General features: G+C 54.5%; 6 protein-coding genes across 6 annotated transcripts; 4 read left to right on the top strand and 2 right to left on the bottom strand.

The window, feature by feature from the left end:
- The first annotated feature begins 4,798 nt into the window (after positions 1-4,798).
- UBOX5 (U-box domain containing 5) lies at positions 4,799-15,561 on the top strand. The gene is made up of 5 exons (XM_032187544.1): positions 4,799-4,858; positions 10,566-10,660; positions 11,793-12,978; positions 13,990-14,142; positions 14,887-15,561. Exons 2-5 carry the CDS (start codon positions 10,607-10,609, stop codon positions 15,093-15,095), a joined length of 1,602 nt encoding a protein of 533 aa, XP_032043435.1. The 5' UTR covers positions 4,799-4,858; positions 10,566-10,606; the 3' UTR covers positions 15,096-15,561.
- On the top strand, positions 7,020-9,431 carry FASTKD5 (FAST kinase domains 5). The gene has a single exon (XM_032187542.1). The coding sequence runs from the start codon at positions 7,020-7,022 to the stop codon at positions 9,402-9,404; it is 2,385 nt and encodes a 794-aa protein (XP_032043433.1). The 3' UTR covers positions 9,405-9,431.
- A 2,337-nt stretch (positions 15,562-17,898) lies between the features above and the next one.
- LOC116489198 (vasotocin-neurophysin VT) lies at positions 17,899-18,827 on the top strand. The gene is made up of 3 exons (XM_032187399.1): positions 17,899-18,018; positions 18,233-18,434; positions 18,658-18,827. Exons 1-3 carry the CDS (start codon positions 17,899-17,901, stop codon positions 18,825-18,827), a joined length of 492 nt encoding a protein of 163 aa, XP_032043290.1.
- A 1,865-nt stretch (positions 18,828-20,692) lies between these two features.
- LOC116489199 (neurophysin 1) lies at positions 20,693-21,822 on the top strand. The gene is made up of 3 exons (XM_032187401.1): positions 20,693-20,812; positions 21,283-21,487; positions 21,773-21,822. Exons 1-3 carry the CDS (start codon positions 20,693-20,695, stop codon positions 21,820-21,822), a joined length of 375 nt encoding a protein of 124 aa, XP_032043292.1.
- A 449-nt stretch (positions 21,823-22,271) lies between these two features.
- Positions 22,272-24,762, bottom strand: MRPS26 (mitochondrial ribosomal protein S26). Its single transcript, XM_032186722.1, has 4 exons — positions 24,490-24,762; positions 23,156-23,293; positions 22,841-22,964; positions 22,272-22,749 (listed from the first exon to the last, which is right to left on the bottom strand). The coding sequence occupies exons 1-4, from the start codon at positions 24,750-24,752 to the stop codon at positions 22,618-22,620; spliced, it is 657 nt and encodes a 218-aa protein (XP_032042613.1). The 5' UTR covers positions 24,753-24,762; the 3' UTR covers positions 22,272-22,617.
- A 3,994-nt stretch (positions 24,763-28,756) lies between these two features.
- Positions 28,757-108,457, bottom strand: PTPRA (protein tyrosine phosphatase receptor type A). The gene is made up of 24 exons (XM_032187134.1): positions 108,441-108,457; positions 94,434-94,554; positions 71,469-71,540; positions 48,050-48,128; positions 47,246-47,617; positions 45,751-45,768; positions 42,639-42,723; positions 40,924-40,997; positions 39,152-39,288; positions 37,049-37,139; positions 36,671-36,747; positions 36,013-36,049; positions 35,244-35,341; positions 35,036-35,155; positions 34,170-34,336; positions 33,277-33,412; positions 32,821-32,970; positions 32,606-32,699; positions 32,181-32,257; positions 30,225-30,359; positions 30,016-30,141; positions 29,765-29,916; positions 29,475-29,610; positions 28,757-28,842 (listed from the first exon to the last, which is right to left on the bottom strand). Exons 3-24 carry the CDS (start codon positions 71,499-71,501, stop codon positions 28,768-28,770), a joined length of 2,469 nt encoding a protein of 822 aa, XP_032043025.1. The 5' UTR covers positions 71,502-71,540; positions 94,434-94,554; positions 108,441-108,457; the 3' UTR covers positions 28,757-28,767.
- Between the last annotated feature and the right edge of the window lie 4,271 nt (positions 108,458-112,728).

The following is a 112,728-nucleotide window of genomic DNA, read 5'->3' as shown; positions in this document are numbered from 1 at the left end:
GCCCCCAGCCCAGCCCTGCTCTTTGCTTCAGCATTTCAGAGCCCAAAACCCCAGTCAGGGGTCTGAGAGGCACAGCTCTGGGCAGGCAGATCCCAGGGCTTCCTCCGTTCCACATGGTGAGCTTCTAGATGGGGCCGACCGCCCCAATGGGGTCGGGGTTGGGGATGTGGTGTCTCGTGCTGCTTTCTGTGCCTCTCTTCGGAGAAACCTGCGCTGTCTTCCAGCCCCGAGCAGCTGAGGGGGAGCTGTGCTTGTCAAGGGCTTTGCAGTCCTTGGGCAAAAGGGTGAAGCATCAAGAAATTGTGAGGTGCTTTGTTCTGGATGCCTGTCGCAGGATGATTTTGAGGCCACCACAAGAGCCCAGGCTACGAGATGGGCTTCTTTCAGTGACCGTCCCACCTCTTGCCCCTCTTAGCTCTCCAAAAATCCACGGGCAGGAGGAGCAGGGGCTCGCCTGCCCTCCCCACACACCCAGATCCCAGCAGCAGCAGTCAGCCAAGCCCTGCAGTGCGTCAGGTTTGCTCTGACAACTTTTTTCCCAGATCTTTTTCCTTTTTTTTTTTTTTTTTTGCAGTGGTGCCAGGAGTGAGTGCGTCCTGATAGACCCAGCGAAACCTGCAGGCGTCGGGTTTGGCTGACTGCTGAACAGCCCAGGTGCCAGGCTGGCATTTTTAATTCAGAGAATGGCCGAGGAGGCTCACATCTTGTCCTTCCGTGAGGTTAATAAAATCTTTCTGTCCCCTGAAGCTCACTTGAGAGTTTGGGCTCGGCCACATCCCAGCTGTCCTCTCCACCTCTGCTCATCCAGCCCCGGAGCTGAGGGGATTCTGCTCCTGGCTGAGATGTAATTCTGCAAGTTCTGCTGCTGCCCTCAAAGCCTCGCACGTGTTTAGGGCCAGATGTGCTGGGATCCACGGGGTTGGGGCCAATATGACCCAAGACCTGTGGAAGAGAGAGCGGTGGGAAGACCTGGAGCACCTCTGTGTGTGCTCGATGCCACCCCCGAGCCCTGCCCGCGGGCAGGACCAACCCACCCCACTCCTGCCCCTTCGCTGTGGCACTTTACAGCTCGCTCCAGCACGACCAAAGATCTCCAAAAGGCTCCAGACTGCGTGCCTGGAGCTGCCTCCCTTCCTTTTCACCAAGTTTCCCTGCTGGAGATCTGCTCCCCACATTGCCCGCATCCTTCCTGCCCCTCTGCATCAGCTCTCAAGCCTCTTGCTTCTTGTTGGAGGACATCCTCACGGCCTGCAATCCCTTGAGATCGCCGTGTGGGGCTTCACACCGTCATAAATACACCCAGACAGCTGCTGGGGGGGGTTCCCAGCCCTTCTACCCCTGCAAAAACAGGGGTGTGAGGGCTGGGATTGTCCCTGCTCACACAGCTCCTGTGCCTCCTGGTCCCTGCGGGGCACCGAGGCGTTGGGATCACATCCAGCTGGTTTCAGGCTTCCCAATAGGATGCAGCCGTCAGCAAAACCAGAGCTGAGCCTCTGCACTTTTGGGATAAGCTTCTTCCTAGGTTCACCCAACGAAGGGGATCGCGTTGGATCTGGAGCAACCCCCGGCACACAGGGTTGTGCGTTCGGGGCTCTCCTCCAGATCTGTTTTCTCAGGCAGAAAGCCTCTGCTTTCTGTCACGAAGCAATAGGTTTTTCTAGCGAGATTTAAAAGGGACTTCCCAACTCCGATGCCTGCAGGCAAGCCAACGTTGCTTTGAATACCTTCGTAACTCTGGCTCTGGGCTCTCCTCTGTCAGAAAGGGATGTGAGGCCAGCTCTGGATCCAAATAACCACCAATGATTTGAGTTTGGTGGTGCCCGTGTGTCCAGAGAGCCTGGAGGTGCCCAGGTGCAGCATGCAGGCAGTCTGTGTCCCCGGGACGTGTGCTCCATCCTCCTTTGGTGCCCATCCCGGGACTGTCACTGCCTGCCCGCAGCGGGTCTCCTCCACCAGCTCACTGCCACCAGGTCCCCAGGGGTGCCTGAGCTCATAAAGTCACATTTGGTGACAGCCAGGCACCCACGGGAGACCGAGGAGCCCTCCTGGAGGAGAAGGTGCCCGTGGTGGCACGTGGGTGCCCTTCCAGTGGCCGAAGGGAACAAATGTGCCCAGAGGGAGCTCCACGCCCAGTGCCAAAATGCTGCACAACCCCAGACGCGTCTATGCAGTCTTTTTCCACGCAGTGGAGTCCCCGCAGAGCCCGGCCCAGGGCTAGGTCTCCTCCGAGGTGTCTTTGTTTGCACTCATTCGGACCTGGTAAATGCTGTGAGCTGAGAGGCAGCCCGTCCGGACCCTCTCTCGGCCTTCGCCTTGCACTGGGCAGGATGGTTGTGAGGGTTTCCTCATCCGAAATAAATACACGTTGCTTCGTTACCCGTCTCCACGTCTCTTCTCCAGCCCATCAGTACGCCCCAAAACCCAGCTCCCTGATGGAGGGACATCAGGTTGGGCCGGCTGGCGCCCCGAGCAAGCCCGTTGTCTGATCTCACCAGCAATAAAAGCCCCGCAGGGGAGCAGCCAGAGCTTCCCAGGCTCTGTGTGTTTGTAGGATATCCACATCAGACCCCTTCGTCCAACATTTTGGACCCGCCCGACTGTAAATTCGACCCCAGGCTCGTGCTTTCTCTCCTCTGTTCGTTTCTCGAAGCCTCGGTCTCTCTCTCTTCTCTCTCTGCTCTTACTGTGAATTCAAACCAGAAGTGTTCTGAACTCGACTCTGTTACTGTTCGTTCTGCGTTGACTGTTGCTGGTTCTCCGAACTGCGTTTTTTTTCTTGGAAAAAAAAAAAAAAAAGAAAAGAAGAAAAAAAAAAAGAAGAAAAAAAATTATATATATCTATATAAATATACTTTAAAAAAAAAATAAAAAATAAAATATTTAAAAAAAGAACTCCATAAGGTTGGGTGTGTCTCCTGTCCACCAGTCACTTTCAAACACTGTTGTCTCGACCTTGCCTCTGGTCGGTGTATTTAACAAAAAGAGGTTGAAAAATAAAGAGAGAAAATGCAGCATTCTGGGATTTTTGTACAGCAAAGGTGTATCCGTTTAGGGAATTCTTGTTACAACTCTACCACATTTCACAATCTACTGCTAGTCTGTTGTATGTTTCCATGGGGTTATAAAGATGTGAAGAGCTACTGCCTTCGCGATTTTCTACGGTGAATATATATATAGATATCTGTACAGAGGTATGTATATATATAAATATATATGAAGATCTATATGTATACGTATCTCTCACTCTCCTATCTCTATCTTGACTGTGAAGGATTTTTATTGGGCAAAATAAAACGGAGAAAGGCCCCTTTTAAAAACCTGACTGCGTGCTTGCCTGGTTGTGTTGCGTGAGGGTGGGAGAAGGAGGAAAATTACTGGGGATTTTGGGAGGGACACGGGGAATGGTGCTGGAGATGGCCCCACGAGGGAAACCCACATCTTGGACACAGCAGCGCTGCCATACGAGGTGATTCACAGCCTCCTCACAGCCCTAACGGGAGCATGGTGGGAACACTGATATAAAACACTGATATATAATGATATCTGGGATTCTGGGGCTAAAGATGAGGGGCGGCCTCTTCTCACAGGTAATGGTGATACTGTGTTCAGTTTTGGGCCCCTCGCTACAAGAAGGACATCGAGGTGCTTGAGCGGGTGCAGAGAAGGGCGACGAAGCTGGTGAGGGGCCTGGAGAACAAGTCCTACGAGGAGCGGCTGAGGGAGCTGGGCTTGTTCAGCCTGGAGAAGAGGAGGCTCAGGGGCAACCTTATCGCTCTCTATGGGTACCTCAAGGGAGGCTGTAGCGAGGTGGGGGTTGGTCTGTTCTCCCACGTGCCTGGTGACAGGACGAGGGGGAATGGGCTTAAGTTGAGCCAGGGGACTTTTAGGTTAGATGTTAGGAAGAACTTCTTCACTGAAAGGGTTGTGAGGCATTGGAACAGGCTGCCCAGGGAAGTGGTGGAGTCACCATCCCTGGAAGTCTTTAAAAGACGTTTAGATGTAGAGCTTAGGGATATGGTTTAGTGGGGACTGCTAGCGTTAGGTCAGAGGTTGGACTCGATGATCTTGAGGTCTCTTCCAACCTAGAAAATTCTGTGATTCTGAGATTCTGGAATGGCCTCAGGTTGTGCCAGGGGAGGTTCAGGGGGGAAATGAGGAGACATTTCTGTCAGAAAGAGCGGTTGGGATGGGGACGGGGTGACAGGGAGGGGGCGGCGTCCCCATCCCTGGGGGTGTTTGAGGGAAGGTGCTTGGGGACGTGGGTTAGGTGTAGGGGGCTGGTTGGAGCAGATGATGTGGGAGGGCTTCTCCCCCCTTAATAATTTTGTGATTCTTTGAACTCGGGGTGTTCCCAATGGTGTAATTTTTTTTTGTGTGTGTGTGATTTTTTTTTGTGATTTTTGTGATTTTTTTGTGATTTTTTGGGTGATTTTTTGGGTGATTTTTTGTGATTTTTTTGTGATTTTTTGTGATTTTTTGTGATTTTCTGTGTTTTTTTGGGTGAATTTTTGTGATTTTGTTGTGGGTTTTTTTTGTGTTTCTTTTGGTGATTTTTTTTTTGTGATTTTTTTGTGATTTTTTCTGATTTTTCGTGATTTTGTGCTTTTCTCCTCCCACCCCTTCAGCCCTCCCCAACATGGCGGCGCCCCCCCCACCCCGAGGCCGCGCAGGACCCCGTCACGTGACCCCCACCCCACCCCACGTGACTCTACCCTCACGCCCCCTACCGGCCTCACTCCCTTCCCCCCCCCCTCCATTTCCCGCTCGGCTCCCGTAGGCCGGAAGTGCGTCACCAGCGGCCACCCGGAAGCGGCGGCGGAGGCGGGCGGCGGCGGCGGCTGCGGCAGCGCCGGGCCCGGTGAGCGGGGGGGGTGAGGGGGGGCGGGTAATTAATGACGGGTAATTAATGACAGAAACGGGTAATTAGTGCCCGGGGAGGTGCTGGGGGAGGAAATGAGGAGATATTTCTGTCAGGGGTGGGGACGGGGGGACGGGGAGGGGGCGGCCCCGGCCTTGGGGGGTGCTCAGGGGGGGCTGGGCCTGGAGCTTGGGCCTCGTTAAGGTCTCGCAGCGTTAATTGTGCTGTGAGGAGGGGTTTTATTTGAAGCAAGCTCTGCGCGGAGACGTGAAGGAGCCCGGATCCATCTAACCGAAGAAGAGGAGCGCGGCGTCAGGAGAAAAAGCGGGTGCAGGAGGGGGAAACTGGGCAGTGAGGGCGTGAGGAGAGCTGCAGGGGCTCGAAACACCGAGATTTAGGCGTGGAGATGGGTGAAAGCCACACACAAAACGACCTCACGTGTTTTTTCTAAGGTGCTGGACGTGTCACGGCCCTGCCAGCCTCATCCCGCCGTGCTCCTGCTGCAGAACAGGAGATAAAAGCAATGTTCTCCCTGCAGAAACGTTCTCCGTGCAGAATGTCTTCCCAAAGGTGTCCCAGAGCTTAACGCAGCTGTGTGGGTGCGCCCCCAGCAGCGGGTGCTGCTCGCCTGCAGGGTGCAGCCAGCAGGAGGTTGGTTCCCTGCCTCCGAAGCGGGGCTGGTGGTCCCGTGAGGGGTGTTTGGGGAGCAGCAGGGAGCTGTAGGTGGGCTCAGAGCAGCTCCCTGCAGCGCACAGGACGTGTTTTAGAGGAGTGTTGTGTCTCTGGGTGCTGCTTGCCTGCCCCTCAGTGACAGCAAAATGAGCAGAGGGAGTGCAGAACTGAGTCAGGGCAGAAATCCTCGGTTAGATAAACCCCACCTCATCCAAAATGAGTCCTGCAGCCCCCCCACGAGGGGCTGGGGGAGCTGGAGGTGCTGCAGGGCTCGGGATCTCCCTCCCCAGCCAGGGGATCCCAGCCTGTGCCGGGCTCCAGGCGCAGGAGGACGGCGTCGTGCTGCTTGTGGGCAGCTCCAGCTGGCCGTGACAGCCAGCAGGGGGGGGAATTAAACACAAGCAGCCGTTTGTATGAGCTGAACGGGGCCCTTCCCACCTTCCCACGCTCTTTTTTTCCCCAATTCCGTGCCCAGATCCTGCCCTCAGCCAGCAGCAAAGCCACATTGAGGCAGAAGTCAAACCACCCGGCGAGGGAGCAGCCTGCAGAGAGGCTTATAAAGGCTTTATCCCCCCACACACGCATCAGGAGAGCAGAATTCCACAGGTTTTGCGTTGCTGTGGCTCTCCCAGGCTCTGCTTCTCCTTTTACCCGATGTCCTGCGTGCCGAGGGAGCAGCAACAAGGAGGAGGAGGCTGGCGCTGCCCGCTCCAACACACCCCGGGGCTGGCCACACGCGGTGAGACGAGGGCGTGCAGCACGCAGCGCTGACCCGGGGCTGTTTTTTTCCACCCTCAGCATCTGACTGGTGGCGAACGGGCTCCTCTGGCAGCCGGAGCGGGCTGGCAGCGCGGAGCTCGGCTCCTGACAAATGTCTCATCCTCGCCCTTTCGGCTGCGGCTGGCTCAGGAGGGAGCTGGGGAGGCATTTCCAGCCTCCCCGCTCCCCGCAGCTGGCTCCCGTGCCCGGAGGGTGAAGCTTTTCTCCGAGTTCTCGCGGCTTGAGGTGATTTGTGGTGTTTTTTTTTCCCCTGCTTTGCTCCACGTTTCTCCTTCTGGGTGCCCCTTACCCAGCGGCAGAGCAGCCGTGGGTATTTCCACAGCCCTGTGGGCGCTGCTTGATGCAGCAGAGCGCCTCATTTCAGTACAGAAACCCTCCTGAAGCTGCCCCTGTCTCACAGAAACGTGTTCTCATGGCTTAAAATGAAAGAAAAGCAGCTGGGCTCTCTTACAAAGAGGATTTTTTCCTGAAATCCCACAATTTCTACCAGATTCCTTGTAGCTGCTGGTGCCCACCTGCTGATTTAGAGTCTCGGGGTGCCTCCTGCTGCCCTACAGCCCCGTGGGGGAATCCTTGGAGTCACCCGGCTCCTGGTGGCCGACAGGAACTGGTGCCAAAGTGCTCGGTGCCCGCTGGAAGCCGCTGACTTCTCCGTCTGCCCTTTTTGCAGTACCCGTGAGCGGTTCAGAGCCCGGCTGAGCTGCGAGCCATGGCCACGGTGCTCGTCCGCCGACGCTTCCCGAGGCTGAGCAGGGTGACCGCCGCCCTCCTGACTTCGTCAGCCCCCTGCAAAGCCGAGGAGGGAGGCGGAAGGAGGAAGGAGGAGGAAGAGGAGGAGGAGGAGAACCCAAAAAAAGGCGCCGTCATCCAGCTGCTGACCCCGCCGGGCTACAGGGTGCTGCACAACCCCGCTGCCTACGCCAGGAGCAAGGCCGGGAGCAGCCTCCAGGCTTTTGGGGACGCTCCCAGCAGCTCTGCTGTCCCTGCTGCCTCCTCCCAGCTTCTGCCACCCGCCAGAAATGCCCTGGCCAAGCCCCTCCACAGGAAGAAAACCCCGCTCCGGGCCAAGCAGGAGGTGGAGAAGGAGCAGAGCGAGCTGCACGACTCCAAGGAGGACCCGCGCGTGTTCCAGCGGGGGCGCCCCGAGTACAAATCCCTTTGCTACGACAGGTTCGAGCCGCTCGAGACCCTCCCTGGGGAAGAAGCCGAGGCGATTCTGCTCGGCGTGACCGCTCAGAGGGGCAGCCAGGACCCCGAAACTATCACCGAGTGTTTCCACAAGCTCAGCCGCCTCCCTGAGGAGCGCCGCGCCGCGCTGCTGGCTGAGCCCGGCTTCGACGCCTTGTCCCGCTGCGTTGTTGAGCAAATCCAGAGCTTTGCCACCCCGCAGCTCGTCGAAATTTTGAAGGCTTGCGTCCGCCTGGGCGTCCCGCCCGCTCACCCCCTCCTGGCCGCCTGCGAGCGCGATTTCTGCCGCCGCGCCTGGGCCATGAGCTTGGAGCAGCTGCTGCTGGTGGCCGACTGCTGGCGCTGCCTGCAGCGCGCCGTGCCCTCCTACCTCGCCATCCTCTTCAGCTACGCCGCCAGGAGCTGCAAGGATCTGGCCTTGCCCCAGCTCGTCCAGCTCCTTTACATCATCGGCGAAGGCAGGAGGGCCCCCCCGGAGCTGGTGGAGAAGCTGGAGGGCGTTATTTGGAAGCACCTGGACGCCTGCACGCTGGAGGAGGTGGGAGCCATCAGCTTGGGGCTCTTCAAATCCCTCAGCGCCGTCCCCGAGCGCCTGGTGAGGAGGATCGCGGAGCGGGTGACGCCGGAGCTGGAGGAGATGAGCACCTACGCTTTGGTCAACGTCCTCAAACTGCTGCGTTACGCCCGCCTGGATCACCTGCCCCTCCTCAGGGAGCTGGGGAAGGTGATCCCACCCCGAATCCCCGCCACCAACGTCCAGGGCCTCATGCACGTCGCCCTCACCTGCTCCTCCTTGCACTACTACGACGAGGCCGTGCTGGCCGCCGTGGCCGCTGCGCTGCCCTCCAAGGTGGCCTACTGCCGCAGCAAGGACGCCGCCAAGTTCCTCTGGTCCTTCGGCTGCTTGGATTACGAGCCCCCGAACGAGGAGGAGTTTTACTCCAGCCTGATCCAGCACACCCGCAGGAAACTGCGGGAGTTCGACAGGTTCCCTGAGCACCTCCTCACCGGCCTGCTCGGCCTGGCTTTCGTCGGGCGCTTCCCCGAGGAGCTGATTGATTATGCTCTGAGCGAGGATTTCGTCCAGAAAACCAGAAACAGTAAATACGAGCTGGGGAAGGATCTCTTCACCCTCGGCAGGAGCGTGGAAATCGAGTGCCCGGCTTACCGAGGCAGCCGCCTCAGCCCTCAGCTCTCCCAGGAGGTGACCCAGCTGGTTTTGGCTTTCGCCCAGCAGGAAATCTTCGTCAGGCCCGAGATGGTGGAAGCCGTGAGCCTGCTGGAGAGCGTGCTGGGCGGCCCCGAGTACGTCAAGAGCCACATGATCCTGCCCCACACCCGCTCGGCCGACCTGGAGGTGCACCTGGCCGCCGACGGCCGCCCCGTCCCCTTCAACCTAAAGGACTCAGCGGGGAGGGAACTGCGAGACATCGGGGTCAGCCTGACGGACGACCTGATGGCTCAGCTCCTGAAGGGGAAAGGGAGCAGCCAGCCTCGGCGGGGAGCGGAAAACGAAGCCACAGCTCCTGGTTGGGAGCCGAGGGGGGAAAAACAAGCCCCACAAACCCCATTTTCAGGCAGATCTGGTCCCGTAAGCACCTCTTTACACGTTTCACCCCCCCCAGGGGGCTTCGTGGATGCCTCCAGCTCTCCCGCTCCGCCCCAGCAGCCTGGGAGGGTGAAGCTGGCCATCCAGGTGTCCAACCGAAACCACTACTGCTACCTCTCCAAGCGGCTGCTGGGGCTGCACCGATTGAAGAGGCGGCAGCTGCGGCTGCTGGGCTACGTGGTGCTGGAGCTTCCCTTCTGGGAGTGGTTCCCCCTGCTCAAACGCACGCGCTCGGAGAAGCTCAGCTACCTCCACTACAAAGTATTTGACCCCGCGCTGCTCCGCGGGGCTCCCTAGCGCCGTGTCCCTCCTGATTTAAATCCCTCCCCCGGGCTTCTGTTACGTTTTTGGCAGCCGTTTCGGGAGCTGAGGCTGCCTTGGCGCGTCCGCTCGTTCTGCTCTGCCGTGCTCCAGCAAACCTCAAATGCTTCCGTGGCGAATAAAACCTCCTCTCGTGTTCATTTCTCTCTCTAATTGCTTTGTTTTCTCTGCCCTGAATGAGTTCGGGTGGGTTTTGCTCGGAGAGCGGGGCCGTGTCGCTGCCCTTGGGGTTTTGGGGGAAAAAATTGGGGTGGTTTTTAGGGGATTGGGGTCAGGAAGACGCGCGTCCCCTTTCCAGCACCGCTCAGTTAGGGCTGCCGGGCAGGCTGAGCTCTTCCTTTAGGAGAAATAAGCAAATTAATGGGGCAGAGGGTGGGAAACGAGCAGTGGGATGGAGGCTGGTGCTGAGAATTGGGGCGCTGTGACCCCAAAGTGTGAGTTTTGTGCTGAGGGGACTCAAGTCCTGCTGCTGGAGCCTCTGCTCGGGGCGGTGTCCCCACGGGGTGGCATGTCCCAGCTCTGGAGGCTGCTGGTTTCACCCTCTAACCACTAATTGCCTCGAGGAGCTAATTGCCAGAGGTGATTAAAGGCTTGGAAAGGGATAAGGACGGAGGCCACGACCTCGGTAACGGCCTCGGGCTTTAGGAGCTTTCCCGGGTGGCCGCTGAGGGGGAGAGGATCGCAGCCCAGGAAGGTGACGGGATCAGAAACGGGGCTGAGGGACATCTCGGGGCGTTCCAGGAAAGGGAACAGCGCGGGCTGCTGTGTGGGTACCTCAGGGCTAAAAGGAACTGAAGGAACCCGCGAGGCAGCGGGGGCAGAACGAACCCAAAAGCAATTTTCATTCTCCCAGCGCCTGGAACAAAAACCTCAGCTCTCACTCCCACTGCCAGGGGTCAGGGGGGTTCAGAAGCTGATGGAAACCCCCCCGCAGACAGCACCACGTCCCGGCCACGCGGGTCCTGCCCCAAACCTCTGCAGGCAGCACAAGGATGCAGCACGTGGGGAGAAAATGGGCACAAAAATGAAGATTTTGGTCCAAAGCCAGCACGTGGCACCTGCGCGGTGTCTTACACGAGAGCTTTTCACCGATGTTCACTTATTTTGCCTTCTTTTTTATTTTTTTTCTTTTCAAAGCTGAATCTGATGCCCAGAGTGAGCCCTCTCCGGCTGCAAAGATGGTGATAAACGTCTGCCTCCCCCAGTTCAAGCCCCGAATTCACTGCAACAAGGTAAAATGTAAAAACGGGGGGGGTTCGGGGGGTGGGGGGCTAGGTGGAATTGCCTTGACATGCCTGGGGAGGCTTTTTTGCTGCTTACTGGTGATAATTAGCAGGCTGGCTAATTATTCCAGCCTGCCGGGCTTTCCTGAGAAGGCACAACAAGGGCAGCTCGTACAAATTCCCGTTTTTTGGTAAGATCTGGGCAGCCCAGAGAGGGATCTGAACGCGGGAGCCGCCGCCTGCTTTGGGATCCTGCATCTCGCACGGAGGGAAAACGGAGCCGGGAGGCTCGGGGCTCGGAAAAATTCAGCCGGGGGAGATTTCCCAGCGGGCCCACGCTGCTCTTCAAAACTTGCTTTGCCCTTTCCGTGCTCGGATTAATTAACGGCAGCGCTGCTGCTCGGTGTCGGAACACCGTGTGGCCTTCCGCGAGTGCTCCAACGTGGCGCACGCCAATTAGCGGAGGGGGAAGCGCCCTCGTTTCGCAGGATCTCATAACGAGGCGATGTTATGTGCCTCCAGGTGCGCGTGCTTTGACTCTCGATGTGTTTTTTCCCCGCAAGATTGCCGCTTCCCCCTCGTCCAGTTGAGCGTGCGGCTCTTGGCGATGTTTGTTGGAGGTGCTCTGATCAGAACCCGCAAGTTTTTGCTCAGCATCATCAGAATCTCTCGGCTGCCACCTCCTTTTTTTAGTTAAAAAGCCACTTTTGAGTAGCAATTCTCCCTCTTTAAGTCTCTTTTTTGGGTAAACGAGTGGTGGGTAAGGTTCAGAGAACGCCCTCACGGGGCAGGAGGAGCTGACACATCTCACCAGTGGACAGAGGGAAGGTTCCCGTTTCCCCAGCGCCCTGCTCCCAGCTCTCCAAACCCCTCCAGGCCTTGTTAATTCACCCACCCAGCCGAAACCACGACCCAGCCACGGCTTTCCGCTCCTACAGCAAGTGAAATCGGCTCTGCAAGCCAGTGGCCACGCAGCAGAGGGGGCAGAGATGGGGCTGGATCTCCTCTCTCATCCCAGCTACACGTGAAACCACAGCCAGGGTTCCTGCTTTGCTGACTTAAGAATAAGTCCTTATGAGAATAATTTCTTTTTTTTAATTTTCTTGCTTTGTCTTAAGTTCATTTTTCTCTTGCAACGCAGATTTCTGCCGACGGTTACGAAGTGGAGAACCTGATCTCCGAGGACCTCGCCAGGAGGAACCGTGGCTTCCGCAGCGAGTACTTCATCAAACCCCCCGTCCACGTCACCATCTCCTTCCCCTTCAACGTCGAGATCTGCAGGATCAACGTCGACATCTCCTCCGGAGGCTACCAGACCTTCTCCGGCCTCGAAGTTTACACCTCTACCTCGTGCAATAAAAGCTCCGAGGGGCAGTTCTCAGCTCTGGCCGGTCAGCCCCTGTCGGATAAAGACACTTTCACGCTGGTGGGCAAAGCAGTCTTAAAAAATCAAAGCAAAGTGACGTTTGGGCACCGGGGCTTCAAGCCGAGGCCTCCTTTCCACCAGCTGGAGACCGTCGGCTCCTACCCGGGCTCCGTCTCGCAAGAGCTGTGGAACAAAGGCCCCTCCTCGCTCAGCAACGTCTCGCACCTCAAGCTCTGCATCACCCACGTGGCCGGGGGCGGGCTGCCTTGCATCAAGAGGCTGGAGGTGTGGGGGCAGCCCGCCAAATCCTGCCCGCAGGAGGTGATCGAGGGGGTTTTTCAGGTGGCCTCGCAGTGCCTCGCTCAGGATGGGGGCGGCGGCGGTGGCGGTGGCCTCAAACCCGAGCTCTGGACGCCGATGGAGAGCGACTGCGTGCCCTTGGGGAGCAGCGACGGCGAGCGGCAGGCCCTCCGCAAGCTGGTGGACGTGGTGCAGGACATCCCCGAGGAATTCCTGGACCCCATCACCCTGGAGATCATGACTTTCCCCGTGCTCCTGCCCTCCGGGAAGGTGATCGACCAGAGCACCTTGGAGAAATGCAACCGGAGCGAGGCGGCTTGGGGCAGGGTGCCCAGCGACCCTTTCACCGGCGTGGCTTTCAGCCAGCACTCGCAGCCCCTGCCTCACCCCACCCTCAAAGCCAGGATCGATCATTTCCTCCTCCAGCACAGCATCCCCGGCACCAACCTGCTGGGCAGGGCGCACGCCCCCGAGATGCTGGTCCCTTCCTGCGTGACCGCGGCTTCCCTGAAGAGGAAATTGGACTGCCTGGAGCCCAGCCCCGCGCCGCCGCCCTATTTCTCCTCCACAAACTCGCTCCTCACGCCTACCTCAGAGAACAGTGCGAAAAAAATGAAAGGGGACACTGAGTCGCACCTGATCCACATGGACTGTTCGACAGGTACCGGGCTCCCTAACCTCGCTGTGGCCTGACAGCCCCGGGGCTGGTTTTTTTTTTTTTTAAGTCAGGAGGTTTGAGATCCCCGCGGAGCTCCGAGGCTGCCGCGTGTTGCTGCTGACAGACGGCCTGGCAGCGGGTTCATCGCCTCATTTCCACCCCCTCTCTCCCCAGCACAACCTGGGGCCGTTTGCTCCCGTTCTCTCTCACATTTTCTCCCCTCCAGGCTCATCGCTGTGTTAGGTTTTACTTCCCTTCTCCTTGCTTTCAAGCCACCGGCCGGGTGGAGGCCACCGTTTTTTCATAACACACAGCTCGATGTGAAATTGGCTTTTTATTTTATACACCTCTTAGCCCAAGCACCCAGTTTGTTCATGCAACAGCAAAAAAAAAAAGCACTTTAACAGGAAAAGAAACCCGTGGGGCTGTGCCTGGGCTGGAGGCTGAGCTTTGGGAGCGTTTCCCTGCACAGCCAGATCCCAAACCTTCCCCCGGGCTCCCTGGAGGAGACATCCAGGAGGTGCGATGTGCCTGGAGGAGGAGGAGGTGGGCGCTGCTCGCCTCCCTCAGCGTGTGTCAGATCTGGCAGCAGCGCCGCTGGCTGGAAAGCTCCAGAAGAGCAGCCCCGAGGCGCAGCCCTGAGATAAATCCCTCGAAAAGCCGAGTGAAGCACGGCTCCTGCCCGGGGTGCACGGCTCGGGGTGCTCCCTGCAGGGTTCAGGGGGTGCCTGACATCTCGGGGGGGGGACAGGCAGAGGGAACTCACACCTCTCCCCCAGAGATCTGTTCCCTCCTGTGGTTTATCCTCTAATAACCATCCAGCTCTTTCCTCCGTGCCTTTTGCTAGAATCCACTCCTCTTTTGCACAAGCTCTTCCCCGGGGGAGGTGGATTCAGCAAATCAGCCCCGCAGACACCAGGTTTGCTTAATGAGGTCTTAATTAATGGGGCGAAACGCTGGCGTAACCCCCCCACCCGGCCGAGAAGCTCCTCAACCCTCTGCTTCCCTTCGCAGATGCGATCCCCCACGAGCAAAAACTCTCGGAGAGCCTGGACATGGCCTTGACCTCGGCGCTCAGCTCCATGCCGTCCTTCACGGCCAAGCTGCTGAAGGGGCAGCAGGGCGAGGGGGGCTGCAGCACCTCGTGGAACGCCGCCTCCGGCCTCGGTAAGCGGCCAGCGCCTCCGGGAGCGGGGTTACAGGGGAGGCTGAGCTGCTCCTCGGCGTCTTTTGGGGCCAGGAAGCCAAATTTGCACCCAGAATGCCAGCAGGTGTGAATACACGCGTGTATATCCACCAGGTTGGTGATTAGGTGCCCTAATCACAGCCGTGGCTGCGTGTGCATGCCCCAAATGATTTTTTTGAAGCTCTGCTGGATGCTCAGGGCCTTTTTATGGCCCTCCACCAGCCGGCACTCGCTCTGCTGCCTTCCTCTCCTCCCCCTGAGCGAGTGGCCCCGAGGCAGGGCTGGGGGTGTGCAGCTCCCCGTGCCCGTCTCCCTGAGTAGCTCTGGCTGTCTCACAGCTTTCACTGGTAATTTTTTTTTCCCCATTAAGCTTTTGACTGCCCCCTTTCAAATTGCTGCTATTTGAGCGCTGAGCGAGCCGGGCCCTTCATAAGTGACAGGAACACGATTTGAAATCGAGGGCTAGAGCAGAGGAAGGGAGGCCAATAAAATTGTCTCAGTGGAAGTGAAGAGCTCTGCAATCACCTCCCCTCAATTAAAAGCCCGACGGTGCCAACGCTGCTTTGAGCCAGCCCCTCCTGGGCACAAATCCCTCTCCCACAAGCCAGAGCCTTCCCGTGATCACGGCAGAGAGACAAAAACCACCCTGTGGCCCTGAGATACGAGCACCTCCCTTGGTCCTGAGCAGCACAGCCACCCAGCAGCTTCTCTTTTTCCCTTCGCAGAGCACGGCAGGAACGGGCAGAGCCAGGGGTGCGCCTCCTGCGGCAAAACCTTCTCGCCCTACTTCAAGACGGAGCCCGTTTACCAGCTCCCCTGCGGCCACCTCCTGTGCCGCCCCTGCTTGGCCGAGAAGCAGAAAGCCCCGGCCGTGGCGTGCGGGAGCTGCAAGCGCTCGGTGGCCACGCAGGACGTCAGGAGGGTTCACTTCTAACCCGCCGCCAGGGCGAGAAAGCGAGGAGCTGCCCCTGCTGCTCCACGCGAGGACGACGGCCTTTGGAGAGCCTGCGCTCAGCCCGGTGTCGCCGAGAGGATTTGGGGCTCCTCGTGCTCACGGAATTGTAGCTGAGGGGGGGGGGGGTCAGAGCAGCGCGCCGAGGGTAACAAAAGCCATAAATAGCTTCTTTACCGAGGAACTTGTATTTAGACAGAGCCGAGCGCCGCCCTCCCCGCGGCTCAGCCGGTAGCGTAGGTGCCTTTCGGGCAGGGAGTTTTCGCTTCCCGGGGAGTTAAAAACTGTTTAAATACTCGGTGAGCTGAGTCCTCGTGGTGGCTCACGCGGCTCGCCGCCTCCCCCTGCTCGTAGGGACCCCTTGTAGAAAAGCCATCGCATTCCACCCGCCGCCTCTCGGTCCCCGTGGCGTGGCCGGCAGACATTTACGCCTTAATAAAACCATGGCTCACGGCAGCCCCGCGCCCCGCCTCGTAACTGGCCTCGCCGCTCACGATTCGCGCCGCCGCCTGGGGAATTTCTTTGCAGAGCTGATCTGCAAAGAAATGATCGGGCTGCAAAAAGCTGGAGCAAGACGGGGAGGCGAGCTGGGGGCCCTCGAAGCAGCCTCGGGGTTTTAGGACCGCCGCTCAGCTGTCAGATTGCGAGGAGCTCTGCTCCTCGTCGAGCTGCTCGGGAAAAAGCCAAAGGAAAATTACTCAGCTCCGTCCTGTCTCCGGGTGAGGTGACAGCGGAGGGGTTTTGTCACCTGGAAGCCCCCCCCCCTTGCTGCTGCCGCTCGGTTGCTGATGTTTCTCGCCGCTGCTCTCTGAGGGTTTCTCGGGTGAGGAGCTTGCGGCTGAATCACCTCCCCGTAGCGCCGTGATTCTCTCTTGAAAGGCAGCCCCTCGCTGAGCAGCTCAGCGATTTCGTGGCTTTCGAGCCGTGCTGAGTTCATACCCACCCTTTGTAGCAAAGACGTGAAGCCCCCAGGCTTCAAAAGACCCCCAAAAGGGTCTTTTTGCCCAAAAGGGGCAAAAACCAATTCCTCAAAACCTCACAATTTTTTTCAGCAGCCAAACCCCTGCCAGCTGCGTGCTGCTGTGCGCGCCGTGAGCCGCCCAGGCGTGATTCAGCGCTCGCACCTCCTCCGCCCCAGCTCGCTCCCAGGCCCCCTCGCAGCCCAGAAGTTTTTCAGGAAGCCCTGCCAGCGGGCAGAGGTTCAGCCCGGCACCATTTTGCTCGGGTTGAGCACGAGTTATCACCCCATGAAGCTCCACGCAGGGAAATTGAGCACTCAGCCGGGTGGAAGGGGTGGTGGGAGGGCTGCCCCCTGCTCAGGGAACCTCTCTCTGCGTCCTGTGGGGTCATTCCGAGCTCTCATCCACCCTACTTCCCCCTCCGTGGGCACTACAGGACAGCTTCCAGCCCGTGCAGCCCTATTTGTTGGTACAGGACGGGGAGATGTACAGGATGGTGAAGGGCTGCATCACCCCACACACCCCCAACACCCAATTTTCGTGCCCTCCATCCCTTTTTTCGCCTCCCTCCCTCCCATCCCATCCCCTTGATTCCCCTAAGTGATTCCGCGGCGCGGCGGCGCGGCCTCCGCCACTCAGAAAAAAAAAAAAAAAAAAAACATTTCATTCCACCCCCCCTGCCCCGGCTTTAAAGAGCCTAATTACATTTTTTAATCTCAGATTCCCGCGTTATCATTCCAGACACAGAGTCATTTGAATGCAGATCGCTCGGGCGACTGCCAGCCTCACGCCGCGGCACTGAAGAGCCCCGAGCATGAGCGTGGCACGCCGCTGCCCAATTTAGCCCTGACATTTGGGGCGCTTGAAAGGAAACTTTCCCCACACGGGGCTTTTTTTTTTTGTTTGTTTGTTCGAATTTTCTCATTTTTGCACTTTCCCCGGCCTTGCCACGCAAGCGGGTCCGGCCCCTGCTGTGAGCGGCGTGAAGGGGTGGGTTGGGGGAATGTGGTGGGAGCTAATGATGTTGGTCATTAAGGCTGCACCTTAATGAGTCACTGCCCCCCTCCTGGGGCAGCACCGTCACACCCTTGGGGTGATGCAGCCCCAAATCCACGGGGTGGGACGAGGCTGAGCCTTGCCCCAAGCCCTCTGTGCCTCAGTTTCCCCTTCTGTGAGAAAAAAGCAGCCCAGAGGCTGTCCCCGCTCCTCCAGCACCCCAAAACCAGCCCCTCCTCATCGCCACTGGGGCCGGGACACCTCAAATCCTCACCTCCTAAACCCGGATCCCTCCCCAAATTCTCATCCCCCAGCCCAGCAGCCCTGCTAACCCACCACCGTCCACACCAGCGCCTCCAAACCTGCGTCCTCTCCCCCTCTTTGGGGTTTTGGCTCCCCAAAGCATCCCCCTAAAACCCTCACCCCCACCCCAAACTAACCCACAGCCCTTCCCCTCCCCGTGGCCACTTATTTGGGGAAGGGGGGAGAAAAAGGGCAGCCCCCGGGCTCGGGGGGGGGGGGGGGGATTTGCCAGCCCCGAGCGGCGCCGCTTGCGCTCCTGCACTGAATCACCTCAATTACGGATTCACTTGGATGAGATTTGGGAAAACAGGAAAAAAAAAAAATAAGAAAAAAAAAAATAAAAAAATCACAAAAAGAGAAAAAAAAAAAAAAAAAACACAACAAAACCAACCCGCCCTCCTCTTTTTTCCTCCTCCTCCTCCTCCTCGGGCTGTGGCATAAATAGCTGCCGGCACAGCACCGGGGGCCAGAAGCGCAGGGCAGGCGCCTTCCCCGCACGCTTGGCACCGCCACGAGCACCCCCGGCCATGGCTGAGCCTTCGCTGCCCCTCTCCTTCCTCTGCCTCCTCGCCCTCTCCTCCGCCTGCTACATCCAGAACTGCCCCCGGGGAGGCAAGAGGGCTTTGGCCGACGCGGCCCTACGGCAGGTAGGGTGGGTTTGTGGGGTGGGGAGGGTGCCTGAGGGCTTGGGAAGCGGTGGGGTTGGGGGATCGGGGCTGAAATCGTGCTGGGAGCAGCTGTAGGGAGCCACCTCGGAGGTGTTGGGGGGTTTTTATGGACGTGGAGGGGTTCCGAGCAGGCCTGGAGCCCCTTCCTTTTGATTTTTGGGGTCGGGTGTTTGAGCTGTGGGGTTTCCCGCAGTGCCTACCCTGCGGCCCGGGGAACAGAGGTCGTTGCTTCGGTCCCGGCGTCTGCTGCGGCGCGGAGCTGGGCTGCTACCTGGGCACGGCGGAGACGCGGCGCTGCGCCGAGGAGGATTACCTGCCCTCGCCCTGCCAACCCTCCGGCCAGCCCTGCGGCTCCGGCGGCCGCTGCGCCGCCAACGGCGTCTGCTGCAGCGCTGGTAACGGGGTGGGGGAACCCAAAAAGGGGGGATACGGGGTCGGGGTAGGGCTTTTGGGGGGTTTGGGTACGGAAAAAACCCCGCCAGCCCCGCTCCCTGCGTAATAAAAGCACCAAAAGCGGAGCTGGAGCCTCTCGGGCTCAAAACCCTACAGCTCCGCGGGTGCTGGGCTCTAAAACCCCACAGCTCCTGACTCCGTCCCCACTGTTTTTCCCCCTCGCAGACGCCTGCGCCGTGGACGCCGCGTGCCTGGAGGAAGGCAGCGAGAGGGAGGAAGAGGAGGAGGAGGCGGAGAAGAACCTGACGGTGCTGGACGGCTCGGCCGGGGACCTGCTGCTGCGCCTCATGCACCTGGCGGGCCGGCAGCAGGGCAAGCAGCAGCCTGGCCTCTGAGCCACACGCGTGTGCTCGCCCCCATTGTGTACATAAAAAACCCCAATAAATGTCCTCTTGCACTGTGCTGGCCTCGTGTGGGGTGCAGGGATGGGGACGGGATGGGAAGGGGACATCAGAAGCTTGGGGATGCGGTTGTGGGTTCCGGGGTGGCCAAAGGGGGTGGGTGCGGAGGCTGCAGCCCCGATCCTAAATCCCTCTCGTCCTGTTCTCATTGGGATTTTCCACCTCAGAGGGTTAGCTGCTGGTTGTAGGGATTTTACTGGGCTGGCTGTGGGATTTGCCACATTTTTCCCAGCCCTAAAAGGGAGAAGCCCACCCGGCAGAGGCAGCCTGTGGGGTTTGCAACCCCAGTTCCCACCCCAATTCCCCCGGCACACGCAGATCTGGGACGGGGTCGATCCCCAGGGTGTCACCCTCACCTCACCTCCTCGCCAAACCCCGCTGTGGGGGCAGTTTGGGGTTCTGGTGCCTTCGGGAAGCGGAGATTTGGGGTTCAGCTCCTGGTACAGCCAGCTCCGTCCTGGGGCTGACACCGCACAAACCCATCGCGCCCCTCGGGTGGTGACACCGGCTCCGTCTCACCTCCTAAATAGAAGAAAAAGCAGGAAACCACCCCAAAACCACCACAGATCTGCAAGCTTTGGGTTCCCCGTTAACCACAATCCCCCCAAATCATCTCACCTTCCCACCGCAGCGATCCCATTGCTCACCCACCAGCCCCCTGCACATTTCCCCCATAAATTTGGGATATTTGGGCACACGTCACCCCCCAAGTCTCTTACCCTTACGGGGTCTTTGCTCCGGGTGGGTTTTTGGGGTCCGTGGTCCCAAACGGAGCCGCGTCCCTCCTGCAGTCCCTCTGGGCTGGTATATGGCCGCGTGTGGGGCCGGCTGTCCTTTATAGGGTCCCCGGGGGAGGTGGAGCTCCTCCAGCCAAGGGGCCGCATCCTGGCTGCCCACGTCAGCCCCACGCACCTCCGGGGGCCGTATGGGGTGACCCCAATGATCCCGTTACCCGCGGCCCCACTAATCAGAGGCCATGGGGTCGTGCTCCCTGATTAAGGAGGCGGCGGCAGGGCTCGGGGTCGCGCTCCCCGCAGACGTAAGAGCTGCCGGGGAATTAATTCAAGCCGGGAAGCTCTTAATTGCGGTAACGAAGGCGTGGAGGTTGGGGCTCGGGGGGGTGCTGGAGCCACGTGTGCGGCTCCAGGGTGGGAGTTATGGGGGATTTGGGGTTTTTGGAGTGTTTGACGATGAGGTTTCGGGGGGATTTGGGGTTTGCAGGTGTTTTCCTATACGGTTTTGGGTAGCCAGGGTGGGTTTGGGGTCACCTGGAGGTGCTGTGCTCTTGAGCAGCAGGCAGAGGGGGGCAGGAAGGACCAGACACCGCATTTCACACCCCAACACAGAGCCCCAAGCCCTATGGGGCTGTTTCCCCCCCCAAACCAGATGGGATTTATATAGGGCCAAGCGCACAGCCTCCCTAAAGCTCACCCTCCTCACCCCACAGCCCTCGGGACGCCTTCCTCCAACCCCAACAACCCCAACGGGACAGGAAGCGAGGAACCCGCAGCCCACCTGCTGAGGGGGCCGGAGGTGGAAAACCACAAGATTTCACCCCAAAACCAACCCCACAACCCCCTTAAACCCCCCTCCTGCAGCCAGAGCAGGCGCCGAGGCACAAATGAGCGCCACGGCGCTGCCCTCACGTCCTCGACCGAGGCCCCGGGTGTGGACACCAATGCCTCGGGGCTTTTAGGGGAAACGGGTGACCACGCTGGCGGCATGCTAAGCAGCAGGCGGCCCTATAAATACCTCAACCGGCCGCCACGAGGCCCCAGAAGCGTCCCGACCCCGCAGCCATGTCCTCCAAAGCTCTCGCTGTCTGCCTGCTGGGGCTCCTGGCGCTCTCCTCGGCGTGTTACATCCAGAACTGCCCCATCGGGGGCAAACGCGCCGCGCTGGATGTGGACATCAGGAAGGTAGGGCCCTACCGGCTGCTCTCCTCCTCCCCATCCTCTTGTGGGATCTTTTCCTGCTCCAAATTTTCCTAAATCCCTGAGGTGAGGTGTGGGGAACGGTTTAGGAATGGTTTTGGGGTCGGGTGGCTTCTGCAGGGAGGGCTGGCCCCATAGCAGCGCAGGGAGAGGTGGGAAGGAGGAGTGGTTTTCACCCCCGCCGCTGTTTGAGCTGGGGAAAAAGGCTTCCAGTGGGGTAAATTGGGTGTGGGGTTTATAGGGTGGCTGTTTTAGGGGTGAAAACAGCACCTCAGCACCCCATTAACCGAGCACCAAGAGGATTGTGCTGCTCCCGAGGCAAATCCCTCACGATACAGAGGTGAGGCTGAGCCCGGAGCGGATTTTAGGGGCGAGGAGAGGCTGGAAAAAAAAAAAAAATAATGGGATGTGGGGAGCGGGCGGCCCCTCTGCCACCACATTTCCACCCCGTGCAGTGCCTGCCCTGCGGCCCCAGAAACCAGGGGCGCTGCTTCGGGCCCAACATCTGCTGCGGCGAGGAGCTGGGCTGCTACCTGGGCACCCCGGAGACGCTGCGGTGCCGCGAGGAGAATTTCTTGCCCACGCCCTGCGAGGCCGGGAGGAAACCCTGCGGGGGAGACGGGGCCAACTGCGCCGCCCCCGGCATCTGCTGCAGCAGCGGTGAGCCCCCCGGGGGATCCCAAACCCCATAGGAACGGGGTAGAGGGGGGAGAGGGGGTGGTTTCGAGCCTAAAAAGCAAGGCAGAGCGGGCTGCGAGACTCCTGTAGCGTCCGCTGACTCTGTTTTGGGTTGGCAGCCCCGGATTTTTGGGGTGTGATGCTGCCCCACGGCCTCGCTGCTGTGACCCCACAAAAAAAATAGGGTGCTGCTTCGTGTTATGAAGCAAAAAAGGTGCTGCCTCGCTCACGCCAGGCTCTCTCTCTCCCTTTTTCTCTCCCCGGCAGAGGGCTGCGTGGCCGACCCAGCCTGCGAGCGAGAGGCGCTGTTCGCGTAGAGCCCCGGGGGAGAGGATGAGGAGCCCGGCCCCAAAAAGCTTTGAATGAGAAATAAAATGCTGTGGAGAATAAAAATGGCGTGTGGGGGCTTCTCGGGGGCTGGCTGCAGGCTTCAGATCCCTCCCGGGTGGAGGGAAAGGGCTGGTGGTAGGGTGGAAGCAAGGCTGGAAGGGGATTTCCTGCAGTAGGGGATTTGATGGCAGGGAGTAGGGTTTGGGATTTAGGGTCCGGCAGCCCCAAGGGAGCAGCTGTGGGATAAAACCCAGAGGGGAGCAGCCAGCTCTGCCCCTGAGGGGGTGCTGCAGGGCGGGGAAGGGAAGGAAACAGGATCGAGACGTCCCCAGAGCAGATTTCTGATTTAAAAGAGGGTTTGAGGCTGCCCGGCAGCCCTCCCAGCAGGGCAGGACACGAGCAAGGAAGGATTTCACGCAACAAAACACACCGAATCTGTGTTTTTTGACAAAATATCGCAGACCAGGTTTACTGAAGGGGACGAAACGCCGCGTGAGGCCGCTGGCACACGGCGTTTGTGCCACGCAGGGGTGGGCAGGTACCAGGGGGCGGCGGGGCAACGAGTTCTGGGCACAACCCCACGGCAGGAGGCGAAATCAAAAGCAACCGAGCGCAGGAAACCAGAGCAGGAGGACAAAGAGCGCCTCGAAACGACGCGGTTCCACCCCACGGCCGAGCGTTTCCCTTTCTTTCCTTCCCCAGCCCCTGTTTGTCCAATGATCCTGTTCCCGATGGGGGCAGCGGGAGCGGGGAGAGGCCGAGGGTCCCGTCCCCACGCCCCGTTAGGACAGCGGGGTGCGCCTGGCCACGCGGCCCTCCCTGTCGATGGCGAAGTTGTAGCTGCGGGGGTTGTCCAGGCACTCCTCGATGCGCGCCTCCAGGTTCTCGGGGGTGAGGAACGATTTGGCTTCCTCCTGGAAAGCCCGATTTTTGCGGCGACACAAATCCCCGGGAAATCAACCCATTTCCATCTCCCTCCCCCCGGGGTTGCCATGCTGTTGGTACCTGCAGGCGGAGCACGGCGCTCTCCTTGCGGCGCAGGGAGGCCTCCAGCTGCCTGGCTTTGCTCTCCGCCGCCTGCAGCTTCTGCCTCTGCCGCTCCTCCGCTTCCCTCCGCGTCCTTTCCTCTCTGCCCCGCGGAAAAAGGAAAAAAAATAACAAAAAAAAAATCTTAAAGTGAGGCAAAACGACCCCAGAAAGCGTTTCTACAAGGCTGTAGACATATAAAATAAACGCAGCGGCTCTGGGGGAGGGAGCCCTTGTTGGCCCCGCTGGGGTTTTTAGGGGGTGAAGCCCCAAATCCCGTTGTTTCCCCCAAACCTGCGGGCTCGCTGCCGGGCGTTCTCGGCCTCGTTCCAGGCCATGAGCAGCCGGTGCTCCTCCCGCAGCGCCGCCGAGTCCTCCTGCTGCTGGCGCTCCTCACGCTGCCGCTGCAGCACCTCGGCCCTGAACATGCAGCTGCCGCGGGGTGGGGGAGCTCAGCACCCCACAACGCCCCCAAACAGCCCCCTTGCATCGTCCCCTAACCCCTCAAATACCCCAATACAGCCCCATACCCAGCTTCATGCCCAGGTAAAGCCTCCCCCAGCCGCACCCCTGCCCCAAAGCAGCCCCATACCCAAACCATTACCACGCAGCAACCCCAAACTCAACCCCCGGCCCCACAGCAGCCCCTTAGTCAAACCCCTGCCCCATAGAAACTTCACTGTCCCACTCCCACCCCTGCAAACCCAAAACCAGCCCCATACCCCGCAGCCACCCTCCCCCAACCCCTCCATTACCCCAAAACGGCCCCATACACAGCCACACGCCCTGGAACAGCCCCAGAACTGCCCCATACCCAAACCATTACTCCCCAGCAGCCCCACAACTGCTCCCCTGCCCCACAGAAGCCCTACAGCCAAATCCCCACCCCACAAAAACGTCACTGTCCCACTCCCACCCCCCCAGCAGCCCCACACCCCACAGCCACCTCCCAATCCTTCCATTACCCCAAAACAGCCCCATACCCAGCCACATGCCCTGAAACAGCCCCAGAGCCGCCCCATACCTGAACCATTACCCCCCAGCAGCCCCATACTTAAACCCTTACTGCACAGCAGCCCCAAACCCGACCCCCCGCCCCACAGCAGCCCCTTAGCCAAACCCCTACCCCACAGAAACTTCACTGTCCCACTCCCACCCCCCCCCAGCAGCCCCACACCCCACAGCCAGCCCCATACCCCACAGCCAGCCCCATACAAACCCCCCATTACCCCAAAACAGCCCCATACCCAGCCAAACGCCCTGGAACAGCCCCAGGGCCACCCCATACCCAAACCATTACCCCCAGGAGCCCCATACTTAAAACCCTTGCCCCACAGCAGCCCCAAACCCGACCCCCTGCCCCACAGAAACTTCACTGTCCCACTCCCACCCCCCAGCAGCCCCACATCCCACAGCCACCACCCCCCCAACCCCTCCACTACCCCAAAACAGCCCCATATCCAGCCACACGCCCAGAACCACCCCATACCCAAAGCATTACCCCTCAGCAGCCCCACACTTAAACCCTTGCCCCACAGCAGCCCCATACCCAAACCGTTACCCCACAACAACCCCACAACATCCCCACAGCAGCCCCAAACCCCCTCCCCAGCCCCCTCCCCAGGTACCGGAGCGCCCCGAGCACGGCGCGGTGCTGCCGGTAGCGCTCGGTGACCACGGCGAGCTCGGCGGGGTCGACGGGCGGCGGCAGCTTAACGCGGGCCGCTTTAGCCTTGGCGGGGGGGTCGTGCCGGGTCTTGCGGCCCCGGGCCGGCACCAACCGCGGGCTCCAGGCGAGGCCGAGGCCGAAACCGGGCCCGGAGCCGGCCCCGGGGCCGAGCGCGGCCTCCGCCACCGCCCCCGGCCGGCAGCGCCTCAGCGCCCGCAACATGGCGGCCGGAGGGAGGGGGCGGATGTGACGTAGAGGGCGGGAAGCGGCGGCCAATGAGGAGGGAGGAAGGGGAAGGGGGGTGGGAGCGGGGCGTGATGGGAAATGTAGTTCGGGAGGGGCTGGGCTAGAGGCCCGGAGGGGGGGCGGGGTGAGGAGGGAGGGGGCGGCCCGGGGGGGGGCGGCAGGGCCCGGGGGGGGCTGGGACCTGTGGGGGGGGAGAGATTAGGTGGTAATCCGGGGTAATCCGGGGTAATCCGGGGTAATCCGGCCGTAATTCGCGGTAATCCGGGGTTATACGTGGTAATCTGGGGTAATCCGGGGTTTTAATCCCGGGGAGGGGGGAAATCCGGGGGGTAATCCCGTGGAAGAGGGGATAATCCCGGGAGGGGAGGGATAATCCAGGTGGAATAATCCCATGGGGGGGTAATCTGGGGGGCAAAACAACCTAAAGGGGGATAATCCGGGGGGTTAATCCCGTGGAGGGGGTAATTCGAGGGTTAATCCCAGGGGAGGAGGGGCAAACCCGAGTGGGGAGGGGGGAATCTGGGAATAATCCCGTAGGAGGGGGTAATATGGGGGTAATCCCGGTGAGTAATCCCGTGGGAGGGGGGTAATCCCGAGTGGGGAGGAGGTAATCCGGCGGTAATCCCGTTGGAGGGGGTAACCTGGGGGTAATAGTGGTGGGTAATCCCGTGGGAGGGGGTAATCTCGGGCGTGGGGGGGTAATCCCGAGGGAAGGGTAATCCCATGGAAGGGGGATAATCCCATGGGAAGGGGGGAAAATCCCGTGAAAATGGGGATAATCCCGGGCGGGGAGGGATTACCCAAATGGGAATAATCCCATGGGGGGGGATAATCCGGGGGGCAAAACAACCTAAAGGGGGATAATCCGGGATAATCCGGGATTTTTTCCCTACCTGCAGGCCCGGGGGGGCGCCGAGGTCCCTCTTGCCCCCCGGGTACCAGCCGTGGGACCAGTGCTGGCCCCGGGTGGCTCCCGCCAGCAGCAGCAGGGCCAGCAGCAGCAGCAGCAGCGGGGCGCGGGGAGCCATGGCCGGGGGCTACGGGGGGCGAGGGGGGGGCTGTGGGGTCGGGGTGGTCCCCACCCGGTACCCGGCCTCCTACCCGCTGCTGGAGGGGATGAGCACCCATGGGTGCTGCTCGGGGTGGGTTTGGGGTGGGGATGAGCACCCATGGGTGCTGCTGGGCTGGGATTAAGATGGGGATCCCAGGGGGTGTGAGCACCCTTGGGTGCTGCTGGGCTGGGTTTGGAGTGCAGATGCCATGGGGTTTGAGCACCCATGGGTGCTGCTCAGGGTGGGTTTAGGATGGAGATGCTAAAGGGGACAGGCACCCATGGGTGCTGCTGGGCTGGGATTAAGATTGGGATCCCAGGGGGTGTGAGCACCCATGGGTGCTGCTGGGCTGCTTCTGGGGACAGGGATGCTGGAGGTGTGAGCACCCATGGGGGCTGCTCTGGGTGGGTTTGGGATGGGGATCCCAGAGGATGTGAGCACCCATGGGTGCTGCTGGGCTGGGATTACAATGGAGATGCTGGGGACGTGAGTACCCATGGGTGCTGCTGGGCTGGGGTTAGGGACAGGGATGCTGGAGGTGTGAGCACCCATGGGTGCTGCTCAGGGTGGGTTTGGGGTGGGGATGCTGGAGGGGATGAGCACCCATGGGTGCTACTTGGAGTGGGATTAGGATGGAGATGCTGGAGGGGAGATGCCGGGGGTGTGAGCACCCATGGGTGCTGCTGGGCTGGGATTAAGATGGGGATCCCAGGGGGTGTGAGCACCCATAGGTGCTGCTGGGCTGGGATTACGATGGAGATGCTGGAGGGGAGATACCGGGGGTGTGAGCACCCATGGGTGCTGCTGGGCTGAATTTGGGGTGCAGATCCCATGGGGTTTGAGCACCCATGGGTGCTTCCTATGCTGGTTTTAGGATGGAGATGCTAAAGGGGACAGGCACCCATGGGTGCTTGCTGGGTTGGGTTTGGGATAGAGATGCCACGGGGTGTGAGCACCCATGGGTGCTGCTCGGAGTGGGTTTGGGATGGGGATGAGCACCCATGGGTGCTGCTGGGCTGGGATTAGGATGGGGATCCTGGGGGTGTGAGCACCCACGGGTGCTGCTGGGCTGAATTTGGGGTCGGGATGCTGGAGGGGATGAGCACCCATGGGTGCTGCTGGGCTGGGGTTTGGGGTGGCGATCCCAGGAGCTGCGAGCACCCCCGGCTGCCTTTAGGGCAGATTCGGGTCCCCCCACCCCGGGGTGCCCCCATTCCCCCCCCAGGCTCTCACCTGCTCTCGGCGGGGCTCTGGGCTGTGTTCGGGGCTCGGCTCTTTTTGTAGGGCCGAGCTCGGCGGCGCTGACGTCGGCCCCGTTCCCCGGGGACCTCGCAGCCAGCGTGCGGGGCTGGAGGATGCTCTGGGCAGGCGGGGCGAGCAGCAAATCCCCTCCTGCCTCAGTTTCCCTCCCCCTTTAACAGATTTTCCCTTTTCCTCACCCATTTGCCCTTTGCCGCCCCAAATCCTGGGATTAAAGGGGATCCGGCCCTGGATTAGCTCCGGATTAGCTCTCCAGCCCTTGTTATTTGCAGAGGAGCCCACGGCCCCAAAACGCCTCAACCCAGCTCCGAGCATCAAGGAAGGGAAAAAAATCCTCATCCAGTGACTCCTCGGAGCGAGAAAACTATTAAAATTGACCCTATTCACCCATTTTTTAACAAAAAAGCGCTGCAGCACGGTGCCTTTAGGATTTTTTCTTTAGGGCTCTTCCCGTGCCCTGTCCCATTACATTTAGGGTTTCTCTGGATTTATCACCCGGGAGCAAACAGCCGAACCCTGACCCTACGTGTGGCTTTTGGGGTGCCGGGGGAAATAATGTGGGGGGACCCAAATCTCTGCCCGCAAAAAAAAAGGGGGTGAAAAGAAGGCAAAAACAACACGGCCCCGGCCCCTAGGAGCTGAAATTCCCAGTTTTTAGGCTGATTGTCGGGTGGAGCTGGTGCCGGCTTCATTTTAGGGCTGGGGAAGGAAAAGGGATGCAGGAGGACACCTGGGGTTTGGGGGAACACAATCCCAATGCCGGTTTGTGGTGTGGCCGCAGCTCCCCGTCGCCCCCACAAATTTGGGGGAGGGCTGGGGCCACCCTGGGTGAGCAGGGAGGGAGGCCCCGCAGCTGCAGGCACACCCCACACACCCATTTCCTTTGGGGAGCAAAAAAATCCTATTTCTTTTCCCATTTTTCCCCCTTTTTTAGTGCAAACCCCACCTGGCGCCGCGATGTTCAGCTCCCGACCCCACCGACCCCAAAGGAGGCGACTTCTCCTGCTTCTTCCACACCCCCGAGGATCTTTCCATACACACACACACAGAAAAAGCTTTTTTTTTGTTGTTTTTTTTTCTCCTTTTTTTTTTTTTTTTTAAGAGCTGACCGGCAGAAAAATGTGAAACCATTTCCCTGCGAGGTTCGGGAAAAAAAAAAAAAAAAGCTTGTGCTTGTGGGGGACGTTTCCAGAGATCCAGACTAGCTCGGCGGTTCGGTTTTGTTGCGTTTGGTGTTTGTTTGTTTTTTTTTTTTAAAAAAAAGCTTTACTCCCTCAAGAAAAAAAAAAAAACAAAAAAAAAAAAAAAGAGAGATTTACAAACAAAATACCAGCCTGCAGCGGCTCTCCAGGAGAGAGGCGGTGTGACGACAGGAATCCAACCAGCACGCGATTTAATTCCCCAATAAAACATTGGAAAACAAAAAAAAAAAAAAAAAAAAGGAGCCGACAGTATCTGCACTAAACACGTTGCTACATATAAAATCTCCAGCTAAGATGAAGCTCGTGGTACCAACCTCTAAAACAGTTAAGATATATACACGTATTCTGGGGGGGTATATTAACAAACAGAATATTACAAAATATTAAAGAAGGCAACTCTTCTGTCATTTTTTTTTTTTGTCTTTTTTTTTTTTAGTTTTTTGTCTTTTTTTTTGTTGGTTTTTTGTTTTTTTTTTTTCACTTGAAGTTGGCGTAGTCTGAGAAGGCGTCGATGTATTCCTGCACCACCTTGTAGCAGAATTCGTACTGTTCCTGCGGGGAGCAGAAAAGCGGAGGGTTAGGCAAGAAAAAATCCACCTTTGAGGAATACCGAGGTGATTTGGGGTCTGTACCCTGCTGTTACTGTTAGCAGCTGCCCCCATAAGAAGTATTTTATGGCTCTTGTGGGGCTGGGAAAGGGGAGAAACCCACGAGGGATGTCTCTGGATGGAGGCAGCAGGAGCTGCTTTCCTCCTCCCTTCCCTGAAGTCCTGTTCTGAGCCCAAACAGACTTAAAAAAAATCCCCGAGCATCCTCGCAGCCCCTCTTGTTGAACCTCCTCCAGCCCTGTCTGCTCTTTTCCCTGCCACCCATTCTGCCCAGGTCACCCCAAGATGAGTTTCCAGGCTGTTTTTAAATAATTACACAGGGTAAAGGGTGAGGATGCCCCCAAAAAGGCTCCTCCAGCTCAAAAAGGGGGCGATGCACTCAGCCAGCCCAGCTCCGCTCCCCCCATGTCCCAGCAGGAGGACGGGGAGGGAACCTCCTCACCCGCCTCCACCCCAAAAGCTTTCATGTGGGGGGGAAAAACCTTCAGCAGGGGAAGTTTTTCTCCAAAATCTCCGGGAATTGAGCCCCCGGAATGTCCTCAGAGAGACCCAAGGAGCGTGCTCGGCCACCCTTACCAGTGTCTGCACCATATGCGGCCTCTGTAGTCGTAAGCTCTTCACCGTCTGAAAGACGTCGAGGATCCCTTCTGCCTTCACCCTTTCCAGCACAGTGCTCAGCGCGCAGAAAGTTCCCGTTCTCCCCGCTCCGGCACTGCCACAGAGAAACCCAGAGGTGAAGGAATCCACCCACCGTGCCCCGCTGGTGTTTTTTCATCGTTTCCACACACCACCCAAGCCGCACGGTTTTAAAAACGCCGGTGTTTGGAGGAGAAAACGAAGCCAGCCCCGAATTTCGGGGTTTTTACCTGCAGTGCACGGTGATGGGGTGGTTGCCCGACTGCTGCTGCTGCTTCTGCACGGCCGCGATGATGTTGATCATCCCCTTCCCGTCGCTGGGGATCCCAACCTCGGGCCAGCCGTGGAAGTGAAACTGCCGGATCTGCCGGCTCTTGTTTTCCTGGGGGGGAGGAGAGCACAACGGGAGCTCAGCACAATAGGAAGAGGAGGAGGAAAAGCTGAGGCCCCCCAAAAAAAAGGGCCAAGGGTGGGCTCTTACCCTGGTGTTGGTCACCAGCAGGTCCCGCACCGTGTAGCTCTCGCACTCCTCCTCTTTTTTCAGCTCCACGGTGATGTCCCCGTAGGACACGGAGCCGTCGGAGGGCCAGTACTGGGCGCACTTCTCCTGGGAAAGAATTGCAGGAGGGGTCAGGGGGGGCTCCGGTGCCTTTTAGGGCTCACCTGGATGCGGCCAGGCTGTGCTTTTACCTGGCCTCTCTCCTCCAGCTCCGTCAGCATCACGATGGAGCAGGATTTCCACTCCCAGATCATCCTCCAGAAGTCCTCTATCGTGTGCTGCAGCGGCCCTTGGCTGGCGATGTAGGAATCCTTCTGGCGATAACCCTGCACGGAAAGAGAGGAAAAAAATGTGGTTTTGGGGAGAAAACACCCTCGAACCTTTTTTTGTGGTGCCCAGAGGGGCTCTGGCAGAGGTGTCACTGCTCTGCTGAGAAATCTCCCCGGGAGCAGCGCCCCCGTGGAGCTCTCCGTGTGATTTAATCCTGCAAAGAGCGCGGCGCGGGCACTCGTCATCCCGCCTGGAAGTGCCAAGTGAAAGGGCAGGCCAGATTAGCAAACCCTCTCTGCCCTATTCCTCCACGCCAGGCAGAGAGGCCGAGGCGCCCAGGCTGCTCGTCGCGGCTCCCCGCGCCGTGCCAGGCTCTCCGCACGCTCAGCTCCACCAGCTTGAGGTCTGCGCGGGAGCTCTCCCCTCCAAAATAACCAAGAAATGGTAAATCCGGTGGATTTGGGGGCTTTCTGGCTCATTCCGAGCGGGGACTGAGTGCAGCACCGTGGCTGTCTGTGCAAATAATCGCAGCCTGGCTGCGGGCAGAGCCATCTGCCTTGGTTTGACCAGCCCCAAAAAACTTGGCAGCTGAGGCACCGCCAGACAAAGCTCTGCCACGGCGAGCCCTTCGTTTGTGCCAAGCGCAGCTGAGGCAGGATCCAATTCCCCAGGTGTGCGTGGCCCTACGTGGCTGGAGGAGAAAGGTTTGGGTTTCCAGAACTCCTAAAGACACGTCGAGAAGCCTAAATTTCGTGGCAATCACGGCTGAGTGCTCCAGTTCTGCTTCTTCCCGGGGATTTGGGGAAGAAAGGAGCAAAAGCAGGCGTTGCCAGAAGTCAGGGTGACTCCGCTCCGCCAGAAGAGCACGAAAACCTCCACCGCTCCCCCGTGACCTCACGGCAGGCTGACTGCAGATGTTCCGTCATTCGGGGCTCGTCACTGAAACGAAGCTCAGCGGAGGCAGGAAATTGAGCCCTCGACAAAATTGCCTGCCTGACATTTCGCCTTTCTGATCTAGACCAAGGCAGGCTGCTCGCATCCGCCTTTCGGCAGCAGCTGACGCAGCCACGGCACATGCAGGGACCTGACAAGAGGGATTTTTTTGGGGGGAGAAAAGCTCATTTGGGACGTTGTATCTGGGGAATGCATTGATTTTACGAGTTCAGCCCGTGGCAGTAATTACCCTTTGGGGGAAAAAAAAAAAAAAAAAAGCCCCGCCGCCGTGAGGAAATGATATTAGAAATTGGGCTGGGAGAAATGATGTTAGAAAAAAAAATAAATGGTGTTAGAGATTGGGCTAATTCTTTGTCACTTCCCCAGCGCTGCACAAAGATAAACACTGCTGGGAGGCGGCCCCCTGAAGTCAACAGGATTACTCAGGAGAAAAAAGGCTGTGCAATCACCGCTGTCCTCCTCGGAGGGAGGAAAGCACTTAACCTCCCCGCCTCATTTCCTGCAGCCACCGGGACAGGTGTAATGGGATTGACCTGGTTTTCTCCAGGGTTTTGGGATCCGCGCAGCGCTCCGTGAACTAATTTGGGGGATGTTTTCTGACCAAACGAGCCATGAAGCAATTACTTTCATGGCTTTGGGCATCCGCTTCTCCGAGGCTATCGTCAAACCCCGGAGCTGCAGAAGGGAGAGCAGGATTTGGAGGCTCTGCTCAGGCTCTACATCTCCTCTCCCACTCAAGCCACGAAGAAACTGGGGGTACAGACTGAGAACCCGCTGCCTGCACGGTTTCTTTGAGACAAACCAGTGCTAAAAAAGCAAAGAGAAGTGGCAGGAAGCTTAGGAAACCTGTAGGAGAAGGGGTTCAGGACAAATCCTTCCTGCAGGGAGAAGTGTGAGGTGGGAGAAGATTCGAGAAGACTCACGTCAATGAAGGACGCGTTTACGTAGTCTGTGTTTTCTTCACCTCTCTTCACTGGAATGATTACTCGGTTGAATTCATCTGAAACAGAAGCAAAACGATCAGAGTTTTGGGGAATTTTATTGAGAATCACGCGTGGCCTTTGGCTGGGAAGTCACCAAGCCCTAAATGAGACACAGGAAGATACGGGAAGGGAGCTCTCTGCTCATTTAGGACAAGAAGACTTGGTTCTGCCTCCTGCCATGCCCTGATTTGGGGGGACTGGAGCAGGGAGAAGGGTGCAAGGGTCCTGAAAACCCACCTCACCTTGACCCTGCCCCTTCATGCTGTCCCTGCCAAACGTCCTCCTGAGTCCCCCTCCCACCTCAGCCACCCTGTGCCCCCACAAACGCCTCTGTCCCCCTCCTCGTTGTCCCAGCCCAGCCTTACATGGAATTATCTGAAGCACCCTGTTCTTCTTCATGTTCGCCGGCAGATTGCCCGTCCTCATCTTGTCGTTCTGAATCTTGATCGAAGTCAGCTTCTGCAGAGGAAGAAAGGGAAGCAGGGAGAGCTTTTTGGGGCCAGCAGAGGAAAACCAAGCACACGAGGCTCCCTGCTGCCCCGGCACGGGCTGAGCAAACCAGAGCAGGAACCAGGCTCACCTTGAACTCCTCTTCCAGGCCGTTGCTGCTGGTCCCTGGCACCTTGTTGTAGATCTTCTGGAGGTGGATTTCTAACGAAGTCACCTCCAGCTCCGTGTCGCCGTAGAGATAGTGCTCCAGCAGCGCTTGGTATATGAACACATACTGCATCTGGAAGGGGTGCAAGGAGAGGCCCTCAGCTCCCAGAAGGACCTCAGCGGGCACCCCGTGAGGGCTCCGAGGCTTTATTTGCTATTCCTGCAGCAATCTGACCCAAAGCTGCGAGGGAAAGCTGGTGACTGCAACCAGCGGGACCTAACGAAAGGCTCCCTCGACACAGCTCTGTCTCAGCGCTCCTCCCAAACCCAGGGACGACCTCGAGCTGCAGGCGGAGCCGCTGCAGGGGGCTGTGGGGCCGAGGGTACGAAGGAAAACCCAAAGGAGAGAAGCCCCAGGGAAGCAGAGCGGCGTGCTTACATCTGTCTGTACCATCTGGCAGCGCTGCGCCCGGATTCGGCTGACGAAGCCGTAAACGTCCACCTTCCTCTCGGCGTGCATCATGTCCAGCATGGCATCGATGACGATGAAAGTGCCCGTGCGTCCCACCCCGGCGCTGAAAAGGCAGAGGGGACAAGGAATAAGTCGCTGCAGCAGCGCCGAGAGCCCTGTGCCGGAGCCCGGAGCTGCCCAGAAAACAGCAAATTGGGTTTAGGAGGAGGGGGAGGTTTCTACCCGCTGCCCTTCCACCCTCCACACCGTGAGGGTGAGCTTTATTTCGGTGCCTGGTGTTAAGGAGAGATGGAAGATGAGTCTGGGTGATGCTACGGAGAGCCTGAGCCCTTTCATCTGCTGCCTCCTGAGAAGGAAGCTGGAAAGTTGGACTCAGGAGGTGGCAAACCTTAAACCAAACCTTTAACCTCTGCCTTTAACCGTGGGGCTTTCCCTTTCGGAAAGGGACACAGCCTCCTGCAAACCCCAGGGGTGGTGCTGAGTCTGAATCTCGCATAAACAACGTGGTTTCCCCCTCGCAGGCTGAGCACCAGCTCCCCGCAGCTCAGGATGCTGCCCTCTCAGGCCCAGAGCACCAAGGGAGGTGCCTCCAAAGCACAGGAGGGGATTTTAGCTCAGCTCCGACTGAATCGAGCTGCACCAAGTGATCAAGAAGCTCACTCAGATCCATTTATTTTTATTTTTTTTGAATGTTCCTGTGTGGACAGGCCGAAGCTCGCAGCGTTAAATAACAAGTGGGAATAAAAAAACAAAAAAAAAAAGGAAAAACTGATGGAAAAAAAACATCCTTTGGGTATTAAATAGAAGATGCTCCCCAGGCAAGCGGGGAGAGGCGGAGGTTAGCTGTCACCGGGGCTCACCTGCAGTGCACCACTATGGCTCCTGCGTACTGGGGGTTACAGGTCTTCACCTTCTTCAGGAACTTCAGCATCCCGATGGGAGTGAAGGGCACCCCGAAATCGGGCCAGCTGGTGAAGTGGAACTGCGTGACGAGGCGCTGAGGCTTCTTGTTCGTGACGTCGCCTACCTGCAGGGGAAAGGCGGGCTGGGTTTCATCCCAAATACTTAGATTTACTTTCTTTTTCCCAAAAGCAAGGGGGCAGAGGGGGAGCTACGGCCCCCAGGCTGAACTTAGCAGGCTTAGGAAGCGTCGAACCAAAGCTCCAGGGCCGGATTTGGCTCTAAAAAGCTGTTATTTTAATTGCTCTGCATCATATCCTGCATCCTGCGGGTGGCCTTGGAGCTGTAAAACACCAGAGCAGCTCCTGCCATCACCCAGGTGATGCCACCTGCCCCATTTCATCCCCAACCTGACTCTCTCATTCCCCACGCCCCCCGCCAGTTTTGTCGCCTGCCTCTGGGAGCACGGGGAAAACAACGAGTGACGAAGGCAGCCGGAGCCTCGGAGGGTGGGACGAGGGAGTGACGGATGGGAAAGGCAAGGAAAAGCAACGCGCACGGCGCTGGGTTTCGTCTCGGCTCGTGAGGCAGAGCTGGCTCCTGTGGAGGCACCGACAGGGACAGCGACTGCTGGAGGATTTTGGGGCTGAACGCCAAACCTGGCTGCTGCCTGCCTTCAGTGGAAAACGGGGTCCCAGAAACTCGAGGTGAGCACGTTTGTAATAACTCTGGTTCAAAAGGGAGGCGGGGATGCTGCGGGGTGAGACTGTGGAGGGCACCGGCCCCGAGGAGGGATGCGGGGAGGGATTTGGGGGGGGTGCAGCACCTGCTGGATGCAGAATTTGCGCACGGTGTAGTCCACCAGCACCGTCACGTCCTCCACGGACACGCGGATGTTCCCGTAGGTCCAGCAGCCCTGATCCGGCCAGTACTGAGCACATTTACACTGCGGGGAGAGACGGGAGGCGGGCGGCTGAGCTCGGGAGCAGAGTAGAAGAGAAGAGGGCGGAGAGAGGCGAAAAGCTGCCACCCACCTCCTTCCTCTCCTTCAGGTTGGTCACCATCACGATCGTTGCCGTGTTTTGCTCCCAGATCATCCTCCAGAAGTCGTTCACCGTTTCTTCCTTTGGTCCTAAGGGCAAAATGAACAGATGGGGTTGTTATTAGGGAAAGGAATCGGCCACACGAGAGCTGCTGCGAAGCCGTGGCTGATGCCGAGATGGTTTTTGCCGGTAGATGTCAGCACAGGATGCGTCCCCGGGGTAAGTTGGCTAACCCAAACAACAATCCTATCACACACAATAGCAGGGCTTTTTTTTTTTTTTTTAAAGGGACTGGATGCTTTTTATGACCGGGAATTCCATTTTTAGCCCCAGAAAGGGGAAATCAGGCACACGGAGCGTGGAAACAACTTGCCCAAGGTCACACGGGGAAACCGTGGCCGTCGCAAATAGCACGCACGAGTCCTGCCCCCGAGCCTTGTGCTTTAACCACGGGATCCTATTTCAATATGGCACGGGAAGGAGCCAGGCAAGGAGCTGACTCAACCTCCACATCCCCTGCCAAGCCCGAGGCTAAGGGCGAGCCAGGAGAAAAAAGGAGAGGCAAAGCTTTGCCCCGGCTGGGTGACAGGAGAGCTGCTGTCAGGCTCTGCTGGGAGCTCGGGAAGAGTTGTGGCACACCCGCAGAAATCCTTTTTGGGGCCAAGCTGTGGGCCAGCCCAGGCTCCTTTCACCCCGAGCAGGGTCCACACAGGGCAGAAAAACCCAGCCCAAACCCCTCGGGGCACAGCTGGGTGCTTACCTTGTGCAGCAATGAACTTGTTTTTCTCTTGGTACCCCTGCAGAGAAAAGGAGAAAAAGGGGAGATGAAAGACCAGCATTTGCCCAAGGCAAGAAACAGGAGATCAAATTAATAAAAAGCAGGATTTCGTATTCATATGAGCACTATAAAGTGAAGTTTATACTCTCCCACTCTCCAAAATCATCATTTCACTACCAAAAGGCACAGATCCTGCTGCCCCCTAGGAGCCGAGTAGGGCAAAGATATTTCTCAATACATTTTAGCCAGACTGCCTGATCTCTTTTTCAGGTCCAGCCCTGCAAGCTGGGAAGTACCTGTGATTAATCAGCCCCAGGAGCCGTCAGCTGTTAATCAGAAATCCTCTGCTTGTTGGGAACGGCTCCCAAATCCCTCCCAAAGCGGCTGGCTTGGGCTTCACAGCACCCCAAGGAGCTTTGAGTTATTGCAGAAGGGGGAGGAAAGCGAGGTGTGAAGGGATGGGGCTGAACAATGGCAGAGCTCCAGGCAGAATTTACGAGTCCCAGCTCCCTGCATCATGGTCCCATCGCTGGAACACGTTCACCCCTGTCCTTACGGGTCCTCCCCCAGACAAAAGTCGCACCCCATAAAAGCCACACACGTGGCTGGGCCCTGCTTCGTGGGGAAAGCAGCCACTTACATTAATGAAGGAGGCATTAATGTAGTCGGAGTCAGGAACCCCTTCGACGGGAGTCAGGTGAACCCTGGAATGATCATCTGGGGAAAAATGACAAGTGGGCATTAAGAACAAAAACCCCACGGGGCTGGAAAAGACATTTTTTGGAGCAGAGCCTGGGCTCGGTGGGTCCCCAGCCCGGCTTCGCTGCACAAATAAATGATTTTGTGCCCTCAAATTCTTCTGTGAACGTGCCTGGGGAGGTGCTGAACCTTACCCAAGGATGGATGCTGTGTGTCTAAAGCTATGGAAGCTGCAGCAGCCCCTCGGGGAGGCAAGACCACCCCAGCAGTGTCCTCCCTCACCCGGACCCCTAGCCCCACCGGCCGCACTGCTACCTACAGGGCAAAATGTTCACGTATCGGTTCTTCTCCTTGTTCTCCTCCTTGGAAGCAGCTTCGCACGTGGCCTGAATGGGACACGCTGGGAGAGCCTGCAACGGCACAAAACAGGGTTTGGGGTGATACCGTCCCGCACCAGGGGGCTCGTGGCACTGCTAAATGTGAAGGAGGCAGGGCTCTGGCACGGGTCAGGAGTGCCACGTCTGAGCATCCCATCTGAGGGGCAAAAAGGAGGGGCAAATATTGACTTCTGCCCTTCTTTGGTCTCCAGGAGGTAGGCGAGTAGCAGCTCCTGTCCAGGGAAAGAAAATCAGAGCACAGAGGGGCTGCCCTGCAGCTCTCTGGGCAGCACCATCACTCCTGGGTGCTCAGCCCTCCAAAATCCACGGGTCAGCCACACCACCAGCCTGCCCCAGCTCTGCTAACCCTCACCTCCTCTCCCTCACCTTCACCCCTGCACTGCTCCTTGCCCCCACGCAGCTCCAGGTGACCATTTAGACATCCTGGGCTGAGCAAATCCCTTCCCAGAGGCTCTATCTGCAGCCTCCAGCCCCACAAACACGAGGTGGCAGCAAAGCCTCCAACACCAAACCCACCAGCACTGGGTTTCGGGAGCTCGTTTCTACGCAGGGAGGCTCCTGCTGAGATTTCCTCCATTAACAGCCAGGCCAAACGTGACCAGACTGAAGCCCCAGCTTCAAAACCCCACAGCCCGAGTACCCGCAGGGTACTGTCCCCACCAGGACGCTTTCTGTGCAACCCAGCAGTGGGTTTTCTTTCATTAATTAGGCTGGTGGGGAATCCAGCTAGCCCAGCAGCTCTGGTGTAATGCTCCAGACAGTTATTAGCTTCGTCCCCTGCCTCATCACCTCTCTCAGCATTGCCTGTTACTGCCTGGCCGAGACGAAACCGTATGAGGTTCATCATCACGAGGGGCTGTAGAACCACGCAGAGGCTTTAGAGATCTTAGAAGAGATGATCAGAGCACGATGCTTGACTTATTGCCAAAATCCATCAGTGCTGAAGGCCAGGTGCTGTTCTGTAAATCATCATCGTTCAGACTAAAGGTTAACAGCTCACTTGAGCAGACTGGGTCGTTTCCATTCCTCTGTCAGAGCTCTTGTTTTGGCTGTTTGCAGATTTGGGACACCACCACGGCACAACTTTAGAAGCAGTTCGTGTTGGTGGTGTTTCCCTCACAGCCACGAGGATCAGGAGGAGAGGAGGCAGCACCGGGGAGGAAACCAGCAGCCTGGGATGCTCTTCCAGAGCTCCTCCACCTCAAAACATTCATGATACGTCCTGGCCCCAAAATCTGAAAGCCCATAGTGCAGCCTGCTAGCAAAGCTCTCTGCATTTTGTAGAGAATGCAATAACCTTGCTCATTATTTATCAACTCAATTATCCCCTTTGCTCGTGTGACACCCCCAAACTGGGATCCCTGCAGGTGGGAGAAGAGCCTTCAGCATACCTGCAAATCACAAACACTCCTCACTAACCTGCTTTAAACACAAGATGAACCTAGACAATGGGACGGAAGATGCCAAGAAAAGCCTGCAAAATGAGAGCAGGTGGGTGGGCAGGCAGGCCCACTCAGGCAAAGAGACAGAGAGATCCTACAACCCAGTTACGAGGGTAAAAACCTCTTTGTGCATTTTGCAGTAAATATGTAAAAGTCTCCGAGTAGCTCCCCCTTTGATGTACCAGCTGTTTTGTCTCCGCTCTTCTGCCAAATGAGACCGGGATTTTTCTGCTGTGTGTCACACGCCCTACACTGTGAGCCGCCTGCCCGAGCTGTGGGATTTCAGGGAAAGAAGGCAGAGATTTGAATTCTCTCTCCATCACGCTCTTCATCTCATCAGCTGTGAAACTGCTCTCTGGCTGCAGATAATCACTGCCCCCCTTGCAATAAATACCCGTTGCTTTGCAGAGGAACAGAGAAGCCTTTTGGACCCGTCTGAAAAATGACCACCACCCCGTACCGGCTTGGTTGTGTCCACTGGAAAAAAACACTGCCAGGGAGTGAAGAAACCCCTTTATTCAAGTGTCCCGCTCCCATCCATCCCTTGAGCTGCGGGAGAGAGGGAGAGGCAAAGGCACTCACGTTGAACTCTTCTCGGAAGAGCTTGTTGTCATCTGCCATCCGGCGGTTGATCTCCTCTTCCAGCTTGTCGACGGGCAGAGGAGGGTATTTTCTGTTGGTGCTGGGGGACCTGGCGAGCAGCGGCATGCTCTGAGGCTCTGCAACGACACCTGGGCATCAGAGGTGTCCCCCAGCCTCTCCTCCATGCCCAGCACCCATCCCCAGCACCCATCCTCGCCCAGGTGGGCAGAGGGGGCTCCCCCTGCCCTGGGCTGTCTGTGTTTGGGGCCACCCTGCTGACCCTGCTCATGGATTTTGTTCCTCCTTTGGGCAAAAATGTGGGGATGCTGTGATAAAGGGGAACTCTGTCATCACCCTGGGGCTGAGCATCACTCTTTCCTACAGCCAGAATGCTGAAATGAGGCCCAAGCCTCATTTTTTGGGGATGGACACTAGGGTCTGTTATGACAGGGCAAGGGGGAATGGCTTTAAACTAAAAGAGGGCAGATTTAGGTTAAATATTAGGAAGAAACTCTTCACTTTGAGGGTGGTGAGGCCCTGCCCAGGCTGCCCCGAGGAGCTGTGGCTGCCCCATCCCTGGCAGCGCCCAAGGCCAGGCTGGATGGGGCTGGGGGCAGCCTGGGCTGGGGGCTCGAGGGGCTCTGAGGTCCCTTCCAACCCCAACCATCCTTTGCCTTTTTGAACACTACCTCATCTGAATTCATCCTTCACCCTCGTTAACCCAGAAAGTTTGGCAGGATGACCGTGACGTAACTCCCAGGTGAGCACAGCGAGGGCTGCTCTCGCCTGTGGTTTCACCGCGCAACGCAAGCGAAGCCAAGAAAGGCCACGTGAGGGTTATATCAACACGACTGACGGTTTATAAAGTTCACACCTTAGCTTACAGCAACATAAAGCTCGGGCTGGGAAAGCCTTAGCTGCCAACATGAAAAAAAAAAGGTGCTGATTTTCAGTTAGCGCTCACTTGTAAGGTGTCTGCTTCATATGGGGGAGCTCAAATAAAGGATGGGAACTGGGTCTGAGAGGTGGAGGTTCCTCTTCAGCTCTTACAGACACCACTCACATTACAGCAGGTTGCCACAAGACTTTTTAATTGCATTTGTGATTTCTGTGCATCCTTCAGAAGTCTGAAAAGGTTTTTATAAAGAAAACCCAATGCATTCCCTGCTTTCTCTCTGAAATGTTAAACGGGTGCCTATGGTCAAGACCTCCACAAGAGTTTGAATCCCCTAATTTAAAAGGGGAGAAGGATGTTGAATTATTTGACGAAGGTGTGTTTTTTCAGAAAAGGTGCTTATTTGAGTCACACAGATATTGTGGATATTCAAAGGGAATTGCAAGCAGTTCGGTTTTGGAAGCCATCACATTACTAAACACTTGAGGGAAAACATTTGTCACTGGAATTCAAGGAGGGAAGAGAATTCTCATTTTTATAAAAGTGTGTCAAAATCATGGAAAACAGAAAGTTCCGAACAAGAAAGAAAGGAAAACACAGATTAGAAAAACATCTTCCTGCAAAAACATTAGGGGAAACAAAGCCAGGGCACCCAGCCCTCTGGCCGCAGCGGGCCCTGCCTGCTGAAGTTGCACTGGGCTCAGACTGCTACAGTGCCAAACACATGGGTTTCCTGGACTTCTACAGGGCTCGGTTTTATAAATAAATAAATAAATGAAAGCAACTAAAACAATCCATTTGTGTTTTGAAGGAGGAATTGGCCTGCTCTGTAAGCCTCTGCCCCCTGTCCCCTAAGTCATGGCAGCAGAGGCCTCACCTGCATCGTCTGCCCGGCCGTTGGGCAAGCGGAAGGAGTTGGAGTGACTCCCTGCCTGCTTGTATTTCTTGAACCTAAGGAAAACAAAAAAAAAAGGGAGTTAGAAAATCAGGAGTCAGCCACCAGGGGTTGTGCCTGGAAACCTGCTTCTGCTAAAACGGGCCTGCGAGACCTCCCAGCGGCCTGCCTGTACCTAAAGGGGAGCTGCAGGAAAGCTGGGGAGGGACATTTTGTCAGGGGGTGTAGTGATAGAACAAGGAGTAATGGCTTTAAACTGGAAAAGGGCAGATTTAGGTTAGATACAAGGCAGAAATTTGTCACTATGAGGGCGGTGAGGCCCTGCCCAGGCCGCCCCGAGGAGCTGTGGCCACCCCAGCCCTGGCAGTGAGGGGAATTTTATGAATTCGCTGTTGGATCCAAGAGGCGAACAAGCAAACAGCGCTAGGGGGACCTATAAAATCCTGCCCATGGACACAGCTTCCAGCCAGCTGCCAGCAGAGAGGCTGCAGGCACAAGGTGCACGCCAAGAGGACGGCCTTTAAGGCTGGTTTTTACAGAGAGCACCCCAAGGAGCTCCTGCGCTGCAGGCTGATTCAGCAAAGCCCGTAAAACCTAAGTTCATCCATCCTTATTCAGCAAAGCCCTTCTCCGTGTGCTTTTAACTGGAAGCATGTGCTCACTCCCCATTTCCCTGAAGTTAAGTGTTTTGCTGAATCACTGGGAAGGCACATGGGGAGTGAGGCGAACAGAAACCTTTTCTTTTCTTCCAGGCCTGGAGCTGGCTCCGGTGCCAGGTGGGGAGGACTCAAAATGTTGCTGCTGCCGACCTCCCGAGGCAAAACTTTCCTCGGGTTCACTGCTGCGAGAGCAGGCCCTGAGCCAAGAGACGAAGGGAATTTTTCTACCACTAAGGAAATTGCCTTTTTTTTTTTTTTAATTATTTAATCACCAGAACGTTGAGTAAATTAAAATGTTTACTGCAGGTGAATAAACACCCTCTTCCAGCTGAACAGGCGTGCGCTCAGGAGCTGGGTTCATTAAGGGTATGGTTTTGAGCAGCCCAAATGCTTGGATTTTTTCTAAAAGGATCTAAAAAGGCTTTGTTGGGCTCCAGCTCCAGCTGCAGCATAACCCGGTGCTCCTGCCAAGCTCCAGTGCCCACCACCATGCAGTGGGAGAGCTGCTTCCACGACATACAGGTGTGGTACATGAGGCATAGCTTGGCTTCCACGGATGTTGGATCATGTTTGATATCAAGATAGGAATGAAGGAATAATGCACCTTCACACACAAAGGACTTTCTGGCTCAAAAGTTGCGTGCAGCTTCCCCAGGTTACTCAAACCATCACCCTGAGCCTTGCAAGGAAACCTTACCTGCTCTGTAACTGCACAACCAGGACTTTAGTTTAGCCTGTCCTACTAAACAGCACATTTTCACTAACTCAACAAGTATTACGTCACGTAAGGAATAGCTTTATAATGAAAGGAATAAGCAGCATTTATTAAATAACCCTGAACATATTTTTCATTATCCTTACTGACTTCTTTTTCTAACGCTGGCTGTGTCGATTTGCATAGCTTAGGAAACAGAACAAAACGGAACAACAGGCTCACGATAGGAAGCAGCCACTCATTTGCTTATTCCTGCTTATTCCTGTTCATTCAGCAATTCATTTCTGTCACGTAAGAGAAGCCAGCATTAAAGCATTTCTTACCTTAACATGTACAGCACAATAATAATAAATACTATGACTAGGAGGGAAGACAGGGCCACCATCACAGCAATAATTGGAGTCTCATCTGCAACGGGAAAAGAAAGGTGCAGTTACCAGCTGCTATCTAAAAACATCCAGAGCCACAATTTAACAGGGCAGAGCTCTACAATTTCTGCTTTCAAACAACACAGTAACTCGTTCAGGTTGCATTTGTCAAGGCTGGCAGTGAAGACAGGTCCACAACCTGATACTCAAGGAGTACTGATACGCCAGGGTTAGATTAAAACCTGCCAGCACCACTCACAGCACCTCGATTTTCTCTAAGAGCTGGAAACTGTGACCCTGGAGATGAAAACTGCTGTTGAGAAAGCTGCAAGAGGGGAGATGTGTGCCACACTAGGGGTTCCTTCTGCTCAATTCAAAGTGCCCACAGTGGTCCACCTGCTGCAGGGCTGAAGTTTTTGCGTAGCATCTTCTGCCTGCGTCGTATGTGAAATTTCTAAATATGCCCATGAGCTCTGGAAAAATGGTAAGAATCCTAATATAGAAATAGGTGAAAACCGTGGCTTTTGTAAAACCACACAGATGCTGTGTATTATTTAAAACAGTCATGATTTTGCTTCCAGTTTCACGTCCAGTAAGAGGCAATGCTTCCACTCTAAGTCTTGACTCCGACTGTGTTCAGCCTGGGGCTGAGGATCCTTTGAGAGGCTGTGGGTTATGTGCTGGTCGTCTGCCTGCTTCATCATGAAACAGTGTCTGAGCTGCAGCAGACGTGGCCTTCAGCCCCTGCTCGGACTTCTCTCCCCCTGCAGACACCAAGCAAGCAAATCCCCCAGATGCAGCTGAAAGACAACGCTAGCCAGAGAGGAAAACGGCCCTAAAGGGCATGTTCCAGATAAATCGCAGCAAGGCCAGCAGGGGGGATTTTCATTTTCCAGCAGCTCGGTCAATCTGCACGGGCCACCGGGCTGTGTCTCCATGCCTCAGCCCCCGGGGCTCCCGTTTCTACCTTCTGAGCATCCTCTGCGCGATTCCAGCCAGCACGTCTTCCCAGAAGGATTTAATCCTCCGACAACAGAGCTATCAAGGCATGCTCTGGTTATTTCTGCATTTTCCCTTTCTGCAGCCACGAGGCCTCGAAATGTTATTCTGACCAACAGATGTGTGATTTTGGGGTAATGACTTGTAGGTGATCACCTAGCACTGCAAACAAAGTAAAAAAAACAGAACTCCCCCAGTCTAAATTCCCCAGAGGGAGGAATTTATCCAGCCCGCTTGCTTTAAAACCCTTGTCAGTGCCTGCCAAGCTTCCCAGACAAACCACTGCCTGGACAGGAGCAGGCTGCTGGCAGCCACCGTGATTTACGGGCAGGGGTTTCGGCATCTGGCAGCAGGATGCCGGGGGGTTCGCAGCGTTTTCTTTCGCCACATCTGGCTCGAGGAGTTAAAGCTTCTCCAGCGCAGTCGCTCACCAGCTCCTCGCTGCCCGGCCCTGGCAGGAAACGAGCCCGAGGGCCCCAGCAGGTTCCTTCCCTCTGGGAGATGTGGTGAGCGGTGCCAACGCTCCTGCAGCTCCTGCTCTGCTCGCTCCTTGCTCACAGCTCAGCCCTGGGGAGTTACAGCTGGGGTGGCATCACTTGTAGGATAAGAAGGGCTTCGAGCCTTTGCTTTCAGGGACTTGAAATGCCAAAGCAAACGTTTAGGTCCGGTGTGAAAGGCATCGAGATGCTTAAATCTCATCCTGGCAGGACCACGTCTGCGATTCGAGGCACCCCAGGCTCTTATCTGCAGGCTGTCATCTCCTTATCACACCATGCAGGACGGTGCTGAGCTCATCGCTGCCACCGGCTGCCCACGAAACTGGAGGCAAACGCTTTGGTGAGTGCCAAGAAACCAGGAGCACAAGCAGGATCACGGGGTTCAAAGAAGCAGAAGCAAAGACGCAGGGTCAGTATTTCGGAAAAGGAACAGCGCGTGAGATGCTGGGGAAGAAAACCCTACAAGGCTGGCCCACGGTCACGAGGGGGAGCAGAAGGAAGCGCCTGTCCCTGTCCCCCAGGTCCTGAGCAGCCAGGCCAGCTATTTTCTCTGCAAACGCCATAAAGAGCCCACAAGGGCAGATTGGTAATGCAACCTCATTTATTTTCTTGGTGTATTTCCTTCCCAGTAGTGTCTGGGAGGTGGAGGAAGAAGAAGGCAGGACAGACAGTACGGTTTGGGATAAAGTTTGGGATAAAGGTTTTATAAAAACTGCAGCAAAGCCTAAAGAAAATCCTATCTCCACCACAGCCAGCACGGAAGAGTTCATTTGGATCGAAGCATTTGCACCAAAACCTCAGCTCCACCTGAAATTCCAAGGAGAGGAACGCGTTACGTGGAGGATCCAACCAGGGGATATCCCAATCTGCCTTTTTTCTCTAAAATCCAACCAAGACAGGAGAAAATCCGAGGTGAAACTAACCCGAGGGCAAACCCTCCATCAATCTGCATCCTGTTATACACACACCGTGTCACATCCCCACCACGTCGCACCGAAGACACATCTTTGGTGAAGCCCTTGCGTTACCAGCAGCTGGCAGAGGTGATTTTTTGGAACGAAGAGCCAAGGCTGGTGCTTCTGAGAGGCAAAATCTACCTTTTATCTCCATAATTTCATCCGTCATGGGTGTAAGCGCTGTCACCTTACCAGAAATGCACTCCTGCTCCTCCAAGAAAGAATTGTTCACATCGTTTGCAGAACGGATCCTGGTCAAATAGGGTAGGTGGCAGTCAAGGAAGGGAATTCAGAAGGAAAAGAGGAGGAAATTTCTCGAGCACCTGCTCGGGACTCGGTCACTGTGCAGAAGGCGGTGCTGCTGGACTCGGCGTGTGCAGCAGGAGCTCCTCGTATCTCACAGGGTGTGCACAAACCGCTCCCAAATTGCTTATTTTAAAAAACAAGAGCCCAACACTTGCTAAGACACCAACACATCAGCAGCTCTTGGAAAGAGCTCGAGATCCACTTTGTAAAAGTAAGTTAGAAAGCGTGTGAGGAGAGCCCTCTGCTAGCAGAACACTTCTGGAAATGTCTTTACACGGGGCTTGAATAAAGATGAAATACATTTCTTACCTCTTCTGTCGGAGTTACCTGCAGAAAAATAAAACAGAAGTCTCTTAGCAACGAAGAAATAGACGTTTTAATAAGATCAAAGCCTGAAATAGCAACAGATTTAGCAACTGTCATCGTCTTCCTGCACGTTTTGCTTTCAAAACGCCAGCTACTAAAGGCAGGAGGAAATAAACTTCAGCCTTCACTTAGTAGGAAGGGAAAAGGAACAAAATGCACATTTGTAGCTTTGCTGGGTATAGAAGGTTTATATCTAGGTTCAGAGAAGCAGGAGCTGCCTGTGAGGTGTGTAATTCCTACAGCTCTTCCACCCCAATCCGTGCAGATGAATGGAGAAGGCAGCCCTAAAACTAACTCTGCTCCTTGATAAATCTCTGGAAATAAAGGGGGAATCGGCTCGCCCGTTTGCTCAGGGGGCTGGCCCCAAGTGGGAAGCCACCTCCAGCCTTGCCACGGCCCCTGGGTCACAGCACAGGGCGAAGAGCTCCCCACAAATAGTAACACAAGTCACAAAATCACAGCAAAGACAAAAAAATATACAAATCCAGCCCCCCTGCGAGCAGGCATCGTGTTATAAAGTCCCAGTTCCGGCTGTGCTCAAGGCTTTTGCCTTCGTTCCTCTCATCATTTTTTGCTCAAATGAGAAAAGTGAGCGCCAAGAGGGGAAGGGGAGCAAGGATGGCATCTTGTGGAGCGTGGCATGGGCATTTTCTGTCCCAGGGACAAGGCTGGTGGGCACGTCCTGGGAGGCACAGGGCTGGAAACAACCTCGGGGCTCTTGGGTTTGGGCTTCAGGCCGCACCCAGCCTTGTTCCTTCGGGACCTGCACTATCCCTGATGGAGGAATACCAGCTCACCTCCCCAAATAAACCCTGCCAGATGGGTCTGCATCATCCCACATCCCCAGCTCGGCTGATTTTGGTTCATGAGCCCACCGGGCAGCTTCTCCTAGGAGCCAGCTCTCACCCCTGCTTGGCCACCGCTAACCAAAGCCTTAAATCCTTTGGGATCTCCTTGTGCAGTGCTAAAAGGTGTGGGTTAAGCCCATGGTTGGCACCAAAATGCAACAAAAGGGCTGTGTAGCGACGCTCTGGGTGATGCAGCTCAGCACCATCCTGGTGTCATTTATTCCTGTGGCTTCCACAAGCCCCCTGAGCACCGATTTTTTACCCAGCACCTCGGGGCTGTGCACAAAAAGGGATGGATTTCGTCTGTGACAGCAGCGGGACGAGATCCTGGAACTCCTGCTACGCCCAGAATCTCGGCAAGAAGCTGCTGCTGCTTTGTTTTGTTGTTCCCTGTCTGAATTGCAGAAACCAGAGCAGGATAAATGGGTTTGGACCTCGCGAATTGAGCGAGCTGCGGATCCCATATCCCGCACCCCTCCTCAATTTGCCCCGCGGTGCCTTCTCGCTCCTACTCCTCCCCAAAAACGAGAGAAGGGAGGAGAGGAGCAGAGCCCGGATGGCAGAAGGAAGGGGTGAGGAAGGTGCCTTACCGTTGTGGGAAGCAGAAGAGGTCTCCTGGCTCGGCAGCGTGGCGCTGACGTTCCCCTCGGTGGCCTCCGCCGGGGTGCTGGGGGCCGCGGTGCGCGGGGCGGGCGGCGCGGCGCTGGGCAGCAGCGGGGTGGCCGGAGGCACCGGGGTGGGCGCCGACGTCCCCGGGGTGGAGGAGGCGTTGGGGACGAGGACGGTGGCGCTGGGGGAGATTTGGGGGGCTGAGGTGGTGGGCGGCTCCGACGGAGGGGTGGAAGCAGGCGCCGGGGAGGTGGCGTTGAGGCCGCGGGCGCTCGTCGTCCTGCCGTCCTCGGGGGCGGCCGTGGGAGATGGGCTGGGGCTCCTGGAGGAGGTGGGCGCTGCCGTGGGGGGCTCTGGAAGAGGGAAGAAGCAGAAAGGAGCACCCTGAGATAGCCTTCTGCGGGGTGTAGGGGTGTAGGGGCTGGTTTGTGACCGCAGGGGTGTAGCACATGAGGGGAAAAGCCAGCAAAAAAATCCCCATGTACAGGGCAGAGAGCTCTGTGCGTCATGGAGATGTGAATCCTATAAAAGCAGCTCACTTGAGTACCTAATATAATATGGGGAAGGCACAAAATACAGAGCTCCTATCCCTCTTAAGACAGGTTCAGTATTCACTAGGATAAAGATCTGCAGGTGCCTTCTATGAGCACAACAATTTCTCAGGTGCTTTTACCACATCTCAGCTAACCAAAAGGCAGGAGAGGTGAGATACCGAGCACACGAGCCCTGCTTTCACCCTAAAAATGGTTTAGGGGAACGGTGAGGCGACGAGGAGCACGGCTTACCTGTTGTATCATTGTGAGCACCTACGCTGATCAGGCCGCTTCCCAGCAACAGGACGAAGAACCACAAATCCATGTTGACCTGAACAAAAAAAGATCAAAGAGGAGTTATTGAAAGTGTTACCGGCTGTGTCCCGAAGTAGTTCACAGTGGGGATGCTGCTCGGTCCTGGACGTGGAGAGCTGGGGTCCCTGTACATGGGCAGGGTTTATTTGGATGGCCACACGTCCCCAAACGGAGAAATCCCAACCTGGTGGATCAGGAAAGGTGGGAAGGGACGAGGCAGGGAATGGAGGTGATAAAAACCCACACAGAGGAGCTCAGGATGGAGCCATGCCCTGCAAAATTTCCCAGGAAGCGCCCTGCAAAATCCCAGGATGATGACACCAGTCACGTTGCTTTTCCCAGAAACCCCCCAGGCTTCCTACCCCAGCCCTTTAATCCCACGCTGCAAGTTTTTATGGTTTTGTGTTTTTTTCCCCCCCCAAAAAAAGCTCCTAAAGCCCAGGTACTTCGACTCGTTTCACATTGTTCGTTCTCGTCGTGTTTATCCGAAGATGCTTCGGTCGAGACCCATCCCAAAATCTGGGCAAAAGGACAAGGCTGAAGTCACCGACAGTGGGAACAGCAGAAACACGGGGTCCTCCCAGCCCCAGCCGGCCCCAAAGCGTCCTCCCACCACCACCACCTCCCTTTTACGATCTCTTCCTCCCCCCTGATGACCAACTGGCTGAATATTTCACTGAGCTCAGGGGTCAGGAGGCCGGACAGACCCCTTTTGGCCACAAGGAAGGGAAGCAGAGGGAAGCCAAACCCCAGATGTAAGAGCTTCCCTTCATCGTGCCGCGTGGCCGGCCCCACATCTGCTAGGACTGGCTCTGAGGAGCCCCAAAAATGGGAGCAGCCACCCCTGGGGCAGGTTTAAATGCAGGTTGCGGTGCCTGCCTGCATCACCTTGAACCTTTTTGGGTTTCCAGGTGCTGGATAGAGCAGGGCTGGCCTCGGAAAGCCTCCCCGAGGTCCTGCTCCTGCATGGGATGCTCTAAGGATGGGCACGGCTACCCGGGGATGCTGCAGAGGCAGGGTCTGGCTGGCACACAGCACTCGGTGCTCCATATATTCGGTGCAACCCATTAATGGGACTGTTTTGGGTGTGAAAAGAAAGGTTTTTGAGGCTGAAGGATGGACAAGAGGGATGCACGCGCTCCCTGCGCATCCTGGGCGAGCTCTGGAGCTTTTGAGGGCTTTAGGGAAAAGCCGCGAGCACTGAGAGCGAAAGGACCCCGGGCAGCCCCACAAACATCACCAGAACATGGAAAAAAAAAACAACAGGGAGCTGTTTCTGTTCCCAGACACTGGATTCATCCCCAAAAACAGATCTGGAGGAGCCAGCGAGTGCCCAAACGCTGCGTCACGCGGGGCTCCGTCCCGGGGAGGGGGGCTCACTCCCAGCCCCTGCCCTTTGAAACCCCTCCTCATCCCCACAGGCGGCACGAATCAACGTCACCCTGCTGGGTCCCTCCCCGTAAAAACCCTCGTGGGTTTTACCCCCTCAAAAAAAAGCCCGAGCGACCCGAGGCTCCCTTCCCCCTCGGCTCCCCTCCCCGCTGGTTCGGAAGCCGGGGAGGAAATACTTGTCATGTTATCAGCCCTTTGGCTGCCTGCAGCATCCTGTGAGCGCCACGAAAACACCCTGACGTCACGTCTCCGGCTCTGCCAAGGGGCGAGGAGCCCGCTGAAGCCCTCGGGTTCAGCCGGAGGGGATTTGGGAACGATCCCAAAGCCGAAGCTTTCCGCTGGCCGAGCTCCCGGGGCCGTGCCGAGGGTGCCCCCGGAGCCGCCGCGCTCGGAGCTTTGGGGTTGGGGTTGGAGAAAGCTGCAGGGCTCGTGGGGAGGATTGGTGCTGGCACCTTTGGGGAGGAAATAACTGCTTGAGGAGGTAAAGAGTGGCTTCAAAACGGTATCGGAGTGCTGCCAGGAGGGGGATCTGGCCGCAGGAGCACCTCCCAGAGAGCAGAGGCAGCCGGAGCCGGGCACTCACCGAGCACTGTTGGGATTTATCCCCTTATCCCCTCTGCCATCCTCCTAATTCCTGTGGAGTGAGGCGATCCCGTTCTGTGTCAAGCAGGAGACGTGACCCCGATGCTGCCCGGCTCTCCGGGATCCCCAAAATCATTTTACAGCTGTCTGGAGGATGCTGAAACGCCGCGGCACAGCCGCCAGCACCCGGCTGCCCTGTGCCAGCTCCACCCACAAGGAAAAATAAAAACTTATTCCCTTCTCCCCCTCCTTTTTTCTTTTTTTTTTTTTGGCAGGGGAGAGGGCACGACCAGGGTTTCGCTGCCGAGCCCTTGGAGGCAGCTCACAGCAGGGCTCGACGGGAGCAAGGGCGAGGAAAAAGAAGGGGGACAGCCGGCTTTGTGTGGTGGCGCAGCCCTCCTGGATCCCAAGGGATGCCCCAAAAGGCCGAGACAAACCCCTCTGCTGGGGGTTTTGGCCCAGATGGGGCAGTTCCAGCAGCTCCTCGTGGGGCAGAGGAGCGGGATCACCAGTGCCCAGGCGTTTTGCTGCTGTCGTGGGGAGGGGATGCTGCTTTTAGGGGGGGGGGGAAAGCGTTTTGCTGCGCTCCCCCGGAGTGACTAATGCCCCCCGCGTGTCTCCCAAGCTACACCGAGGGCTTTGATGTCTCAGTGAGCAGCATTCCCCCACCCCGCCCTCCGCTTTTCCACTCCTCAACAGAAAAGATGAATCACGACAGCGACCGTTCGCCCTTCCTTAAAATGCACATCTCTTTTTTTTTTTTTTCTTTTCTCCCCCCTTTTAAACAAGCAGGCGCCTTCCACTCCAGCACCAGGAGCAAGGACGAGCTCGGGGCTTTGCTTTCTCCACCCCTGAGCGCCCGCCCAACCCGTCCCCAAGCTCCGTCCCAAAAATTCCCGCTGTTTATTCGGCACGAGGGAATTCGGAGCCCTCTTTCGAAGAGCTGGTAGCACAGAGGGGGCAACACCGAGGCACGTGCGCAGGGAATTAGGGACAGCGATGTGAAATCACCCCGGGTGGGTTAGGAGAAGAGGATCGGGTGTTCCCCAGCCCGAGCTGGGAGGAAGGTTGTTCCCCGAGGTCCTTTCCTAGCTCTGCTGCTGCCAAGTGGGACACCCCGAGGCTCAGCCCCATCTCCTGTCGCACAGCCTCACAAATCGGCTTTTTACTCCCCGGATGAACGGCACCGGCTTAATTCATTCACAAATACCCACGAGGACCTTTGAGGCCGCCGTGAAGAATAACCTGTGATCATTTCGGGAGGGAAACACGCAGGGATCTCAGATCCAGGACGCCCTCGGGGCTGGGAAGGAGCCCCCAGCAGCGAGCAGCACTGCGGGTGCCACCGGTGCCACGTGCTCACGGCGAGCAGCTCGGGGAAAAAGCCCCAGTGACCTCTGCAAGAGCCTTTATGGGGTGTACGAGGTGAGCATCACCTCCTAGGAGCTGAGAACGAGCAGAAATGAAGCTCCTCAGGGGAAAAGAAGCCGTGAGAGATGCCTCCAAAGGAGCCCAGGGCTGACCAGCACCGCGGCGCTCCGCCACCCTCCGAGCGGAGGCACCACTGGGAGCTGCCTGAACCCCTTGGAGGGATGGAGCTACAAAGAAAATTATTTTCCTATTAATATTTTTCCTAATAATGCTCCTAATGAGGCTGGGCTTAATTTGCCTGCTGCTGGCATCCCAGCTGGCTGAGGATGGACCCGTGTGGGGGGCTCGCGTGCCACTGCGCCAGCACAAATTGGGATGGGTCCGTGCCCAGCGGGTCTGCAGCACCTCCACTTTCCTCCTGTCCCGTGTAGGGTTGGTAAAATGAACTCTCCAGGGGATGTAAGGTGCGGGTAAGTCGGTGGGAAAGCGTGGAGGGGGATGACGGGGGATGAAGGGCTTTTTGGAGCTGCAGCACTGGAGAATGAGCAGCCGGAGGGGGTCCCAAAAGGACCCGGCGGTGATCAGAGCGGTAAAAGGCACAAAGCCAAAAAAAAAAAGGTGAAATGTTAAGAAAAATGGGAACGGTGAAGCCAAGCAGGAGGGAGCTGCTGGGCCAAAGGGTGCAGGGAAGGAGCGGTGCTGAGCTTCGATTAAAAAAAAAAAAGTCAGGTGGTACAGGAATACATCTGTTTTTTCAAGAGCATCTTTTCGGGTTTCCCTTTCTTTGTTCCAGGCACCACTTGTAGCACACGGAGAGGAATCGCTCAGCCCCACAGCTCCGTTCCAGAAGGACCTTTAGGATGGCTTTAGGATGGCTTTAGGATGAAGCCCGGCCACTATTTAGCCCACCGGCATCCCTACCCGACACGATGCACCCTGGAGAGCGAGCAAACGGTCCGTGGGCAGGGAAAACCAGGGCGAAAAGAGGGAGCCAAAATAAAATGAATGAAAGCAAAATAAAATAAACGGAGCCGAGCTTTGGGTACAGCCCATTCTGCGGGGTCGGGAGAACCTCCCAGCTGCGGGATGCTCCCGGTGGAGCATCCCCTTTGAAACAAAGGTGCGGGAGGGGATCGTTCCCTTAAAATCTCGTTAGGGAGGCTGAGCCCTGATTAAAAGGCACGCGCTCGGTCACGCAGCTCCGGCCGATGGTGCTTACCCCGTCCCGGGACCGCGGCGCAGGGAGCTGGGCGCAGCCCCCCGGGCTCAGAAAAGTGCAGAGGAAAGGTTAAAAAAAAAAAAAAAAAAAAAAAAAAAGAGGAATTTTACCTGCGGGGATGCGGCACCGGCGGAGCGGTTCGGCCCTGTTGCCACAGTAACCCTCCTGGTGCAGCCGAGATCGCTGATTATGAAACTCGAAAAATCAGAGGCTGCTAATTAGGGTGCGCCCCAGCGCCCAGCTGGCTCCGCGCGAGCGCCGCGACGCCGCCGAGCGCGGGGAGTTGGTCGGCACCCGGGGGGCAGCCTGCCCAAAAAAAGAGCTTTGGGGGTAGTTTTACACCTTTCTGCGTCCCCACCCTGCAAGTTCAGCTCGTTTGTTTGCCGTTTAAACGGATGGATGAGACTCAGAGGAGCAGTCCTTACGTGCACGTGCACCCAGCTGTCCCTACAAGCAAGCAGGGTACCGGGGCGCATCGCAAATCTCCAAAAAAATGCCTCGATGGGTGTATCCAGAGCTGCAAACCCAGAGAGATGCTGCTTTACCAGCTCAGCCCAACCAAACGCTGAGGTTTTGATGCCACAGAGCCAAAATTTGCCGTGCCCTGAGCTCACCAAGCCCCCTGCCCTGACCCAGCCGTGCCACAGCGGGTCCAGGTTGGAGCTCTCTGCCCCCCTGGCACTGACACGGGGGATTTGAGCTGAACGTTTTGGTCTTATTAGAGGCTTTGTTTCTGACCCTTTAATAGGCTTTTTTTTACAGGAATTAGTCTTTTAATGCTGCGTGCCTGTGTACGTAGCATGGTAAGCCCTTTTGGTGCAACCACGGAGAGAACATCTGCTTTTGTGGGCAATTAACAAACTTCCTGCCAATTTAGGGGCACGGCAGCGGGGCAGGAAGGCTGTCCCAGGAGGAGAGAGGTCCCGATGCTCACTCTGACACCTTTCTCCTGAAATAAATATCTTAGTGTGGCTTTTGGAAATGTCCAAATGCATTTCCAGCACCTGGACGAGCACATCAGCACGGGCAGATATTCGAGGAGAGTTTTATGCTCACAGCCTAGTGTAAACCTGAATAATGTGTGTGCAGGTAACGCTTCAAAAACCCCAAATCCCACAAATTAGGCAACTACAAGCATCACAGAGGAGTATTCAGGCACACAGACCTGGGTGGGAGCGGGATGGGATGGACCCACAGTGACTCGGGCACATCAAAGCAGGGGGTTGTGGAGAGATTTTGGTCTTCCTAAAATAAGGTCTGAAAAGGCTGGAAACAGGTTCCAGCCTGGTGACCCGCAAAGAACAGGCACAGCCTGAGAGAAATACCCCAAAAGGGCAAAAAAAAAAGCAGCCTGGGCGAGCTGGAGCTGTGGGGTTCATCCCGAGGACACCCTGGGGACCAGCCCAGCCTCCTCCCCTCTAGATGGAGCTCCAGGAGAAGCCTGAGGTCCCTTCCCAAAGCCAGTCCTGTTGTCCCCAAATTGCTCCCCTTGGTGCTAAAAGGACTGGAAGGGGTGAAAGGCAGCAAATTGCCAGACCCGTTATCCTGTTATCCCCTCCTGCCACGCTTGCCCTCGAGGACAAATCCATTGCTCTTTGCTGGGCACTTCCCAGCCCTAAAACGATGCTCCGACACCCGGAGCAGTGGCTGCGGTTGGGTTTGATGGGGATAAGCGGCTGGAGATAAAGATGTCCTCCATCTTTATACAAAAATCCGAAATATTCCCCTTGCAAACACACCAATTCAGCGGGATTTCGGGCCGTACGTGCTCCGCGAGGGCTGCACCTCACTAAATTAGCAAAGAGAAACCGTGAGCGGGCAGAGCTCGCTCACCGATGGCACAGATTTTTTGGGGGGAGGCCACCCCAACGATGCCAAATTCGACCCGTTTCAGACCTATCGGGGCTGACGGAGAACGGCACCCGGGTTGTTTGGATTTCAACACAACAGCAACGTTTTGGACAGCAACAGAGACGTCCCCAGCTCTGTCCCGGCTTTGTGAACGGGCTCTGAAAAGCAGCGATCCCACAAAAGGGCCCGTCCCCAGCACCCCCCGGCCGGCAGCACAATGCACAGAAGGCTCTTCAGTCTCGCCCCTAAATACGAGGCTCCCCAAGCCAGGCGAGAGATGGTACAGATGCCCGCCAGCCTCTGTAGCTGCAGTAGCACAAGGCAAACCCTGTTGTTGGAGCCCGACCTCGTATTTTTCTCGGCGGTGGCCAAACTGAAGGAATCCAGCTCGTTTTGCTCTGCCGACGAGCAGGGGCAAAGCTGGGGAGTTCCCTGTCTGTGTCAGACCAAACCTCTGGGCTTTTACAGGGTTTTCAGATCAGGTCTGCGTGTTTGGAGGGGAAAATAGTCACAAACTGCTCGCGAGGCAGAGTTTCACTGAACACAGACTGCATTATTGCTTCCTCCCCGTGCCCTGGATTACCTATAACCTTGCCTCTTCTCTGTCTACGGGCAAGAGGTTCGACGGATTTCAGGAAAAACACACTAAAAAAGAAGACAAAGAAGAAGAAAAAGAAGAAGAAAAAAGAAGACGAAGGAGAAGATGAACAAAGAGAAGAAGACAAAGAATATGAAGAAGACAAAGATGAAGAAGGAGAAGAAGAGGAAGAAGAAGAAGGTGACGAAGATGAAGAAGACAAGAAGATGAATAATACAAAGACGAAGAAGATGAAGACGAAAGAGAAAGAATAAAAAATAAGAAGTAAGAGAAGAAAAATTATGAAGAGAAGAAAAAAAAATAAGAAGAAGAAGAGGAAGAAAAAGAAGAAGAGGAAGAAAAAGAAGAAGAAGAAGAAGAAGAAAAAGAAGAAGAAAAAAGAAGAAGAAGAAGAAGAAGAAGAAGAAGAAGAAAAAGAAGAAGAAGAAGAAGAAAAAGAAAAAGAAAAAGAAAAAGAAAAAAAAAGAAAAAGAAAAAGAAAAAGAAAAAGAAAAAGAAAAAGAAAAAGAAAAAGAAAAAGAAAAAGAAAAAGAAAAAGAAAAAGAAAAAGAAAAAGGGAAGGTGTGGAGCAAACAGCAGGGCAGAGCTGGGAACTCTCCCTTCGCGGCGCGGGCGGTGTGAGCTCACCGAGCAGCCAGGACGAAGCAGGCTTTGATGGGCAAACCCCATCCCTGGCTGGGCAGATCGTGGTGTCCCCGGAGATGCTGTGCCTGGGCGACAGGGAGAGAAGCCGAAGCCCTGTAAGAGAAGCAGCAGAGCTTTCGGCCGACCAGGACAACATTTCTGCATCTGATTGACTCCGCCAGATTAGAGGGTTGCTGTTCCCCCGGCAGGTTGAGCTCCTTGTGGGTGTGAGGCTGGAAGCAGCTGGGCCACGAAGGAGGAGGAGGAAGAGGAGAGGATCACGGGGAGATCCCAACCCCGACACCGTGTCCCGGACACCCCGCGGTGCCTTCGGCACAGGGCAGCCGTGCTCCTCCTCCCCACACCTCCGTACGCAGTGGCTGTAACGTGAAAACGAGAGGCTGGCCAACAAATCCATGCGTTGATCCCTTCCTCTCCCTCACCGTACAAATGTAAAGGGTTTTTCAGCGCCCTCCCAGCCTGCTGCCTGGTAGGATTTTCCCCAAATTGACGCTCGTCCGCCCTTCACTCTGAAAATCAACGATTTATTGCGTGGCAGCCACCCACCGCAGAGATCCGGGTGTGCATTTCAGGCCTGATCACCCCAAACGGGCACCAAACGTCCCCAAGGGGATCTCGGGGGTCTCAGCATCCTTGTTCTCCATCCTCTTGTCCCTTCTCGTGCCGTTTCTCCCCGTAGATCCCAGTGAGGTGCTGGCGGTGCTGTGATGTGAACAGAAGCCCTGGGACCAGTCTCCATCCTTGGAGGTCTTTGTAAGGTGCCTCGACACGGCTGTGGGCGAGCTGCTTCACCAGGGGATGGACCAGACGGACCCAAAGGTCCTCAGCCAACGCGTGAATCCACGAATTTGCACCACCAAACCTTCGTTTTGCTTTTCTTTTATCCCCAAGACGACTCTTGGCAGCTCCATGAAGCAGAAGTTGGCTGTAGGGCCCAGGGGTGGGCTCCGGCACCACTTCCAGCTCTTTTCTTTGGCTCTTCCCACTTCAGATTGATGCTTGGAGCCCAAGCAGAGATGAGTCAAATCCATCCAACCCCAATAAATATCACCCTCAGGTACAGAAACACCAACTGACTTGGCACGAGGTCCCCATGGTTGGCCCTACCCGCTCCCACACCTTGTCTCTGGGTCCCACAAAGTCCTCCCAGCACCTTGGTGTAAAGCTTTTTTTTGCTTGTCTTCCCTTTTAAAAGGCCCCAAAATGGTAAAAGAGCCTTGATGCGGGGCACAAAACCTGGGCTTTTGATAGCTTGGCAGATGGGTGATTGCCAGGGACCTTTTGCCACCCGTTTTATGGAGGAAACCAGCACAAGGATCAACAGTGGCTCCAGGCAGGAGCGGGGAGGGAGCTGGATTTGTAGGTACGGGGTTTTAGAGGGTCGAGGGGTCAGCTCCAAATTCCCTCCTGGCTCAAGCAGAGTTCCCAAACGCTCTGTGCCAGAGCCTCTGGCCGTGTAACCGGAGCAGAAGAGCCCAAGAAGCAGAGGAAGGAGGGGAAAAAAGATGTAAATTGGGCTCAGCGAAAGCACCAAGAGACAAAATAGAAGGATGAGCTCCTCTTTCTGCTTCTGCTTAGTGTCACTGGGCTGGGCCATCCCCAAATACCCCTTTGTGTTTTACTGGAAAGTGAAAATCGGGTTTAAATTCTTACCCCAGGAGTACTTTGGTTGCAGGAGATGAAGGCAGCTCCGCTCCGGCAGCGAAGCAACCCCGACAAGGAGCTAAATCCCTGCTGCCCATGGAAGGGGCTAACACAAGTGGCCTTTTTTCCCCTCCTTTTCCCCAACGGGACTGGGAAATGCAAAGCATCTCTGGCACCTAGGTGCCCCGTGCCCACCAGCAACACCCGTGGTTCGGGTGGAAGAGCTCAGGCTTTCCGACACAACCTCTCACCCTCCCCGCACGTGGTTTTTGGAGCAAAACCCAGGTTGAGGCAGACAGAAACGCATTTTATTTGATTTTTTAATCGATCTTTCGTAGTGCTCTGATCCCGAACACTCCCTAACAGCCCCGGGAGGACAGGTCCCAGCCTGCTGCTCGCTCGCACGCCGAGGGGAGCAGGAACGCTCCCGGGATTTCGCAGCCGATGTTCAAAGCCATCTGTGCTCCTCGGGCCACGCCGCCCCAGCTGCTTGGAAGCAGGACTCCTCGTGTAATCCCGATGGCCTTGAGTCAGTTAAAGGCAGGGCCCAAGCTCTGTTTACCTTGGCTCGGCCTCGTTCCTCCTCTGGTTCCTCCCCGAGTAATGAGCATCCCGCCCACGGAGAGATGAGGAACCTCCCCCCGTGACTCCTGGCTCTTTTGCCACCTGTACCCCAAACCTTGGCCATGCCCAACAGCTGGAGCTCGTTCGGTATCAGAAAATACTGGAGCTGTCAGAGAAGACCGAGATCCTTCTTTTCTGGCTGAGGATTAAGCTACTTCCAAAGACGAGCTCCAAGGTCACCCAGCGGTACTGGAGCCAAGAAAAGAGCCCCACGACTGTTTTAGAACCCATGCCAAATGAGCCCAGTGCATCAGACTGATGTTCAGGGAGCTGAAACACCTGCTATATATTATGTCAGAAAAAAAAAAAATCCTATTAGGGAAAAAAAAAAACGCTCCTTGCTACTGAAGAAACCCTCGGCCCTGCCCTCCCAAGCGCAGCGCACCGGCATGCTGCTGGCACAAGCCGAGCCCACGACTTGTCCAACTGACCCAGTTCTCACAAACGGAACAAAACCCTCTCGTTTTTGTTGAAAAAAACAAAAAAAAAGCAGTGATTCGCATGAACCAAGGTACGTTTTCTGCACCGTCCCCTCCTGACCCATTCAGGCGCGCGTCCCCGCGGGGGGGGAGGAACCGCGTTACCCGCCGTGGAAAAGCCTAAAATCACAAAGAGCTGGGATGAACTGAGCCCTCTAAGCCAACCGGGGGCCAAGCTTTTATCTCCCCTTCATTGTTAAGCCACGCTGAAGCGGAATAATGGGACGACACGGGGCTGTGCAAGGCTCTCCTGCAAAGCCCTGCCGGAGCAACTCCATTGTGCCCGCGCCGCCCGCGCTGGCTATTGTATCGAGCCACTGGTTTGGAAAGCCAGCAGCATTTCAGCCTCAGATATCGGTGTATTTATGATTTCTGTCCAATTACCGCTAGCTTCCTTCTCGGCAGAGGGAATTAGCCGTGGGGCTGGAGTTGGGAGCACAAAAGGCCGGTGGATGAGCGCTCCAGCTGTATTTTCTCGTCCTTCATCCAGTCTAGACTTAAAAGTCCCAGGACGCAGATGACTTCCGCTGCTCTGCCGCGGTATTAAAAAAGCAATAAAGGGAACAATAAAGCGTCACGACGTGTCTAAAATTAGCAGTTTACAAAACAATCCGGGTTTATAATACCCCGAGCACAATGAGGGCAGAGAGCGCAGGGGACGGCTGTTTTGAAGGATAAAAGGGAACCTCGCTCGAAACCTTTATCGGGCGAAGAAATCTATCTGCATTGTGTTTCGGTTCTGATACCAGCTGAAATAACTGCTGAAATAACTAGGAATTAGCTCAATTGAGGCAAGGCACCAGGACCACGCCGCCTTGCCCCAGCGATCGGTGCGAGAGCTGCCCACGGGTATTTTCTGCCGGGCTTTAGGTTCCCCTACCTTTGTGAGTGCTTTTCCCCTTTGCACGCTTTGGCTTCCCATGATGGAGAGCAGAAATGGATGGGTTGGTTTCCAGGTGTTCGTTGATCATATTCACGTTTTGGAGCTCGTGTAGCACCAAAGCTGGAACTGCTGGGGCTAATTTCGGAGGAAAACGCCCCAGCCGCCCTTCTGTTGGTATTATTGTTATTTTTAATAGGAATCCTAAACAGGGAGCAACGTTTCACACAAGGGTAGTCCCAGAAGAAATACTCCTCCCATCGCCTGAGGAGATTGAGGTGTCCTTTAGGGCAAGATTTAACCATCACAACGGACAGAAGGCATGCGGAAACCACGCAGGACTGGGAAGCAGGCTCCTGCTGCCCCCGATAATTAGTGGAATTAAAGGAATTAAAGCCATCGGGGGGATGAAATGGCTGTGAAGGAGAAAGGACCTTTCCTCCTGGAAAAGCAGCTCCCTTCCCGAGGAGAATAAGTGGATCCATCGGGTCTGCAAGGGGACGGACGTGCCCCGAGCGCGGATCCAAGCGAAGTCCCCAGGGATTCTCGTGCAGGAGGACACCAGAGCTGGAAATGCCCCCGGTCTGCTTCCATTTCTCACACTCAGAGAGGGAAACACGAGCCCTGTCGCTCAGGACCAAATAAAGGTGGGCACTGCAGCTCGTACGGCCTCAGAAATAGCCACAGGGGCACCGGGGTGACACGCCGTGTGCACGCAGCCGTGCTTCGAGGACAAATATAACCGTGCCGTCAGCAACTGCAGGGCTGCTGACACTCCTCGGGCAGGTAATGAAAGATCTTTCTTCCGCTGAGGCTAAAATAAAAGCTTTCCTTGGCCAGGTTTTCCATATGACCTTCGCTGGGGTCAGCTAACCAAACGCTCTCCTGTGTTTTCCCTCCTCTGGGGCCTCCTGAAATTCCCAGTCCTCCTCCCTTGCAGACCTCTTTGCAGGAGGAAATGAAAACCACACGGCCTGGATGGGGACAGGACCCATTAGACCATCTCATCCTACCCACCACGAAGACGTTTCCCTACAAGAAACTTCCCAAATGCTCCAAGTCTTCCTTCGAAAGCCCAGGGCAGCGCCGTTTCCACCTTTCCTCGTGGGATGTTGCCCACAACATCTCCCCGCCGGGCAGCCGTCCCCATTGGATTTTCCTTTTGAAAACTTCTTCCTTTTCAATTTGCAGCCCCCATTTCTCCCCTGCCCGTGTGCATTTATGAGCTACACTAATTAAACAGATTAATCCGAAAAAAAGGAATTGCAGTTTAGGAATAAATTAGCGTGCTTTCCTTTTATCCTCTACGCAAAGGACCAGCGTGTCAAACAAAGTCTCGAGCCTCTCTGACATCTTCCATTGCTAAATTGGTCCCACTGCTCATAATTACACCTCCCCTCTACCCAGACAAGTTCATTCGCTTCCCTTTCCCCCCTCCTTTTTGGGGGAGAAAGGAGGGAGGCAGAGAAAAAAGGGGAAAGAGTGGGATCGGGGGAGAAAGGAGAGGGACCCGGCCCACCAGAGCAATCCAGGTGGTTACAACAGTCCCAGCACGTATGAAAATCGAGGCTCTGATGAATATTCCTGAGCCAGTTGTAGATGTAGGGTCTGGGTTTATCAAATAATAACATCCCAAGGAAAGCCTCGATCCCGAAAGTCCACCGCGACGTGCCAGCGCCTTTCCTGCTCGATTTTAAATAGAAAATTACACAATTTTACACCCAGCTCTGCCCGTTGGGTTGCCCCTTGGTGATATGAGCTGCTCCGAGTCTCTTAAGATATTTTGGGGATTAATCAGAGTGGAAATTCTCGTATTTAACAAATAATTCCCCCGTTGGCCTAAGAGCCCCCCTGGTCTGGGCCGTTCAGGTGACACAAGAAGGGAAATAAATGGATATTTATGGTCATGACTTTCTCAGCCTAGACTTTAGGGTTCCACCTCATTACAAACACCGACTTAAATGCAAGATCTCCATTTCTCGTGGAGGCTGGGAAGTGTAAAAAAGGGACATTTGGGGGAAAGGTGAAGGCAACGGGGCGGAATTGCCACGAAGAGCTCACCCACACCGCTGGACGTGGTTTGATGTGCTAACATTTGGTCACCTTAACGCCTTCTCACCCCAAACATTTCACTTTTTAGTGTTTCTCCAAAGGAAAAACATCTTCCCGTCCAAAGATCTGGAAGTTAGGGGGACGTTTTTGGTGTTCGGGGCAGGAATCCCCCTTGAGGGGGCTGGGCGCTGCGTTAGGGCTCTGCGCTCGCGTTAGCACCAAAGCTCGGGTCCCACCCTTGTGCAGCGTGGTTGAATATTTCCAAATGTGAATATTTCGGCCTCAGCGTGCCCACATCTCCTCCTTTCCTTTTCCAACAGCTTCTCCTGGAGGGGCAGGAGGCGATCAGCCGAGCTGCAGCGAGCGTGGCAAGAGCCTGGAGCCGCTGCAGCCGCTGGCCTGGCGCCAGGCTGGGCTTTTTGTGTTAAAAATGCACATTACGGAGGGCTGGAAGAATAAATATGTATTCTGAGAGCTCCAAGGCTTATTAACGGACTGAAATAAAGACAGGTGCTCCTCTCCTTCCCCTGGCTTTTTGGGAATCGTCGATGCCCGAAATCAGAATCGGCACCGGAGGCGTTTTTAGGGGAGGCGCAGGATGGGAAGGGCTGGCCCCTAGCCCTGTACGCCTTGTTTCAAAGCCTCCCAGGGAAAATAAAAAGCCTTAGAAAGGCCACGACCGCTGTCAGCGATGCGAATACCTCTGAAAAGGTATTCTGGAAGCGGCCTGGCTGTTGGGAGAGGGAAAGCATTAGAGAAATGAAAGCGATTGAGGCGAAGCTGCCCGATTCTTCCCCTTCCCCGCACGCAGAAACCACCGGGCTGCTCCATCACGAGCAAACCACTCTGAATGCAGCTCGCTGCTCGGAACATCACCGAGGTCAAAAGCATGACTGAAAACAAGAAAAAAGGATTAACCAAATGGATGAGATAATCTGCGCAGCTATAATTCAGGCCTCGGATGTCCAAATAGCTGCACCGCGGGGCTCGAGCCAACCGCTAATTTACAGCGCTGCCGGGCAGGGGGGGGGAAATCCCACCCCCACAAGGCCAGCAATGCCTAATTGCTCCTTTCTGCATCTCTGACACCTTCCTCGGATGCCCTACAGCTGGTTCCAGCTCGCAGAAGGCTGTGGAGAGCCTGAGAAGTGGAGGGATGTCCTGGCGCTCTCGTGGGTCCCCGGAGCGAACCAAGAGGTGGTGGCTCAGACCACGGGGGCAGGAGGCCCTCAGAGCCCAATGTGATAAAAAGGGAAGGGATGGATGGGGTTTTGCAGTGTTTTTACAAGACCTGAAGTGCAGGCAGGAGCTTGCTGGGGTATTCAGAGGCTTTCTGGCGTGGAGGTAACAGCATCACCGGCTGGTGGAGGTGGTGGCTTGCAGGAGGGGTCATTTCTTGGGGTCTGTGACCACAACCCCATCACCCTCGCACAGAAGCAGCATTAATCATCCTTTTTTTTTTAAGGATCTGCTCAGCTCTCATCAAAATGGGGTCTAGGCCAGGAGGTAAATGTAGGACTGCCCACATTTTGCCTTCCATTTGATGGCACAGCCGAGCTTTGTGCAATACCCAACAGCTTTGGGAAAAGCATGCCCAGAACCCGATTTAAGGAAGAAACCAGAAGACCAGCACTGAGGCAAAAATCCACCAAAACTATTCAACGAGGCCTCTGTAATTTAACAGATCTGTATGTTTAATTCAAAGTTAAATCAAGGGGGAATCCCTTCTGACAACGGGTTCTGCAGACATCTATTGGGGACAGACGGAGCCAGCCCCACCGTGGGTGCAGATCTCACCAGGCATAAGAAAATAAAACCATTTTGCTCTCATTTCATGGCCAAGGCTGGGGTTTACATACTGCCCAGCATGGATCTCAGGGGGAAAAATGCATGAAGGGGTGCACCAGGAGCCTGCTGGGCACAGTCCAGCTGCTTTCGTGGTGGCACCGAGCAGTGATGCTCAAACCAACCCCAGGATGGGGAGCAAAAGTGATCCTAAGCGTGCTGGTGACGACCTGCACCACATCACCCTCACGGCATTTTCGGTTAAGCAGTTGCTAAAGATGAATCATCGTCCCCAGCCAGCTGACGGTGCTCAAAAAGCATAGAAACGGGCACTTTTATAACAGTAGAAAACTCTTAAACACCTGCCTGAGGGGTGAGCAAAGTAGTGGCTAGCAGTTAGAGTCTTCTTTTATTAAAGGGCAAATAAAATTGAGCCAGGAAGAAGATGTTTGGAAGCAGTTAATGCAGAAGAGAAGGTGGGTTGCCCACCCAGCACCTTCTGCTGAGTACCTGGCTGATGGACGGGGATTTTTGGGGTGCTCGGGGAGTTTCTGTGCCTGTGGGCACCCGGCTGTGTGCCCCCTGAGCCAGGGATTTGTGCCAGGAGCTGGGGCATCGCTGCGACCCCACAGGCTGGCGGCTGAGCAGCAGATCCCTTTTTTGTGCTCGGTCCTCTGGGGAAACAAACCTTAAAGTGTATGTGAGCTCCTGTCCAACAGATCTCAGCCTCCTCACAGCTCTGCAGGAGGCAGAGCAGCACCAGCGACATCCCACGGGCACCTTCTGGCACCCGAGCACCCTGCCCTGCTCCCCGTTTTCTCAGAGGTGGTGACGGGTCGGTGAGCCAGCCCCGAGCGCGCGGTTGGTGCCCGCGCAGCTGAAGGCAGTGAGCCCTTGCAACGGCGGGCTCAGAACGGTTTTGCAACTGTAATTTCGGGCAAGGCTCAGCTGTGCCTTCACAGGGACACCTGCTGGGGGGCTGAACCCCTGAAGAGCTCCACGTGTGAACCCCGGCAGCTCCAGCCGTGCGCCCATCCGAAGCCAAGTGAAAGCATCCCGGCAATGCCACCAGCCCACCAGCACCACGGGGTCTGGCTGGCCTCTCCTGTCCAACCCAACCCCATTTCTCAACTTCAGCCCTTCCTCGGGTCACCCTTCTTTCTGTCCCATCCCCAACCAGTTCCCTTTCCCCAGGCAGAGCCCACATCCCCTCCCCGTGCTGCTCTGCAGGGACGTGCGGCGCGCGGCAGCGGGCGGTAACGAAACCCGAGCGGTTTGTGGCTGCAGAGCCCTTCCTGCTCCTGCCCCCCTGCACCTCAGCAGCTCAGCCAGCGGTTTAGGTGCTGTAATATCCACTCGTCTGGGGAGAAGCAGCAGCAGTTAATGCACAGAACTGGTTTTTCCCCAATACAAAGCCTTTTGCAGCAACTTGGGTGCCCCTCGGTTCCCTAGTGGCACCGTTTTGTTCGCTCACTTTGGTCACTTCTCCAACCCCCCCTGTAGGACTGAAAGCAGTCCACGTTAACATTTTAGGGTGTCTTTTTTATTTTTGGTGTTTTTTTCTTCATTTCTCTTTAAGGACAAGATCCATTTCTGCTGGCAGACCTCCACCTCTTTGGGCTCGTGCTTCCTCAGAGCTCGGCACAAGGGCAGAGCCGAGGCTGCCCCCGGTATCTCCTAGGGGAGGTGCAGGCACAGCAGCACGCTGCACCTGCAGGGGACTTTGCAGTGGAGAAAGGGAAGAGCCACGCAGCAATCAAGCACGGTTTCAGCGTATAAATGCCATCCTAATGAAGAATTTTACCTCACAGAGCTCCTTCCCTCTCTCCAGCTCTCCAAGGAGCCCCCTGGCCTTGCTGAATTGCGCATCAAAGCAAATGCTCTTGCAGCAGCAAAAGCCCAGGGGTTGAAATATTTTTCTCCCCACATGCAGCAGGCTTCAGCCAGCATCCCACCCGCTCCCACAGGACACCAGAACCAACCCCGACCCAGGACAGAAGCACCTGGAGAGCAGGAGAGCGGGTGCACATCTCACAAATGCACCAGCCTTGACGGGTATCTACACGCTGCGTTCAAAAAGCAAGTCTGGGAGTCAAATTTGTGACTCAAACAGCAACAGTCCCCCAAAACCGAGCAGCACTTTAGCACTTTCCTCCCCCTCAGCCTCCAAATAATCCTTGCTCGAGCCATCAGGAATAATTTACCTCTTTCCACAGTGAACTCATCCCTCGGCGCCGCAGGTAGCAGCTGCCTGTCCTCGGTGGAGGTGCTGTGACGCCTGGACCAGGCTCAGAGCAACTGGCTCTGCTTGTGAGACTGATACAGGTTTTTGTCTCAGAACTGGAGGATTTACGCATCAAAAGCTCGCCTGCCTCTCCCCACCTGCAGCAGCTTACCTGCTACCAGCTCCTGCTTCCCAAAAACCGCATCTATCGCCGACCATCTCCGTGGAACATCACGGCACTGCGAATACACCGCTCCTCCAGGGGGTACCGCCTCCAGCCTGCCTCATTCCCCGTCTCCATCCTCATATAACGCCCCACAGTTATCTATTTGCCCTAAAAACGACTCGGTGTGAAAAGGGAACAGGTCCCCGAGCGAGCAGGGAGGAACCACGAGCAGCTCATGCCTGCGCGCGCTCTGAGTATGACAAAGCCACCCGACCACAGCCTGGAACTGCCAGAGCTCCACGTGCTGCTTGCCAAATTCCTGCAGCATATGTCATTTTGTTCTTTTTAATCATGGCAGAAGCCACAGAAGATTCAGACAGCGACGTGAAAGGAAAGGGCAGTGGTCAAGGGGGACGATGCCTCGTAAAAGGGGAAAATAGCGGTGATGGAGTGAGCCTGAGGATGGGGTTTCCAGCGTGTCGCTGCTGGAAAGACCTGGTAGGTTGCTATATTTACCTTTCAGCAGTGAACTTGGGGTATTTGGGCTACAAAACGCCGGGATGACATCACGAGAAATGCTCTGCAGTCAATGAGCCAGGTGAAGTTAGCCGTGGCTAGGTAGGCGCGGACCTGCTGAGCCGCATTGCTGACCCGCATTCAGCCCGGACGGATCGCTCAGCACTCCGTGAGCTTTGTGTCACGCCTTCAGGTCCCGGGGCAGGAAACTTGTGGGTGCGACTCCGTAATTTCACAGCCTTCAGCTTGCATAAGGCGGACCCGGGTGTTCTCATCGATCCCTCCGCCTTCGGTGTCCTCTCCGCGCGGTGCCGTGAGCAGGTTTGTCAGAAGGGTGCCCCGAATCTCGCACTAAACAGCCCAAAAAATAATTGCACTCATCTCTTCACCAACAAACCCAAAGGACAACTGGTTAAATTTCCTTTCCGTGCTGTTACTTACCAGGCTCTTCTGCCATCTAGTTTATCCCCGGGGTTTCCAAATCCCCCCCTGACGTTTGGCAGCCTCCTTTGCCCCGGGGAGAAAATGGTCACTCGGGGTTTCCTGCCGCAGACCTTTCATCTGCTCTGCTTCTTTGTTGGCTTTTTATCATCAGATAGCAGGGAGCTGGCTTGTTAACATCCCCCCGTGACAGTGGGACGGGGAAAAGGAACAGCATCAGCACCGAGGACGCCCTGGAAGAGCAGGAGCAGACAGAGGTGGCTTAAAACAAAGGCAACACGCAGCGCTCCATCCTTCAGAGGCACATCCCGGCCTCCCGCGATGACTAAGGAGTCCGAACGTCTTCCCTTCTGTGTTTTCACTTCCTCGACTTGTCATCTCCTCCCATTGTTCTCCCCAGGCTTAGATAAACTCCCTGCTGGCAAGGAGCGGGCACTCACCTCTGTTACCCAACGCCGCGCACGCAGAGGAGCGCAGGTTTCGCTGGGGCGCAGTGAGAAAAAAGATCTGGTGTGAGCTGGGAAAGCAAACATTTGAATCACCTCGTATGTCCTCTGATGATTTGAAGGACATTTTCTTTGCAAGGAGACGCGGAGCAGCTCAGCCCTTTCACGGGACCAAAGGCAAGCAAAGCAGAGCTGTGTCTGAAGTCCCTGATGTGGAAAAAAAAAAAAAGATTCCTACAGATTCAGCTCCACCAGCATTAGCAATAAGTGTGATGTAATTAGCCTTGCTCGATCTCAGCGCAGGCACAATGTTGAGGAAACCCTCAAAACCCAGCAAGCGAACGCCACCGAGAAGGATGCACCGAGCACAGGATGCAGATGGCAGCTGCAAGCCTCCCGAAAGTTTGGGCTGTGGTTGCTACGCCCCGGTGCAGCTTCCCGTCCCGCTCAGGTGCCAGGTACAGCAGTTGCTGCCAGCAGTTTTTCAAGACCGTGTTGCAAAAAAAAATAAATAAATAATCACCCGTTTCGAGATCTCTCTGCGCTGATCGTTATGCTGCAGGAGGAGTAAAGATGAGGTCTTCCCAAACACCTGCGAGGGGAAACCTGTTTGCAGAACGAGGCACCAGAAAAAAAACCCTACTGGTGAGGGAGGAGGCGGCTGCCAGCAGTGAGACGGAGGGTGGAGGTGTTTGCTCCTACACAGCAGCTCCAGGTAGGGCCAGCAGGTCCCTGCACGCTTCCTGGTGGGGTTTCTGTACACGGTTGTCTCATCCAAGGCCTCAGTGCTGGCGATGTGTGCTCAGCGCCGATGGTTTATGAAATGGGTCCTCCGAACCTCGGGGTGGTTTTGGCACGAACAGGCCACGAGGTCAGCTCACATCGGCAAGGTCAGGTTCGAGGTGGAAGGTTGAAGCTTCACGGAGAAGAGGGCTGGTCCAAGTGCCTGCAGGACTCAGGAGCACAAGCAGCAGGGATCTGTAACTTCTGCTCTCGGGGCAACCTTGGTGGGTCTGAAGTGTCCCCCAGGAGTCAAGCTGCGCATCAGGAAAAGCCAAAATCTGAGAGTGGCCTTTAAAACTTTGACAAGGAGCAGCGTTGATCAAAACTGCATCTTCTAAGATCAAAATCAATCTTCTAAGTGGGGTGAAAAGCCTTTCTCAGCTTGGCCACCATCCGACGCAGAAGCCACCGGGGTGAAGAGCTCTGCAGAAGAACCAAGGTCTTCCCGACCACCGGACGCATGGCGAAGGGACATGGTGCCAGGGTTGGGTCATCTCCTCCTTGCTTCTTCTGCAGTTTGCTCCAAGCTGAAGATGAAGTGATGGTACAAATGTGCCTTCCAAGGAGTTTACCTTTCAGGGCAGCTCCTGGAAATCTCCTCGGTCCCCTCCGAGGGCAGCCGGTGCCTCCGCGCAGCCTCCCTGGCAGCAGCAGCGCTCCAACAACAAATTAAATTTCGAGTTAATATGGGAACGCATACCAGCGGAGCGAGCCAACCACAATTACCGACCATTATCTGCCAGGAAAGATCTTTCAGTTATTGTGGGTAGAGCCGAAAACATCAGCTCGGTGATCAGCACCGCTGGAGACGGCGAGAAGAAAACCACACGCGTTGAGTATCGCGCAACGCCCCGGGGCACGGCGCCTCGCTCCCCACCTCCCAAAGGACGCTGGCAACGCGGCTGGGAAAGGCTCAGGGAAGGACAGGGATGATCTGGAGGAGGTGAGCAGCTTCTGGTGGACTTTCTCGGAGGACTAAATGTGGTTTGAGGACCCCCACCCTCAACAAAACGTCGCAGCAGGCGCTCCGGTGTCGGTATGACTGTTGCCAACCCCCTTTTTGAGCAGCTTGCCGCTCAACCTGAACTTCTAAGCCGCTCAAAAACCCCAGACAGCCCAGCTGTGTCTGCAGTAGAGAACCATTATTCATCACAGAACCATCTCGGTGGGAAAAGACCTTCGAGGTCTGCACGTCCAGCCTCCTGCTCTGGGTGCGCCGCGGCGCTCTTCCCAACCCAATGCCGTAGACGCGAGCGCTGGGACCACGCGTGCACTGCCAGCCTCGTCTCCCACACCTCTGACATACTGAATTGGTCTCCAAAACAAAGAGATTCCCCTTTTTCCCCTACCAAAAGCAATTTTTGAGGAAATAAATACATTCTAGACAAGGCCTTTTAGACCAACAGCCCAACGTGTTCATCTTTTCTACGGTCTACTTGCCCACTGCCTAGAAAAACAGAGGATGATCAGCTAATTATTTCATACCAGCAAGTTTAGTCAAATTTTAAGTGATGATGGTGGGTTTAGCATCCATTCAGAATTCTGAGCTAAAATGCTAAGCCAACCTCTTTACGAGAAGCCTGCTTTTAAGCCACCCAAGCTTCGAGTGATCCTCTCGCAGCTCTTCCTATTCCTCCGAGACGGCGTAATTTGCAATATTGGATAATTCCAGGCTGCAAGCCTGAAGGTTTCTTCGAAACGTCAGCTTCTCGCTCTTTGAAGACAGACTGATGGCACTGGAGCTAATTTGCTTAATTAGTAATTTACAGGAAGATCTCTCCAAGAGAACGTAAAACCCTTCAGACGAAACGCTCTAAGTGCAAAACCAAGAGACCATAATGGGTGTTTACGCCCATCTTTCACAAATTTGAGGCTGTAGTTCCTGCTGTTGATGGACTTATTCCTCCCAGCCACGGAGCTGAACCCCACAAAGGTCAAACACAACTGTCCCAGGCTCTCCCTATAACCGGGAGAGTGTTTTTCCCAAAATCACGCCAAGATGGAAAATCCTGATGAGATGCAGAGAAAATGAGCATGGACATCAGGACGCTGTCACACGGCCCCGTGCGCCCCAAATGGAAGGAGTTTTCCCCAAATTTCAGCAGCTTTGTGCTGTTCCCCGGGCGCACAAACCTTGCAAAACACCCATGGGTGTTCGCGGAGCGCGGGGAGAAGGCTCGCCCAGATGTTCGTTTTGTAAGAAATGATAATTCATGCAAATCCCTGCTCCGAGCACATTCCACAGCCGCGCATCTTATCGCAAGCCAAACAAAAAGCACAGATAGATACGTTTGAGACCCGTAAGCCTGCGTGAAAAGAATTTGCTCTTGTTACGGCTTGAATTTCCCCCTCTCCCTGCCGGTAAGCTCTCCAGCACCGCCAAACCCCGAGCAAACCACTAATTCCAGGGGTGCTAAAAGGAAACGTAAACCCCAACCGCGACGTAAAGCAACGCCTGTGGTAGAGGGCCAGAGATATATGGAGAGATAACGCAACCCACACTCACTCAAGAGACTTTCTTAAACATTTACAGCCCCCCAAAAAAGTGAGAATAAAATCCTGCCCGTGGCATTCGTCCCATCCGGGCTCCCGAGCATCTCCCCAAACGTTGCTGGGTTTGGGGTGTTTGCCACCCTGGTGGGAACTCGGAGCCTGGAGCCTTTCCAAGCTGCTCAACCCAAATGTTTTAAATGCTCAGGTGTACATGGAGGGTCCCACAGTGTTAGGTACAGTCAGGTGGCTTGTGGAGAGCCAGCTAAAGGGGTGTCCCCATGGTGCAGACACCCCAAAATGCAGAGGGAACGGAGGAGCTGTGGGCACCCACACAAGCCCTGGGGCAGAAAACCCATAGCAGGAGCCAGGGGAGCTGCCATGGACACCCATCTGTCACCTCTGAAGCACCAAAAATCCCTTCCTCCAGCTCCTGAAGACCCTCCCATGACTTTTTTTTTTATCCATTGCAAAGTTCTGCTCACATTTAGGTGCCAAAACAGTGCCCTCCAGCACCCCGATGCGCTCCGCAGCCAGCCTCAGCAAGGCCAGACCCCAGGTTCTCGAGCAGGGATCACCAAAACTGCTTCTTTTTAGCTCCGTGCACACTTGGGTTTCCTTTCCCAGTGTTGTGCAACAGCTCGGTGCTTTTCACAGCAGGGATTTTCCTCCGTTTCATTCATCAAGAACCGAGTACTCCCTTACGGCACCTGGAGCTGGACCAGCTTTCCACAGAAGCTGGAGCGGGTGAAAATAAACTAATAAAATATATTTTTAGGTTATTTTTTTTGGGGGGGGGGGGATATGGCAAGCTAGAACCTGGATTCCAACTCAACCACGAGGCTTCAGCAGAACAAAAAAATCCCTGTGCTGAGCGCTCTCAAACGGGAGTCGTGCCCCTTGCAGCCCGACGCCAACAGAGCCCGCATTATCCTTTGGGGGAGGAAGTCGGGTTTTTTTTCCACTTAGCCACGTTCCCAGGTAATTCTTAAATAAGATTTCCCTTCCCCTGTGTTTAAAGGGACAAGGAGGTAATGCCTTAATGCCCCTCCGTACTGTGTACCCAACCCTAAAACAGCTCCGAGCGGTCTGCTGCCGGTGAGCCGGGATTTATTTCGAGGAGAGGGCAAATTCCGAGAGGCCAAAATTCGCAGAGCTTCTCCCCTACCTTAATTATCGTCAGTAAATCGTCCACCTGCATGTCATTAGGAGCCCATAAAGGTTCTTCCAGCGGTGCCCCCTGCAAACAAAGCAGAAAAAAAAAGAGCTTTTAAACCCCAAACCAGCAGAATTTCCACTGCGAGGCAATTCCGCGATGTTTTAATCTGCAAGCAAAACGCTCATTTTTGTTATTGAGACAGGCTTGGGGGCAGAAGGAATGAAAAATGAGCATTTTGAAAACCACAGCTAGAAAAAGGAGAGATATTGTTCTGGTGGCTCTGTCTAAGTGTGCCTTCACCCAGGGCAGCAAGGATACATGTCGAAGCGGTTCCGTATTTGTTCATTTTTCCCACCCCAAGCACGGAGGCCACCAAACCCCAAATCCATCCCCAAGGCTTGTGACAACCCCACGCCGTGGCATTTCCAGCTTTAGGAAGCGGGGCCGGGACAAAAGCTGCAGCCCCCTGAGGTTATCAGCATCATCTGGGGGCTGAAAGGGAATGGGCGAAGCTGTTTTGCAAAAAAAAAAACCAAATTTTTTGCAAAGTTTGGAGCGTGACGCACGGGGTGGGCGCTCCCATCGCCTTCCAGGAGGAAGCTGACGTGGTGCCGCAGGAAAAACCTTCACCGGGAGGTAGGAATTAAAAAAAAAAAAATCAAATGCAAAGACAGAACGAAAGCTGAAGTGAGGTGGTTGTAAAGCTGGAGCAGCAGAAGGGGATTCCTGATGGGCACCTGGCTCCTTCCGACGGGCTGGGAGCTCAGGGGGGACCTGCACAAACACCTCCTCGTGGTACAAACAGGAGAATATCGATGGCAAAAAGGCAAATGCATGACAGCCCACCTCGAGAACAGCACCATTAGCTCCTGTAATGGTTATTTGCAGGTGTCAGGGTTAGCGTGCGTGTTATTTCTGCGTACGTTCGGATGGAGACAATTCAAGCAGGTGAACCCGTTCTCTGTTAGGGCGCATCAACCAACAGCCAAGAAGATACTACGATTTAGGAAGGAGCTTCCATTTTCTAGAGCCAAAATTCAGTTTTCCAGTTCCCAGAGCACCAGGAAACCCAGCACTGATGGGGTCCAAGCATTTCTGGAGAACACAGCAACACAAAGCTCGAGGAGGAGCTTCACCTACAAGAGAGACCCCAGGACTCAGCAGCCAAACATCTCCCAGCCAACACTGACTTCAAGATCCCTCTGCACGCCTTGCAAGCAACAAGGGCAGGTGAAGGAAAAGTTTACTGCGTGCTCTCCTATTTTAGGTTCACTGGAAGGAAGTTTTATTGCTAAGAAGCCAGGCAAACTGGCCTCGTGTTTCTCGAAATGCACACGTAGGAGAGGAAGAGTTGGGGGTTTGCAAGCTCGCTGCAGCTCCATCCACGTGAAAATGAGAAATACAAGCTCAGGAACCAGGAGGGCAGCTATCAAAGAGCCACGTTAACGAAGTGCTTTGGGGATTGCAGCACGTGGTGGGGCTCGAGACAACCCCACTGGGTTTGTCAGTCCGGGACGAAACGCTGAAACGCTCGAGATCCGCTCCCCGCTCATCCGGGGCTGACAAAGGCGGCTTACGGATCTTGGGCTGCTTATTAAAATAATTAAGGGAGCGGTAAGCCAGGTATTAGTTGGCTAGACAGAGCAAATCCCACCGCCGGGGTAATCCACCTGCAAGCCAAGTGTTTCCAGGGAAATCGGAGCTGCCCCTAATCCCTACGGATCCCGGTGCAGGGAGCTTTCATCCTCCTGCCTCCCGCCGCGAGGTCTTCCTGCCGCTCGCCCCTTCATGCTGCCAGGGTTTTGGGGGCAAACCGACATGGGAATGAACGTTTTGGTAAAAAAAAAAAACACAAATTTTGGATGCTTCGTAGCGTGGTGTGGGCAGCTTTGCGCTCGGGTTGAAGGCAGAGCCGCTTCTCTCCGCGCGTGTTTTAATCAACGCACATAAATCAGGGCAATCTGGGCGTAAATCAGGTGTGGTTACGCTGGTTTTGATGCGCCGAGCGTGTCTGCAACCTGCCATTTCCCCAAAAAAGGGGCAGGAGACCTGCAGGGATCGCTGGCACTGCCTGAAGCCTGAATTCCCCTTCCTACAGATCTCCCCTGAGCCCCCACCGGCTGATTTATGGATGGAGACAGGGGGAGGCTGCCCGAAAAATGAACCATCGGGGTGCAAACACCGATGTGCAAGGAAAATAATAAAGGGTAGGAGGCTCAAACCCGCGGTGCTTTAATTATCTGACCTGCCCCAGAGGAGCAAGGCATCCCCAGCAGGATGGGAGCTGCCGAGGGTGGCTCTGCTCCTGCCCGGCTGGCACCAGGGCAGCTCCTCAGCTCCTTCCATGTCCCTGCCAGAACCCCTTGCCAATTCAGTAGCCAAATGGGATCATTACGAGGAAAAATCCTACCTGGGGGACTCGGGCTTGCTCTTACTTCAGAGGGAACCCGAGCTTGGGCTGTTCTCCGGGATGCAGCCAGGAGCATTTCCTCTGACAGTCGTGCTGGCGCTCTGCCTGGCTACAGAACACGCTGCAGAAGAGCCCCGAGCACTGACCCGCTGCTAGAAGTGCTTAAAAAATACCAAATGCTGAATTTTCAGAGAATAACGGGGCCTAAACACCAAAGCAGCAAAGGAAGGGAAGCCCGAGTGAAAGGTTTTTAAAGGCTTTCAGCCTCGGCGTTCCTGCACTATCGCATCCCTTCGCCGCTTTGATGGGATAAATATCAGAGGATGGTTTTGGAGCACCCAGCAGCTGAACGTCCAAGGTACAGAGGCAGGGCACAACCCAGAGACCCTGCAGGCTGCAAATGTGACAAAATCCCATGGAGACACCCGGAGGAGCAGTGATCAGAGCCACAAATGCTGCTTGCATCCAGGCGCAGCGAGCAAACCCCAACCGACCCGCGGCAAAGGAAGCAGGAGCAGCAACGGGTTATTGTGGGGATGCAAAAGCAAGGGCTGCCTCAGAGGGGGGAAATCCTAAAAGGACAGGGATGTGGCAGGCTGGAACTGGGGCTTTTTTTTATTATTTTTTCCCCATCTTTACTCATCTCTGCCTCTCCACGCAGCGCTACGGCTCCTGGCACGGTCCAGCAGCAGCACTCTGACCTCTGGAGCTTCCCAAACCCCCCAGGCACAAAATCCCTTGGCACAGCAGCAGTGTCAGGCACTCGGACAGCTTTTCTCCCCACCCCTGGGTGACAATCAGCTTGGGTTTGCCCCCAGCACGTTAGCTTGGGATGGCAGCTGAGCCGAAGATCCATGCTAAAGGGTTTGCCCGGAGACTTTCCAAAACAAATCGGTGCAAAAAAGGCAAACACAAAACAGGCGCTGCCCGCACCATCAGCTGGGAGCTGCTCGGAGAGGAATACAGTTAAGATTTCAAAAGCCAGGTCCGATAAAATGATTCCTCAGAGCCCCTTAAAGCATAAAACCAGCTGGGTTTTGTTTCCATCATGAACAATTTCTTTAATTGCTTCTAAAAGAGCCCAACCTGGAGATCTGGGGCCAGCCCCTGTCAGGGCTGAGCTCCCGGCCCCCCTCCGCCGCCGCCCCAACCCGCCACGGCAATGCCTGCCAAACAATTGCTGCCCTTTCTGGTAAAAATAATAATAATAATGATAAAAAAACGCAACAGACAACCCCCCAGCAGGTATTTCTGTACCTGGACACCTGCATGTTTCCCGTGCAGGAGCTGGAACCGCGCAGGCACGACCGCAGCGAGCGCCGGGACTCCTCGCGGCTCTGCCTGGTGATTTTTCCCCTTCCAGCCGAGCACAAAGCATGGCAGAGCCGAACGAGCGATGGGGAGGGAAGGGAAGAAAGCGCCTGGCTGCCTCCCCGACGCCCCAACGAGCTGGCAGCCGGCGGGAGGTAAATCTTTAAATCTTTACCACGCTTCCAAGCACAGCAGCCGCCGCGCAGCCGCCTTCGTTTGGGTGCCAGCCCTGCCGTCCGTCCCCCCCCTGGTATTTCATCTCCACCCAGCTGTCCTCACCCGCCCTAGGGCTTCCCTCCCCCAGCAAGCCCTTAATAAACCTCTCCAAAAATCGCTTTTTTGGGTACTTTTCCTGGAGCCACGCTCGCTGTGGGTGCATCCCACCTGGAATTAAGAAGGGGCAAACAGCGAGCCCTGACCGAACACCTTAACCCAGCGGCTGGCACCCAGAATTATACGGAAGGGGCACCCAAACTTCTGGGCGAGGGTTTTGTTTGAGCCGTTCGGCTCGCCGCCACACACCTGATAAGAGGCTGCAGCACCGCCACACCCCGAGATAAAGCCCCAGGGCTCGAGCCTCCAAATCTCCATTCCGCGCCCTGAGCGAGGGAGGGGGGGAACAAATACCTGAAGCAAAGGCTCTGTGCCTAACGAGACCGTTTCCAATATTCTGGGCAAAGATTCCTGCTTTCCTTTCCTCGCCAGACCTGCGTGTGGACGCCGAAATGGTGCCCTCGTGTTTGCTCAGCCCCGTTTCGTTGCCTCCCGGCGCCGCTCCTACAGACGCTGCCCAGCTCCGATGCCCAGCGCAGCAGCACACGGTGGGCCCCTCCTGCTGCTGCTGGCCAAATTCCGACCTCGTTCCTTCTCAGGGATTTTGGTAAACGCCAGGAGACCCTCCAGGAGACCCAGCAAAGCTTTAGGAAAAGGGCATCGTCTATAAATTGAAGCGATGTGGCCGGGAGCGGGGGGGGAAACCAAAGGCACCGCAGGGTTCGCCACGGACCCCGGGGGCCAGGTCCCAGGGAGATGGCCCAGCCATAAAAGAGAGGTGCTAGCACCCAGTTTGGGTACTGGCAGATACACAGATGAGCTGTGACCCTACCCAAACACATTTTGGGGTGGCACGGTGCCCCTGAGCTCTGTGCCACGGGTGTTAGGGCTGATGAGAGCCTCGCGCAGAGGGCAACGCGCGGCGCAGCCGCCGAGCTCTCGTTTCTAGCTCAAACGTTTGCAACCTTTTAATTCCTCTTCCTCTTGAGAGCTCCTTAACGAACGTAAATACTTAGGAAGGAAAAATAAAAACGCACATGACTCAGTCAGCTCCCTGTGCATGGCTCCTGCCCGTGGCTCCGTGCTGGTTCCCTTTCCAGGAAGGTTTTGGAGCGCATGAGCTCGCCGAACCGACGGCTGTGCCTCTCACCCCTCAATTCCCCAAATGTTTTGGAGGAAAATCCCACGGCCCCAGCTGGCTGTTTCCCTGCCAGCTCTCGAATTCAGGGATTCCTGTTCCTGACGAAGCGAGAACGTGGGCTGCTCCTGCCACACACACACCGGGCTGACACGGCCAAGGCTGCAGCGTCGCTCCCAAATCCCCGGCGCCGCGACGGAAACCTGCCCTGCAAAAAGTTTGTGGCTTTCCAGGGTCCAGGAGCCAGCAAATTCGAGCGTTTCTAAAGGTTCCCCTCCTAAAACATCCCCGTCCTTTCGTCAAAGCCCACCCCACGGACTGCCAAACAGAGGCACAGCCGCTGGAGTGCGCATTTTCAGCAGGTCCCGCAGCTCACCCGGCGGCGCTTTCAGCCCTTCCCGTGATTTCCTGCAGCCTCTCGCACGCAGGGAGCGGGGCAGGGAAGCCGAGCGGCCTTTCAGGAAGCCGCCTGGAGAAAGAAAACTCCAGCCAGATTTCTAAAAATGGGTATAAGCTGCCATAGGATGTGCTTCGTCCCTCGGTGCAGACGGGTTGCTGAGCCCCGGCTATAAATACGGCGTTGGCGCGGCCGGGACGTTGCGCTGCCCTCCTTTGGGTCACAAGTTCAGAGCTTGGGGAAAAGCTGCTCTGAAAACAAGGGCTCCTTTAGGGCTGTTGTAAATGCCCGAGTTCCCCAGCACCTTTTTATGCTGGGAGAAGGGTTTCACATCACATCTTTTATCCCCGTTATCGGTGCTGATTGGGGTCCCCCCTTAGCACCTCCGTGGCATCCCGCTCCCATCGAATGACGGACGGATCCCTCAGCAGGTTGTGGTGGTGCAGAGCAAAGGTTCGAGAGAAAGGCAAGCTGGAACAGTGAAAAAAAAAATTAAGCCACAGCAGCCGAGGCCAAAGGAAGCAGGGTTTCCACTCCTGGCACTCGCACCCTACAATTTCGGGGCGTTAAGGGAAGATTTCCACCTCCGGGCTTGACCATCAGGCTCCAATTTTAGAGCCACTGTCAAAATAAACTGTGGTTTTTGAGTGCATCCGCCAGCTTTTTATAGGACAAGGAACCATCACCAGTTGGTTTTGCTGGCGTTTATTTATAACTGGCTTGAAACACACCCCCCGTGACAGGGCTTTCCCTCCGGGTAACGCCGGGAGCACACGGAACCGACCCTGTCCCCAGTCCCAACGTTGGCTCTGCTGCAGCTTTGAGGGTGGAGGGAATTGGAGAGGTTGGGCACGCACCCACCGAACAGCACAGATACCCAGGGGGTCTCCAGAGGGCCAGAAACCCGAAACCTGGCTCTTTTTGTGCAAGCCACAGGAGTTTTGCTGGAGAAATTCATTGGCGAGGTGCTGGGGATGGCAGGACAAAACCCATGCGACTCCTGGTCGCTTTTGGGTTAAACCTGTGCCACCAGCGCAGAGCCCGGGTTACCAGCACTCCTTGTGTACAACCGCCTCCCCTTTTTCCTTTCTCTCCGTGGCCAACGCCACCCTGGAGATAATTTTGTCTTCATTTCCATGTGAAGTTGCACAACGACGTTGCCAGCCCACCTGGAGGCTCCTCCTGCCGAGCACGCGGAGGGAGGCAGGCGGGAGGCACGAGGTGCTTTGCATGGGGCAGGCTGTGCCGGCACAGCTCTGGGGCAGGGGTTATTTTCCCCCTGTATCATCCTTTTTTTTTTTTTTGTGCTACGAGGAACTGAAACTTCTTCCTGCAGATCACATGCTGGGCAGGCCCTCGGTGCCCGGGATGCTGGCCGAGGCTCGGCAGTGGGATGTCTCCAGGCTACCAGCACCTGCAACGAGCTTTAAGACAACAGCAAGGCAGCTAAATCTAGCTCTCACACAACTGTTCTTCCCCCAAAAATCTCCGCAGCCCTAAGGAAAAAAGAAGAGATCCATTTAGGGTGGGTACGTGCTGCGAGCAGGACAGGCTCCCAGCAAAAAGGAGAGGCTGAGTTCCTTTTTCTGGCTCCGCTACCACGTTGTTTTATCCCTGCTCTATTCCTTTCCTTACCACCCTAAATCCCGTCGATTAAAACGAGGTAGAAACCATGGAAACTTTCCCTGCTGCTCAGACAATCGGAGAGCTGACGGAAGCGAGCAGCAAAGCCCCCAGCACGAGCTGGGCGCAGGTTTTGCAGCAGCCCCAGCTGCGGCTAAATGCGCTCGCGGTCCCACAACGCCACAACAAAAACATCCGAGACAGCCCCTTCTCTTTCACAGGTACTTGAAACTTGAGATGATTTCATCCTTTTTCCTCCCTTAACTATTTCCAGCGGCGTTTTTCCCTGCTCTGAGCAACTCCAACATCGTTAATATCCACAACAAATTCGCTCCGTGTTTTATTTATTCCGATTAAACTTTGGACACTGCCATGCTCCTGAGCATGCAAGTGCCGGCAAACCCCAAAAATACAGAACTAATACATTTAAATGTGTTATATTTAAATGTGTTGGGCCATTTAAATCCATTCAATGGATTTAAATCCACATTGAATGGATTTAAATGACCCAACCTCCGAGGCTGGGTGGTTTAAACAGCAGCGGTGGATGGCTCGGAAACCCCGCGTACCCCTAAAGAGTTAAAATGTAGTTATGGAGACGGGCACGATTAAAATTCTGGGCGAGTGTATTTAAATGGCAGGGAGAGCCGAGCTTGCCCAACTGGATAGTCAGACCACAAGTTCCCCCAGCCACGGCTTTGATTTTTCCACCGCGACGCAGACAAAAAAAAAAAAACACACAAAAAAACCAAAATCCTCTTCTGCTTTTGGGGCGCGCAGGGGGGATCCCGCTGCGTGTTGCACGGGATAGCTTGGGAAATGATTCCTCTTGGTGCTTCTGTACCCCTGAATTTCCCCCGTGGTGTTTGAACACTGCCCACGGCCACGCTACCTGGGCACTTACCGGCTTTGAAAGGCTGCTGGGATGGAAGAAGAGGTGATGGTGTCTCGCTGTGGGATCAAATCCCTGTCCGAATCACCTCACACAGGAGCTCGGGGTATGCCAGGAGCTGGCCGTGCCCCCCCCAGACCCCGTCACCCCTTAAAACTGCTTTTATCAGAGCACACCAAGAGCTTGGGTTTGGGGTCCCCACCCTCAGGTTGTTTTCAGGAGGGGAATAACCCAAGAGCTGCTGCAGAGCACGGAGACACGGGGTGCTGGGTGTGATCCTGCCCTTTTCCTTCCCCATCCGAATTATTCTCCCTGACACAGCTGATTTTTGAGCAGAGGCAGCCAGGGACTTGCACATGGACAGAGAGACACGGGGACAGGCTGTGCCACGCAGTCACCACCCCAGAGCTGCTGTAGAGGACAGATTTTGCAGTCTTATCCCATGTACTCAGCATAAAAGCACCAAAACCAACAGGAGCCACATGGATGGGTGCCCCAGGGATGCTCGGAGCAGAAAACTGCCCCCCAGCTGCTTTTGGGTCCCATCAAATCCACATTCAGCTGCTCCAGGACCAACAAGTGCCTGCGCACGTGGTAGGGCTAAAACCAAACTGCTCTGCTTCGTGCACGGCCCAAAAAGGCTGCTATTGGTATTATTTATAAGTCACGTAGGTAAAGGGATGAAAACTTCACCCTAAAGCTGAGCCCAGAGGGAAAAACCTCCTGTGCACGATGCCGGGGACCCCGCAGCACATCCCCGCGGGGACGCCGGCTCCAGGCACGTCCTCGCCGCCCCGCTGGGCTCCCGCTGCCTTCCCCGGGCTCGGTGCTGCTTTTGGAGAGAAAAAGAGAGGCAGGCTGAAAGGCAGAGCTGCCAGAAAGCAGCCGCCGAGGTAACCAGTGGCAACTGTGCCTAATCCAGCGCGGGGACAAAACCGCCGGCCTCATTCTTACCCGCGGCACGTGTCGGGCCGAGCGTGGGCACGGCCGCAGCCTTCTCCTTTCAGTTTCAGAAGGGTTTCTCTTTTTATTAATGATTTCTGTCTTTTTTTTTTTGGTCAAATAAGTAATTTTAAGAGACGAGGCGGGAGCTGGTTTGAGCCTAAAGGAAGCGCAAAAGCTTTTTCCTCAGCACACGTGCTCGGTGCACAAAAGAAATGTGTTTTGGTCTGTTCTTTCCATAGTGTTGGAGAAATTCCCAAGAAATAAGCTGCTCTAATGCTCCCGTTCTTAACTTTTTTAAAAAGTATTACAAGAAAGAACAGATAAATACTCGACATCATATTGAAAATAATGATTTCAGCAGTTCTCTGCCCAATACTCAGGCCACGGCCCCAGAAAGATGTCTCGGTGCCAAAGGATGCAGCAGCATCTGGTCACCTCCTGGGTGCATCAGCAGCAATGCAGGTCAAGAGTGGAAGCAAAAATATGTTAGAAAGGCGTATTTGTTATTGATTTTTTGAGAATTTGCTAATCACCAAACGTGGGCTAATGACTGAGGCTGAATGCAACCCGATTGCTAATCCGCAAAATCACAGAGCTGGAGGGGTTGGAAGGGACCTCGAGAAATCATGGGGTCCAACCAAATTCGTCCAGATTGTTGGTAGCTTCTTCAAAAAATACAGGGTGGCTACTTTTTATTTCTTAGAGCTCACACAGAATACTAATTTAGTCAATTCTGAGCTGAGAAAGCGTTGTGGCTTATCCCAGCCTCAACCAGGAGAAAATGGCATGGATTAAATGAAGACAGAAACCCATTTTGCCCATTTTTGATCTATGAACATATCGGAGGCATGATGGAGCACAGGTGTATGGAAAGATGAGGAGGAGAAACATCAGGTGCCTGCTGGCTGCACCAAGATACGTTTCTCCCTTCTTCCCCAGCACCAAGCTGAGGGTTTAGCAGCTTTCCTGCACCTCCAAGGCCAAGGATGAGCCAGGCTCTGCACCAGAGTGTGTGGTAGGAGGACACGAGAGAATGGATGTGAGATGAAGTGAGAAATGTTCAAACTACGGAGAGAAACTTCAGCACCATGAGGTTGGTCAAGCAGGGCATCAGGTTGCCCAGCGAGGCTGGGAAATCTCCAGCCTTGGAGGTTTTCAAGAGCCACACGTGAGCAGCACGGCCCAGCGTGACCCTGCTCTGAGCAGGAGGCTGGGCCAGAGACCTCCAGAGGTTTCAGCTAACCTGAGCGACCAGTGACCCTACCTTCCTGGGTGTCTCATCATCTGTTAGAGCTCGTGCCAGAAAGCCAGCCCGTGCTGCCGTAACTGGATGAGGAGTGATTTTATTCTCTGTAACTCACTGCAAAAAAAAAAAAAGCATATGCAAGAAAAGAGAGGTTCCGTCCCCTACGAGACATCCTCGCACCCGGATGCTGAAAACCTTCCAGATAACGACAGTCCCTTCCTTTTGATTTCACCCTTTGCCTCAGATTCCCCTCGAAACAACATTTTCACGGCCCTGTAAATGCAAACAGACTGCTGCCTCGCAGGCAAGCCCGGGGAGATTTTCTTCTCCACGCAAAAAAAACAACACAAAAAAAACCAACAAAACCCTCTCGATTATTTATGCCGCCCTTTGAACAACACCAGCTATTGTCGGAAAGCTGTTTGCAGCGTTTTCAAGCTCTGAATGTCACATTGAGAGTCTGCTCATGCTGCCACGGCCCGGCACAAAACGCTTGCTTCGAGGCACCCCGAGCACAAGCAGCGCCGGGCAAAAGCGAAACGGAAGCCGGTGGGTGTGCCGGCCACCTTTTATATCATTTATATAAGGATATTTAAAGAAAAAAAACAGGCGAGGGGTGGTTGGTCGCTTGATTTTAATCTGGGGAGAATGGAGAAAAAGGTGAAGGAGCAAGAGGCAGAGCCAGGTAGGCGAGCGAAAGCTCCAGCTCGGTGCCGTGTAGGAGAAACGCGGGGAGAGGCACAGGGACGGCGGAGCTGGAGCCCTTCCCGGCAGGACCCAGCGAGGAGGGAGCTGGTGCCAGAGGGCTGTGGAGCAAAGCGGGCAGGCCCAGGGAACAAGCAGCCCGTTTCCTGCTCCGTTGCGACCGGGAGAAAGGAACCAGGGCTCTGCGACTGAGCAAACAAAGCGCGGTTCCCTCCAGGCTCCCAGCGCACGTTCCCCTGCAGGAACCAGGGCCGGGGAGCGCCCGGTGCCGCCCTGCCGCAGCTAAAAAAAAAAAAAAAAAATAAATAAGAAAAGGTTTTAAAAAAAAATAAACCGCCAGGCTCTTTTTTTTTCCATGGTGTGTTACGTTACAAAGCAAAACTGGCCGGGTTGCAATCTTCCGCAGCGCTCCTGCGCCGCGCCCCGAAGGCCGGGTCTCGGGTTACCCCGTACCTGCAGGAATTTCAGCGCCTCCGCTAGCACCCAGCCTTTAATCTGCAGCTCTTCCGAGCCTCCTGCAAAGAAAGCAAGTGTCGTTTCCTTCCCCCCCCACCTCCCACACCCCCGTGCGCCGACGAGGAAGTCATAACCCGAGTGAAATAATAAATAGGGCCCGGCGAGGAGGGGAGGCAGGCAGCGAGAGGAAGGACGGTGTTCCCGCATGACCCGAACCCAAAACGCCTACTGAACCCATCCGTTTGGGCTTTCCAGCAGCTTTCCAGCGCCGTGCAGCAAAGCTCCTCCCGAATTTTGGCATCTCCACCTCCCTTCTGCCCGCAGGATGGGTTTTAAGCACGGAGGGTTTGACCCGACCCGATTGAATCCCTGCAGCCCAGGGATCCAGTTTGCCACCCCTCGCACGGGAACCTGGGGGTGTTGCTCAAGCTCCAACACCCTCTCCAATCTCAATCCACCATGAAAATATTTGGTGAAACGCATTCAAGGCTTGATAGAGGTGCGTGGACTCCACCATTACCACTTCACACTCAGTTTTCCCTCTATGGGAAAAAAAAAAAAAAGGCAAACTTTAACTATAACCCAGCGCTGCTGCTCCTGCTCCCATTACCTTTGGATTTTTCCAGCGCCACCACCACGCTGTGGCATAAATCAAGAGATTTATGCAAAACTTGATTTATTTCCCACTCTTTTTATGAGCAAAGGCTTTCCCTTCAGCCGCACCGTGGTGATTAACTACGTGCCTACTGGAAACCCGGCGCTGCCAGGAGACCGGCGCGTTTCGGGGCTGAAGTCTGACGAGATGTTGGAAGACGAGATTTGCCTTTAAAACTAAAATAAATGATTTCCAGGTCCCTGGGGGACAGGAAAACAGATTTCTGGTGCTGTCCTCGTGCTCTGTGCAATCGGAGCAGGATGAGTTTGCACAGGGCGAAGGGGAGGGTGTTGAAGCCACGCTGGGGTCAGTCTTCCCCCAACAACTCGAGGGGGCAGAAAGGAAATCCATGCCCCCCTGAGGCATAGTGCAGTGCTCTCCCTGCTCAAAATATTATTAAGCTGATGGAGCACTGGCCAAGAGAAGAGATCTTCGCTTTCTCCCACTACACCTTTCCCGTTTCCGTCGCGGTTGACGTTGGCACGCGTTCTTTTCACGCAGACGGAAATTACAGAAGCAATCGGAGGAGTACGCTTAAAAAAAAATAAAATATTCATGAACAATCTCATTTTTTCCATTCTTTCGCAGCCCAGCCACTCCACACAGCGAGCCTACGCCCCCACCGCACCGCGGATGAGCCACCTTCTCCAGCAGAGGCTGGCATCGCGTCTGCCCGAAACCATCACCGAGTCAAAGCTGCCGTTGGCAGCACCAGCCTGTGGAACAACAGAGCCCTGTAAAAATAAAGCTTTTGGGTAAACAGAAGATTGCACTTCTTGTGAACAATGAATATCCTTCAAGCGTTTGATACAGAAACCACCCAGGCAATGCTCAGCTCGCTGCCCTTCGGAGAGACTGACGGGTTCCATCCCCGCACGAAACCCCACTAAATTTGGTGAAAGTATTTTGTCACCGAAATCCCAAACCGGATTTGCACCACGATTTTCTCCCCCCTCTGAAAACAAGCATTTAATCTACCAGATCCGGTTCAGTAAAAGAGAGAAACTGCTGCACGTGGATGGAAATCCCAGCGTCAGCAATTTAAGGTCGAGTTAAACGCTAAGCAAGCGGGCTTTTTGCTGCGTTGAGGTATGTGGTGATCCCCCACGTGCACGCCAAGCCCAGCTGCCAGCATCACCTCCGGGGTTAGGGGCAGCAGGGGGTGCCCCCGGCTTCGGATGATGCCCCCCTGCCTCTTTGGAAGAGGAGTTGAAGCTCAGCTCCTGTAGGCTGCATTTCAGGTTTAAAAAATAAACCAGGAGGATATATACGGGATTAAAGAAGCTACAATTTCAAAATATTCGACCTACAAAATCGACTTGGGTGAAAGTTGCATTAATCGGTCTCTACAAAGCCATAAAACCCCTTCTTATCCTTGGGCTTGCAGCATGGTGGCCACGTGAGCAGCTATTGCAGCCCTTTAAGCCTCACGAAAAGCTTTCACTGCAACAAACGCCAAGGCGAAGAGAAAGAATGAATTAAAAATCCAAATAAAGCTCTTTTTTTTTTTTTTTTTTTTCCCCTACCATGTAATTGCAAATGACAAACATATCTGTGGCTTACAGAGGAGGCAATAAATTAAAGCTCCAGTCGCAAATCGGACCAAAAAAAGATACTTAAGTCATTCAATCCACCACCCCAGGACAGCTCCAGCCCCATGGGATGCTTCTCAGCTTTGTGAAAGACTTGGAGGCCAGAAGTGAGCAAGTACACAACGAAGAGCAAGCTCAGAAGCTTTTTCTTTCACAATTGAGCCAACCCTCTGGTGCTTCCCGAGCGCAGCCGTTTGGGTCTGGTTGTAGGAAAAGCAAAAGGTCTTCAGCAAACAAGCTGGTTATTTGTGAACGGAGTGCATCATTTAAAAAAAAAAAAAAGGAAAAGCAAAGTTTGATTCTCAGCAAAATGGCTGTGTGAGTTTCTTCCACTAATGCTGGAGAAAATGGCTGCAAAAATTCAGTTTGTAGAAAAACACCTGGTCCTGGATGTAATTTTAACTTTAATTTGGTGCAAAAAGATGAAATTCAAGCCGTTAAGAGGCTGAGGACTCCACTAACCTCTTACCTCCCAAAAAAGCTGCAGCAGAATGGCCCCACAAGATCCACCAGCAGCAGCACAGACCCAGTCCTAAAGACCACAGCAACCCCTCACCTTCAGCCACAATGGAATAAATAAAATAACTCAGTCTCCTATCTTCTTTATTTCCCATTTTCTGCATATCCTAACCAGTGCTTACGAAGCATGGCATTCCTCTCTGTCTAACTTTGGTGAGCAAAATTATCTTAGGAGTAGTCATGAAACAAAAGAAGTATATACAGGTATTACAAATCTTGATATTTTTGACTATTTTCTGGTATTTGGGGATTTTTCGAGTTTGGTATTTAAAAAAAAAAAAAAAAAAATGTACTCAGATACATTCCAACTTACAGAAGTTCATGGGGGAAAAAAAAAGAGCCCTATAACCACATACCCACGGACTTTGCACTCGTTTCCAGACACTTCCAAGAAATTCCAGGATAACTTACATCTCAGAAAAAGAGCACTTTCAGGTGAAGCAAAGTCAGAGGTGAGCTTCTCCAAACAAGTACATCATAAATATTTTCTATGTCTCAGCTGGGTTGAAGTCCATCCAGACAGACATCCCCCAAAGCCCAGGGTTTGGTTTCAGAGCACGTCCATCTGTTAAGACCCAGAGGACTTCCCAGCGTGGCTTGAGTCCCCAAAACTCAAGTAAAGGAGATTTTCAGCAGGCAAATCCAAGACTTGGGCGATCTGGGCTGTGCAGTAGCCATCTCCCTGCACCACAGATGTGACAGCAGTACAATAGCATGAATAATTTTTGTTACTCACTCCCTACCGAACGAAAGCATTCAGAGGCTAAATTAGGAACACGAAAACCATTAACATTAGCATTAACCTCGGTCCCACCCTAATTGCGCTACATAAAAGCATACGTAACAATTACAAAGATAACATTGTGTGTCATAAATATCACACACAGGAATACAGCAGTCACAGCACTCGTTTCCTGACCCGGGAAAGCTGCTATAATTGTAGAGAGCATTGTGCCACGGAGGACTCGGAGCTGGGAGCTGGTTGCCAACAGGCCTCGTTCGCTGTAATTTCCCCATCGGGCTCTTCCAAGCCTTCGTCTTCCCCATCAACGTCGTGTCAACGCTCTGCTCCGGATCCAGCACGATGCTGTCCGGCAGGAATTTCACGTTCTCGGTGGAAACCAATTAAGCTGGATGGGGAGACGTGAAGCAATTAAAGCAGAATGTGTGTGTGCTGCTTGGTAGAGGCGCATTGCTCAACCTAAACTAAAGCCTTGGTCCCTGTCGGAGGCCTTCCATCCAAGCCTCTGTTCAGGCAGAAAAAAAAAACATTTAGGATACAAGGAATTTGGCTGTTATTATCACTCCTGTGCTCCCCAGTACAAAAAAAAGACAGGGATCTCCTGGAGAAAGGCCAGTGGAGGGCCACAAAGATGATACGGGGCCTGGAGCATCTTCCCTGTGAGGAAAGGCTGAGAGGCCTGGGGCTGTTCAGCCTGGAGAAGAGAAGACTGAGAGGGGATCTCATCAATGTTTACCAATATCTGAAGTGTGGGAGACAGAAGGGTTTGGTCGACCTCTTTTCAGTGGTTTGTGAGGGCAGGACGAGGGGCAATGGCCACAAAATGGAGCCCAGGAAGTTCTGCACCAACACACGAAAGAACTTCTTCACGGTGAGGGTGACGGAGCACTGGGACAGGCTGCCCAGGGGGGTTGTGAAAAACATCTTGCACCTCAAAGCCTTCCCCAGTCAATATTTCCAGGTAAACGCTAACACCAGCTTTTAGCCCTAAACACTTTTTTAGCTCTAAATACTTTTCTACCAACTGTAGAGAAAGTTAAAAATGACACATTCAGTAAGATTGACATTTTCCAATTAAAGGTAATGGATGACAGTGACTCTGATATGCAGGACTGAAGAAGGAAGGGGTTATCCAAAGCAGAACTATCAATATTTTTGCACCACCAAAGTGCTAACATAAGCTGTTGGCATCTTTCTTGTCCCAGAGGTAAACCACAGGCTCGGGTCTCTTCTCAGTTTCATCTCCACTTTCTGCCCAGGAAGAACAATCAGTTCCACATCAACCACTCCTCTTTCCGTACTTAAGATCTTTTATAAATTATACACGGGATTTTATTTTCTGGGCCATTTCCCTGAAAGTCATCAAGTTGGGCTTTTTCTCCTGAAGCCGGATTCCCTCTGGGGGCCGTGCTGCTGGCAATGCTCCTTCCACTGCTTGCACCACACGGTCTGAGGGCGAGATGAGCCTCCCAGAAATGTTCCTAGGGCAACGTTGAGCATTGCCATTTCCCTACCAGCTCTGCACTTTCCGATAAATCCCTCCCTCATTAGTATGCTGAGCTGCATTAGTTCTGCTGCTTACAATGCGAAAGCATTAAAGTTGGGCTGAATTCTCAATTTCACAGCTCGCAATGTGATGCATTAGATACTCCGGGGTCTCCAGCCGCGGGGCACTGACAGCATTTACTCACTGCTTTGGATTTGTGAGCGACTGTCAGTAAATCTGCTGCTGCCTGGAAGCACGTGCGAGCAGAGATGAAGCCAAGATAGGTACAAGAGGGTAAGAGGGGCAGAATGACTGTCCAGTATCACACACGGCTCCGGGAGCACCACGACCTCAGCCAGGAGGTTGGTGTCATCCTGCACGATCCAAATGTGGATTTGTTGAAGTTATGTCTGGATTTGGTCTTTTCCAACCTGATTCTGTGATTCCCTGGTGGCAGGTAAGCGGTAAGTTCACACTGCAGCCCTTCCATCGAGCCTGGGAAACACGATGAGCTCTCCACCCAACCTCCGTGCTGCTCAGTTCTCATGGCACTTGCAAAATTGGAAGATTTTGAGGTTTCTCAAGCGTGGCTGCAGTTGCTCAATGGTTTCGAAGGCTACTTGGGACAGCGGGCTGATAAACACAAGAGGCGCACCCTTCCCACTCTTGTATCCGCAGGAACTAAGCTGCAAGAACGCAACATTTTACTCACTATTTTTAAATTCTCATTTATTTTCTATGTGAAAAGGATGAAGAATGAGCAACACACAGAGTTTTTCAGCTCTGGTGATCAGATGAGACTAAGGCCAGCCAAGGCTAATACACACATATGTGTACTCAAGTTTAGTGCAAGCAGAAAGGTGCCAGGGGTAGCAGACAGCTCCTCGATGCTCAGATGTGGACTTGCAGTAGGATTCCTCAATGCATACGGAGCATTATGGCTTTAGAGGCATGGAGTGGATTAATCAAACAGAATAATTATCTCATGGTGAAGTGTGGAGCCGGAGTTAATGAGATTAGCGTTCGTGTCCCAGCTCTTGAAGTTCTCACCCTTGGGGAAGTCATATCAACTCCTGCATCTTTCCACAAAACCTCCTCAGCATTACTGATTGCAGAACCCAAGTGAAGATGCCAGAGGAAAAAACTATACCAAAGCAGATTTTTTAAAAAAAAAAATCCCCTTAATATCTGTTACGAAGTGCTGTCTTGTTTTATTTATGATTCTTTGAAGGAAGATCTTCCAGCTTAAGGGATAAAAAACCAAGCGTGTGTTATCTTCTGAACAGTACCACGTGCTTCTACTGGTAAATAAAATCCTGAATGAATGCTCAAACCAACAAAGCAGAAAATGCCTGGTACAATTTCACGTTCGATGGTACTTCAACACAACATGACTTCAGGAAAAATTGTGAAGCCAGCTCCTGGCCTCAGATCACACTAGCACAGAAGGGCATGGCAAGAAGATCTGTCCCACACAGCTTCTCATGTATTTTGTCATCTCCCCAAAGACTTGGGTTCTTTACACACGGCTGTTCCTTTTGTTTCTCAAATTCACACCGCAGGAAGCAAGGCTCTGACCCATCACGATGGATTTCTAATTCGGATACTCCACACCAGCTCACCTGTAAACCCCGGGTGTCCAACATCTGGCATTTGGAAGAGTTTGGTCACATCCCTATTCCTCTGTAAAGCACCAGGCCATCCAAGACTTCTCAGGACGTGCCTTCTTGGTTGGACAAGATAATCTTGAAGGTCTTTTCCAACCTTAATAATTCTATGATTCTTCTAAGGGCTCTTTTGGGAAGCTCGTTCAGTGTGCAAAGTTAGGCTAGCCATCTCCCCACTGTCCAAAACACAAAATGCAGGGCAGATCTTGTGTGAAGGGGAAGAAACGGAAAAGTGTGTGGGTGGAAGAAGTTCAGTTGTATTTCAGAACGATTCCTTGTTGGTTTTTAATCTAAAGCCAAGCTTATATTGAATCCAAATTTGTGTCGTGCAGTTTAAAGAGCAAGGGGAGGCTTCCTCCACCCTGAAAGCACACATCCAGCGAGCAGCCAAGTGGTGCAAGGCGGAATTTGACACAAGAAGATGATAACTGTGTTTTGGTGGTAGCATCTGTGTCATCCCTAACCCAAAAGCTGTCATCATCTGACCCCAACACGAGGTGATAGTCTCCACCGACAACACCAGCGACCGCAGCCACCAAGGCTTCCTCCCCACGCTCAGCACCAGAAACCTCGCTGGGAGGACACAAAACCCACAGGATTTCAACCCAGCATTTTTCCAATTTCCAATTGCCTTGAAAGCGCAATTAACGTCGGTTGTCTTTTGATTTTATCTCCGTTTTCTCAGGTTGTAGGCTATTTGGGAGAGCACTGTGCATGTCTACGTGGGTATGCGTGCCGGTGCGTGCACCTACTTGCCTGCCCTTACCAGCTTCCCAGCACAACTGCCTTTTCTCAGGGCCTCCTCGGAGAGCAGAAGTTAGTGAGGATGCCAAACCTTCGGGAAATTTCCCTTCTTAGCCCGTGCAGTCACTGGAAAAAAAAAAAAAGATTTCTGCTCCCACTGCTTCTTGCTGATATGGGGGAGCTCCATCCAAGCTCAGCTAGGCTCAGCTCTCTGCACTCCTCAAGGTATTCAGACAAATTGCTCTCGTGGGGGTTTCAAAGATGCTAAATCAGCCCTTGCAGTGAGGAAGAGATTTTTCTTCCCCCTTCTGCATGTAAATTTTAAGATCTGATAAACTGAAGGACGGGATTCTGAGAAATCAGTACAAAAAAAGGGACCAAGAGAAGTCTTACCCAGGCTGAAGGCTAATTGCCATTTGTCCCTTTTCCATTAATTCTTCAAATATTCCTCCAGCTCCTGGGGGAGCCAAAACCAAACCTCTGAGCATTGCTGCTCTCTGCACGAGGACATGCCCAAAGGTGCAAGCAGGTAACTCGCCTCCAGGAGCGGCCACGAGCGAGTTCCCCCTGCTACCTCTGCATCTTGCCACGTTGTAAGACTCTAAACCTCTATGTGATCAGGCATCGAGGATAATTTGGGGGAATTTAAAGGCAAATAGTAGTGGTCAGTGTTACTTCCATTGCAACAGTGCTGAAGGATTCCTGCTGAAGGGGGAAAAAAACATCAGTGCTGGATCTGGTCAAGATATTACATATCCATTCCCTGCTCTCTGCCCAAAAGAAGAGATTTACCAGAAAAAAAAAATAAAATACCACCAACTACAACAAAAAAAAACATTTTCTATTCAGATGAAGGACACGAGATGCAGACAGGCAGGTGACCCACACGACTGTTTTCCCTTATGGGCCAAGGAAATGTGCAGCCAGACTACTCGTCGGAGAGCACAGACGCAGAAGAACGGCAGCTTGAAGAAAAAATATGCCCCTAGAGGGTAGGTCTGATTCAGAAAAATAGCCTGGGTGTTGCCAAAGGGCTGGAGAATTCCATCCAAAAAACCAGAGACGTTTCACTGACGAAAAAAAAAACTTCCTTATTCAGTGGAAAATTGGTTGCTGCGAACTCGGACGGAAGTTTCTGAGCCAGCCCGGGCAGGGCTTTCACCTATATACCGAACAAGAAAGGCCAAGAACAAGGCATCCAAACAACGCTGCCCTGCCAAAACCTCAGTGGTTTATCATCTCGAGTTCAAATCAAGACCTCCAGCCCTGCTGCACGCGGAAGGGTTTCCAAGAAACGTCTGCTGGCACCGATCCTAAAAACGCAGCTTCCGACCCGCAGCTCGCCTTCGCCGCCGATTCTGAAAGCTCGATTTCCTACGAAGCTGCCTCCCTGCCACATCCTCTGGGCTAGCACAACACTGAAATACCACAGTGTTTTTGAACAATGCGCTCGATTTCTCTAAACACAACTGTTTATGTAAGCCTGGTGGCCCCAGGCTCGGGGAGGAGAAGAGCCCGGCCCGGAGCAGGAGAGCGGCACCGCGGCACGGAGCGAAAACCCCGAACAATGCTCGCTTATGCCCCAGTATTTCCGCCCCAACCTTCTTATAAAGCTGTTGGGATGTTGGAAAGCCATTATTTTGGAAAAGTGAGCATGTCTTGGAGGTGCTGAGTGAGTGCCAGCAGCCCAGGCAGGAGATGAGGGATCCCAACCGTGCACCAAGGGGGAGGCAGCGGTGCCGTGGGGCTGTTTCCATCCCCTGCCCTCCTTCCTCTGCTCACATCGTGGTTTGGGTTCTGCTGCCTGTGGTTGTTTGCAAGTGGGGAACTGAGCTCGTGCGCAGCCCAGAGAGATCGATTTAATCGTCCTTCTTTTGGGGGAGGAAAGTTCAGATTAACATTTTTTCAGATCAATGTTTTGAAGAATCTTGACTTTGCCTTGCTACCACCTTTTGTCCTTTGACTTTGATCAAAGGACTATATGTATTATGGCAATCTTTACGCAACACTTTTTAACCCTGTTCTCCTCCTTCTCCAGTAGCTCACCCACCAGGGAAACGCAGCTCTGATGGAGACAGGAGCTCCAGCAACACCTGCCACAGGAGCCACGGCCGGGAGGTGAGGGGCACTGCTCCTGATGATGTGAGAGCAATCAGAGCAATCAGAAGAGCTGCTTCAGGAACCACGAGAGCCCCAAGATCTCTACCGAGGAGCTTCCAGAAGAAGGGAGCACGAAGATATCTGGGAGCCCAAGGTTTCCAACACAGAACCCCTCAGGTTTCACATCCAACCTCTGAAATCTTACCTGCACCCCGCAAACGCAGACTGCCTGGGCTGCCAGCTTCACACCCCACGGGAAATCTGAGCTGGAATGAACGTGACAGTGCTGGAAGGGCTGACAAAAAGAGCCAGCAACTTGTCCTGCACCTCGTTCAGAAGGTTCTCACCAAGGATTGAAAGTGCTGTTGGTCTACTCATGGCTCCGCGCTGCTCAGCTCCAGCCAACATCACATCCGTGCCTGGCTTCGCCACAAACCTCCCACACACACCAGTTATTTCTCCGAGACTCTGTGCTGGCCAGCCTAACCACGCAGCCCTTCCCGAAGCATCTCGTCTCTGTGTGAGTCCAGCTTTTCCAATTTTCCTCCCCAAACCACCGAGAGGCCTCGATAGGCGCGTCCAGAGCGCGTCTTCTGAGAAAGCTGCTGCCTGAGAGCAGGTAGCAGAGCACACAGGCACTGCATTACGATACAACCTGTAGTGTTTTGAGAGATACTTGAGCATCCTCAGGCTCTCACTTCTCTAAAAAGGGTTCTATACATTTTATACATCGAAAAAAATAAGTATAAAACACATCTGAGGCTATTACGGGTGGGTATTGCGGGCAATTTTCTTCCATACCTCTCACTTTAGCCTCATGGAGCTTAATTAATCCTTCCCTGGGTTCAGAGGAAACATGCACCAGGAACCAAAGCCACTCTTCTAGGACAGTTGCCACTTCTCAGTAAGCCAGGGGGGTTATTTCAGCTCTTGACCTCAATCAGCTTTTTCCCCCAAATCAGAAAGGGAGCCAAGCAGACGAAAAATACACGTAGCAAAACACGAAATTCAGTTGAGGACACACACACACACACTCACGGACCTGGAACGGGCTGCTGAGTATCACGGGGATTCAAAGGGAAGCATTTAGTCCCCCCATGAAAGCTGCAAGTCCCTTCAGCTTGGAACAGGGGTTATCACACCGGGTTTGCAAAAGAATTTGAAGAATTTCTGCGCGAAACCATAAATTGGTCAAGTTTGCGAAGCTCGCAGCGTCAACAGGAACCTATGTGCAAGTTTTAAGGAAATACCAAACCACATATACAAACTCCATCCCCGGGCAGCGTGAGCCTACATACATGAAAGCCCCAGCAACAAAAAACGCTTTAAGAAAAGAGCCTGTTTGTAAAAATCACCAGGTTTCACACACACATCTCCATTTGCTGCTCCAGAAACGCAACCCGAGCATCAAACCCATTTCGGCTGGCATCAAATCCCCAGCAAGCAACCTGGCAGCAAGATTTTTTTTGTAAAACACCATTTCTCAAAGTTCTCCTCCAGTCAGACCATGGGAAGAGCTCCGTTCAGAGCAGTTGCCCACAGCCTCCCTGCTGGAGGGCGGTTTTTAACTCGCCACCACGCTGGGTAACATCGCTCCGCACTCCACAACCTTCCTTCATCCTCCGTGACCTCCTCTGCATCAAAAAGATGTTTTTTTTTCCTCTTTCCTCCTCCTTAACTAGCCCCCTGATGCTAGGATTACGCACCCAGGTGATGGCAGAGAGCGGCGTATTTCCACTTGACGCTCGTTTGTGCGCTCAAAGCAGCAAAGCCTTGAGAAAAACCCTCTTTAAAACACTGCAAACATCAACGCCACGCTCTGCACACCTTGCAGCGTGAGTTAACGTCTTCATTCAATAAAAGATGAAGCACGGGATTAACAAAAGGCTCGCATCAAACCAAAGGAACCCCCCCAGCTGAAGCAAACCCAGCTCGTTCAGCTCAAACGCGGGGAAGACAGGGCGCAGGCTTCGCTGTGAGGATGCTGTAAGGCTCAGAGCTCTGAATCCACCAGCTTGTAAACCTAAAAAGGCTGGAGACCCCAAAAGCACCCCGTTAAGGTGGCTGCCCTACCTCAAAAGGGACGCTCCTCCAGCTGCTCGCCTCCCCGGCAGACAGCCAAAGCTCTCCGCTTGGGGATCCCACTGGCACGCGACCGATCCTTAGCAAGGCCGATGATTATTCCCAAGGCACCCTGCAAGAGAGAAGCACCCCGTTATTACCGGCTCCCACAGATCGGATGTTTTATTTCGTATTTTATTTTATTTTCTTGCCCCGAAGGCTGGAGGTGGGTTGGGAATGACGGGGACCATCCCACCAAGCTGGGCGTGAATCGAGCGCACGGAGATCCCGGGCCACGAGCTCACCCGGAGGCACCCCAGCCTGCAGAAGCCACGGAGGGTAGAAAAAAGCTGAAGAGCACAGCTCGGACAAGCCTAAGGCTGCCCGCTCACCTAATTAAACCCAGCTTTGTGCTGTCCTACAGACAGCACGACGAGGACCACGCTTGCCCTACAGCCGGGAAGATCTCCAGCCACGCCGGATTTCGCATCCGAACCCGGAGTGCCACCGGGAACACGGCCTCAGCCCCTCTTCCAGGCAAGGATTGCGAGCAGGAGCGGTCCCCTGTGGTCAGCCAGCACGATGGGAAGAGGAACCAAACCCTTTCCCTTCCATCTGCAGGGCTGATGAGCAACGAGGAGCCTTCAAAGCCCCGCTCGGCTCGCGGAAATCGCTCCGGGGCCGAATCAGGGATGTATCGCCCGGGCCATCTGAGGGAGCAGAGGCGGCTCTCCTGGAGGTGTGGGCACGGCAGCGGGGAGGCCAGGAAAACACCAGCTCTTGCGTCAAGCTGCTGGAGGGACGGGCGAATTATCCCCTTGGCAACGAGGTCAATGGGGCCTGGCGATTTTTCTCAGCCACTCGGTTTTATAAGCATACGCATATATCAAAAAAATATATATAAATATAAAAAATCCCGGTGAAATTTAACCCCAATCCCAGCTGTAGCAGCACAGGTGAGCCCCAAACACATCTCTTTGGGCAGGGAGCTCCACATCCAGCACCTACAGACAGCAAAATCCCACTTGTGCCCGGCACGGAGCTGGGGGCTCAATATCCCCGCTCCACCGCGACGTTTTGCCACGGCAGCTCCTCCACCTGCACTCGAGAGATCAATTCTTGGTATTTCTCAAGTCCTAAGGGACTCGTGCTGCAGACGCAGGCAGGAAGCAGCTCGGCATCTGCTCCCTCGTCCCCGGCCGCCCACCCCACTGCTTTGCATTCCCCTCCAAGGCACCCAAGCCTGCTGACGGCAGCTCCCAGCCCGGCCGTGCAGCAGGGCAGGCTCCCTCTAATTACCCCAGAGCCTCCAAATGAGAGGGTGAAAACGAGCCCAGCTCCTCGCCACAGCTCCCGCAGGCAGGGGCCACGCTCCCCAGCCTGCCAGCATCCGCGGACACCCCCCATGAATTTATTTTTCCAGGGGTTTAAAACATGAAGGAGAAAAACTTTGGGAGTGCAAGGGGTGACCGTGCGGTTAGAAGGACCCACTGTGTCTCTGCAGGCTGATTACAAGCAATTTATATGCAAGCAACATAAAACATTCCCCGTTTTTCTAGGAAAATGCCCGATCCCGTGCTGATTTCCACGCTTTCCAAATCCCGTTGACTTCAGAGGGACTGCCTGCAGCGTAAACCACCCGACCGCAGCATCCCAGCAGCACAGAGCGACCCCTTCCCATCCCGCTGTTCCCAAATCCCATCACCCAAACCCCAAACGGGTGCTGGGGCTCGGCCAGTGATCAATCACAGCCCAATTAGGGCTGGGCAAACGAATAAGAAATGAGAGAGAAAGGCAGAGGGCTGAGTTTTCCCCTATTTCCTTGGGTAATACTTCGATTTTTTTTTTGAGCTTTGATTTTTTCCAGCCTCCAAAGCCAAGAAGCTGCCCAAAAGATGCGAGGGTTTCGGATACAGCTGGGTTCCTCCTGAAGGTGATGGGAGAGACTGGGTTCCCAGTCCGACCAGTTCAAACTGGGGTGGGAAAGCAGCGGGGTGCTCCAACCCCAGCCCAGCCGGCAGCAGAGGGAGCGGGGCAGGGATCTGGAAGCAGAAGCTCGAAACCAAACCAAAAGGAGCCCGGAGGCAGCTCCATGCTCGGGAACCTCTCGCAGAGGAGGTTTAAGGAACTCCCAGGGCTGCCAAAAAATAAAAAATAATAAAAAAATCAAATCAGAGCAGGGCGAGAATTCACAACAAACCCACCCGCTCGGCTGGGGGAAAGCAAAATCACGCAGAGATCCACCGGCAATGACAGCCCAAAGGCTGCGTTTTGTTTGGGTGCTGTTTGGTTAGGAGCTCTGCGCCTTTCCTCCCCCTAAAAATTAAAAAAAAAAGCATAAAAACGCCGTTCTGAAGCAGCTTTGTTTAAGAATTAACCCTGCATTCACAGCCAGAAATTAGCGTCCTTCGTCCGTAGCTTCGGTCGGTCCTTAAAGGATGAAGAGATAATTAGAGAAGGAAAGGATAATGAGATGCACCTGAATTAGGACTCCCTCCCCGGCCTTTTACAACAAATCCTTCAAAGGCCAGCGTTTTGCAGAGCTCTAGGAAACCAGGCTTTGGAAAAAAAATCAAACAAAACGCATTTATCCCAGAAAGAAAAGGAGCAGAACAATCAAAGTCCCGGGCGTTTGCTCTGAGGAGACATCTGGGAAGGTGAAAGGAGGAAGCGAAGGGGGAAAACGGACAGAAAACAGAGCTGCATCCAACACCCGGGCACTGCAGGCTGTGAAATCTCGCTCGGTTATACACACAAATTCCCCTACAGAGGGCTGGACCCGTCCCCAGGTCTCCAAGAGCCCTGAACGTCCCCAAACTCCCTGTAGGACCCCGCTCGTTCCCCTGGTGTGGAGTTTGGTGGCCTCTCTGCTCCCATCCCCATAACCATTATTTGAATTTTTAGCTTCCCCATATTGACAGAGAGATTCTTGAGCCCAATCCCAAACAATTAAATGCAAGAATGAAGAGAAAGAAGGCGCCCTACAAGCTTTGGTGTCCCCTCCTCTTCCCCGAAATGGGATGCGAGACTCAGAGCCTGGCTCAGGGGCTCGGGTCCCCATTGATATCAAAAAAAAAAAAAGGGTGAAAAAAGGGATGGGGACACAACACCTCGACCAGGAGCATCCCCAGGAGGTTCCAGCGTTGGTTGCTCAAAGAGCAAAGTTTCTTGGGACCCCAGCTTGATCTTAGCTTAAAAAATATTAATTTCTGGTAAAGAACGCAGGTCTCCAAACACGCCAGCTGCACCCAGATTCATCATTTTTCTCCTAATTTATAAAATCTATAAATTTACGGAGCCATAAGCCCGGCTCTCTTAACCTCTGAGGACCAGGACCACAACCTCCAGCCCCAAAACGCTCCTAAAAAAGCGACCTGCCAAACGCCAAGCCGCGAGGCAGCGACAAAACCCCACTCCCAGCCCGATGCCCTGCCAAATAATTGTTTTTCCCACCCAGGAGCAAAGGTTACAATTACAGCGAGAATGAGTCAAGCCGGAAAAGACCTATTAAAAAAAAAAAAATAAAAAGGGGAAAAAAATGGAAAGGTTGTAACGAAAACGCGTGGGGGGTTGTCAGCCCGGACAGGGGCTGAGTTTTGCCTGGCACCTTGCTCTGCCCAAGCCGCCAGGCAAAAATTAAAAGTTTTGGGTTCAAATCAGACCCGTGCTGCTCATCCCGTGCCTCTAACGCTTCGCCACGAGGAGCTCCGCATCTGTTTTGCTTTGGGGCTTTTGGTGGTGACTCAATGTTATCTGCAGCTTCGGACGGCCGCAGATAAAGCGGTCCGGAGGTTTTTCTTCCCTCGCCCTAGCAGCGGAGGCCAAGCTGGTCAAATTTGACACGAGGAGAGGGTCCCGACTTTTTTATCCTGGCTGATGAAGGTTGTAAAGAGGCAGGGGGGTTAAGGAAAGCGCAGCCTGTGCCCCAAAGCCACCCTTTTAAGGGTTATTTGGGGTTTAACCTTCGCAGGCTCTGGGCAGGGCAGGTAGCCGAGCCCCACATCCCCTCAGCAGCAGCGAGGAACCTGAAATAAAAAAAGGAGGAAGGAAGCATCCCTGTGCCCAGGGACTTGATGAACTCGCTGATAGGAGCCAGCAGCACCCCGTTAGGGTGGCTGACACCGTGCAGGCACAAGGGAGAGCCGGGGCTGCTCGGTTTGGGGACGAGGAGGGTTTGGGATCCCCTCCGAGGAGGGTTTGGGATCCCCTCCGTGCCCGCCAAGCCCCGCAGGGAGGTGCGGAGAGGCCGGAGCCAGGCTCTGCTCAGCGCTGCCCAGAGGCATTTTGGTATTTTTCACCCCAAAATACCTCCCAGGCTCCAGCACGGGCTCCTTTTGGCCACGGGACCCTTCCACGAGTTTATCCAGCCACCACCCAGGGGAGCACGATGCCCCCGGGCACCTCGCCCCATGGCACGGAGGCGCTCACACGGCTGGTGGCACGCTCCCGAGAGGGTGCCGGCGGCCCCAAAAGGGGACATTTGGGGCCATCAGCCCCGGGTTTCACAGCGTTAACCCACGCCAACACAAACAAGCAGTGCCCTACAAACCTCCCAGCTTCACGCCGCGCTCCTCATTAGCGCTCCGCGGGCCGAGAAGCGAGAAGAACTGGTTTGAAAAGAGGGAGGAAAAAAAAAAAAAAGAAAGAAAAATACAGATGACTCCTGATAACGTGTCTAATTCATAAAGCACAAACTCAACAGGCTCGTTCAGTCTGTGCGCCCCATCTGCTTTGCCTTCAGCCCGGCTGCTTCCCGTATCCACGAGCAGCCTTTTCCATACGGCGCTCGCTGCGTGCTGACAAGCCCAAGGCACCCGGGCACACACGCTCCCCTGCAGCATCCCCACGCGTCCTTATGTTCTCCTCGGAGGCAGAAGGGACGAGCAACGAGAGATGTGAACGTCCTGGGTGCAAAGGACGGGCCCGAGACATTGAGGCCTTACAAAAAAAAACCCTACAGATGTAGGAGTTTGCCCTAAATCGGCCGTTCTGCCTGGCTTTAGGTAGGCACTGTAAAGCCACGACCCCATAAATGCTCACGTTATTTACTCAGTCGTGCTTTAAATGATGTGGCAATCAACCCAAATGAAGTGCTGAATGATGATTTATGGAGATTTATCCATGGAGAGCCCAGCCAGAGCTCCCTGATGCCACCAGCTGGAGCCAGGATACCCAAAATTCAGGTTTGGAAGAGCCACACCGCAGCGTCCTGCCAACACGAAGCATCCCGACACTCCTGCGAACGCACACTCCGTCTCTAAAAGCTTTGAAGGAAGTAATAATAATAAAAAATGAGTACTAAAACCTAGGAGCGGGACCTCTCCATCGCTGAGCAGAGCCAGGGATGGGACAGGGGAGATGGAGAGGCACAGGGAGCGCCCGCAGCAAGCAGGGCAAGCTGCTTCTGCCACTTGGAAATGGGAAAGGGAAGGGGTCGGGAGGAAAACCGGCACTGGGACAGAGGCAAGGGCAATCTCTGCTCGTTTACAAGGCTGCCGAACACCAGGAAGCCACTGAGCACACGCTGCTGAGAGCCCTGGGGTGCTCATTTACCCCAGCTAACGAGAAAAACACCACCACAACTCCCCCTGCTAGAGAGGGCCGTTCAGTTTTCTTTTCTTCCCGGGTCAGGAGGACGCAGGGTTTCACTCCTCTGGGTGGCTTTCACCAAAATTGAAGTCTTTCAACAATTTTAAAGCCTCCAGAGGCAGAGGGGATGCGCTCAATTCCACGTAAGCGTCTCCTCTGTTGCTTCATGCACGCCTGAACACCCCAGCACGACTCAGAGCTTGGAAATTCAGCCTCTTGCCCTCTCTGCCTGTAGCAGGAGGGAGGAAAAATGGGAGCGAGCGAGCAGCAGCCCCTGGGGAAAGCCCGAGCCACACCTCGGATTACGCAGGAGAAACGAGCCCAGCGCCTCGACCAAGCCAAACGGGGGAAAACCAAACCCTAACTGAAGGGAAACCTTCAGGAATTTGGTGCAGGTGGCTTGTTTGCATCCCAACTGCAAGGCCAAGCCCCCTTGGGCTCAATCCCACCCAGGGGGTGGCTACGGAAAGGAGCAGGGAGGATCCTGCGAGCGCAGCAAAATCCCTCCCCGAGCTGCAGGGCTCTGGCTCCAATATCCCACAGCTCCGGGGCCGTCCGACCCTTGGGGTTTGCCCTGGCTCAGCTCCATCCTGCACAGCCCTACGGGTCCACCAGGAGGGAGAATTGGTGTTTGTGAAGCAGGGGGAGCATCAGGCATCAGGATCGCTTCGTCCAAGGAACGACGGAGCAGCGATGGGGAAATCCAAGTCCACGGATCCATTCGCCAGACCCCTCTCTCAAAAATAAACCCAGAAAGCACAGATGAATGCTGGACCCTCACCCTGACACGTCCCTATAGGGCTGGAAGCCCTACAGGAGCCAGAAGAGCCAAGGTGTGGGGTGAACTGCTTGAAGGCGAGCAGCTTTCCTTTGGATGCAGATTTCCAGAGCGCTTCCAGCAGCTTCTCTTCTTTTTCCTCTCCTACTGATTACTTGGGAACGGGGCTCAGGCAGATAGGAACACAAATAACAAGCCCAAAAATTTAACCAGGCTCGCTGGCTACACCAGGACGGTGTGTGGGGAGAATCAGGGCAGCAGCGTTGGAATAGGCACAGAAAAAAAAAAAAAGAGTTTCCACGGGAGCTTGTTGCTTTAAAATCAGATGGATGAGATCACCTCGGCCCCCGGAGCACGCTGTTTCCTAATGCTTTGCCCAGACCAATTGCAAATGTCAAAAGCGATGTTGTTTTTTTTTTTTTTTTTTTTTTTAAATTTTCAGGCTCTTCTGCCTTTCCCATTATAAAGGCAATTATCGGCACAGCCTGATTACAGCATCTCCCATCACACGGCATCCGGCCGGGGCTGCAGGGACAGCTTGCTTTTCAAAAGGAGTTAGGGAAACTCATACCCATCCTTCAGAGCTCGCTGCTCACATCCCAAGAAGATTTTGGGGCTGCCCCTGCCTTCCTGCAAGGGAAGAGCATCCCTCCCAGAAAGCTGTCTTCGAAAAAATACCCGAATTTCCTTGACTAAAGCAACGCGCACGGGGCTAAAATGAAGGCAGCTTCAGCTCCTCGTCCCCGACACATCTTGCGAGATGTAGTTTTTGGATAACCCGGAGTGGAAATTAGCCCTACAAGCTGGGAACAGCTGGATGCAGAGAGTTAAACAAGATCGCCTCGGCGGGTCACATCTGCTTTCCACATTTCCACCTCCTCCCAGCAGAAGGAGGGGAAGGCAGGCGGTCGGGGCACCCTGCGCAGTCACGAGCCCTGCTGTGGGTTACTCGGGGTCCTCCGCATCAGATGTTAAGGATAAATAAGTGAAATCAGGAGCAAATTCCCTTCTCCACCACCCCATGCCCATGCAGTCCCACGGCCGCCCCTGCCTGAGCTGGCTCAGCCTAAATCAGACGCGGTCCAGCACGTGCAGGAAAGAGGGAACGGAGAAATAAGCTTTTAAAAACCCCAAAACACCGAAATCTTGCATGGGCTCACCTCTGCTACGTGCCAACGGGAGCAGAGCACTGAAATCTAAGCCCGACTGCCAAAGGTGACGATGTTCAGCGCCTTATTCTTAATAACGCATCCTCTGTGCCAGGCTCTGCGGCAAAAAGGCAAGGAAATAATCCCAAACCCATGAATTTAAGAGCTAGTTCCACAACAGGACAGACCAAACCTGGGCTCAGACATGGACTAAAGCAGCTCTTTTATTAGTAAGAATGGGTTTAGGCACTGCAAACAGCCAGTTTCTCTCCTCCATACCTCTCCATCCCCGTTTTCCCCAGGTCTCCGACTTGTGCCCAGCGCCCCTGCAACCGGGACAGAGCCCGGAGGCAGGGTTTGGGGTCAGACCCACCACGGGAGCGACTTGGAGAACACGGTTTGAATCCTCCGTAAGCTTTAAAGCATTTTATTCAATGTTCTGACCGCTTCAAAGCAAAATCAGTTCCCAGCTTCCAAAATCGGATGAGGTAAGGTTATAAAAAAATGATAAAATTGACTCTAACCTAGCACCCAGGGGTCATTTGGGGGCACATCAGACAACCACAGATAAATTGGGGCCGTAAAATACACAGAAGAACACTGAAGGGCTACAAAAGGTCCCCGAAAGACTCATTTTTAGGGGGACTTGGAATAGTGGCAGGTCTCTGATGGGGCAGCTCTCGGGTAACCGGGATGCAGGTTGGCAGCCCAGGCTTGGTGCAGCCAGGCTCTCTTGCAAGAAAAGGCTTAATAAAATACAAATAAATAAATAAAAGTCGAGGGAAAGCAGTAGGAGAACCGTGATTCCTTCCAGAGCAGAGCCTTTTACTGTGGAGGGCAGCAGGAAGGCAGTTTTATGTCCCTGATGCTTACAGTGCGCTCAACCCCCTAAACAGATCTTCAACCCCATAGCCACTTTGGTAGTTCCACCCTAAAAAACCCAACGCGTTACCCTTGAATTCCTAATCCTGGTGCAGAAAAATGCATTATCACAGCCGAAAGGTGGGCAGCAAAATGACACAGCACCGCATCTGCCCCTCTTGCGACCCTTTTCCCAAGGGGATCAGGGCTGAACCTGTAGGGTTTGGAGGGGGCTGCCACGGCTACAGAGCATCGTGCCCGGGTGGGAGGCCTCAGCACCGATCTGAAAGCCCATGTTAATTCATTAATTCATTAATTACCTCCGTTTCTGAAGCTGCATCGCCTTCGTGAAGCAGCAGAGCCAGAGAAATTCAGCACAGAGCATCAAGAGTTCCCTTAAATCTCCGTTCTGCACCACGTTTCTTGAGCTCCGGGACACCAAACAGCCCGAAATGAAGCTCCCGGCAGGCACAGCACCTTCCCCGTGCCACTCATCCTATAAGAAGCCGCACTGAGAAACGCCGTGAGGAAGCCTCAAATCGTGATTTTTCAGGATTCTCACCCAAAGCGAGCTGAAGCATCACTGGGTTTGAACTCACCCTCCGCGTCCAGCTCATACCCAAGCAGCCCAGACCGCAGGTGAATCTCCATTCCCCAGTTTCAGCGGCTTTCAGAGGTAAAAAAAAGTAATTTTTTTCAGCCCTATGGTTCAAAAGGGTGTTGGGGAGGGCTGGGCTTCGCTCTGCTTGGTCTGGAGAGGAAAATCTCAGCACGGAGGCGATGGGGAGCCCCCAGAAAGGCATCCTCGAGACCCCAGAGAGGAGGGGATGCTCTTAAAGACCACGTTGTGTGGACAGACAAGGCTGCAGGACGGATGTCCCACACCTCCTTTAAGCATGCTGGATGATGGGAATCGAACTCAGGCTCACCCTTTCTCGCTTATCTCCATAGATCAGCGAGAAACTTCTCTCAAGGGAGAAACTTCGCCTCAAACTGCCCCAAAGTCCTCACTAGGGGCTGGGTTGGAGCTCTCACCCCCAGCTCCCCGCTGGATTCGAATTAAAAATAATAAATCAAATATTACCTAAGCACTGTAGATGAGTCCAGGAATGGAAACGATGCCAGATGAGCTGGTTAAAGATTTTTATAAGAAAGATTTTTATAAGAAAAGGTTCTTCCACCACCCTAGGGGCAGGTGGACAGCCTGCCCGGGGTGATTTTGCCAGCCTGTGCAAGCTGTCAGAGCCCAAATGCAAATTCAGACAGCAATAGACACACAACAACACCTCCAAGGTAGTTTGCCAGCCACCAGGGTACCTAAAAAGAAGCCCCTGCCACCGAGTCAAAGACCCTGCCTCGTCCCCGACCCGCCGTCTGAATGAGGATGCAAATTGTACACGGCGCCTGGGATTAAGAACATCTCTCTGTCTGCACCTAAATAGGTTTAAAGCCTCCTCGAGAGAAAATCTGGAGGATTATCCGCGCGTCCCCGATTTATTATTCATTTCCAACTCATTTCCATTCATCCCGCATTCAGCGTTTGGGATATGTGGCACTCGCCTCTCCTAGGAGCCGCAGCTTTTGCGGGGTGGAAAGCAGCGCCCTGCTGACCCGGCACCACAGAGGGCTGGGGGGGAGATTTGGGGCCGTATTTCTGCTTACAGACTGCCTGACCACGTGCACAAGAAGGAATTCCCACGTCCGAGGCTCTGTGATTCCCAGCAGTCGGTTTGGAAACGGGTGAAACCGAGAGGTTTCGGTGGATCCGCTCACCCGAACGCAAAACCCTTTATTTTTTCCAGCTCCTCCAGCACATCCCTCGGTGCTTCGCTGCTGGAACAAAACGGAGGTGATTATCTGCTGGCATGGAAGCAGCGAGGGAAATTTTGCCTCAGGAAACAGCCCGGACCCTCAGGTTTGGTGCCAGCACATCCCCGCGCCGCGCTCGGTGCCTGGAACAAAAGGCTGCCCCTTTCCCAGAGCGCCGCTGGAATCCGTGGAAACCACTAAAATGCTTTTCCTTTCTTTTTTTTTTTTAATTTTTTTTTTTACCAAAAGCAGATTCTGTTCCTCATAGCTCTCCTCTCACTCAGATTTCCTTCCCCGAGGGCTGAGCGCCGCCGCTCAGAAGCTCCTCGTGCCGCCGTGCCGCCCTCGTGGTGCCTTCTGCCTCGCCGTCCCACCTGAATTTCACCCTTGGCTTTTCCTCCTCCGACCTCTTCTCGCCGCCGAGGCACGCTGCTCCTTCCCCGACTCCCTTCCTTCTCCAGCAGCTCTCCTCCAGCCTCTCAGCCCCACATTTTCTCCCCACACCAACTCTCAGATCTTCCCAGCTCACGCCGCCAGGCCCGCGGCGCTTCTGCAGGTCCTCCCTTTCCTCTCCTTTTTTTTTTTTTTGGGATGAGTAAACAGAAAAACCTCCCGCAGATGTGCCCACACCTCTCTTCGGGTCACGCCGATGCTGATCTGAAAGCCCCCCGAGGACACGATTGCTGCTGCAGAGGGGGAAGCAAGAGGTGCCCAACGGGGCGCACGCCGTCGACAGCGGCACTCGGAGCCGGTGTCACGCTCTCCGAAACCCCGGGGTGGAGCCCGAATTGAGCCAAACCCTCGGGTTTTCGTTCATCCCAAGGATCCCAGTCATTTCGAAACCTCCGGGCGGGGATAGCAGGGGCAGGCAGGCATCCAAAAGGGAGGTTCGCCGAGCCAGAGTGCGCTCGGGCGCTGCTGGATTCCCTGCTCAGACCTGAGCCCGGGCTGCCCGTCACCCTTACCCAACGCGGAGCCTGCAAGCTGCAGCACGTCCAGCTCCGTTCGTAACGCTGCTACGCGGCTCCAGCTCCCCGGGACCTCTCCGCTCGTTCCTCCAGCAGGTTTTGATTCGTTTCTATTCCAGCCTCGAAGCGTTTCGGACCCCCCAGCGTCCCGAATCCGGGTCAGGAGGGTGAGGGGAAGGAGCCTGCCTGCCCAGACGGAGCAGAAAAAAAGCCACGGCTTGAGGCAGGCGACAAAAAGCCTCGTTTTGGGGAGGGGACGAGGAGGTCCGAGGCTTTTCCCCAAGCGCCTCCTGCTCCGTGGCCGTGGCTCATTCATTCCCCGCCAGCTCCTGCAACATCAACACGGCTCCGACGGCACGCGGCCCCGCACGCCCCAGCGAGCAGGCGGGCGGCCAGCCTGAGGGATTTGGGGTTTTCTCGCCCGTTGTCGGGTTTAGCGCCGCCGCCTCCACGCTCCCAGCGTGCTGGGACACACCAGCAGCCACGCTCTGCTCCCAAATCCTGGTTTCTGCCACCAAAAGAGCTCGCCCCCCGACCCCGACAGCCTCACCGATGTCCCGAGGAGGCCTCCACCCCTCATCCAGCCCCAAAAATCCCATTAGGGAATAGGGGATGGAGGCGCAGAGATGTTCGCCACCAGCTTCCAGGAGCAGGCTGGTGAAATTCGAGGGCTCCTAAAGGAGTTGGATGGAGCAAAATTGAGGCTGAGCCACCTGACAACCGTGTGGATACTCCCTGTGCCCAAGAAGAGGGCTTCAAGGGTTTTTATGGGTTTATCAAAAGGAAAACAGCCAGGAATAAAGCTGGCTGACACACTTATGGCTGCTGGAGGAATAGGAAGGTCCTTAAGCCACGCCGAGGACCAGCTGTTCCCAGGGAAGATGCAAAAAAAATCACCCCAGACACTCAGGGAACCGCTTACTTATGGGGAAATCTGCCCCTAATCCCTGCGCGCACCGATTAAGCACCGCGGCGCGCCCCCCAGTATTTAATTAAATATTAATATTAAATATTAATCCCTCCTCAGGATTAATAGGACGCTCCAGTTACCCAATTCAGAGCGATCCCGACCCCATTTCCACCCCGAAACACCAGGAACACAGCAGCGTTTGGCGAGGAAATCCCAATACCCGGAGGGGTTGGGAGCAAAACCTCCGACGGCCCTAAAAGCAGCCCGGCAGCAGCAGGGAAGGAGTTAAGGGCAACGGGATGAATCAGCCCACAAACACGGACATTTCCTACCTGCTCCCATTTAAAAGGTTTCCACCGCAGCAGCGGGAACAGACGAGGCGTTGGGTTGGGTTTAAAAGGAAAAAAATCGGGTTGCGAACGAGACCGAGAAACCCCACGGCGAGCAGAGGGGGAAGGTGGCACCGCCGGGGTCCTCCCCATCTCTCCCCTATAAAATTTATCCCAAAGCACGGACGGGAAACCAAATCCCCGAGTATTTTCGGAGCACCCCCTGCCAAGGGATGGGGGAGTGGGGGGGGATTCCCGAAGCTCTGGGCACGGCCCCGCTGCTCCTTGCGAAACTTCCCAGCTGGGCTGGGATTCCTTCCCGCGCCGCTCTTCGGGGTTTTAACGTCGCTCCATATTTAGCAGGAGGAAAAAAAAAAAAATTAAAAAAAAAAAATAAAAAAAATAAAAACTAAACCCAGCTTCCCTTCCTTCCTGTCACATTTTCCATCCTTGCTGACATCTACGCTGAGAAAGGAGGAGCGGGGGTGAGTGTGGGAGCGCCCGGCAAAGCCCTCGGGTGCTGTGGGACCAGCACACGCCGGCCCCGTAAAGTTTTAGGGCCCTGATATTGGGGTGGGAGCTGTCAGCAATCCCACAGAGTCTGATGGGGGAGGTGGGAGGGTCCCCGGCCCCAAGCCATGGCTCACGCGTGGGGTGGGGGCAGGCGGTGCTGGCCCCATAGCGGTGACCCCATCCCAAATCCCGTGCTGGGGCTGGTTAATGGGGGAAAGCCCCGTGCGGACATGGGGAGGAGGAGGAGAAGGAGGAGGATGAGGAAGAAGAGAAGGAGGAAAACAAGGAAGGAAGAAGAGGAGGAGGAGGAATATGATGAGGAAGACTAGGAAGAATAGGAGGAGGAAGATGAGGAGGAGGAAGATGAGGAGGAAGATTTGGAAGACTAGGAAAGATAGAAGGAGGAAGATGAGGAGGAGGAGGAATACTGGGAAGAAGAGGAGGTGGAGAAGGAAGATTAGGGAGAGGAGGAGGAGAGAGGAGTCAGAAGAGCAGGAAGGGGAGGAAGACGAAGATTAGGAAGAAGAGGAGGAGGAAGAGGAGGAAGAGGAGGGGGATGAAGATGAGGAAGATTGGGAAGAAGAGGAAGATGAGGAAGACTTGGAAAGAAAGGGGAAGGAAGATGACGATGAGGAGGAGGAGGAATATTGGGAAGAAGAGGAGGTGGAGAAGGAAAATTAGGAAGAAGAGGAGAGGAGTAAGAAGAGCGGGAAGAGGAGGAAGATGAGGAAGAGGAGGAAAATTAGGAAGAGGAGGAAGATTGGGAAGAAGAGAGGGGTGAAGAAGAGGAGGTGGGGAGGGAAGATCTGGGAGGAGAGGAGGAGAAAGAGGAGGAAGAGGAGGGAGAGGAGGGAGATTGGGAAGAGGAGGAGGAGGAAGATGAGGAAGAAGCTTAGGGAGGAGGAAGAGGAGGAGGAGGAGGAGGAGGAAGAGGAGGAAGATTAGGAAGGAGGAGGAGGAGGCAGATTGGGAATAAGGAAGAGCAGGAGAAGAAGAAGAAGAAGAAGGAGGAGGAGGAGGAGGAGGAGGAGGAGGAGGAGGAGGAGGAGGAGGAGGAGGAGGAGGATGTACAGGACCCCCCCAGCCCTCCCTGCCCCCCCCCTTCCCCTCTCACCTCTGTGCAGCGGGGCCGGGCGGGCACCCCCCGGGCACCCCCTGTGCTCCCCCCGTTTTCCCCCCGCTTTCCGCCGCTCCGCTCGCTGCGAGGCCGCGGCGGCCGCGACCATTGACGGGCCGCGGGGGGGGGTTTAGGGGGGGGGGGAGAAGCAACAGCGGGGCTGGAGCCGAGGCTGGGGCTGGGGCTGGGGCTGGAGCCGCCGCTTCCTCCTCGTCCTCCTCCTCCTCCTCGGCCGCGTTTTGGGGAGGGGGCTCCGGGGAGGGGGCTCCAAGGCGGGGGGGGGGGGGCTCCGGGCCCTCAGCGGCGCCCCCGCCGCCGCCCGCCCGCTGCCGGTGCCGCCGCCGCCATGGTGCGGCCGCAGGCGGGGCGCGCTGCGCCAGGGGGGCGTGGTCAACGCGGAGGGGGGCGGGGTTAGGGGCGGGGTTAGCACGAAGGGGGCGGGGCTAAAGGGGGAATTGGCGCGCCCCGCTGGTGGTTAATTTGGAGGGGGGGGGGGGGGGGGGGGGGGGGTGTTCATTGGCCTGGGTTATGTTCATTAGGCGATCCGGCTAATTGCGGGGCCTCTCCGAGCAGGTTGCCCCCAGCGCCATCCAGCCTGGGGTTGGGGTAGTGATGGGGTGGGGCGTCGCTACCCGCCCAGTGACGAATATTTTTCCTAATGTTTAATATTGATATTTAATTTATATTTTATATTTTATATATTTATAATTATATATTTATAAATTATATTATATATATTTATATAATATTTATTATATTATATATATTTATAAATATATATTTGTATATTTATGTTTATATTTATATATTTATATATATATACATTGACATATATTTTATATATTTTTATATATATTCATATATACATATGTTTATTTATATATATGTTATATATTTATATATATTTATTTATTTATAATATATTATAAAATTTATAATATATATTATAAAATTAAATATATATGATATATTAATTATATTAATAATTAATTAATCATTTATATACTTGATGTATAAATATATACATTATAACATATATTATAAAATTATAAATTACAAAATTTATGTATATAATATATATTATAAAATATATTTATATAGATATCTATCTATATTTATATCTTTTTTATTTTTATATTTATTTATATTTATATTTTTATAGTATTAATTTAATTTATATTTAATATTTCCTAATATTTATATCTCCTAATATTTCACCGAAATCCGCCCTTTTTTAGCTTAAAACCACCCCCCTTGTCCTATCGCTGCCCCCCTGACACAAAGTCCCCTCCTTGCTGTGTCCACACAGAGGTGCTGAGCCCCCTGAGAAGGGCAGAAGGGGACAATTCCCTCCCTCACCCTACCACCATGCTGCTCCATTTGGGGTTTCTCCCCGACCCACAACCCCAAGCCCTCAGGGCAGCCCCCAACCCTCACTCCCCAGCCTGTATTTGCTCTTGGGGTCGCCCCAGCTCTCCTCGCAGCCCTTCCCTCCAGCACATCAAACGCACGATGGACCCGATAATAGTGCAGCTTCCCCACAGCGGGATCCCAACCAAACCAGAACAAGCTCAGAGCGAAATAAAACCTACAGCTTCCTCTCGCCTTACGGTTGGGGAATCCTCAATGCTCCCAAGTCGTTCGGTCACTGCTTGCCACCACTAAAACTGAAAGAAAAATTGGATTTCTAACAATAAAAATCCCAAATTCTGCCTTGTCGCGGGGCTGAGACCTCCGTCCCTCTGAGGACGCGGCTGCACCCACACAGCAACACCCCGGGTATCGATGGGTGGGTGAGAAACCACAGCCACCAGGCTGTGACATAAGCCACCACCGCCAGCCCAGCTCAACGCTAACCCCGTGAGCTGCTTGTGGTACAAATAAATGTTTGTTGCTAAGCCTTTGCCTTTATTTAGATGCAAAAAGAGGCAAACCTGAGCGGAGCAGGGCGTGCCACGCTCTGCCCTTTCCATCCACAGCTCTCTTATGATTTGTTTTAAACCTGAGTTTGGGCTCCAAGCGGGGTTGAGCATCCTCCTCCTGGATGATCTGCTGGTTGGGGTGGCTGGATGTGGCCCTGCTGCTGCCTCTGCTCTCCCTCCTGCCCCTGGGCTGTGTGCCACAGAGCTGGGAGATTCCCAAAATGCTGCTGCCATCTGCTGGCACCGGCCTCCTGGTGGGGCCGGGGTGATGCCAGCCATCGCCTCCTCGCTCAGCATCACCGCTTTGGGGGTAAAAAGAGTGGTTTCATATATCCTCAGCATGGTCCCCTCATTGGGGAAGACTGGGATTGAATGGAAAAAAAGGCAGGAGGAGAAGCTGCTTCAGGAGGGGACACAGCAGATGTAGCCCTGCATGAAGGAAAGCAGCTTCAGCTCTTCCCCAAAAACCGCTGGCAGCGATTGCTGCTGCACGAACCGTGCTCGGGAGCAAGCCTCACACCTCCCTGGGCAAATACATCCGACTTTTGGTCCCCAGAATTAAGGCTTCAGGCTCCCGAAGCCTTTCAGGAGAACAGACACAGAGGGAGACTTAGTTATTGTGGAAAAGAAGCGGTCAGGGCAGGAAGGATGCCAGAAATGTACACCTGGTGCCACCACGAAATTTATTTTGCTAAGGATATTCGATGAGAAAGGAAGCCAGCGGTAAGGAAGGGAGAGAAAAGTAGGAAGTTAAAGCCTGGATCTTACCTGGAGATGCCGTGCTGCCGATTGAAGAAACCCCTCCTGACCTCTAAAAGCTCAGGGCACCGTCTGGAGATGGGCTTCGTGGAGAAAACACCAGCCTGGACTCGGCATCGCTGCCACGAAAAAAACCCCTCGCAGCCAGAGCTTTCTCCTCGATCTCATCGATCTAAACCCGCCCAAACCCTACAAATAAAGCTGACTTTTGGCTGGCAGGAGCAGAGCTTTTCCACCCGTGCCCGTGGGCTGCAGAATGCCCTGTGCTGGGGGGAAACCTTCAGCCTCCTCCCCGTGGGTTTCTCCCTCCCGGCCCCACCAAGTGATGTGGGGCTCTGTGGTTTTGGCCCCGCTGTCGTCTCCGTTGTTATTTCTGGTGTTATCATGCAGAAGGGCTGAAGGAGGCAGGGTTGGGCTGGGTGGTTTTGGGGTTTTAGCTACTTTGCACGCTGTGGGTGTCAAAATGGGGTTAAGGCTGAGCCTGGCGGGCAGCAGGGTGGATGGCTGCACCAGGAGCCAAGCTGCAGCCCCAAGATGGGCCAAAATGGGGAAAATGAAGTGTTTTGGGTGTACCTTGAGCCAAACTTCAGCTCAAATTTGGACCCCAAATGGGGAAGATGAAATGTTTTGCCTCCACCATGAGCCAAACTTCAGCACAAATGTGGACCTAAAATGTGGAAAATGAAGCAGTTTTCCTCCACCGTGAGGCAAACTACAGCCAAAATGTGGAGAAATTGTGGAAAATGAAGTGTTTTTCCTCCCCTGTGAGCCAAACTTCAGCCCAATTTTGGACCCCAAATGTAGAAAACGAAGTATTTTCCCTCCATTGTGAGCCAAACTACAGCCCAGATGTGGACCCAAAATGGGGAAAACGAAAGATTTTGCTTCCTCCGTGAGCCAAACTTCAACACAAATGTGGACAAAATGTGGGCAAAATGTGTTTTCCCTCCACTGTGAGCCAAACTACAGCCCAAATGGGGACAAAATGTGGAAAACGAAGCGTTTTTTCCTCCACCGTGAGGCAAACTACAGCCGAAATCTGGAGAAAACGTGGAAAATGAAGTGTTTTTCCTTCACCAGGAGGCAAACTACAGCCCAAATGTGAACCCAAAATGTGGATAATGAAGTGTTTCCCCTCCACTGTGAGGCAAACTACAGCCCAAATGGGGACAAAATGTGGCACATGAAGTATTTTTCCTCCCCCATGAGCCAAACTTCAGCCCAAATTTGTACTCCAAATGGGAAGATGAAACGTTTTGCCTCCACCGTGCGTGAGCCAGATTTCAGCCCAAATGTGCACAAAATGTGGAAAACGAAGCATTTTTCTTCCAGTGTGAGGCAAACTACAGCCGAAATGTGGAGAAAATGTGGAAAATGAAGTGTATTTCCTTCACCATGAGGAAAACTACAGCCCAAATGTGAACCCAAACTGTGGATAATGAAGTGTTTTTCTTCCCGTGAGCCAATCTTCAGCCCAAATTTGGACCCAAAATGGGGAAAATGAAGCATTTCGCCTCCACCGTGAGCCAAACTTCAGCCGGAATGTGGGCACAATGTGGAACATGAAGTGTTTTCCCTCCACCGTGAGGCGAACTACAGCACAA

This window comes from Aythya fuligula, chromosome 4 (assembly GCF_009819795.1).
Source record: "Aythya fuligula isolate bAytFul2 chromosome 4, bAytFul2.pri, whole genome shotgun sequence".
Taxonomy (NCBI): Eukaryota; Metazoa; Chordata; class Aves; order Anseriformes; family Anatidae; genus Aythya; species Aythya fuligula.
This window is presented reverse-complemented; position numbering and strand designations above follow the sequence as displayed.

What these genes read in the sequence shown, in the direction of transcription:
- FASTKD5 (XM_032187542.1), top strand. Translation starts at nt 7,020, where the DNA reads ATGGCCACGGTGCTCGTCCGCCGACGCTTCCCGAGGCTGAGCAGGGTG.
- UBOX5 (XM_032187544.1), top strand. Translation starts at nt 10,607, where the DNA reads ATGGTGATAAACGTCTGCCTCCCCCAGTTCAAGCCCCGAATTCACTGC. An exon ending in CCCGAATTCACTGCAACAAG is followed by an intron (nt 10,661 to 11,792) that starts GTAAAATGTAAA and finishes CTTGCAACGCAG; the next exon opens with ATTTCTGCCGACGGTTACGA. An exon ending in GAACGCCGCCTCCGGCCTCG is followed by an intron (nt 14,143 to 14,886) that starts GTAAGCGGCCAG and finishes TTCCCTTCGCAG; the next exon opens with AGCACGGCAGGAACGGGCAG.
- LOC116489198 (XM_032187399.1), top strand. Translation starts at nt 17,899, where the DNA reads ATGGCTGAGCCTTCGCTGCCCCTCTCCTTCCTCTGCCTCCTCGCCCTC. An exon ending in CCGACGCGGCCCTACGGCAG is followed by an intron (nt 18,019 to 18,232) that starts GTAGGGTGGGTT and finishes GGTTTCCCGCAG; the next exon opens with TGCCTACCCTGCGGCCCGGG. An exon ending in CGGCGTCTGCTGCAGCGCTG is followed by an intron (nt 18,435 to 18,657) that starts GTAACGGGGTGG and finishes TCCCCCTCGCAG; the next exon opens with ACGCCTGCGCCGTGGACGCC.
- LOC116489199 (XM_032187401.1), top strand. Translation starts at nt 20,693, where the DNA reads ATGTCCTCCAAAGCTCTCGCTGTCTGCCTGCTGGGGCTCCTGGCGCTC. An exon ending in TGGATGTGGACATCAGGAAG is followed by an intron (nt 20,813 to 21,282) that starts GTAGGGCCCTAC and finishes CACCCCGTGCAG; the next exon opens with TGCCTGCCCTGCGGCCCCAG. An exon ending in CGGCATCTGCTGCAGCAGCG is followed by an intron (nt 21,488 to 21,772) that starts GTGAGCCCCCCG and finishes TCTCCCCGGCAG; the next exon opens with AGGGCTGCGTGGCCGACCCA.
- MRPS26 (XM_032186722.1), bottom strand. Translation starts at nt 24,752, where the DNA reads ATGTTGCGGGCGCTGAGGCGCTGCCGGCCGGGGGCGGTGGCGGAGGCC. An exon ending in GCCCGGCAGCGAGCCCGCAG is followed by an intron (nt 22,965 to 23,155) that starts GTTTGGGGGAAA and finishes TCCGCGGGGCAG; the next exon opens with AGAGGAAAGGACGCGGAGGG. An exon ending in GCGCCGTGCTCCGCCTGCAG is followed by an intron (nt 22,750 to 22,840) that starts GTACCAACAGCA and finishes CGGGCTTTCCAG; the next exon opens with GAGGAAGCCAAATCGTTCCT.
- PTPRA (XM_032187134.1), bottom strand. Translation starts at nt 71,501, where the DNA reads ATGCAGGTGGACGATTTACTGACGATAATTAAG. An exon ending in GCCTGGAAGAGGAGTTCAAG is followed by an intron (nt 32,700 to 32,820) that starts GTGAGCCTGGTT and finishes CTTCCTCTGCAG; the next exon opens with AAGCTGACTTCGATCAAGAT. An exon ending in TGCTGGTGACCAACACCAGG is followed by an intron (nt 29,917 to 30,015) that starts GTAAGAGCCCAC and finishes CCTCCCCCCCAG; the next exon opens with GAAAACAAGAGCCGGCAGAT.